We start from the raw sequence: 144,179 nt of genomic DNA on the forward strand, positions 1-144,179 counted from the left end.
GGAAAATTTCCATTTGTCATGGTGTCTCCCTAGCTGTATCAGGAAGAGAAGAATATCTAAATCTCTAGAAACATTTACAAATGGAGAAGGTGCCCACTTAAATCTGCATAACAACCATACCCTTGTTTACTGTGCTTTTCCTGGTAATCTGTACCAAGGCCCCAGTCCCACAACATCTTCTTTTGTCTTTAGCTGGAGATGGTATTTAAGGTGGTGGCTTTGGCTATTTCAGAGAGTTACGCTGTTTTCCTGGGTCTCTCCTATGTATACAGGAGGTATACGTAGTATTAAACTTTGTTTTTCTTGTATTAATCTGTCTTACATGAATTTAATTAATATACCAGCCAAAGAACCTAGAAAGGAAGAAGAAAAATTTTCTCCAACCGTTTCTTGACAGCTAGAGGAAAGAAAACAAAAAAACATTGCTGTGAGTTGTATGCCATCCCTGGTGATCAAATTATCTTTGGGTTCAGTACATAAATTAGTATGTACTCTAGAATTATGGTTGAATATCTTTTCAGGGGTTCAGGAGGGATCACAGGGCACTGAAAAAGCCACAGTAATGTGCAGATTCTGGGTTGATATATTTAGTCTCAGGGAGCAGTAACTTCATGGAACCAGCACCGAGACCCAAGTCTACTGGCTGTCATTTCCTGGCACAAGAAAGATTCCAGTTTTTTAAAAAAAAACTACTAAAAACTGGAAATAAAAAATATCCATAAATATCAATATTTATTGATACGCATCATGTTCCAGGTACCTTCCCTGAAAAGATGGCTACAAAACTACTCAAAAGGATATGTCCACATTTGGGGCCAGCAGACTTCATCAGAGAAATATGAGAAAGGAAACAAAAATCTGGCACTCAGACACAGGAAACATGGGAAAATCCAAAGAAAATAAAACATGTAAACATAAACATTACATCTGAATATACTTTATCCAGTAGTTTTAACCGACACGTGTATGGCTCCAAAATTAATTGTATTGAACGTTAAAAACTGAAACCGTGGCCCCTTGATCCATTGTTCCACCTGAGAGCACCCATTCTTAATAGCTTTGAGGGCTTGGATTATTTCAAGCCAGTGAATCTCCAGGAAATATTTATTTCTCACAGACGTTAATTTGGCCTTGAGGCTCACAGCACTGGAGATTTTAGTAATTGAACTTACTCACACCAGCTGGGTTACCCAGAGTGGACTCTCTTCCAAATACTTTGCTTTTATCTTAAGGCTACTGTATTACTAGGTAAGATGTGTAATTCATTACGATGTGTAATTTCCACAACACTAATAAAATCGAGAGTTTAAAAATGCAAAATATGATGTTATAAAATAGACCTTTATAGGGCAGAAAGGTCTGGGAGAAAAAGGGAGTTTTATTTTTCTTCTTTTTGAAGTTGAGCTAAACTCTTGAAGCCCCAGTTAATTGGGTGTCAAGATATCAAACAATAGGAAGGACTGATAAGCTTTCAGTGAACTCTCCTCCCAGAGAATTTATGTTGGATAAATGATAAGTGAACTTTAAAGCATTAGGTTTTCTGTCTCCTCTTAACCTTTACAGCCCTTACATCCATTTTAAAAGAAAGCTTCAAGTACCAAGCAGAGATCCAAAGAAAGATTAGAAAATGAAAATTGGACTACTACTATTTTCCTGGTGGAATGTTTCAGTGGTCTAAAACTGGCCAAATGATTCCATAATATAGACCTTTGTTACCTTTCTTCCCAGAGCTAAAGGTAAACAAGTAAGAAAAACTTATTTTTCCATGGTACACATGGGATTCACTTCAGGGAAAGTAAAGTGTGGGATAAATACAAGCATACACAATACACACCTATATATGTGAAGTAGCCATTTGTTTACATGATGGTGGTATTTTTCCAACTCTAAATAACATCAGGTATTTGCTCGCTATATTCTCTTCAGAAAATATTTTCTGAAACATATCCTGCATATTAATAATTGTGGATTTGTTATAAAAAGCCTGTGATTTGATATAAAAAGCCATCAAGAGCCGCTACTAGGGCTTTTCCTGGGGTACAAAGATTAACATTAGGCCTGAAGAACCTATTGTATAGTCAGCATAGAAAGAATTACTCGAATTTGCTCCAGAGGTTGAAAATAAACATCCTACTGGTATTTAAATGAATAATAATGTATAAGGGAGGAGTGTTACTATTTCTGCAAGTCATCTATGACAAAACAATTTCTGCGATTCTATAAGTGAAGAGACCTGAAAAATATCAAGATGATAGGAGTGTATCCTCAGGACTGGAACAAATCTTAGTGTTTTTGGAGAAAGAATGTGTCAAGATGAAAAGAAGTGGACGCATGTGCTGAGATATGCACACATTGTACACAGTCAGGAACTAAATATGTCTGTTTTTCAGGAAAACTGACCGAGAGAGAGAAACACTCTGTAGTAGATACATGTGCTCTAGTCACCAGGCGGCAAGGTACTGATAAGATTGATCTGGTGCAACAATACATCTCTTAAGACTATCACATTCTCTTTTTTTCCCCCAAATTATTTTTTGTCTAGAAGCTTTCATCTTTTCCAAAATTCTTTTGAGAAGTTAGAGAATCTTTGTAGGAAAATACCTTGATAACCACTTGGGTCTTAGGCTAGAACGTGAGGGAGTCCAGATGTGGACCAAACTAAGGGACCAAGAGAAAATATAAGATTGTAAGATGGGGGAGGTAAAACCAGCTGAAGAAGTCTCGGAAGTCCACATAATCTTCCTTATGACCTTTGACACTCTTCAACCCAACAAGTGTGCACCTGCATGCACACTCACACCCACACCCACAGAGGCCATGCCTTCAGTAGAGGTTCCAAGGCTTCAAAATGTTGGAAGTATCTTTGGAAATGGTAAATGAGTTGGACTTATTAGACTAACGTAGGTGGAATAAAGGCAGTACTCACATGTTTCAGAAAGCAGAAAAGCATGCGGAAGTCAGTGAAATAATATGAAAGGGAAAAAAAAAAGAATTTTCAACAGTAACAGGCTTTAAATTTGGTGGTTCAGCCAGAGTTAAGAAGATCAGTAAGAGGCAGAGAGTGATCTAGCTCGTACCTGGTTTTTATAAATCTGTAAAAGCCCACGTATAATAAACACAGTGGTTTCCATCATCTTGGTTTGTTGAGCATCATTCTCAAAGCAAACTCTTGATGCATTGATAGAGCGAGTTTCGAATCTGTGAATTTTAACGAGTCCTTTGGGCCCTGGTGAGCCACAAAATTCACTCTATGACGTCTCTGAAATTTTGTTATTTTTCTCATGTCTAAAGATGAAATAAATAAGAAAATGTGAATAAGAAGCTAGCTATTAAGGACTCTGGTTGTAAGTTGCTGAGTTTCTAACTAAATTGTTTTCTTCAAGGAATGGAACTTCTATGAATGTGGCTCTGAGCTCTACTTGTTTTTACTTTATCTATGCACTCATATAATTTTATCTGAGAAAATGTTTCTGCTCCTTAGTGTGAAACTTCTGAAAATGAAAGCAAAGGAAAACCATCAAAAGAAATGATCATCAAAATGTATATGGGAGGTGATTATGTTAGTGCTAAGGGAATGAAGCATTGTTTAGGTTGGCATAATGGAAAATGACCAGTAACAAAAAGCCTGTCTCTGTTTGAGGTGGAGGAGTTGATAACTGATGAGTGTAGACACTGGATGATTTGAGGTCAACCAAATGAAGAGAAATTTTGAGGATATGACTTTGCATATGTAGGTTTGGGAGTCATATGTGTGGTTCTATATTTCAAACCCAGGGGAAGAAATAATTTTTATAGGATATTAAGAATAGAAGAAAAAAATACAGAGGCATAGTGATAAAACTGGAACTGAGAATTCTTTTGAAACATTTAGAATGTTTTTGAATTCTTCAAATACGTGTCTTTAAAGCAAAAATCATAACTTCACTTTTAATTTAATTCTGGATCTCTTTAAATCTAAAGCGAGTGTGTTGTAGACAGCATATAGTTTGGGCTTGCGTCTTTTTTTGTTTTTTTAATATATTCAGTCACTCTGCATCTTTTGATTGGTGAGTTTAATCCATTTTCACTTAAAGTAATTATTGATAAGTAAGGACGTATTACTGCCACTTTGTTAACTGTTTTCTGTCTGTTTTATACTTCTCTTGTTCCTTTTCTCTTGCCGTCTTTCTTTGTGGTTTAATCATTTTTGTGGTGATGTACTTGGATTCTTTTCTCCTTATCTTTTGTGTATCTGCTATAGATCTTTCTCTTGTGGTTACCCTGAAGCTTGCATCCAATCTCTCGTAGTTCCAACAATCTATTTTAAGCTGATAACAACTTAACTTCAATACAAAAGTTCTACACTTTTACTTCCACCCCCTACACTGTGTTATTGATGTCAGCGTTTACTTCTTTTTATATCGTGCGACCACTAAAACATTTTTGTGGTTACAATTATTCTTAATACTTTTGTCTTTTAACTTTTATACTAGGATTAAAAGTGATTTACATGCCATCATTACAATATTACAGTGTTCTGTGTTTGTCTATATATTTACTTTACCAGTGAGATTTGTACTTTCACATACTCTCACGTTGCTGTTTAACATCTATGCATTTCAACTTGAAGAATTCCCCTTGGTAATTCTTGTAGGGCAGGACTAGTGCAGACAAACTGCCTCAGTTATTCTCTATCTGGTAAAGTCTTTCCTTCTCCTTTATTTTTGTGTACCATAAATGTAAATGCATACCCAATAAATGTTACTGAAGAAAGACATCGCATAAAAAAGGAGGTAGAATAGAGGAAGTAATAAGAGAAACTACAAGGGAAGTATAAAAGAATAAACCCATGAATAACTGCAAGAAGAAAAAGGGTACCCTTATAGGACGTGAGGTCAAACAGGTCTACACATTTATCACCTACTAGCATCCAAGTCTTCTTTTTTCCCCTAAGACTCACTGTTTTTATTTAAAACTAGGACTCTGACAAGTATATAACAAGTCTTTAATCCCAAAACACTGTCCTCAAGTGGGCCTTTCCCCAACATTTTTCATTCCAGAGTTTGAAAGGCTTTGTGCTCTGTAATGGGATGCCAGGGTGGAAAATTGAAAGGACACGATCATTGCTGAAATAATCAGAGTTCTGAAGGGAGATAAGCCAGTTTCAGAGTCTGTATCTATCCATAAAATGCACAATGAGTTTATTGTCTGGTCTGCCAATATTCAAAACAGCCTTTGATTGAGCAAGAGTATCAGAAATCCAAATTTAAGCAATTATCCTGGCATACTGTAGCTGCTGGCAGTGTACATAGCTGGACACGGTCATTAGTTTTTATGCTGCTTTAGGGCAAACGTGTTACCGGAAACTCAATTTACTCCTGACGGAGTACTATTGAGCAACCAAAGCATGAAGACTGTCAAAGGCTTCCTCTAAGTAAAGCAGGCTGCTGACCTAAGGTGCCCTGCTATCAGAAATATATTTATGCACCTAGGGATTTTTTTAATACTCAATTTTTTTTGCCTCCTTATACATTATTATAAATATCTCATTCTGCTAGTGATAGTTAACATTAACAAAGAATATTTTTTTCTATATTAAAGTCCCTACTGCATGGATAATTGTACCCTATTCAAAAACATGGTGGGACAGCTGGCCTGCACATTGGTGGTGAAATAAAAGGAAGAAGGGTAACAGAAATGCATGCCAAGTTGAGAAATGAGTTTACAAGCAATGAGTTGTGAATAAGAACTTCAGAAGTTGAAAACTCTCTTCACGTGCCTTCACCCCTGCCTCCACCAAATCCTGACATTTGTAACTTCTTCAAACGTGAATTTGAAAGACATGTCACAAGATGACAAAAAAAATCTCAGCCTGATGAACATGAGTATGTTGTAATATAACTATGCACTTTTTTTTTTTTTAATTTTATTTATTTATCTTTGGCTGTGTTGGGCCTTCGTTTCTGTGTGAGGGCTCTCTCTAGCTGCGGCGAGTGGGGGCCACTGTTCATCACGATGCGCGGGCCTCTCACTGTCGTGGCCTCTCTTGTTGCGGAGCACAGGCTCCAGACGCGCAGGTTCAGTAGTTGTGGCTCACGGGCCCAGTTGCCCCCCGGCATGTGGGATCTTCCCAGACCAGGGCTCGAACCTGCGTCTCCTGCATTGGCAGGCAGATTCTCAACCACTGCGCCACCAGGGAAGCCCAATAACTATGTACTTTTGACTCTCAAGCAGCAAAACAGCTGAAATACTGATTGTTAGCCAAAAGTCCTTTCTTTCTGGTTAGCATTTACAACCTTGTTGTAAGATCAGGGAATATTTTTCCTGATTCATCCCAAACTACTGTAAGAGTTTCTCAAACAAAGAAAGAGTGTGGACTGGGGAAATTAAATATTCTATGCGGAGGAAAGAAAATGGGGACGGGCATATGATATTTAGGGAAAAATGAAGAATTCTGGGTTTAAGGCACACAGTGTATGAATTTGGTCACAGGAGAACAGATTGCCAGATTAACTTCGGTTCATATTTTAAAGAACATTTGATAGGTAGGTGATAAACAGGTAGATTAATGCATGTATTTATTAAACAAACATTTAGTAAGTACTATATTCCAGGTGTCATGCCATTCAACTTCTGGAAATACAGCAGTGAGTAAGAGAGAGACATTTTAAGCTAGCAAGTGGCTAATATTCTTATGTGAATGATTCACAGTAAACACATTGGGTTATTTCAGTGGTGACACATCCTGAAAAGAAATTGAAGCAAGCTCCCATCAGCATCCAAGTGAGATAGGTGTGTTCAACATTAGATATGGGGGTTAAGAAAGATCTTCCTGGGGAGGTGACATTTGAGTTGGCCAAGCGTAAGTAAGGCTAAGAGATGCTTCAGGCAGAGGACTGGCACTTGCAATGACCCCGAAAAAATGAGCTTAAGAAAGGAAAGAAGACCAGTGCGGCTAAATCTTATTGACAAAGGGTGAGGGTGCAGTTGGTAACAGATGAGAGAGAGACCAGGTCGTGGAGAAACTCTGAGGCTAGTAAAAAGACTACCTGTAATCATTGTGGCTTATAAGGAGACAAAGTTGCCAATTAAAGGACTTGTGGCTGCATGGCAGGAAAGAGACAATAATGACTTAGACTATGTATCCCATAAAGGTGGATAGATTTGAGATATATTTGCAAGTAGTACTAATAAGAATTTCTTAGTAATTGGATGTAGGAACTGATGAAATAAAAAAGTATCAAGAATGAGTCTTGGCTTTTGATTTGAACCCCAAACTGGAAACAACCCAGATATCATTCAACAGGTAAATAGTTAAACAAAATGTGGTACGTTCATACTATGGTGTACTACTCAGCAATAAAAAGGAAGCAACCACTGATATAAGGAACAACTTGGATGATGCTGAATTCAGGGGAATTATCAATACATTGAGTGAAAAAAGCCAGTCTCAAAAGGCTATATATGCTGTGATTCCATTTATATAGCATTATGAAGCAGAAAAATTATAGAGATGAAGATTAGTGGTTGCTAGGGATTATGGAAGGGAGCAGGAAGGTTGTAGCTGTGGCCTTAGAAAGGTTTCACGTGGGATCCTTGAGATGAAAATATTCTGTGGCTGTGATGGTGGTCACACACACACACAAAAAAATCTGTGCATGAGACAAAATTTTGTAGAACTAAATACAAACAGATAAATGAATGTCTATAAAATATGAAATCTGAATAAGATTAGTGGATTATATTGATAGGAAATTTATGGTTATAACCTTTTACTACAGTTATGCAAGATGTTACAATGGAGGGAAATGTCTCGAATGGTAAATGGAATTTCTCTGTATTATTTCTTATAATTGTACGTAAATCTACAACTATTTCAGAATTCAAAATTAAAAAACATTAGCTGCTGACATTATGAAGAGAAGGTAAAACCGAATAGCTACATTGTGAATGATGTCAGTGAGAAAATTCATGGGAAGACAGCTGTTGGTTTTGTGGATTACATCATTTAAATTGCTCATTTAAAATTCTCTTCTCTTAGATTGTGGCTGCTAGCGCTACAAAGAAAACTAGAAGTAATCCCCTGTGGTGTCTATCTATTTTCCCTTAATGACACATATTTCACCTTTGCATTGAATTATAGCTGCAGGGTGAGTTCTATAAGTGCTTTCATATTGTGTATGATGCACCACTTGTAACAAAATTGCCTGGTGTGTTTATAGAACAATGCAGAGGGACTTCCCTGGTGGCGCAGTGGTTAAGAATCCGCCTGCCAATGCAGGGGACACAGGTTCGAACCCTGGTCGCGGAGGATCCCACGTGCCGCGGAGCAACTAAGCCCGTGCGCCACAACTACTGAAGCCCACGCACCTAGAGCCCGTGCTCCACAAGAGAAGCCACCACAATGAGAGAAGTCCACACACCGCAGCGAAGCATAGCCCCTGCTCGCGGCAACTAGAGAAAGCCCGCACTCAGCAACGAAGACCCAATGCAGCCATAAATAAATAAATAAAATTTATTTAAAAAAAAAAAAATGCAGAGTCCTACATTACCCCCCTGGCCTACTCAGAATCTGGGTGCACAGTAATGAGCTCCAAGAAACAACAATATAAGGTTTCTTTTAAATAATTCCAGCATTTTAATGCTAAGTGTAATATCCTATTTATAGAGAGGAAAGTAGCAAGCATCATGGTTGAGCACTTGCTCTGAAGCCAGGCAGGCATATGTTGGATTACTTTATCCATCACTTCTTAACTATTGGAATTTCATCAAATGTATTAACTTTTTAAAATCTCAACTTCTTCATTTTTTAAATACTAATGATAACACAGGATTTGTTGAGGATTCAATGAGTTAAAATTTTATATTGCTTGGAAAATTGTCTGAAAATAAGCTACATACTCAGTAATATCCATATCTATCCACCTCTTAATCCTTCTATTAATCCTTCTATCCATGTATGTATGGATGGATGTATCTATCTATTTGCAGTATCTACCTTTCTTTTTTCTTTTTTTTTTTTAAATATTGCTTTCCCTCTTTTTTTTTTTTTTTTTTTAAATAGGGAGCATTTTCTTTTTTCAAATTTTATTTATTTATTTTTTTATTTATGGCTGTGTTGGGTCTTCGCTTCTGTGCGAGGGCTTTCTCTAGTTGCGGCAGGCGGGGGCCACTCCTCATCGCGGTGCGCAGGCCTCTCATGTTGCGGAGCACAGGCTCCAGACGCGCAGGCTCAGTAGTTGTGGCTCACAGGCTTAGTTGCTCCGCGGCATGTGGGATCTTCCCAGACCAGGGCTCGAACCCGTGTGCCCTGCATTGGCAGGCAGATTCTCAACCACTGCGCCACCAGGGAAGCCCCCTTTCTTTTTCTATAAATTTTTGATATGTAAATGCTTATGATATGTTTCCTGTTTTAAATTGTAAACATTTGAAGACAAAGACTTGGATATTTATTTATTTATTTTATATCTTACTAGGGTCCTGGATGTCCAGGTTGATTACAAAAGTTCTTGATTGACATCTTATTTAATGATATAATGTTGACACATTTGGAAAAAGATGGGCATGTAGGTACTTTGTCCAATATTGTGAGAAGCAATTAATGAATTTCATAAATTAGTTCTTTTTTATATCTCTTTATGTAATTTGCTAGTTCGTGTTTGTAGCCAGGGTTTGACATTGACTTATCTTTCTAGGACACTTGGGCCCATTTTCTCTCATTTACCTGATCTCTAAATTGGCCCCAAAGGAAACGTATTATGAATTAAATATTGACAGGGAATGATCCATTACATTCCAGCATCTAATTTATGTGCTGTTAAATATTATGGGGGTTTCCCTGGTGGCGCAGTGGTTGAGAGTCTGCCTGCCAATGCAGGGGACACGGGTTCGAGCCCTGGTCTGGGAGGATCCCACAGGCCGTGGAGCGACTGAGCCCGTGAGCCACAACTACTGAGCCTGCGCGTCTGGAGCCTGTGCTCCGCGATGGTGAGAGGCCCGCGCACCGCGATGAAGAGTGGCCCTCGCTTGCCGCAACTAGAGAAAGCCCTCGCACAGAAACGAAGACCCAACCCAGCCAAAATAAATAAATAAATAAATAAATAAATAAATAAATAAATAAATAAATAAATAAATAAAATTTTAAAAAAAAATTATGGATCCTTCAAAACAAATGAAAATTAAGTCACTGTTTTGAAATAAGTCATTTTTGTTGTTTATTTTATCTCATTTTTGAGCTTACAAAAAGTCAGGCATATTAGCTCAGTGAAATGTGAATATACCCCTGACAGGACTGGAGAGTTCACCAGCTATGCACATCTTGGCATAGACATTTGTTGAAAACTAATTTTTTTTTTCCCCTTCTCATTCTGCTGACATCTTAAGAACTACTATATTTATAGAAACATTGTGGCAAATTAGTCTCTAAATGATGTATGAAATGAAATATCCTTGCCAACTTCAGATAATGGGCTGAGATCTGCTGTGCTCAGTTACTTCCTTGAAGGTGTATGTGTGTTCAATCGTATTTAAATTTCCTTTTTTTTTTTTTTTTTTGCCATAAATGTATTTAAATTTTTTTTCAAAAATTAGCTAAGATATTGGGGTAATCATTTAGACCTAATAAATAATTATTGAGATTAACTTGGGAAATTCTATTGTGGCATAAAACTGCATCTACATATTATTTATGTGTGGAAATATAGTTTGTCTTTATTTATTTAAGTTATAGGGACTTCCCAAAGTCACTTAGGTCAATTATCTGCTAGGAATCTAAATTTATTCAAAGAATTCTGAGCCACATTAACAACACCTGAAAATTCTTGCTCTGTACTAACATCAAAGAGCTGAGTCACCCACGTTTAAGATCGATGTAAGACCACTGAGTTTGAGATTATCCACAGGTTTCAAAATTAATTTCAAAGCATTAAATATTTTAAACTCTAGAGATTTGGAGAAGAGAAATGCACTTGAAAATTCAACTTAAAATTTGAATAATAGACTTTTTCCTCATTGTAAAAAAGATGCTGATTTTTTTCTGAAAATAATGTGATTTATCACTAGTCACTATGGATATTTTCAAATACCCCAGAAGGATAAATACATATTTAATGTAACAAAAATTATAAGTAAATGTCCAAAGAAGAAACTCAGTTATTGATACAGCCAGGATTCATAACTGTTTATCCTCACTTTTCCTTGGGCATATTTTAGTTTAATTCCCCTTTTCCCAGGGACACAACATAAAGGAGAAATGGAGTTAGTACCCACTAGGCATGATGCAAGGAATAAAATTTTAATGCCAATTAATAATTCACAATTTCTACCTCATTTCTGTTAGATTTCAGAGGAGAATTATTTTCTCTTTTTTTAATTGAAATATAGTTGATTTACAATGTTGTGCTAGTTTCTGGTATACAGCAAAGTGATTCAGTTATATACGTATATATATATATTCTGTCTCAGATTCTTTTCCATTATAGCTTATTACAAGACATAGAATATAGTTTCATGTGCTATACAGTAGGTCCTTGTTGTTTATCTTTTTTATATACGCAAGTTTGTATCTGCTAATCCCAAACTCCTAAGTTGTCCCTCTCCCCCTTTTCCCCTTTGGTAACCATAAGTTTGTTTTCTATTTCTGTGAGTCTGATTCTGTTTTGTAAATAAGTTCATTGTATCGTATTTTAGATTCCACATATATCATATGATACTTATCTTTCTCTGTCTGATGTACTTCAGTTAGTATGATATTCTCTAGGTCCATCCATGTTGCTGCAAATGGCATTATTTCATTCATTTTTTATGGCTGAGTAATATTCCATCATGATCTATCTATCTATCTATCTATATATCTTCTTTATCCATTCATTTGTTGATGGACATACTTCCATGTCTTGGCTCTTGTAAATAGTGCTGCTATGAACATTGGGGTGCATGTATCTTTTCGAATTAGAGTTTTCATCTTTTCCAGATATGAGCCCAGGAGTGGGACTGCAGGATCATATAGTAACTCTATTTTTAGTTTTTTAAGGAACTTCCATGCTGTTTACCGTAGTGGTTGCACCAGTTTACGTTCGTACCAACAGTGTAGGAGGGTTCCCTTTTCTCCACACCCTCTCCAGCAGTTATCATTTGTAGACGTTTTAATGATGGCCATCCTGACCAGTGTGAGGTGATACCTCATTGTAGTTTTGATTTGCATTTCTCAGAGGAGAATTATTTTAATCAACACTTTATCTTTAAACTTTGATGATTTATATACTATTTTATGTCAAATTACAAAGTAATGAATTTTTTTCTATTTTTTTCTAGAGAGACTTTTATCTGTTACTTTAATACGTTTACTTCATTTGAACCATAGAGACCAATTCCAAATTTTTTATATAAAATTTATCCCTTTTAAATTAAAAAAAATTTTTTATTGGAGTATAGTTGATTTACAATGTTGTGTTAGTTTCAGGTGTACAGCAAAGTGAATCAGTTACACATATACACATATCCACTCTTTTTTAGATTCTTTTCCCATATAGGCCACTACAGAGTATTGAGTAGAGTTCCCTGTGCTTTACAGTAGGTCCTTATTAGCTATCTATTTTATATATAGTAGTGTGTGTATGTCCATCCTAATCTCCCAATTTATCCCTCCTCACCCCCTTTCCCCACTGTTAACCATAAGTTTTCTACATCTGTGACTCTCTTTCTGTTTTGTAAATAAGTTTATCTGCACCCTTTTTTAGATTCCACACATTAGTGATATCGTATGGTATTTGTCTTTCTCTGTCTGACTTACTTCAGTCAGTATGAGTATGTCGCTGCAAATGGCATTATTTCATTCTTTCTTATGGCTGAATAATATTCCATTGTATATATGTACCACATCTTCTTTATCCATTCCTCTGTCAATGGACGTTTAGGTTGCTTCTGTGTCCTGGCTATTGTAAATAGTGCTGCGATGAACATTGTGGTACATGACTCTTTTTGAATTATGGTTTTCTCTGGGTATATGCCCAGTAGTGGGATTGTTGGGTCATACGGTAATTCTATTTTTAGTTTTTTAAGGAACCTCCATACTGTTCTCCATAGTGGCTGTATCAATTTACATTCCCACCAACAGTGCAAGAGGGTTCCCTTTTCTCCACACCCTCTCCAGCATTTATTGTTAGTAGACATTTTGCTGGTGGCCATTCTGACCAGTGTGAGGTGATACCTCATTGTAGTTTTGATTTACATTTCTTTAACAATTAGTGATGTTGAGCATCTTTTCATGTGCTTTGTAGCCATCTGTATGTCTTCTTTGGAGAAATGTCTATTTAGCTCTTCCACCCATTTTTTGACTGGGTTGTTTGTTTGTTTGTTTGTTTGTTTTGATATTGAGCTGCATGAGCCATTTTTCCCTTTTAAATTTACATAGACAAACTATTCAGTGCAACTTGAGAAACATAGCTTGATGTCTGTCCCTATCTTAAGTTGGGTTTCCCATGAAAAAGACTTGAAGAAGAGATTCTATGCAGGGAGTTAATTGGAGAGTGCTCTTGGGGAAAACATCTGCAAGAAAGTAAGAGAAGGAGACTTGGGTGGAGGAAGTTGAACTCCAGTGCATTTGGAAGAGAAGTCACAATCAATTCTATGAGAAGTTCTAGAGTTGTATTCAGCATTTTCTTCCTCTTTGACTCATACGTGACTCCTCTTACTCTGGTTTAGCACCTCTGCTAGTCTAAGTGGTTTCCTGTGTGCCATGAGCTAGACTCTCATCCCTCAGGAGTCTGAGACCCCTGGTCACCATACCCTACTACTCCATTTGTCTTTTTACTATCAAAATTGGGCTGAAGATTACCAAGAGATAGGCACATAGATCACTGGGGACAGAACACATTCTTTTCTGTTACTACTTGGTGACAGCAGTCCTTACTCCTTCTCATGGTCAGAGTTAATTATCCCTCTCACTTTGGTGACTCTGTTCCCTCCCTGCCTGGTCATCTCTTGTCCCCAAGGAACCCAAGGTTATCAGGGACAGCTCTAGTTTAAAGTTTAATGGGTTTTTTATTATACCCTCTAGTAGAAATATCTTTACTCTGGGAACTAGAGTAAACCCAGAGTCTAGAGTTGCAAATTACCCAAGTGGATTAACCAAGATGGTCATAAGTGAGGCCCACTCCTATTTATACCCTAGGTTCCTGGATCCATATATTCTAATGTTCTACCTATTAAGGACATAACACCACATAATAATCATTAATTTAAGATAGATAGATAGATAGGTAGATAGATAGATAGATAGATAGATAGATAGATAGATAGATAGATAGATAGATAGATCGATCCTGGATGATAGCATCTATTGTCACAGAATTACTCCAACCTGGCAACTCAGCTTTCCTTTTGAAAGTTTCCTCTGTTAGCTCAGTGGTTCTACACACCCCCACCCCACCCCATAGGTACAGTTAACAATGTCTGGAAATATTTTTTCACAGCTGGCTGGTGGTACCACTGGAATCTAGTGGGTAGAGTCCAGCGACCCAGCAATGCTGATAAATGCAGTGTAAGGCGCTGGAAAACCACCACACAAAAAAAGAATTATTTGGCCCAAAATGTCAATCATGCAGGGGTTTAGAAATCCTGCCTTAGCCCATTAGGCCAGTAGCTTCTGGCAGCTGTTGAATGTGATATGACTACTGTACTCATGACTACGTGCCAGCAACCATTTCTGTTTCACCATAAAGTGGCTTCTTTGGTCAAAGGTGATATTACGTGGTATGACATCCAGCTGAATCAAATATTTTATAAGATCTTAGACAGTGGTTCTGCCCATGACACTTTTAGTAGGAAAGGCTAATCCGTACCTGTGTCATGTTTATCCAAGTCAGTTAGAATTACTGCATTTCCAGGGTGTCATGTATCTGTTCTAATCAATGAATCACTACATGGCTAATTAGCCTCTTCAAAAAATGATGTTTGATTAGGGGCTCAGTATTAATTTCTGTGTCTGTAAGATCTGACATTTGCCAAAAGCAGCAGCTAAATTCAGTTTGGAGAATGGAAGGCTAAGCAGTTTCTCACATGTTTAGACTCTACCTCCGGTGACCATGGCTATTCTATTCATGAGCCTGTTCCCAGAGAGCTGAAGAAAGGGGTAGGTTGACATCAACTGAATGAGTTATTGGAACTACATAGCTTTTTAGGGCCGCTTCCATGTTGGATGTTCTTTGGTATGTTAACATGTGAATTGAAGATCATTATGCTTTGTACCCACTCCCATATGGCCATCCATACACCTCTTCTCCACACCTCCTTATCCTTCCCCATCCTATCGTTCTCCTTCAAGGCCCCATCCAGCTAGCCAAGCCATTTACTACTCCTTTTATTTCACATGCATACTTATTTTAAGCTACTTCTATTTAGCAAAAGTTAATAAGTAGGTGTGACACCTAAATAAGGCTCAGCACAGTGGGAGGACTTCACCTCAGCATTACCTTTCAAAGCCACCTCTGACTGAACGTTAATGAAGTAGCAACACATTTTTTGTTCACACCTGTACACCAAGCCACATCATCCATGAACTCCCCTTAGGTTATATCCTCTTCCATCATAAGATCATAAGAGACTTCTTCTCAATATGGATACAAGTGTGAGTTGAAAGAGAGATCTATAATTTTAATATGTCTCAAATGGAGATATAAGGATTTTACAACCTATCTTCCAGGTTTATTGAGAGAAAAAAAGGGATAATGAATAGGTAAAATCCATTGGAATATCAGAAACTATGCTATTATTCGTATTTTTATCATATAACAAAATGTAAAGGATATTATGATAAGCAGAGAGTCAATAACCAGATTAGCTATGTAACATTTGAGATCTTGAGATAAAAATAGAAAAAAAGGAAAAAAAAAGGTAAACATTAATGCTAGGAGCTCCACATATATTATCTGAGTGGATTCAGGAGTTAATATAAGAAGCCTGTGTCAAAATGTAAAGTAACATACTGCTTACTTCATCAAGGAAGTCTTGATATAAAACAAACAAACAAATAAACAAAAGATTAGTGAAACAGTTGCAAAGAATAATGCTCCCAGGACAAAATTGGATTATTTCACAATTTTCCTTTGGTTCTTTACACTCAGAAGAAAGGTGTTTTAGGCTCTCAAAGCAGATGTTCCCTAACTTCCTATATGTTGATGATCAGGTGAATTTCACTTTGCAGATTAGCTAATCACCTACACACACACACACACACACACACACACACACACACACACACCACTGCCTATAACTTCTTTCCCTATTGCTAGCCCTGTGACCACATCAAAATTTTGTAATACACATGGATTTATAGGAAAAGTGACAGCATATATAGCTCCAATATATTTTGCTTTAACACATCTGAATAAAGATGTGATGAGAATGACAGACGTTTGACACTAATTGATATTAAATAATGTTATGATATGTGCATTTCAAGAGGAAAATGCATCCCTTTATTTATAATCAATTTGCATGCATAATTTACCTTATTATTTTTATTTCAATAATACTAAGGTTGAATAGCATACCTTAGGTCATCTTGGCTAGACACCTTACTGAGCAGTGGTATGAAATCAACTTAGAGTTAATAATTTAAATCATCCTCAAAATGACAGACCTGCACATGTAAAACCAACTTAATGATATTTTGTCTAAAACACTGCAAAGTTAATGGTTTGGAATTGATGAGCTCTTAGGTTCTTTTCTCTTCTAGAATTTGAAGATTGATACCTTCAGTTACAAATAATTCTCTCTGATCAAATGACTTTAATTCAAAGAATCAAATGTTTAATTACATTTGATTCTTTTTTATTACAAATCTTTTGAACATACGTTCTGTTTCCACTAAAGATTTTGATACTTGCCAGGTTCTGTTAACTACTTTCTGTCTGTTAAGTGAAATTAGAGAATGTACATTTTATATTCTTCTTATAATGGGTGATTATTCCAAGACAGATGCTGTTTTGGTGGTTTGGTGCATAATCTGGAGGTCAAAAGAATTTAAGGTACTAGCAGTAAATCATATGTCATTTGGCAACAAGATCTTGAATACAGCCCATTTTTCTGTGACTTTTTGAAATATAGTTTTCTTTAAGTCTAGTAGTCTACTAGATGTTGCATCTGTTTCAGCCTATATTGAAATTCATATGAATGAAATGTAAAAAATAAAATACAAGAAGCCACACTAAAACTAAGATCAATTTTCTTTTTAATCCCCCCGGATGGTTTCTAAACTTCTATACACTGTTTTTTGCAATTGAATTATTTATAAATAAATATTGAAACAATTTGGATTCTCCAAAATTATTTAAAATAGTTTCCTTATGTCTAGATTCCTAAGATTACTAAGGAAGGACTGGGACTTCCAATTATAAGTCAACCAATTTAAATAAACACCATTGACAAAGTATATTTAGAATGCATTCTGGTATTTTATGATCACCAAAATTGTATTTCATAAATACACAGTAGACAACATTTTTATTAAGAGTAGTTTTTCTATCCTCTTAGTAAAAGAAAGCTAGTTCCAGCTGCATATTAATATTATAATTATCGTAATAAAGCCCGTTACCTTCTCTTCTAAACAAAAGTAAACCATAGCTATACTCTGCCTGGTTAATATGCTTTTTCTAGAATTACAAGATACTATTCTCAATGGAAATAAGCTAAATCTTGTGTTCAATTCCCAAGGTATTGTTCTCTTGAGTCTAAATTTCAATTAGTTAGTGAAGCAAAGCCAACATAGATACACCTATTCTTTTCTTAAGTAAAGGGTTTTTAAAATGAATTCAGGACTATTTAGAAGCAAAACTCTAAACCAAAATAGAGTTCTGGTATTGAGGAATACAGAAGTGCTGAGAGGAGCTCAGGACACAATATTTCAATTCGTTTTTGCAAAGATTATCACCCAAGTTTTAAAAACATACACAGAATATGTTATGCTAAAGAGAATATTAAACTAATCTATTTTCATTCTACTAATTATAATTGTATTGGTATAAAAATAATATATAGACCAGAATTTATCTTTTTTTTTTTTTTTTAAATGCATGCACTTTTCTATGAGATTGTGTTATGCGATTAGACTGAAATTCATTGAGGTTAAGGACAAAGGTCTGTTTTTGTCCTCAATGACTGTAATGCTTATTTCAACAACTCATTTCTTATTAGCCTGGCCAATAGATGACCTCTAAAGCCCCAGGTGTTTTTGTAAAATTCATCTAAGAATTAAAGAGGCCCTGATATTCTCTTACTCATCATAATCAACCACCTGGAAAGATATAGTCTTCTATTCCTCAAAGTATATCCCAATCCATCTAGGTTTTAAATCCCTACAAAGATACTTTAACAGGAGTCTGTTTTCACTGCAAGATGAGGGATGGGTGAAGGCTGCATGTTTCTGAGATGAGATTAATCTGACAGGAAGGTAAAACAATTGATCAGACACTTTCCTTTGAATAGATTTTGGTAGGACTAAGGCAAGATAAAAGACAAAACACTAGATTACAGAAAAAGAAAATACGTGATAGGGGCTAAATAGGAGGAAGACAGAGTAACCGGAAGATTAATGTTAATTCCTTTAGAGTTTTGACAAAGGCCAGTCCTGCTCTTCCTTAATATCATTTCCAAGGCTTGTCATAATATTCCTTGGCTCAGAGAAGTTCAGGATTGTCCCTGGCTCCTTAATAACTGTGGCATTTAACTTACCCTTTAAAAAAATGTTATATGGTATCTTCACCATAACAAAACCAATTTTTTAAAAAATTAAGGCATAATTTAATTATAATAAATCCACAGATTTTAAATGGACAGTTGTAGATTTTGACACATTAACACATATGAAGTTACCACCCCCAATAAAAGATAGAGTATTTCTACACCTAAGTCTGCTTATGCTCCTTTGGCAATGAACTCCTAAGGCAAATGTGATTTGATTTTTATAAGCACACCTTAGGTTTGCCTGTTTCAAAACATAAATGGGATAAAAAAGTATATGCTCTTTTCCCTTTTGCCTCTGTAACTCAGTCTACTGTTTTTAAGATTCATTCATGTTATCAAGAATGTTGTAACAGTGTACCATAATTTGTTCATCTATTCACCTGCTAAGGGATATTTGGGCTATTTCCATCTTGGGGCTATTATGAACATTTTATGAAAGTATGTTATAGTCATATGTTTTCGTTCTTTTGGTAAATACCTAGAAGGGGAACTCTAGGTATTCCAGTGCTAAAGAGTTTTCCAAATGGCACCATTTCCTACTCTCAACAGAAATGTATGAAAGTTCCAGTTGCTCCACAACCTCATCCACATTTGATGTTGTCAGCCTTTTTTTAATTTAGCCATTCTGATTGGTGTGACATTTTAACTCTAGGCGGTTTAATATCCATTTTTCTGATGGCTATGAAGTTGATCAACTTTTCATGCATTTATTGGAAATTTTTATATTTTCTTTGGTGTCCAAGTCTTTCCTTCTATTTTTATCAGGCTTCTGTCTTTTTATTATTGAATTGTAGGAGAGCTTTTTATATTCTGGCTATCAATCTTTTATCGAAAACATGAAGGTGATCATTTCTTCCATTGAGAGGCTTGCCTTCTCATTTTTGTGAAGGTGTCTCTAGAACAGAGGTCAACAAACTATAGCCTATGAGTTAAATCCAGCTTGCTACCTGTTTTTGTTAATAAAGTTTTATTGGAACACAGTCTCACCCATTAGTTTATGTATTGCCTATGGTTGCTTTCACACTATAAAAGCAGAGTTAAGTAGTTGCGACAAAGACCGTGTGGCTCACAAAGCCTTTAATATTTACTTTCTATTCACAGAAAAATTTGACCAACTACTGCTTTAGAAGAGCAGAATTAATTTATATAAAATACAATATTTTGAATATTTTTATCCTTTTATGTTACTATTTTTGTGCTATCTATAAAAACGTTGTCTAAAGCACAATAATGAAGTTATTTCCTACATTTGTTTCTAGGAGTTTTATGAGTTAGAAAGCAAAGTTCCTCCCCCCCCCCATGGGAATATCAAGTTGTTCCAGCATCATTTGTTGAAAAAGATACCCTTTTCCTACTGAATTAACTTAGTACTTTTGTCAAAAATCACTTGGCTATCTATATATTTAACTATCAAACCCTCTATTTTCTTCTGTTATTTTTGTATATCCTCACATTAATACCATATAGTCAATTTCTGTAGCTTATAGTAAGCATTGAAATTATGTAGTCATTTTGTTTTCAAGATTGTTTTGCCTATTCTAGGCCCTTTGAACTTCCATATTAATTTTAGTTTAGGCTTGTCAATTTCAAAAAAAAAAAAGCCTTATGATATTCTTACCATGGTGGAACCATATATCAACTTGTGGAAGGTAATCATCTTAGCAGTGTTAATTCTTCCAGTCAATGAACATGATATATTTTAACATTTGTTAGGTATTCCTCACAGTGCTGGAGTACAGTTTTGAACTTTTTTTGGTTAAATTACACATTAAGCATATAGTAAACTAAATAAAACATTTAAAGCACAAACTTTCAGACCTTGGACATTAGGCAGCACAAAGCAGTGATCTCTGTGGTAAAGGTCTTAGCAATCTTTGTCTCAGACATAAATTACATTTTTCTGCTGCTCTAATAGATTAGCAAATTCTAGAGGTCAATCAGACACTTTTTTCTTATTGAAGATGTACACAGTACTGTTAGGGCAGGAAAGTGGGAAATAAACTGCTGTTAGTACCTAGGAATTTCTTTTTTTTTCTTTTTTTTTAATTCTTTCCAAATGATTTTCCTAAGTTTGTGGCTTTAGGACCATTTTTTTTTTTTTTTAACTTTGTGTTTGTTTATTTATTTATTTATTTATTTATTTATTTATTTATTTATTTATGGCTGTGTTGGGTCTTCGTTTCTGTGCGAGGGCTTTCTCTAGTTGCGCCAAGCGGGGGCCACTCTTCATCGCGGTGCTCGGGCCTCTCACTATCACGGCCTCTCTTGTTGCGGAGCACAGGCTCCAGACGCGCAGGCTCAGTAGTTGTGGCACACGGGCTTAGTTGCTCCGCGGCATGTGGGATCTTCCCAGACCAGGGCTCGAACCCGTGTCCCCTGCATTAGCAGGCAGATTCTCAACCACTGCGCCACCAGGGAAGCCCAATACCTAGGAATTTCTTATTTTTGGTTGATTAGGAGGACTGGCATTTCAGGTGTGGTGATAATGGATACCTGTTGACTGGGATAAAACAAGCTCTCAGAGCTGTGATTTTTGGGAGTTGGCATGGAGGCAGTGTTGCTAAGAGCAGTTTGGGACAGATGGGACTAAAGGCTCATGAGATATAATGTCAAGGAAGTTAAGGTGTTTGTTATCCGTGATACCATAATCCATCCCACTAGGGGGATTGTGAAGCTCTACTCACCACGCTTTGTAGACAGTCACAGTGTTGAGTGAAACCATTTCTATGTATTCAAACTGGCCGAGGTTTATCTAGAATGCAAGCTTCTGCAAGTTACCTTTCCCAATAAAATTATAACGGTAATAGTTTAAAATGTTCACCCTTCATTGATCAGGTTCTGTCTTGCAGGCATAGTACTAAGCACTTCATTTATAATTCTCACAACACACCTAAGTTAAGAATCATTAGTCCCATTTTACAGATTAGGAAAATTAGGTAACATTAGCCAAAGATTCTTGGATGAATCCAGTATTTGGATTAAGGTTTGTTTGAAAATTGTGTGCTTCAGATGATTACACTATACCACCTCTTTGAAAGTAATTTCATAAAGGTCAATTTACCATGGAATTGTTTCAGAAATTTCAGTGATTCCCCCTAGTGTATAATTGGTTCTGACTCAAATTCTCAATCTTGAGAAAATAAGCAAAGTCACCTCAATGAGCTTAAGAAGGCATGATCACATAACCAGCTATATTCAGCTAATAAAAATGAGGGTTTGCAACAATTCCTTCAAAGAAGTGAGATCATAGGGCTTCATATATTTCTTCTATTTATAATCTTGGATAAAGAGTTACAAGTTTCCTTGTTTTTTTTTTTTTTTTGAGTCTGTATCATTGTTCATTTTTCTTATTTTCCTTCAATTTCTAAAATAAGAAAAGGTCTTACATTTCAGCTCCTTCACACCAAACACCCGTAAAGCTAGACATTACTGTGCCCTGAGTAAATTGCATCTACATATGAAGCAGCACATCTGCAAAAAAAAGCTGACAAATGAATCTTTCTGCAGAAAAATTGAGAACGCTGTTGGTGTCTGGTAGAAGCTTCATTTTTCTCCTGCTGACTTTGATTCCTTACAGACCTGCTGCTGTCAGAGGAACTAAAAGGGAAACTGAAAAACTTGATTAGAGCATCAGAGTCTGAGGCTGTGGAACCCAGGGCTGAAAATCCAGGCACCTCTTTTATTTGCAGTTTTTACTGTTCATAAATAAAGATGGGGGCAGATTTGCATAACTAAATAGGATGAGTCTAAAATTATTTTGAAAACAGGCCCCATGGAACAGTGAGATACTAAAATTTGGGACAGTTAGTAGACAATTTCTCTCTGATGCTGGGTGAGTGAGGTGTGGGACAATAGTGTAGACAAGGAACTGGGTCTGGAGAAGAGATGTGTTAGTATTAACCCACAGTGGTAGTCCTGAGACAAAGGGAGTCTGAGTTTTGTGCTCTGAGCTAAGAAGCATTTAGGAAGCAGGTATTAGTCTGGATCCATAAATCCACAAGAACAGGTAGAGAGCAGGAACTGGTTCTGAAAGAAACTGTCTTTCTATATGCTACAGTCTCATAAGGCAGAACAAGTGGGTTTTAGGAGCTAAGACTTGGACCTATTCTCTGAAACAATGGTATAAATGGGTTAAAATTATCATGAAACAACTATACTGAAGGTCACTAATGGTAAGAAGCCAAATGTAGCACAAATGAGAATCATTCCATTTACATAGGGCAGGCCTAAATTTAGCCTGATTTTATTATAAATAAACATATACATCTTAAAGATCATGAAGGTTTTTTTAAAAGCGTATTTCTAGAAAATTTCTGTCTTTGTGTTTTAACATTAAATAAAAGTGACTATATAATTTTTTTTTCACAAATTGAGATAGTGTGCATGAAATATTCTGAATGGAAATAGACATCAACTTATGTAGTATATAAAAAATTCCCTTTGAGAGGCCTAGAGACAACTGAAATCAATGGAAAGTTATCATCTGGAGTAACTAAAGTGTGTGCAATGAGAGGTCTGGGTGTTTGTTGGCTAACAGAAAACACAAACTATGTCTGCAAAGATGCCAGTGGAAAAGGAGACACATCTGTTTCCCATACAAGCTTCAAATCAAGTCTCAAGAGTGCACTGTCCACAGTGCAGGCATTAAATTGAAATTGAGCTACCGCTCTCATTGAAACCAACTTTGTATTGTCTTCCCAAGTTTCTCAAGGTGGCTAATGATTCTTCTTAGTGAGGGAGACCAACTAGGACAGAATACACTGAATCCACCAGGGAGTGGTTTTAGGTCTGTACATTAAACAGCTGTGGAATTATGTGGAGGATACGAATTTTTTACATCCAATTGAAAAATCTGCTTGATGCATCTTCTCTCTCTTTGTGAGGTACCCGAAAGACCTCTAAATTTAGAAACAAGAAATTGGTTTCATATATCAACAGTGTCACTTAACAGCTGTATATGATGTTGGTCAGAAATATCCGTCAGTGTTTCACTTTCCTTTGTTGCAATAATAAAATCTATACACGGAATTATTCTGAGGATTAAATTATTGAAAAACAACTAATAGGGTTTGTTATACAATGCAACTTATTATTTCAGAATCTGTTTCTTTCTTTTTCTATACTTACCTTGATGAAGGAAATGAACTTCAGTAGGAGAAAGAAGAAAAAAGAACTTCCCTAGGAAGAAATGTTATAAACCTATGAAGAATTTGTGGCTTCTTGGGCATCCCCATCTAAATTAAGACTATTTGATAAGAGGGAGGTTTTTTATTGAGGATTGTTGAGGAAATGTTTTACTGTTTTACGGACATGTATTTGGGGATTCAAATTCTCTCTTACTTTGTAGTTACTTTGATAGTATAATGCTGAGAGGGGTAAACCTGGACCCTGGAATTGAAGCAAGAAGTATCTATAAAGCGTTTGATCTCAGCCAAAAAGTTTTAGATAGCTAAAGGGGTCATTTACATTATTTTAAGTTGTCAAGTCCATGTTGCCAGCATAAGTAAACATTCAAGGACAGGGCAGTAGCTGTTTCTATTCAGTAATTGTTCATTATCGGGGCTGGACTACCCACTTTTCCATAAGTCTTGAGTATGTAAGATTGTGTGCAGAAGCAGGAGGGAGAAAACCTCAAATTCCTGTGTGTGTGTGTGAGAGAGAGTGTACATAAATGTGAGTGTGTGTGTGTGCATATGTATGAGTTGTATGCATGCGTATGTGTTGTGAATTTGTGTGAATATATGTGAATGAGTGATGTCTGTGAGTGTGAGTATAATTTAAGTGAAACAAAATTCCGGCAACTGTGATAATGTTGAACGAAACCAACTGTTGGTTCAATGAATAGAGATGCTATGCTGAAAGGAGATATATTATGACTGTTTATTTTGTTACAATGGCGATCAACTAAAGCTTTAGCTTTAAGGCCAAATAAATTTGAATTCATATACCTATTATCAAATAAATAGTGCATGAATTCAAAGGGCAGAGAATTGATAATTGAAACTGTAAAAGTACCTTCATTCCTTTTGTAAGCATTTCTATCAGTTTGTGATGTGCATACACAGTTATCTACTGTGTTAAAATGAGACTCCTTGCTCAGGCATAATGGAAAGTATAATTAATAAGTGATATCCATATACATAATGTGTTGCCATAAGGACTAGATTGATTAATTCAACAATAGTTAGAAATTTTTTTCCAATATGTTTTAGTAAGTCAATTTCTGCTCATGGCTATGTGCAAAATAAGTCTGTAAATCTAATGCAGAATGATGTACATATATTATTCAAAATTCACATCAACAGTAGTCTTACAATAAAAATGAATTACTTAAATAATTTTTTAATTTAACCTTGAAATTTGGTGGTAAGAAGGACTCTTAGAGTTGAACTAATCCAGCACCTCACTTTATATGAGGAAATTTAAAGTCTCTTATTAGTCTACTAAATGACTTACTCTTTGCAAAACTCAGATCTATCATTAAAGTCCCATGTCTATAATACCTTTCAATGGAAATCATACTTCTTTGCCTTTAAACGTTTTAGTATTCTATAACTTTAGGGATCTTAAGCACTTTGTCCCATTTTTCCTAGACAGGGAAATTTTAAGAGCAAAATGTGCTATTGGCACATGAGTTTTACGTAACTCTTAAAAGTCTTATATATCATACTGTGTGATGTGAGTTTTGATGTGTGGGTGAGATGGAAGCCTCTATATGTAGATGTGGGACATACGCTTGGATGAACTGATGTAGGAGGAAGACTATAATTTTTACTGTATTGAGAACAGGTATAAAAATTGTTACTGTCTATCTGGGAGTTATGAAATATGTTGTTGAAGCCTGATTGGGTAGAACTTTACCAATATGCTGATGATTGCCGAATCAACATTTTCCAGAAAAAATACTTCTCGAGTTCTTGACCTATTTATATGATGTTTTATTTCCACTTGGACATCTCAGATTTATCACACCAAAACCTCTTCATCTTCTCTTCAAATCTCTTCCTAACCTGGATCTTTGTGTTAACACCATGATCTATTCAGTCAACCAAACAAGAAATCCAAGATTAATTTAAGATACACCTTTATTTCTCTCCTACTTTCAACCCAATTAAACCTTGTATATTTTACACCCTGAATATTTATTGTATCTCCTCTTCTTGCTTTAGTTCACATTCATAATAATGTTTTTCAACCAGATTAATCTGACAGTCTTTTTAACATTTTTTCTAATTTTAAATGTATTCTCAGTAAAAGGGTTAGATTAATTATTTTTAAACATAAATATCTTAACAATTACATTTTTATATAGGATTCTTAATTGGCTTTCCATCATTTTAAAGAAGAAAGCTAAACTTCCCCAAATAAAAGCCAAGGCCTTTCATGATTTGTTCCTTTCTTAAGTAATCACGTTCATTTCCCACCACTACTTCTGCCATTGTTCCAATAAATCTGATTTAACTGTACATGATTGAACACTCCACAGTCCGATAGCTCTATCCTTTGCATCTTCTTTTTCTCTGCTTGGTACAGGCTCTATCACTTTGTGAATCTTAAAAGATTCAGTATAGATATCCTCCTTTTTAGGAAATATTACCTGATATGTTATTTACCCACTTGTCTGTGTTAGATGTCCCTCTGCAATACTCGCTTATTCTCCTTTGCATACATAGCATTTAATAAAACTATGTGTTTTAGTATGATTATCTGTCAGATTGACTAGGCAACCTTGTCAAAAATGAATAGAAAATAGGAATCTTACTAGACTCCAACTATGGCATTGACTGAGTATTGGCAACATCTACCTGTTCTGTATTCCACATAAGGAAGTGCTAACTTCCTTTGGTAGATGAGTCATTTAATGAACAAGCTAGTTAAGATCCAGGAAGCACATTAATAAGAATCAGAACCTTAATGACAAGAAGAATCAAATCTCTCCTACCACCACCTTTTTTATTTGTTTAAGTAGAAAAATACCATCAGTATCACTGGAAATTTGATTAGTATTAGATTAAATATTCTGATATTTTATTTTTTAAAATACAGAGTCACATATCTCTAGAAGCCTTTTATGTGTGGGAAGTCTTTGAGGGCATCCCAACAACCAGCATGCCATCTGTGTTGTCTTTTGTCAACAAGGCACTCCTTCTAAGGCTGGGAACTAATGTTCTCCAGTTCCCTTCCTTATATGAATCATCATTAGGGTTTACCAATGGGAGAAGGTGAAACAGAAGCCACTCCTCCCAGGAGATCATGGTGGCCAGATGCAGCGCTTCGCACCCCTCTTGGCAAGCTTCCTCTGCACAGCTGTGGTACCCTCCCCACTGCCTCTCATACTTCAGGCTGGAGTCCTTCACAGATCTTTCTACCGTCTTCTCATTACCATCACTCCCACAGTTGCTCCTCACCTGTTCCCACATATGTATAAACCCTGATTCTTTTACTAAGCTGCTTTTTTTCTCTAATACCTCTAGTTGCTCTCTTTACCTGTCTGAACCCAGACTAATACATCATTAACAGAAGAGTCACTCTTCAACTACCTGGGATATTCTTCATCGATGAACGAATGGGCAGCTTGGTAGGACACACAGGTACTTAGCGAGGGAGTACAGGATCACCCACGTGTCAGCTGGATCACTCAAGTTGATCCTTAGGATCAAACAGAAAACAGGGTGAACACCAAGGGCATCCTTTATTCATATGACTAGAATTTCAGAAAGGAGAGACATTCCAAAAATTATCTATTCCAACATCTAAAACTATAAATGTGGAAAGTCAAATGAGTGACTTCTCTCAAGGTAATTAACTTATTTCAGTTCACTCAGTAGGTTAATGGTAGTACTGGGACTAGAAAAGGTGATTATACCTGTGCTTGAAGAGTTTACACTCTATTAACTATGATTTAGTCAGAATGGTACTTTTTATTTATGATTTAATAGCTCAGAGGAAGTGCGCACACATATATTAATGAATAAATATATAATTTATATATATATAATTAACATATAAATTAATGTTTATGTATGTCTAATTTAAATACTTGGCTTTACTAGAAAACTAGCCACAATTGGAAAACCAGTGGCTTACTTTAAGTCCTGTATGTTCTCTGAGGCAAGAATATTTTCTCCTCTTCTACTGCATGTAGACTGTTTGTATTATGAGTTTACATTGGCAAAAATTCAGAAAGATTCTCAAAATATAACTAAATATATCCCTTATTTGTTGGGGGTCCTGATTAATACCCCCAGGTCTGATGGTTCACTAGGAGAACTCATAGGATTCAAATAGTCTTATTCACAGCTGATTTATTAAAGTGAAAGAATACAAAACACAATTGACAATGGGAAAAGTCTCATGGGGTGAAGTCTGGGGGGAAATAGGAACCAGCTACCAAAGATCTTCTCTCAGTGGTGTCCACAAGACACACTTATCACAGTAACAAGCTGTGAGTACATGTATAAAGTTTGTTAGAGACCAGTGCCCAGAGATTGTTTTTTGTTTTTGGGGGGCTGCTGCTGATCATGTAGGCTTCCCCTGCTGGCAAGTCCCCAAATTCCAGACTCCCAGAAGGAAAGAAGGTGTTCAGCATGAACCATACTGTTTGTTCAAGGAGTTTAGACATAGCAAGTCACTCTTATCAGTTAATGTTGGGGACCCTCCCCAAATCCAAGTTCCCAAATGCCAGCCAAAGGCCAACCTTGTAAGCAGGACTTCCAAAGGATAGCAGTCAGACCTTCTATGTTCATTCTTTTCTGTGCAGCCTAATATTCACAACTTGACTGAAAATATAGCTGAAAAATGACCAAAACTCTTGCCATTGATGTTAAGATCTGAAGTTCAGGCAATTCCTGTTAGTTTAGGAATGTTGGAGAGAAAGAATGATTCTCTTTTTCTAGGATTTGATGAGATCCCTACTCTACGTAAAATAGCAGAAGGGCAAATGGGTTAGCAGATATTTTTCCCAGCTTGATAGACATTGATTTCACAGTTGATTTTCCAATTTTATGCACTCACTGAGACAGTATCACTTGACTTACAATACTGCATTCTGGTTGTTTTGGGGGCTTTTAAGTTTTCTAAATTATTTTTTCGCTCTTATGAAAACAGAAAATTGTGTATGTCAATGTTGTAGCTTGGTTCATAGACACTATAAAACCAGAAATAGTTTCACCCTCTTTTCCGCACTTGCTTAGCAGTTAGATATTTCCTTCTCTGGTACCTGCAGCTATCTGAATGTGTTTCTGTGATAATATATTACACTGTTATGTGAAAATTCATTATTGTATATCTGTCTCCTCCCACCCCTAAGCTGTGAGTTTCTCAAACATTATGACTGGATCCAGAATTAGTACATCCAGAAATAGTAGCTACTATTAGCTGTTCAAAAATATTTATTTTTCTAATGAGTGAATTTTTTTGTACATATCTGTTTGTACTGAAGTACTGGCTGCTAGAATGAATAGCAGTCATTAGAAAACCAATAAATCAGCCCTTATAAACCTCAAATAAAAGTAAGGAGACAAAATATAAAATAGACAACAGACTAAATGAAATGTTCAGTGTACATTTTGTGTTTCTTTCTGCATGATTTACTTAAAAAGCTTTTAGGAGAGTCATTTTCTTATTTGAAAATGACTCCTATTTGAAAATAACTCTGATATTTAGATATTCCAGGATTGTTAGAAGAAGTTGATGTTCGGGTAATAGATGACAAATATGCTTGAAACATTTAAACTGTAAAACTTCAGAGAAAGTAAAACGAACTTTTATAACCCTAACCCCAAGAAAGATTATAGTGCAATTGACTCCTAAGTAAATTGTGGTTGGATAAAGTGGAGAGAAGAAGAAGAATTCTCTTTCTCAAATTGGAAGACTGTTCTCTTTCTACCAAGAGCCAGGAAATCTTATATAAGCCCTCCTACAACAGCAGGCATTTAGATTCATACACTCCTTGGTATTTACGAGCAGCTGTAGCTAGCAGAACTGGAGGAGAGATCTACCTCCTGGAGTTTTAGAATTTGCAAAGATCTGCGCATAGCAAATAGGAACAGAAATAACTAGAGCTATGAAATGAACTTGATGGAAACAGTTCTTAAAATCGGTACTCTTGAATCAGTTTCAACCTTGGAGCCTGAACATTTGCTGCATTTACTATGAAAGTCTTCATACAAGGACATGACCATTTGATAAGGCACTTAATTGGATGCATCAAAACAAGGGATATGACAGATTAGAAAAAGGGGACAACAAATTGTCTATTTCCCTAAGCTTTCCCTGGCTGAATGCTTTTATCTATACCTAGCATGTAATTTTGGTAATAAATGTCAGAACCCCATTACAATTATATCTGTTTCAGTTCACTTAAAAATTAGTAGCCACTAACTCTTTTTCCCCAAAAAAACTATACTGCTGCTGCCATCTGCCCAAATGCTTCAGTCTTCCAATTCCCCTTCCCCAGCTTTATTGATGTGATAACTGACATGTAACACTGTGTAAGTTTAAGGTATGCAGTGTGTTGTAATGCAAAATAATTACCACAATAGTGTTAGTTAACACATCTGTAACTCAATTAATTACCTTTGTATGCGTGTGTGGTGAGAATATTTAAGATCTACTCTCTTAGTAACTTTCAAGTATATAACACAGTATTGTTGACTATAGTCACCATGTTGTACATTAGATCCCCAGAATATATTCATCTTATAACTGAAAGTTTGTACACTTTGACATCCCCCTGTTTCCCACACCCTGAGATCATGCAGTATCTGTCTTTCCCTGATTTATTTTACCAGCATAATGGCATCAAGTTTCAACCCTGGTGTTGCAAATAGTAGGATTTCCTTCATTCTCCTGACTGAATTAATACTTCATTGCATATATATGTGAATCTTTATTCATTCATCCATAGATGGACTTAGGTTGCTTCCGTATCTTGGCTATTGTGAATAATGTTGCAGTGAACATGGGGTGCAGATATCTCTTCAAAATAGTGATTTCATTTCCTTTGGATATACACCAATGAGTAAAGCTGCTGGCTCATATGGTAGTTGTTTTTTTGAGGAACATCCATACTGTCTTCCATAGAAACTGTCCCAATTTACAGCACCACCAGTAGTGTGCAAGTGATCCCCTTTATCTACATTCTTTCTAACACTTATCTTTTTCATAATAGCCATTCTAACAGGGGTAAGGTGATAACTCAGGTTTTGATATGCCTTTCCCTGATAGTTAATGCTGCTGAGTACCTTTTCATGAACCAACTGACCATATGTATATCTTCTTTGGAAAACTGTCTATTCATATCTTTTTCCCATTTTTTAATTTGATTTCTTTTTTTTTGAGTTGTGTGAGTTCTTTACATATTTTGGATATTAACCTCTTATGGGACATATATGGTTTTCAAATACTTTCTCCCTTTCTGTAGGTTGCCCTTTCACTTTATTGGCTTGTTTCTTTTGCTGTATAGAAGCTTTTTAGTTTGATGTGGTCCAACTTGTTTACTTTTTATTTTATTGTTTGTATTTTCGGTGTCATATCCAAAAAATTATTGCTAAGACCAGTGTCAAAAAGATTTTCTCTATGTTTTTTTCCAAGCATTTTTATGGTTTCAGGTCTTACATTTAAGTCTTGTTCCATTTTGAGTTAATTTTTGTGAGTAGTGTAAGAGAGGGGTCCAACTTCATTCATTTGCAGGTGGATATCCACTTTTCCCAATACCATTTAATAAATAGACCACCCTTTCCCCATTAAGTATTCTTGACTTCTTTGCCAATTATGAGTTGACATTAGCTGTTGAATTTTATTCATCTCTACATGTTTAAACACATCTTTTGTTTGTTTTCTTATAAAAATCCAGGTATAAGCTATGTGTTTTGTTCCACTTAAAGGTTTTTATTTTCTCCAGTATATTTGGGATAGAGGAAATTTTTCTTATATTGCTCTGGTCTCAGTGACTTGGTAGCTATTCCTCCTTCTAGTCATTAGACCCACCACTACTTCTTAATCTGTGGCCTTTCCTCTGGGAATTCCTGGATTCCAGTACCACTGATATGATGCTACAACACCTTTTGGGGGCTTAGAGGGGTGGAAGTGTGGGATAGACCAAACCTCCATTTTGGATCATTTTCCTTTTTTTTCCAAAGTAGTTTATTCTTTCACATGTTTAACTAAAAAATGTCTACAAACTGGTAGAACCAAACAGCTTATATTAAAAAGCAACAGCTTTCTGCTAGATTCCTCTTTCATTATCCCTCTCACTTCACTTTGAGAGTTATCTTTTTATTTTTTGAGGTAGCTGATCTAAATCTCTAAAAAAAAATGTGTTTGTAGCACTATTCCTTAAGTGGTCACATTCTAATGTATCTATTGATTTTGCTATGCCAAGTGAGGATTTAGCTACTGAAATTATTACTCTTTCCCTGGAACCCCTACCTTCATAGTATTGCCATTACTTTTAACTCACTTTTCCATTAGTTTTATATGTTTAAATGTTTATAATATATTTTTATTTCCTCTAACATCAACCATAAATGATACTGTTTTACACATTTGTCTTAGTTCATTTTATCTGCTCTAACAAAATATCATGAACTGGGTGACTTATAAACAACAGTAATTTATTTCTAACCATTCTGGCTGCTGGGAATTCCAAGATCGAGACACCAGCAGATTCAGTGTCTGGTGAGAGCCTCCTTCCTGGTTCATAGATGGCTAACTTCTCCTTGTGTCCTCGTATGGTGGGAGAGGCAAGGGAGCTCTCTGGAGCCTCTTTTATAAGGATACTTATCCCATTCATGAGGGCTCCACCCTTTTGACCTAATCATAGCCCAATCACCCCATCTTCTAATATCATCACCTTGGAGGTTAGGTTTCAACATATGAATGGGGGGAGGGGCACAAACATTTAGACCATAGCAACTTTACTGCAGAAAACAAGGATATTAGAATTCTTTTCCTGTAATTTTGTTTTCCTTTACTTTCCATTTATTAAATTCTGTCATCTGTGCTTTTACTTTAGTATACCTATGTTCAGTAATATTTCCATTCGCTTTTAAAACCATATGAAATCTTTTCTGTTTTAAGTCCAGGCTGATTCTAAAATTCTAAAATCAACAAAAATTTTCTAATCAGGGACTTCCCTGGTGGCGCAGTGGTTAAGACTCCGTGTTCCCAATGCAGGGGGCCTGGGTTCTATCCCTGGTCAGGGAACTAGATCCCACATGCATGCTGCAACTAAGGAGCCAGCCTGCTGCAACTAATACCCAGTGCAACCAAATAAATAAATAAATATTTTTTAAAAATTTCTAATCAAATATGTCTATGTGAAAATCATGGGCAGCACAACCGAATGATGTAACGTGACAAATAGGTGAAAGATAGCCACGTTTTTTTTTTTTTTTTCTTTTTAACATTCTTTCCATTGACAATGGGGTTGAAGACTCTTGCTTGGCTCTGTCTGGGCTTTGTCACTGTTTTGACAAATAGAACATGGCAGAGCTCATGCCATGTCAGTTTCTAGGTCCAGAATTTAAGAGATGGCAGCTTTCATTTCTGTGACTTAGAAGACTATCTGAGGTACCTCAAGTGCCATGGAAACACATTATGGGGCTTCACTGTTGTGAGAGAGGACATGTAAGCACTTGGGTGACAGTCACAATGAGACCTGCAGTTTTCATCCATTTTTTCCAAAGTAATAGACTTAAGAGTGAATCAGTCCTGTACCCTCCATACCATCATCTACCATCTGAGTACCACTGAATGACCTCAGTTGATGCTACATGGAATAGCAGAATTATCCAGCTAAACAGTGTCCACAATTCTAATCTACAAAATTGTGAGATTTAATACAATTGTTGTTTCAGGATTTTTTTTATGCTGCAAAAGATAACTAGGAGAGTATTACATTTCCTTATTTGTTCAAGATTTTTAGTTTCCCAAAATTTTTATTGGATTTTTCTTTTTAAGTTGTCAGATTTGTATCTATTATATCATTAATTATTTTCAAATGATCCATCATATCAGCTATTCTCAGGATTCCTCTTAACCCCTGGAAATCCCCTTCCACATTCTCACCATCTTCCTTCTATAAACTGTAATGATTGATTCTTAGATCTGATACAAATCTGTCATCTTGGGACTTCCCTTTGTTGCTGTATTTAAATGATGTGAAAGTTTCCTGAATCCCATATCTTCTACTTTTATGTTTTACTTACTTGCTTTGATAGAGTATGTTTATGTGGAATTTGCTAAGAGAGAGAATGCTTCCGAGGTAAATGTTCTTATTCCTTGAATATTGAATGTATTTTTGGCTCTTGCCCATGACTAAGTGGATTTAGAATTTAAGATTCAAATATATTTTCTCTGATCTTTGAAATATTTTTTTCATTGTATTCTAAAATGCTGCATGTATTTTATATGAGAAAGTCAATGTCAGTCTTATTCTAATTCCTTCTAGGTAATCTCTTTGGTGCCTTAGGTGTTTCTTTTCATTCCTTGTACTGAACTATTTTAGCAAGTGAATTTTTGCAGGTGAAGTGGTTTTCTGGTACATGCAAGCAATAGATTAGAGGGGAAAAGGATTCCTGCTGCTTTTTTTCTCAATTATTTTTTTTTTGTTTCTCTCAAAGTGTAGGAATTTTCTAAATGATATTTGAAATAATTAGTGTTAAGGATCTGCTACTAGTGGATGACTCATCCAGGGAGTGATTGCTGTGAAAAAGATTTTTTAAAAAGTAGAAATAAAGAACTACAGCACAGGCTATTCCATTAACATTGTTACACAGTCAGCTGCTAGCTGCTCTGGTTAAAATCAAGACACTTCACTCTAAATACACCGTCTCCTTTCATTAGGCAGCATGATGGGCTCTCAGAAGAGATGGTGTGTTGTCGCTGAATGACTTAGTGGATCATTGGAAGGATTGTGAGCAATGATTAATAATGATACTCTTAAGTTTGACTTTTTTTTTCTCATTTCTGTGATTAAATGTTTGCTTCTCCCTCAAAACTCATTTGAGAGAGCTCAGTAGTGCTGCATTTTTAAGGGTTTAGGATTTTGGAGTTGTATACCACTCTGATTTTCACACTTTAAATGACAATAATGCACAATGGAAAGGAAAAATTTAAATAAAATTAATTCAAATGAGAGATTTATAGGATTTCGATTGCAAGCTGATGTTGGTAACATAGACAAAATAACAACAATTAGCCAAGACACATAAAAGTAAAGCCAATAAATCAACAATGCAAGCCAGAAAAAAAAAAAAAAAGTAAAACTTCAGTTGTACACATTATGATTAATGTGCTTTGTGCACACAGAGTTAATTGTTTGGCATTACCAAAGGCAAACCTCATGAATGAAAGTTTTAAAAAATCAAAGTTACAATGAATGAAGGATGCATTCAATATTCCTTATTTTCTTCCCATCTTATAAATGAACTTTTTTTTTCTTCTTCTTTCTTTAGATCATTTGTCTCTCTTCTAAGCCATAAAAGTAAGGTGTTGATTGACTCTATCCTTTTAGATAAGATTTTTCTGTTTTGGTCTTCAAAAATGACTGATTTTACAGTTTTCAGTCAGAAATCAATTTACTTCCATATCTGCAACTCCTAGTCCACCATTAAACGAGAAAGTATGGAAAACTACTAATGAGGAAAACTAGATGTTTAAAATATGTATAAATTCAAATTATTGCTGAGATACATTGACAGAGATACAGGTTTTTTCTTGTTGTTGTTGTTTTGTTTTTTGTTTCTTTTTTTAAAGCAATCCCATTTACAATTGGATCAAGAGAATTAAATACCTATGAATAAATTTAACCAAAGAGGTAAAAGACCTATACACTTAAAGCTGTAAAACACTGGTGAAAGAAATTGAAGGAGATACAAAAAAATAAATAAATAAATAAAAGATACTCCATGCTCATGGATTGAAAGAATTAATATTATTAACATGCCATACTATCCAAAGTGATCTACAGATTTATTGCAATCCTTATAAAAATTCCAATAGCATATTACACAGAACTAGAACAAATCATTCTAAAATTTGTATGGAAACACAGAAAACCCTGAATAGTCAAAACAATCCTAAGAAAAAAGAAAGAAGCTGGAGGTGTCACACTCTCTGATTTCAAACTATACTAAAAAGTTATAGTAATCAAAACAGTGTGATGTTGGCACAAAAACAGACACACAGATTAATGGAACAGAACTGAGAGCCCAGAAATAAACCCACATATATGTGGATAATTAATCTACAAAAAAGAAGCAAAGAACATACAATGGAGAAAGTCTCTTCAATAAATGGTTTTGGGAAAACTGGACAGCCACATGCAAAATAAAAAACTAGATGACTATCTTATACCATACACAAAAATTAACTCAAAATGGATTAAACACTTGAATATAAGACTTGAAACCATAAAATTTCTAGAATAAAATATAAGCAGTAACACTTATTGACATCAGTCTTAAGGAGATTTTTGTGGATCTGACTCCAAAGGCAAGGAAAACAAAACCATAAATAAATAAATGGTACTACTTCAAAGTAAGAAATTTCTGCACAGCAAAGAAAACCATCATCAACACACACAAAAAAGGCAACCTACTGAATGGAAGAAGATATTTGCAAGTCATATATCCAATTAAGAGGTTAATATCCAAAATACATAAAGAACTCATACAACTCAACAACAACAAACCACTCAATTAAAAAATGGGCGGAGGATCTGAATAGACATTTTTCCAAAGAAGACGTACAGATGGCCAACAGGCACATAAAAAGATATTCAGCATCACTAATCATCAGGGAAATGCAAATCAAAACCACAGTGAGATATTACCTGACACCTGTTAGAATGGCTATCATCAAAAAGACAAGGAATAAGAAATGTTGGAGAGGATGTGGAGAAAAAGGAACTCTCATACACTGTTCGTGGGAGTGTAAAGTGATGCAGCCACTATGGAAAATAGTATGGAGATTTTTCAAAAAATTAAGAATAGAACTACCATATGATCTAGCTATTCTACTTCTGGTTATTTATTCACAGAACAAAAAAACATTAATTCAAAGAGATATATGTACAACTGTGTTCATTGTTTACAACAGCCAAGATATGGAAACAACCTAAGTCTCCATTGTTGGATGAATGGATGTAATGGAGTACTACTCTGCCATAAAAAGAATGAAGTCCTGCCATTTGTGACAACATGGATGGACCTTGAGGATATTATACTAAGTGAAACATGTCAGATGGAGAAAGACAAATTCCAGATGACTTCATTCATATGTGGAATCTAAAAAGCAAAACAAAACAAAACCAATGAACAAGCAAAATAAAACAAATTCATACAGAGAATAGGTTAGTAGTTACCATAAAGGAAGGGGGTTGGGGTGGGTGATATGGGTGAAAGGGATCAACTGCATGGTGATGGATGGCAACTAGACTTGTGGTGGTGATCACTTTGTAGTGTATACAGATGTTGAATTATAACGCTGTACAACTGAAACATATATTTTAAATCATATATTAAAAATAAATACATACATAAATATAAATATATAAATGAAAATTGATGCTGAGATAAACTGATAGAGGTTTATAGGGTTTTTATATGATGATACAACACATGTTGCAAACATTTACAAATATAAATATCAGTAAAGTTTTGAGCGACAAATTTAAAAATATTAACCCTCATGTGAAATGCCATTAAAAACATTCTTTCCTCAATATTCTAACTTGAGACTACTAATAATACCTGTCCCATGTACTCCACAGAATAACTGTAGGGATTATATAAAATAATACATATGAAAAACCCTTTAAAATACAAAGCATCATATTACTCTAAACTGTTTTCATTTTTATTTTCTAAGATTTTTGGCTACCTTTTATGAAGTGGAATCACAGATCCTATTGATAAAAAGAAAGATAGATAAAATCCCTGATCAAATCTATCAAGAATATTAAAGATCTTCATAGTCTCTTTGTTGGATTCAGTAAGACCTAATGCTTATAATCCTCCCCACCACACACATATCCACTGCCCCTGACCCCCAAATATAGGTTATCAGTGAGGGGTTGGTGCCACTTTAGAACCCCCTTGGTCTTTAGTATGTCTTCAGATCATACCCTGACATTTTAGGTCAGAGGAAGGCCATCTGAGTTTCAATTCTCTCTAAAGATGTATTCAAACATACTTGAAATGCTCCATCAAGTGTAGAGATGGTTTTAATAGCATTGACTAAAATCAGAGTTACTCTTTTAGTACATATATCTTCTCCAACAAAATGAAGGACACATAATCTCCACAAGTAGAAACTATTTGGCACACTAAAAAAAAGGAGGCCCTAAAAATATGTCAAATGATATTATTAAAGTAATGTATACTTTTTAAAACATTATTACCAGGCTGTAAATATTGATTGAAAGCTATACATTCATGTCTTCAGTCAAAGTAAATTGACTCACTAGTTTTAATTAAAACAAGATAATTCTCCTTGTCTCTCACTCCCCTGACTCTGTACCCATGTGATAAGGCTTGTATAGCATCAATTTGTACTTGCCTCTACCCTCTTTCATTTCGATGTAAGTTTGTATAAGTCATCCCTGCATACCCAGATCCTAAATGCTGAATTTAACATAGTCAGCATCAATAAATGTTAGTTGGATTGAATTGTACCTATTAGTTAATTATGAACTTTAAGAATGTGGACCTTATACATTTAACCTTTTGGGTGAAGGATGGAATTATATTGACTCTCTTCACCAAAAGCTATCATGCTCATGTATTTGAACTATTTGAGATTTCAGAAATTCTCAGCAAATGATTACTAGCAATTCCATTTCTTGCAATTAGTCTCTTTTCAGCCATATAGCTGTTCCAGTTGCTGACAGGTGATCTATCACTTTGTCTCAAGATATTGTAGCAACTGAGTGAAAATTGCTACGTGAAACATTGGTATGATGTGGAAAGAGGGGGAAAGAAGTGAATGGGCATAGTTTCTAATTGCATTGCCACTTCACCTTTCCTGAGGCATTGACATTCAGGGAAGTACGGTCTACTGGTTTCTAGAACCCAAGGTTCACGGCAAGCCTATTATCTTTTTAGAGTTCATGGCTTACTTAACCCAATTCCAGAATAATTTTCTACATATTTGAAGTACTTTCATGAGAAGAAAACTATTAATTATTGATAAACATGGCAGATCACACATTACACATAGCCAGCACACCCAGTTATTTCTTTTCCATTTTGTTTAATGAATAGTTCTTTTTCATTTGATTATTTCCATTTTCTTCCCTCCTAAATAATTTCTGAAAACCTTTAAACTTTTTTATTTATTTATACTCCAAGCAGTTTCTAAAGGAATTTTAAGCTGCAAGAAGAGGCATTTGAATGGAGAAAAATAGCCATGCATAGATTTGCGCATGATAACGTTCAAACGCCATATTTGAAACTACGGTGGAAAGGGAACATTATTAAAAATATACATTTAATTACTGTTGATTTCTTCTGAGAATATTTACTGACCACTAATTTGGAAGATAGTGAGATTTAGCAGTAAGTCAAAAGAATTGGAATAAGAGTGACATTGTACTGAGGTTTGAGTCCCGGTTCCAAAATTCCTTGCTATATGACTTCACACAAGTCGTTTAACCTTCGTTGATCAGTTTCCTTAGGAACGCAAGGAGTTTATAATAGAACCTACCTCAGAGCTTCTTTCGTGTGTGGATGTGATACACATAAGCCTTTTAGAATGTAAACATGTAAGAAGATAATAAGTATTTTCTGCACTCATGGTACTTATACCTTATGTGCTTTGTATATCCATTAAAAAAAATATTGTCAGAAAAAGAATATAACGAACGTGAAGAATGAAGGGAATGGGTAAATGCACCCAAAGGATAATGCCTTGTAGATAACACATGATGAGTGCAACCTTGATAATATCTAATTAAACTAAACTAAACTATGCTTGTTTGAATATGTATTACATACTGACCCTCGCATTTTTTAGATGAGAAAACTAAGTCTTGATGTGACATAAGCGCTTCCTCAGGTTGGTAGAAAATGTGTAGCAAGACTCTAAGCTAGGCTTTCACTAGAGCCCTCATTTAGCTGCCTCACCAGGTAATCACTTTCTGTAAACTTTACATGAACCGCTGGGTAGGCCACATTAGCCAATTTTCTTTCCAAAGCTCAAGAGCAATTTTCTTGAACCAAAGAGGGAAAATGCAATTGCACTCCTTAAAGTATAGCATACTGGTTCATATATGCTACTCTGGCACTTGAACTTAAACATGTCATTTAGCTTCTTTGGATAAATTTTCTAAATAAAAACAATAACAATAACAACAACAAAACCTGAAAAAAGATAAACCTAGAGTAGATGATCTCAAATATTTCATAAAAATTTGTTGTATTGAAAGGTGTGTTAGCTCCATCAGTGGTATAGTATGAAAGTCTTATTTGAAATAAGATGGTTTTTTTAGTCTAGTATTCATTTGTACTGTAAAGGGACTTGAGAGCTCACTGGAAGGTACTTGAACTATTTTCTGTTTTTGTCATTGCTATACAACACTGTAATTGTATTTGCTTCCAATAATGCCAGTATACATTTATTATGTATATCAAAGTAGTGAATTTTTTATATTGCTAAATAGTCTTTAAGTGGATAATCAGAATAATGTATCTAATCCATTTTAAATATTATTTCTGCACATTTGATTTCTCAGTAAAATAATTTCATAAAGGAAAGCACTTAACTGTTTCTGTACAAAATTTAATATTCATGAAAAACAAACTATTTTCATGTGCTTTTATTATGGATGTTATTATTCTTATATATGTTATATATATCCATATACATATTATTCTTATATCTGCTTATGTAAAAACTAGTTTTATATTTTAATGTATTGAAAGCATTTCAAAAATAAAGGTCCTTCAGTGTATATATTTCAGAAATATAGCTGGAAACTAAAGTTTTGCCTGTACCAGAAACTCTCCTGAAAGAGATTCAACTAAAGAAAATCAAAGATCAGTAAGTCAGAAAACAAAGAATAGGTACAGCTTAGAAAAGTTGAGGGTAGGTTTTGGTGTCACATGGATCTCAGCTTAAAATCTGTTTCTTGCTCTTTTAGGCTGTTTGAGCCTCAACCTCCATCATTTTAGAATGTGATTACTATATCGGAATCAGTTTGAGTGATTCCCCAGAACCCATTTCTCTCTTGCCTCTCTCCAATAATCCATGGTTTTCACTTGCAGAATCTGGTGGTGGCCCTATCTTCTTTCTAAGGATAGAAGATGGACAGAGCCTTAACCAATTAGTACATCCCTTCTCCAATCCAAGTTTATGACCTAAATTGCTCAACCCTGAGTGAAACTCAGCAGCCTGGCTTGATATATGGGAGCACAAAGCACTGCCCCTCTTGGTAGACATAACAATCCCCATTACCACTGGAGGCATTTGTTGTTCCTTAAGCCACCCTGAAAATTCAGTAGATCAGGGCAGATCTCAGAAAATTCCTGGGGGAAATTTAGAGCTTTGATGTCACTGAGATCCAAATCTGGTGAAGCCCCCCACTACTTCCAGGCTTTTCAATTATGTGTACCAGTACCCTTCCTTTATTTTTTCAGAACATTTGAGATGAATTTTCATGTATTTGCAATGTAAACCCTTGACGTAGCGAGAAAATAATCCCCACAGTCTGTGGGTCATAAGGTTTAACAATACAGGTTGACAATCCTTATTTTTATTCTCTGAGGAAAGGTGTGCTTTAAAATTCAAATTTTTTTCATTTTTAAACAGGAGATGTAGCGCATATACTATGTAATAGCTAACACTGCCAGAGGGATGGGTGGCAGTAACCTGTAATCAAACTCAGCATTTCTGCAGCAAAATGTGTAAGCAATCACAATTACTGTTTTCTTTAAAAAAAAAAAAAAAAAAAGACTACAAATAGCCTAGTGATTGTTCTTTGCAGACACTGCTAAAATGTGAATTTTGAAGAAAAATCTTGATGCATAGCTCTCTGGATTTTAGATTTGCAGCTAAGGACATGTGTTCTTCTCTCTTTCTCTCTCTCTTTCTCTCTTCCTCTCTCTCTCCTCTTTGTACACACACACACACACACACACACACACACACGTATGTAAATATATGTGAGTATAAATGTTATATCATATTATAGGTTCTTATCTGCTTTATAAAAAAGTCACGTTGTTCAGTTATTCGTGATATAGAATGCTTCCTTATGAATAAAATTTATAGTCAAATTACATCATTATCTTTATTCTCATCATCTACATTATTAAAAAGATGGATTATCGTTTACTCTGTCCTGTTTCTAAAATGTACTTAGACTAAACTAAGAGCAAAATTTGCTGGAATGTAAAAAATGTATTTTGGTCAGATATATTTTAATTGGACTTTTCACCATTTCCCTTCTTTGACACAAATCCTATTAAATATCATTCTGACATTCATTATGATAAGTAACCCAGCTCTTGGCAAACATATGCTATGTCAGCAATTTTGTTTCTGTTTCTGATGACTAATAAAAATGGTACAAGTGAGTCCTTGCTACAAAAATTTTCAGCAGAGGCAAAATAAGATTTTTACTCCTATAGTAGTTTTTTCCCCACTAAAATCATATGAACTATGCTAAAACAGATATAACACTCATGATGTAGTTAAGAAAACTGTGGGAACAAAGGAGTAAATATTGTATTCAGAATGTAATATATAAATTTGAACTTCAGATTTTTCCTATTACCTATATTGATCATTTTTGGGTAATTTATTCTGTGTGTTAGGGAATGATACCTTCTGACACAACTGAAGATAAACAATATTTTTTTAAAATTTCTGAAACTTTATTTCATTAGTTATTCCCAATAAACCTGTATTAGTCTCATCATTATTTTTCATATAAAAAGCTAGTAAATAAGGAAATAAGTGGCAATATACTTATTCTGAATGTATTTTCTTCTAAACATAAATTTACACAGTATTTGTAACCTAGAAGAAAAAAATTTGTCCTAAAAGATTGTGGTTATCATTATTAATAAAATTGTGTGGTAAATATATAGTTTTTTTTTTAAAGTTTCAGAGGACTATTCTAACCTTGCTTGATTTTTGCCTTTGAAATAGAAATAATTTGCCTTTTATATAGTCTTGCTCTTAATTCAAGAGTTTTATTAAGGTCTCTCCTCAAATATTTAGTATTCTGACTGTATCTGTCAGGACATAATTAAAAACCACAAATCCCACTGTAGCTATTTTAAGCTAGACATAAATTCATTAAAATATCAAGAGAGTCCATCAAATATCCTACAGTGCCAGAGAACCAGACCAGCCATCTACACAGCCAAGAACAATGATCATGTTATGCCACTTGTCTGCCCTTATGAACAATCTACTTCATCTGCTACTGAGCCCAAGAATGACAGCCACTAGTACAGCAGTGCTATTCTGACCTCGCATGTTGCTACACCTGCACGCTGGCTGTTTCCCATCACGCTCATGAAAATGGATTCCCTTGTAGTGTCTCATTCATGTTCCTCTCCTCCTAATCAACATCCCAGGGGATGTATGCAAACTGCGAAGCCCGTATCAAATATCTGAGCTTGGCTTCAAGGGAGTTGGGAATAGGTTGCTGGCTTTAACTTTACGGAGCAAACATTCGTAAAATGGTTATTCCTGAAATTTAGGAAAGTGTTTAAAATTCCTGGATGACCAAATAGCATGGGTTATTTTGGTCAAAATAATACAATTTGAAAATAATTTTAAATTTTTAAAAAACCTAAAAATCATAGTGTTACAATGCTGACGGTGGAAACAGCAGTGCTGGTAGTAGAAATATTAATTATAATATTGCCACATTGGTGGATAGCCATGCCATTTCTGATGACAGGGAAAGTGTATGCTGAATGCATATTGTTCTTGGGCTTCATTGCTATTACCTGAGGCATCAGTAGCTTAATCTTGGGCAGTGGTAAATTTGTCTTAGACATCAGCGGTGTCTTAGACATCAGTTGCTTTGACAGTAATGAGGAGTGATGACATTGTTTTTGGTGGTCAATGGTAAAAGAGCCTCATGTTTTGCGAAGAGCAAAAACAAAAGCCGTCCATAGCCGGGCCAGCATTGCCTCAGAAGACAAATACAAGTACTTTACATATTAAAGAGAGCTGTTTCTTGCTGAACCAATAGGACACCTCTGAAGGACTCCAGCAATATTTGGAAAGAAATTGTGGGGAAGTTAAAGTCTCCACCAAACAGTTAACGTTAAGATTCTATTTCAATCCCGAGCTACATGAGGTCTGACATTCACATTGATTTCAACGTTTTGGAGTGACTGCATTCTCATATTATGAGGAAAATCATTACCAATGAATCACAGAATCTAAATGTCCATGTAACTTGGAAATGTTTAGGTTGTCATATAATATATATATTGACTTTTAAATATTTGTATTAAAATTGAAATCTCCTATAGGAGGGAGACCAACTTAGAAAAGAGCTAGTGCCTCCCTGGTTGGCACAGTGGTTAAGAATCCGCCTGCCAATGCAGGGGACACGGGTTCGAGCCCTGGTCCGGGAAGATCCCACATGCCACGGAGCAACTAAGCCTGTGCACCACAACTACTGAGCCTGTGCTCTAGAGCCTGCGAGCCACAACTACTGAAGCCTGCGTGTCTAGAGCCCATGCTACACAGCAAGAGAAGCCACCACAATGAGAAGCCTGAGCACCACAACGAAGAGTAGCCCCTGCTCGCCACAACTAGCGAAAGCCTGCACACAGCAACGAAGACCCAACACAGCCAAAAATAAAATGAATGAAATAAATTTATAAAAATAAAAAATAAAAGAGCTAAATGCAAAAGATGTAAATGCAGAACTGCTCTGGAGGAAGCAGAGCTTCGGGGTGTGGAAAAGGACCCCACTCCCTCCACTCACCTCCACTTCCTAATCTCTCTCTCTTTACTTCTCACAAAAGTTTCTGGGATACTTCGCAAGACCATCTGTAATTTTTTTTTTTAATGACACAGTGGGTTACAACCGGAGCCTCAAAGATGTGAAATATGATCAGGTTGAGAGGAATTACATTTGTTCTACATGGATAGGACAGATTTAGGGATTCAAAGCTAATGAAAGTAAATTTAAACTTAATATAGGGAAGAACTTTATAACTTACAGAACTTTCTAATAATGAAATAGGTAACTTTATGAGATTAATTCCCTGATGACTGGAAATATTCCAAGACCAGATGATCACTAACGGTGTCCAAGGGGATTTAGATCTCAGGAGAGTGGCTGTCTTTAGGTTCCATCATCATATGGCGTGATTGTCTATATCACCTGCACAATGTTCCTACATTAACTCCCTGAACAAACATCAGGTAGATTAGAAATATATTTAAATTTTTTTCCATATATCTTACATATTTTTAAATTCCAAAAGTATAATAAACTCTACATTGATTATTTTCTCTTTTTTCACTACATGAAGACCTTTATTTCCTTAATAGTCAACACTTTTAAAAGTAATAATTCTTGTTTTCTAGATGCTTCTGAGAAAAGTAAACTATAGGTGGAAATAAAATGTAAGTGCGTTTTCTCAGAAATACTGCACTGCATATGCCTGTTTTTCTTGTTTGAGAGACCTTCCAAAGGAAGGAGAAAAGAACATTTGTGAACAATATGAAATAAACTGAGAAGCACAATAGCATTAAAAGATAACATCAAGTTAACTGATAAACCAATTCAGGAAACACTATAATTCTGAAAGTAATAGATACAGAGCTGCCAGGTTACAAAAACACATCGTGTTTTTCTTGTTTTGGGAAGACTAGGATGCTTTTTCTTCTGTGATTATGCCACATAGCTTTTCTTTAGGAAAAATAAAAACTCTTGTTCCTTGTGTACACCATCTTGTACTACTAAAATACATCTATTTTTCTGTGAGTTACTTTGAATAAAATATATTATTTATTTGTTGTAACATATAAGAAGAAACATCATAGGATGGAAAATTTACCACCGAAACATATAAGTATGATGGGCCCAACGTTTTACTTGTTGATATATAGCTTTCATTGATTTGTTACAACAATCTAGGGTTTATCATTATCTTAAAAATTTCTTTCAAGGTATCTTCTTAACTGTGCTTTTAATTGAACTTTAATTCATTAAAAATAGAAGTGATTACAGTTCATGTTTTGCTTTAAATTGATATTATTTTCTGTTTATAGAATGTATTCATATAGAGTTGAGGGTGTTACAAGAAGGGAGCTATGCTAAGAAACTAAGAAAATAGTGATTGAAACTTCTTTAAAGAATGAAAACTTAATACCTATGAGAATAGGACCACTGTGTTTAAATACTCCAAGATACTTCTGCCGGTGGGCTATTAAGTCATATTATACAGGAGGTATCATGGAACAGCATGATGGAGGGCAATTTTATAATAGTGGTTTTTCCAATAAAAGGAATTAAAATAATCCTCTAATACCCACAGAGACTGCTGCTCTTACACAGGAAATGTGTCTTCTAGATGATACACAGATCAATAACCTGGGCTTAAAAGTAAATGGGAGGAAGAGAGAGAAGGGAGAAGATAGCCAATATGGACATAGTGTATTGGAGAGAAGCAAACTCTTCCATAGAACGGATTGATCATAATTTGACTCTTAAATCTGTGATGTGAGTATCTATAACCCAATCTTCAGAGCTCCTCAGTTGCCTAGGCACCTAAAGACCTGGGGTTTTCCTTGGGGAGCATATGGAGGAAGCAGCAGCCCCAGGCGTGAGCCAGAGGCTTGGAGCACTGCCTCAGCATGGGAGTCAACACCTCAGCCCTAGCATTACTCCTAGGGCTGGGTACTAGCAGGGGTCAGAGGAAGCATGCCTGCAGTGGAAAGCTGCTCCTGATGGACCCAGGGGAGCATCTCCAACTCTCTTCTTGATGCCAAGGAGGAGGATATGAATAAGATTCTACTCAATCTTGGCTGAGGTCAGACTGCCTATGGGCAAATGAAGGGAAGTGGATTAGAGAATATAGAGGAAAGCTAAACCGGCTACTATAGGGGCTGCCAGATGCCTAGAAGAGATCAATGGAATGAAGTTCCCCAAAGCCTTTTCTCCACAGGAAGCGCTTCCTGAGAAAGAATCTAGAAGTTACAGATACCAATCACAGAGTGATGAGCTGAGACTTTCACGAAGAGAAAAAAAAAAAAAATGTTGCTCTACCATGCTAGAGGAAATATTGAACTATATTTTCTTTCTATAGATTCCACAGAAAATATTGTGAAATTGTTGTCATATGAAGAGTACCAATAGCATGCACCAATAAAATGTAGCAAAAAGGAATTACTATAAAAATATAAAATTAAGTACAAAATATTTGCATTCCAAAATTTTGATTTTTAAGTACCTGTCAACTTTTTAAAAATTGGTAATTTGTAGTGTTTTCATTTCTCATTCTAAATAAACATTCATTTTATGCCTAATTTTGTATTGATTATTTCATATTCTTGAAATCGGTTTTCTAAAACTGCATGTCTGTTTTGAAATTTGGGTAAAAGTACTGACTCCAAAAATCCAATGTTTTATGACATGGCTGCTGGTAGCACATGGGGAGGGTAATTTTTCACTGTGGCTCAACTTCCATTGCAGAACATATGGCAATAAATGCCTGTTATGACTCCCCTTCGTCCAAACCACCCTCTTCTGTGGTCAGTGTGACAAGCTAAAATAACCCCACAGGTTTCCACAAACCCCTGTCTGAGAACGAAGCCAAAGAAACTAGATAATATTCACCAATACTTCATCCAGGGTAGCAATTATAGATAGATATTGAAACTCATTGGTTTTGTGTATCAGTGTGTATAGTGAATAGAGAATCAGTTATGACAGAATATGGCTTCAGAGGTTCTCCTCATATTTTTTGTGTCACAGTAAAAAGATTCTTTATATCATGGGTTGGCGAACTATGGTCTATGGAATCCAGCCCTGCGGCTTTTTTTGAAAGGCCTGCAAGCTGAGTATGGTTTTTATATTAAAAGATTGCATAAACAAACAAATAAAAAAGAATATGCAATAGACACTATGTAGAGCTTGCATGGACTAAATCATTTGCTCTCTGGCTCCTTACAGGAAGAGATTGCGTTCCCTGTTTTAGATTTTGCCTCAGTCATTAAAATCAGGTTAACTGCCCACTCTCACCATTTTCTCTTAACAAGGCTTATCCTTGTGGCTCTCATAGTGGCCCAGCCTGATTGTCCATATGGCTAGGATTTAAGTAAGGAAGATAGTGAGAAAAGTTTAGAGAGGAATAGGTGATTGGGAATAGGAAAGGAGCTTAGGAAAAAAGTAGGGTTAAAATTTTTTTCTGTTATTTTAGATATGAGTTGGTTACTGATTTGCTACAGTTCAGTGAGTATTTCATAAGAACACATTCTTATCCTTGTTTCCTCAATCTCATGAAAAATCCTTTCTACGAGCAAATTCTCCCAATGCTGCCTCTTAATGGTGGCTCTTACTCTTGATCTGGAGGTAATTTTTCTGAGGTTTATAATAAATTATTTCACAGGTTTTCACACTGTGTTCCATGGTGTCCTAGAGTTACACTGAGATATCTCAGGGACAGCCTTGTGAAGACACAGGGAAACCAAGAAGATGTGAGGTTAGGCCTTCATGCATATTTCATCCATATTCATTCCACCTGTATATATCTTACAATAGCAAAAATACAAACAATCCGATTGAAAAATGGACAGAGAAAACAAATAGACATTTTTTTTTCCAAAGAAAATGTACAAACGGCCAACGTGTACATGAAAAGATGTTCAACATCACTAATCAGCAGGGAAATGCAAATCAAAACCACAATGAGAGATCACTTCACACCTGTTAGAATGACTATTGTGAAAAAGACAAGTGATGGGCTTCCCTGGTGGCACAGTGGTTAAGAATCTGCCTGCCAATGCAGGGCACACGGGTTCGAGCCCTGGTCTGGGAAGATCCCACATGCCGCGGAGCAACTAAGCCTGTGAGCCACAGCTACTGAGCCTGCGTGTCTGGAGCCTGTGCTCCACAACAAGAGAGGCCACGATAGTGAGAGGCCCGTGCACCGCGATGAAGAGTGGCCCCCACTCGCCGCAACTGGAGAAAGCCCTCGCACAGAAACGAAGACCCAACACAGCCATAAATAAATAAATAAATAAATAAATAAATAAATTTATTAAAAAAAAAAGACAAGTGATGGTGAAGAAGTGGAGAGACAGGAACACTTGTGCACTGTTGGTAGAAATGCAAATTGGTCTAGCCACTAAGGAAAAGAGTATGGAGGTTCCTCAAGAAATTAAAAGTAGGACTATCATATCATCTAGCAATCCCTCTTCTGGTTATGTGTCCAAAGGAAATGAAAATAGGAGCTTGAAGAGCTATCTGCACTACTCTGTTCATTACAGCTTTATGCACAATAGCCAAGGTATGGAAACAACCTAAGTGGCCATGAACAGATGAATGGATAAACAAGATGTGGTATATATACACAGTGGAATACTACTCACTCATGAGAAAGAAAGAAATCCCACCATTTGCAACAACATGGATGGAGCTTGAGGGCATTATGCTAAGTGATACAAGTCAGATAGAAAAAGACAAATACTGTGTGGTATCACTTATATCTTGAATCTTAAAAAAAAAGTCAAACTTACAGAAACAGAGAGTAGAAAAGTGGTTGCCAGGGGCTGGGGCTGGGGTAATAGGGAGAAATTGGTTACAGGGGACAAACTTTCAGCTATAAGATGAATGAGGTCTGAGGATTTAATGTTAAACCTCAAAACATGGTGACTATAGTGGATAACAGTATTTTATATAATTGAAATATGCCAAGAGAGTAGATGTCCTCACCAAAAAAAAAAAAAAAGTAAATAAATATGTGGAGTATGTGGAGGTGATCGATGTGTTAATTAACTAGGTGGTGGGGATCTTTCACAAGGTATATGTACATCAAATAATCATGATGTACCCTTTAAATATCTTAGAAGTTTGTCAGTTATACTTTAGTAAAGCTGAAAAAAGATTTAAGAGGAAACATGTCTCAATAAAAAAAAAAAAAACAAATCTTAAAAGAGTTGCTAGTTTAGCCCAGTTATTTTCTCTTCAATGCCATGAACATTTTCTAAATAGACTGCAAAGCATTTTGCAGTTTCTTTCATTCTCTAAGACATTTTCTTCAATCCTTGTTAAAACTGATTTAGAACTGACACTAAAATAGAAACAATGAGGAAATATTAAAGGTAGAAACTTCTTTTTTTTTCTTCCTTCCTTCCTTCCTTCCTTCCTTCCTTCCTCTCTCTCTCTTTCTCTTTCTCTCTTATTTTTCTATTTTTTTCACAAGGGTCTAATAGGTTAAAAATAAACTCCCTCTAAAATATCCCTCGTATTCCACTTGTGTGATACTGCCTGGATAAAATTAGGGAAGTGTTCACTTAAGGTTAATATGTCAGCGGAAATTGCTTTTGTGTAATGGAGGAAAAGCTATTCTTACATTACAAAATGACTTTACGTCGGGTCATTATAATTAATACTTGCATGAAAATAAATTTTGCATTGCTGTGAGATCATGTTCTCCAGATAAATGCAATAGGACATGGAAATGTAGGGGATCACAACTTAATTTGTGAGAGATTGCCCCATGCACAGAGAACAACCTTTAATTGCGGAGAAAATTTGGAGCACAGTAGTTTGGAGTCATCCAGGCTGGTGCAGAGCCAAAGCAGGTAAGCACTAGCTCACACCTTGCGTATTACCACCTTGGATGTGGAGGGGGAAAAACAAAAGACTGTTTCAGAGAAACTTAGAAGATGGTGTGGTAAGGAGTACTTTTCTCTCGGCAGCCCAGCAATTTTATCATAGGATTGGGAGGGCACAGGTAACAATTACTCTGTACCACCTTCTAGTTTCATTCAGTTTGCTCAGTCCCACCTAAAGTGCACAAGAAAAAGAAAAATTGTTCATGTGCCTAGACCTCATCCCCAGCCAACTTATTACTCTAGATAATAAAGAGGTATGCTGTAAAGAAAATATCGCAGGCTTTGGAAACAAATATCTCCCAGTTGTGGCTCTGCCATTTTATAGCTATCATATATAGGGTTATTAGGGGGGATATATACATAGGGGTTAAGAAATTGAGATCTCAAACCATAGTCCCTTTATTGAAATTCAGCTTTGCCACTTACTGCTGTTTAACTGTAGGCAGATTTCTTAACTTCAAGTCTTTGTCTATCTCTCTTTTTCTTTTCTCATTTCCCAAAGTGGGTGGTAATGACATATGTACTTACTTCACAGAGTTTTTACAAAGATTAAATATTATGAAGCACTTAGACAAATGTTTGGCACATAGTAGATAGATAGATAAATGCTATTACTATACATACTATCCTAAGTTTATGATTAAATGAGATATTACATAAAAGTCATCTATCATTTTATTAGGCATTTAAAAAATAATTAGTGCTTTCTTTTTTTTTTTATTTTAGAAGCATGCTTTTTTTTTTTTTTTTTTTTTATTTATGGCTGTGTTGGGTCTTCGTTTCTGTGCGAGGGCTTTCTCTAGTTGCGGCAAGTGGGGGCCACTCTTCATCGCGGTGCTCAGGCCTCTCATTATCGCGGTCTCTCTTGTTGTGGAGCACAGGCTCCAGACGCGCAGGCTCAGTAATTGTGGCTCACGGGCCCAGTTGCTCCGCGGCATGTGGGATCTTCCCAGACCAGGGCTCGAACCCGTGTCCCCTGCATTGGCAGGCAGACTCTCAACCACTGCGCCACCAGGGAAGCCCTAGTGCTTTCTTAATCTTCTACAGGGTTCAATTACTAATCTCACAAAAGATTATTCAGAACACCATTGAACAAAAATGCTCGTAATGGGCTGTTGTGTTCTAGAAATGACAATTTTTTTTCACTCTAACTTTGCATAGTCCATTTTTAACTCTGTTTATCCCAAGACTCTGAGGAACTTTAGCTAGGAGAGGGGACCATTTAATCTATTAGCAATATTTATCATGTACTGCCTGCCCTCTTGTCTAGAGCATGGTAAGGACTATATCAAATCCACAGATTTTTGGAAGCTTTTGAAATTGTTACAACGTGTTAAATGGACCATTATAAGCAAGGCAGGAAAGTGTTAGATATACACAGTAAATTGTTAGATTTACACAGAAGTAAAACCAAAAATCCATAGAATGTTAAGGCTATTACTAATCTAACCCTTATCTTTTGATAGAAAAACAGTTAAGTCATCCCACAGAAGTAGTTTTTTTTTAATTCCTTTCCGTAACTCAAATTCTTTAGTGAGACGCTTTCCATGATCTCCCTCGGTGATTCATTGTGAAGAAATCTACAACTTTCATTTGTTTCAAAAACATTTTCTTTTATTCACTTTGCTTTAGAGATTATAGCTATTCTATTACACTGCTCTAGCAAGAAACTGGTATTTGATGATTGAATCATACTCATTTTTAGCACTCTACGATTTTATCTTTCAAATCCTCCAAGTTTGTCAATTCCCTTCTTTTTTACAGATGTTGAGGGTGAGTGACTAAAGGTCTGGATACTGTCACAAATATGTTGAATAAGTGACTTAAAATTTACATGCCCTCTCACTAGTGTATATAGCATTTATATACTTTAAAGTTAAATTCTATATTTGTTAAGTTTGATTTGGTTGCAAACCATAGAAAACTACTTTGATTTGAGGCAAAAAGTGCAGCCTGTCCGAAGAATACCCACTTGCAGACAAGACAACAAAAACCATTAGAGAAGGCAGGACCTAAATACCATGCAGGATCACTATAGTAGAAAGAGGTAGGATAGCAAGAGTGTGATTAAGTTCAAGTTTAGCTCAATCCTGTTGTCTCTTCTGTCAAGCTTCAGATTTCATAGTGATAACTCTATTTGGACCCATTTGGGTTGGATGTTTCTAGCTCCAGATTAATCAGTGGAGGATATAGGCTCAGATTTAACTACTGGAAAGAACAATTACAAATCAGTAAATCAGGAAGAACTATAATATGTCTTTACCTCCTTTATCTTTTTTTTTTTAGACAGCTATATTGAGATATAATTTACATATCAAAAAATTCAACCACATTAGTATACAATTCAGTCATCTTCAGTAAATTTATAAAACGTGCAACCAGAACCACAATCTACTTTTAGAACATTTCCATCATCCTTAAAATTCCCCACCAGCCAGCTTACAGTCTAACCTTGCTTCCACTTCCAACCCCAGGCAACCACTGATGTCTTCCTACCTCTATAAATTTGCTTGCTAATTTTATATAAACAAATCATACAATAGTAGTCTTTTGCATCTGGCTTCTTTTGCATAGCATGAGTGTTTTGAGGTATGTCCATGATGTATCAGTATTTGGTTCTTTGTTTGACTGAGTAGTATTTAATTGTAGAGATGCATCACATTGTGTTCACCAGTTGATGTTTGTATCAGTTCCAGATTTTAGCTATTATGAATAATGTGGTTATGAGCATTCACACACAAATCTTTTTGTGAACATAAACATTTATTTCTCGTGGATAATATTCATAGGAGTGAAATGCTGGATCATATGATGATTTTATACTTAACTATGAAGGAAACTATTATGGGGTATATTTTTTTTCTTCCACGGTGGTTGTACCACTTTACAATTTACATTCTCACAAATATTATGTGAAGATTTAAGTTTCTCAGATTTCTGGCCAGCACTTAGCATTGTCTATCCTTTTTTGGTTTTGCTTTTTTTTAACATCTTTATTGGAGTATAATTGCTTTACAATGTTGTGTTAGTTTCTGCTGTACAACAAAGTGAGTCAGCTATATGTGTACATATATCCCCATATCTCCTCCCTCTTGTATCTCCCTCCCACCCTCCCTATCCCACCCCTCTAGGTGGACACAAAGCACCGAGCTGATCTCCCTGTGCTATGCAGCTGCTTCCCACTAGCTATCTATTTTACATCTGGTAGTGTGTATACGTCCATGCCACTCTCTCACTTTGTAGCAGCTTACCCTTCCCTCTCCCCATGTGCTCAAGTCCATTCTCTAGGTCTGTGTCTTTATTCCTGTCCTGCCCCTAGGTTCTTCAGAAACTTTGTTTTTTTTTTTTAGATTCCATATATATGTGTTAGCATACGGTATTTGTTTTTCTCTTTCTGACTTACTGCACTCTGTATGACAGTCTCTAGGTTCATCCACCACGCTACAAATAACTCAATTTCGTTTCTGTTTATGGCTGAGTAATATTCCATTGTATATATGTGCCACATCTTCTTTATCCATTTATCTGTCGATGGACACTTAGGTTGCTTCCATGTCCTGGTTATTGTAAATAGAGCTGCAATGAACATTGTAGTACATGACTCTTTTTGAATTATGGTTTTCTCAGTGTATATACCCAGTAGTGGGATTGCTGGGTGATATGGTAGTTCTATTTTTAGTTTTTTGAGGAACCTCCATACTGTTCTCCATAGTGGCTGTATCAATTTACATTCCCACCAACAGTACAAGAGGATTCCCTTTTCTCCACACCCTCTCCAGCATTTATTGTTTGCAGATTTTTTGATGATGGCCATTAGGACTGGTGTGAGGTGATACCTCATTGCAGTTTTGATTTGCATCTTTCTAATGATTAGTGATGTTGAGCACCCTTTCATGTGTTTATTGGCAATCTGTATATCTTCTTTGGAGAAATGTCTATTTAGGTCTTCTGCCCATTTTTGGATTGGGTTGTTTGTTTTTTTGATATTGAGCTGCATGAGCTGCTTGTAGATTTTGGAGATTAATCCTTTGTCAATTGCTTCGTTGGCAAATATTTTCTCCCAATCTGAGGGTTGTCTTTTCATCTTGTTTATGGTTTCCTTTGCTGTGCAAAAGCTTTTAAGTTTCATTAGGTCCCATTTGTTCATTTATGTTTTTATTTCCATTTCTCTAGGAGGTGGGTCAAAAAGGATCTTGCTGTGATTTATGTCATAGAGTGTTCTGCCTATGTTTTCCTCTAAGGGTTTGATAGTGTCTGGCCTTACACTTAGGTCTTTAATCCATTTTGAGTTTATTTTTGTGTATGGTGTCAGGGAGTGTTCTAATTTCATACTTTTACTTGTACCTGTCCAATTTCCCCAGCACCACTTATTGAAGAGGCTGTCTTTTCTCCACTGTATATGCTTGCCTCCTTTATCAAAGATAAGGTGACCATATGTGCGTGGGTTTATCTCTGGGCTTTCTATCCTGTTCCATTGATCTATATTTCTGTTTTTGTGCCAGTACCAAACTGTCTTGATTACTGTAGCTTTGTAATATAGTCTGAAGTCTGGTAGCCTGATTCCTCCAGCTCCATTTTTCGTTCTCAAGATTGCTTTGGCTATGCGGGGTCTTTTGTGTTTCCATACAGATTGTGAAATTTTTTGTTCTAGTTCTGTGAAAAATGCCAGTGGTAGTTTGATAGGGATTGCATTGAATCTGTAGATTGCTTTGGGTAGTAGAGTCATTTTCACAATGTTGATTCTTCCAATCCAAGAACATGGTATATCTTTCCATCTGTTTGTATCATCTTTAATTTCTTTCATCAGTGTCTTATAATTTTCTGTATACAGGTCTTTTGTCTCCTTAGGTAGGTTTATTCCTAGATATTTTATTCTTTTTGTTGCAGTGGTAAACGGGAGTGTTTTCTTAATTTCACTTTCAGATTTTTCATCATTAGTGTATAGAAATGCAAGAGATTTCTGTGCATTAATTTTGTATCCTGCTACTTTACCAAATTCATTGATTAGCTCTAGTAGTTTATGGTAGCATCTTTAGGACTCTCTATGTATAGTATCATGTCATCTGCCAACAGTGACAGCTTTACTTCTTCTTTTCCGATTCGTATTCCTTTTATTTCTTTGTCTTCTCTGATTGCTGTGGCTAACACTTCCAAAACTATGTTGAATAATAGTGGTGAGGGTGGGCAGCCTTGTCTTGTTCCTGATCTTAGTGGAAATGGTTTCAGTTTTTCACCATTGAGGACAATGTTGGCTGTGGGTTTGTCATATATGGCCTTTATTGAGGAAGGAAAGTTGAGGAAAGTTCCCTGTATGCCTAGTTTCTGGAGGGTTTTTATCATAAATGGGTGTTGAATTTTGTCGAAAGCTTTCTCTGCATCTATTGAGATGATCATATGGTTTTTCTCCTTCAAATTTTTAATATGGTGTATCACATTGATTGGTTTGCGTATATTGAAGAATCCTTGCATTCCTGGAATAAACCCCACTTGATCATGGTGTATGATCCTTTTAATGTGCTGTTGGATTCTGTTTGCTAGTATTTTGTTGAGGATTTTTGCATCTATGTTCATCAGTGATATTGGCCTGTAGTTTTCTTTCTTTGTGACATCTTTGTCTGGTTTTGGTATCAGGGTGATGGTGGCCTCGTAGAATGAGTTTGGGAGTGTTTCTCCCTCTGCAATGTTTTGGAAGAGTTTGAGAAGGACAGGTGTTAGCTCTTCTCTAAATGTTTGGTAGAATTTGCCTGTGAAGCCATCTGGTCCTGGGCTTTTGTTTGTTGGAAGATTTTTAATCACAGTTTCAGTTTCAGTGCTTGTGATTGGTCTGTTCATATTTTCTATTTCTTCCTGGTTCAGTCTCGGCAGGTTGTGCATTTCTAAGAATCTGTCCATTTCTTCCAGGTTGTCCATTTTATTGGCATAGAGTTGCTTGTAGTAATCTCTCATGATTGTTTGTATTTCTGCAGTGCCAGTGGTTACTTCTCCTTTTTTATTTCTAATTCTATTGATTTGAGTCTTCTCCCTTTTTCTCTTGATGAGTCTGGCTAATGGTTTATCAATTTTGTTTATCTTCTCAAAGAACCAGCTTTTAGTTTTATTGATCTTCGCTATTGTCTCCATTTCTTTTTCATTCATTTCTGATCTGATCTTTATGATTTCTTTCCTTCTGCTAACTTTGGGAGTTTTTTGTTCTTCTTTCTCTGATTGCTTTACGTTTAAGGTTAGGTTGTTTATATGAGATGTTCCTTGTTTCTTGAGGTAGGATTGTATTGCTATAAACTTCCCTCTTAGAACTGCTTTTGCTTCATCCCATAGGTTTTGGGTTGTCGTGTTTTCATTGTCATTTGTTTCTAGGTATTTTTTGATTTCCTCTTTGATTTCTTCAGTGATCTCTTGGTTATTAAGTAGTGTATTGTTTAGCCTCCATGTGTTTGTATTTTTTACAGATTTTTTCCTGTAATTGATATCTAGTTTCATAGTGTTGTGGTCGGAAAAGATACTTGATATGATTTCAGTTTTCTTAAATTTACCGAGGATTGATTTGTGACCCAAGATATGATCTATCCTGCAGAATGTTCCTTGAGCACTTGAGAAGAAATTGTAATCTGCTGTTTTTGGATGGAATGTCCTATAAATATCCGTTAAGTCTATCTTGTTTAATATATCATTTAAAGCTTGTGTTTCCTTATTTATTTTCATTTTGGATGATATGTCTGTTGGTGAAAGTGGGGTGTTAAAGTCCTCTACTACGATTGTGTTACTGTAGATTTCCCCTTTTATGGCTGTTAGCATTTGCCTTATGTATTGAGGTGCTCCTATGTTGGGTGCATAAATATTTACAATTGTTATATCTTCTTCTTGGGTTGATCCCTTGATCATTATGTAGTGTCCTTCTTTGTCCCTTGTAATAGTCTTTATTTTAAAGTCTCTTTTGTCTGCTATGAGAATTGCTACCCCAGCTTTCTTTTCATTGCCATTTGCATGGAATTTCTTTTTCCATCCCCTCACTTTCAGTCTGTATGTGTCCCTAGGTCTGAAGTGTGTCTCTTGTAGACAGCATATGTATGGGTCTTATTTTTGTATCCATTCAGCCAGTCTCTGTCTTTTGATTGGAGCATTTAATCCATTTACATTTAAGGTAGTTATCAATATGTATGTTCCTATTACCATTTTCTTAATTGTTTTGGGCTTGTTATTGTAGGTCTTTTCCTTCTCTTGTGTTTCCTGCCTAGAGAAGTTCCTTTAGAATTTGTTGTAGAGCTGGTTTGGTGGTGCTGAATTCTCTTAGCTTTTGCTTATCTGTAAAGGTTTTAATTTCTTCGTCGAATCTGAATGATATCCTTGCTGGGTAGAGTAATCTTGGTTGTAGGTTTTTCCCTTTTGTCACTTTAAATATGTCCTGCCACTCCCTTCTGGCTTGCAGAGTTTCTGCTGAAAGATCAGATGTTAACCTCATGGGGATTACCTTGTATGTTATTTCTTGTTTTTCCATTGTGGCTTTTAATATTTTTTCTTTGTATTTAATTTTTGATAGTTTGATTAATATGTGTCTTGGCGTGTTTCTCCTTGGATTTATCCTGTATGGGACTGTCTGCCCTTCCTGGACTTGACTGACTACTTCCTTTCCCATGTTAGGGAAGTTTTCAACTATAATCTCTTCAAATATTTTCTCAGTCCCTTTTTTTTTCTCTTCTTCTTCTGGGACCCCTATAATTCAAACGTTGGTGCATTTAATGTTGTCCCAGAGGTCTCTGAGCTTGTCCTCAATTCTTTTCATTCTTTTTTCTTTATTCTGCCCTGTGGTATTTTTTTCCACTCTTTTATCTTCCAAGTCACTTATTTGTTCTTCTGCCTCAGTTATTCTGGTATTGATTCCTTCTAGAGAATTATTAATTTCGTTTTTTGTGTTGTTCATCATTGTTTGTTTGCTCTTTTTTCTTCTAGTTCCTTGTTAAATGTTTCTTGTATTTTCTCCATTCTATTTCCAACATTTTGGATCATCTTTACTATCATTTCTCTGAATTCTTTTTCAGGGAGACTGCCCATTTCCTCTTCATTTTTTTGGTCTGGTGAGTTTTTACCTTGCTCCTTCATCTGCTCTGTATTTCTCTGTCTTCTGATTTTGCTTAACTTACTGTGTTTGGGGTCTCCATTTTGCAGGCTGCAGGTTCATAGTTCCCATTGTTTTTGGTGTCTGCCCCCAGTGGCTAAGGTTGGTTCAGTGGGTTGTGTAGGCTTCCTTTGGAGGGGACTGCTGCCTGTGTTCTGGTGGATGAGGCTAGATCTTGTCTTTCTGGTGGGCAGGACCACGTCCAGTGGTGTTTTTTGGGGGTGTCTGTGAACTTATTATGATTTTAGGCAGTCTGTCTGCTAATGGGTGGGTTTGTGTTCCTGTCTTGCTAGTTGTTGGCATAGGGTGTCCAGCACTGTAGCTTGCTGGTTGTTGAGTGGAGCTGGATCTTAGCGTTGAGATGGAGATCTCTGGGAGAGCTTCTGCTGTTTGATATTATGTGGGGCCAGCAGGTCTCTGGTGGACCAATATCCTGAACTCAGCTCTCCCACCTCAGAGGCTCAGACCTGACACCCAGCCAGAGCACCAAGACACTGTCAGCCACATGGCTCAGAAGAAAAGTGAGAAAAGAAAGAAAGAAAGAAAGAAAGAAAGAAAGAAAGAAAGAAAGAAAGAAAGAGAGAAAATTAAAAAATAAATAAAGTTATTAAAATAAAAAAGAATTATTTAAAAAAAAGTAATTAAAAGAGAAAAAGAAGCAAGCAATGAAACCAAAAAACCAATCCTCCAATGATAACAAGCACTAAAAACTATACTAAAAAAAAACCCAAAAACAAAATATGGTCAGAACCCTAGGGCAAATGACAAAAGGAAAGCTGTTGGGAAGTCTGAGGTCTTCTGCTAGCGTTCAGTAGGTATTCTTTGGAGTTGTTCCACATGTAGATGTAGTTTTTATGTACTTGTGGGGAGGAAGGTGATCTCCACGTCTTACTCCTCCACCATCTAGAAGACGCCTTCTTCAAATCCAAACACAGCCTCTCCACATGTTCCGAGTTTGGATACTGCGGGAAGGCATTCCCGGTTCCCGGTATTTGTGCCCCTTTGATCATCATCCACACCCCGCTCCTATTCTTTTGGTTATATCCGTTCTAGTGGATAGTGTTATGTCATTGTGCTTTTAATTTGCATCTCCCAGAAGAATAATGGTGTTAAGGACCTTTTCGTGTGTTTATTAGCCATTTATATATCTTCTTTAGAGAAATGTCTATTGAATTATTTTGCTCATTTTTAATTGGAATATTTGACGTTTTAATATTGAATTTAGAAGTTATTTACATATTCTGTATCCATTTTTATATATTTTAGAAGATATATGATTCATTTAATTTATATTGCTCCATAATAAATTACCACTAATTTAGGGGCCAAAACAGCACACACATTTATAATCCCACAATTTCCATGGGTCAGAAGTCTGAGCATGGCTTAGCTGAGTTCTCTGCTCAGGGTCTTGGAATGATGTAATCAAGATTTTGACAGGACAGTACTTTTCTCTGGAGGCTCAAATGGGGAAAGATCTGCTTCCAAGTTCATTCAGGTTATTGGCAGAATTCATCTTCCTATTGATGTGTGAGTGTTGGTCCTGGCTTTTTGCTGGCTGTTGGCTGTTGGCTACTCAGTTGCTTAATACATGAACTTCCTCATCATGGCTGCTTAGTTCATCAAGCCAGTAAGGAGAAGCTTGCTCAGCTGCTAAGACAGAGTCTTATACAACATAACTCATCACTGTTATCATATCTTTTAAGTTGCAAGCATGTGAAAGGGCCTGCCTACATTGAATGGAAAGGAGTTAAACAAAGACATAGACACCAGGAGGAAACTATCGGGATTATCTAATGTCTGTCCTCCATGTATCATTTGCAAATATATTCTCCCAATCTGTAGCTTGTGTTTTCATTTACCTAAGGGTACTTTTTGAAGCATAAAAATTTTAATTTTAATGAAGTCCAGTTTATCTTTTTCTCCCCTTCTTTTAAGGTTTATACTTTTGGTATTGTATCTAAGGAAACTTTACCCATCTGAAGATGATGAAGGTTTTATTATTTGTCTCCTCCTGGCAGTTTTAGTATTTTAGCTCTTATGTTTAGGTCAATGATCCATTTTAAGTTAATTTTGTGTATAGTGTCACGTTAGTGTTCAGTTCATTTTATTGCAGGTGGATATAAAAATGGTCACAGAACTATTTATTGAAAAAACTCTCCTTTCTTCAATTGGATTTTTCTTAGCATCTTGTTATTGACCATAAATGTAAGGGTTTATTTTGGACTCTTAATTTTTTCTATCCATATGGTGTTTTTATTACTGTAGCTTTGTGATAAGTTTTGAAACCTGGTAGTTTAAATCTTCTAATTTGCTCTTCCTTTTAAAAATTGTTTTGACTATTCTAAGTCCTTTGCACTTCTATATATATTTTAGGATTAGCTAACCAATGTGTATAAAAATTCTTGCTGGACTATTGATAGTGATTATATTGAATCAATAGATCAATTTTGGGATAATTACTACCTTAACAATATTGAGTCTTCCAATCAATGGCCATGGCAGATCTCTCAATTATGTATACCTTCTTGATATCCTCTCAGCAATGCTTTGTAGATTTCAATGTACAAATATTACATGTGTTTTTATAATTTTTCTTAGGTATTTTATTAATTTTGATATTATGAATAAAATTATTTAGTTGGTATTAATTTTGGACTGTTTGCTACAATCCAAATATATAGAAATATATTTTATTTTAGTATATATATCTAGCATTCTGTGACCTCTGTAGTTTATTAGTTCCAGCAATATTTTTGTGGATCCTTTGGATTTTCTACTTATAAAATACCTTCTCTTTCTCTCTTCCTCTATCTCTCTCATATGTCTCTGTCTCTGTCTCTACCTTTATCTCTCTTTTTTTCTTTCTTCCTTTCTTGCATTCACTAGAACCACCAGAACAATGTTGAACAGAAATGTCAAGTTTACATTCTTTCCTTGATCCTAAAGATAGTAGGAAAACATTGTCACTATTTTTTATGATATAAGCTGCAGGCCTTAAAAATGACCATAATGAGGTTGAAAAACTTCCCTTCTGTTTCTAGTTTGTTAGATGTCTTTATTGTGAAAAGTTAGAGAATATTTTCAAATGCTTTTTCTGAGTTTATTGGAAGCATCAAGTGGTTTTGTCATTTATTCTATTTCTGATGCTGATGCAACCTTGCATTCCTGGTAGAAATTATGGTTGGCCATGATTTATAATCCTTTTTATATGTTGCTGGATTCTATTGGCTAATATTTTACTAAGAATTTTGGTTTTATTTTCTTGAGAGCTATCTCTCTGTAGTTTTCTTTATTGAAATATCTTTATCTCTCTTTGATGTAATGGTAATACTACCCTCATAGAATGAGTTGCGAAATGTTCATTTGTTTTCTGCTTTCTGAAAGAGTTTTTGAAGTGCCAGTATTATTTCTTTAAATATTTCATAGAATTCTCTAGTAAAAACATCTGGTTTGGGACTTTGTGGGAAAATTTTAAATAACTAATTCAATTTCTTATTCCCTAGGAAATTCAAAATTTTCATTTCTTTTGTCAGTCTTAGATTTTGTATTTTTCAGGAATTTGTCTATTTCATCTAACCTTTTGGCAGAATGTTGTTCATAATATGTCATTATAATCTTTTTGATTTCTATAGGGCTCATACTGGTTTCCTCTTTCATTTCTGGTTTTAATCATTTAAATGTCAGTATGCTAAATGTTTGACAATTTTCTTGACTTCTTCAAAAAAACCATCTTTTGATGTATTGATTTTTCTCTGTTTTCTATTTTCTATTTAATTGAATTCTGCTCTAATCTTTATTTTTTCCATTTTTCCTGCTTGCTTTGGAATCAGTTTATCCTTTTTTTTTTTTCTGTTTTCCTGCAGTGGAAGCTTAGTTTATAGATTTGAGACCTTTCATCTTTATTGATAGAGGAGATTACAGCTGTAAATTTCTCTCTAGGCACTGCTGTATCTGCATCTAATAAATTCTGATATGTTGTATTTTCATTCTCACACAGATTGAAATATATATTTTAAACTTATTTTATGATTTCCTTTTTTACTCATGGGTTATGTAGGAGTGTGTTTAACTTCCAAATATTATAGGTTTTCCCTGGTATTAATATAACCATTTCATCTCTCTTACAGATATTCTTTACATGATCTATTTTTTCCTCCTCTTATTTTCAACTTGCTTTGTCTCTGTACCTAAGTAGTGTTTCTTCTAGACCCCATATAACTCAGGCTAGCTTTTTGATTAAATCTGTTAATATCTTTTTTTCCCTTTGAATGGAGTACTTAGTCCATTCACTCTTAGTGTTATCACTGTTATGGCTGGATTTCATGCCATCTATTTTCTCTTTGCTTTCTATTTTATTCATGCAGTTTTTGCTCACCTCTTTCTCATTTAATGTCCTATTTTGTGTCAAACTATTTTTGTCCATTTTATTTCTTTTGCTGATTTTTTAAAAACCCTTTCCCATTTATTTTCTTCCTTGTTTCTGAGGAATTAAAAATAGATTTTAACATATTATACTCTAATTAAGAATAATACTGACAATTCTGGTAAAGTATAGACATGTTGTTTCTGTTGTTTCATATATTTTCTTCCCCTCTCCTTTGTGCTTCATTGTCATATATGTTACATATGTTATAAACCCCACTATAGACTATTATACTTATTGCTCCATACAATTTTATAAGTTAATGAAACAAATGAGAAATATATCTATAGATTCTTTTATACTCACCCTATATATGCTGTATCTGATGTTCTTCACTTCTACTTAGAAATTCAAGTTATTTCCTGGCATCACTTTCTTTCAGCCTGAAGGACATCCTTTAGTGTTTCTTGTAAGACAGGTTTGATAGTAACAAATTCTCTCAATTTCTTTTTCTGGATATAACATTATTTTACCTTTTTTTTTTTTTTTTTTTTTTGGCCGCACCATGCATCATGCGGGATCTTAGTTCCCCAACCAGGGATTGAACCCATGCCCCACTGCAGTGGAAGCACAGAGTCTTAATCACTGGACTTCTAGGGAGGTCCCAATTTTACCTTTATATTTTAAAAATAAAGTATTTTCCTTCCACTCTTTAAAGGTATCTTTCCACTACATTTGGACCTCCATTTTTTTCTGATAGAAAGTCAATCACTAATTATATTTTTGTTCTCTTGTACATGATGAGTTGTTTTCTTTTTCTTGCTGCTTCCAGGATTTTCTCTTTTTCTTTGAATTTGATTAGCTTAACTATGATGAATCTCTGTGAGACTCTCTTTCTCAGTTTATTTTCTCATGCTTATTTTTAAGCCTGGCTTCCTAGGGTTAACCCTGTGTCAGCACAATCAGTGTTCAGCCAAAAGTTGACAAGAGACTGTGTTCAAACCCCTCAGGTCAGAAGGGCTCACACTCTGAAGACAGATCTGTGTGTGTCCTGTAGAGTGCATTCAAATGCCAGGCCATTTTCAAGTCTTTCCTTTACTACATTAGTTTCTGCCAAGCAGTCTCATATCATCTCTCTCTCTCTCTTTCTCTCTCTCTCTCATAAACACACACACACACACATACACACACACAAACTGTATTGTTGAACCACACAGACAGAGCTGGGGTGAGGTATGGGAAGAATCCTCATCAAAGACCACTATAGAATCATCCAGTTTCTATGCAAACTTTAGCAGTTTTCAAGAATAAATGCTTCTCTGTATGTCTTTGGTCAATTTCCAGAATGCTGAAATACTTGTTTTTGACCGTTTTATCCATCTATATAGTTGCTTTTTGAAAAAAAATATTGTCCACTTCCCTATCCCATTAGGTGGAGGTTCTACATGTTCAACTAATTAAGGTTTGATAAAAACTAATTAAAATCTAATTAAACTAGGTAAAGTTAAATTAACTAATTAAAGCCTATGACTAATTATTTCCATGATACAAACAAAGACTGTAACACTGAGAGCCCAAGGAAAGATTATGAGTTGTCACGATGAAATACCAACAACAAAAGTCCTATACTAGCAGATATTTTTCTCCTACAGGGAATTTGGCCCATAAAAAACATGTAGGAGATTTTATTATTATTAAAAATGTTTTAATGTACATTTCCTAGCTGCTTCTTGCTGGTATTTAAGTATATAATTAGTTGTTATATATTAACTTTTTATACAATAACCTTTTTTAATTCTTTATTTTTTATTTAAGTCCGTTAATTTTCTTTAGCTTATTTGAGTCATATAACTAGGCAATCATATTATTTTCAATAGTATGAAATTTTTAATTATTTGAGTCAGTTTTAGTTCTTATTTTTACATTCTTTTTTTGGTTATTCTTTCTTAACATATTAACTACAATGTCCTATAAATGCTAAATACAAGTGGTGTGAGCAAGTATGTTAATTTTTTCCTGTTTTAAAAAGAATGTCTCTAACATACATGATCATTAAATATGATACTAATTGTAAATTTATGATAGATACATTTTTTTTTCAAGGGAAGGAAGTTCTATCCTATTCCTGGTTTCCTGAGAGATTTTATCATGACTGGATATTGTATTTTATGTTTTGTTTTTTTTTCTTCTACAACAGCTGAGATAATTATATGCATTTTCTCTTTTAATTTATTAATGTGCTAAATTACATCTTTTTTTTCCATTCATATAATTTACTGCAGTTAGCACACTGTTTAAAAATTCAGCAACACACCAATAGTACAAAACTAAACAACATTATAAGTTAGTACCCGCCTCAGGAAAATAAAACATACTGTGATTGTCAATGTTAGATGTCAGTCTAAGTTTTAGAACAAAGGAATAATGTGAAACTAATAAAAGGAAAAAGCAGTCACTCACAATGACCACAAAAAGAAAATCCAAAAGAAAGTCCGTTTTTTCACAGACATTGTCTTCTCTAAATTAATAAAAATTATTTTAACATAAACTGTATTTTAAAAAAACTAAAAACTCTTTAAGTAACTAAAGGTAATGCACCAAGGCCATTTTCACAGTTTTTTGTTTGTTTGTTTGTTTGTTTGCTTTAAATTCCATTACAGTCAAATTAACACACATTTGACCAAATATTTCCAAAACAGTCCAGCAACATGCAATGGGGTTTTCCACTCAGTATCTTGAGCACAAAAATAAGCTATGTTTACAGTACTTAAGGAGATCAAATTCTAATATTGTCATCCTTGCATTTTTCATGTAAATCAAATGTTCTATCATGTATTTTTATACAATTTTTAGATATACTATTTATGAATATTTTATTTAGGAATTTTGCATCTGTATACATAACAGGGTAGGTTGGAGATTATCTATTCTTCTGCTAATCCTATACTATATCAAGTTGATACTATCCTTATAATATTAATTGATTTTTAAGTATCTGTAAGAACTCATATATATATTTGGATGGTTAATTGTTAACTTTGTAAAAACTTATTTTTAAATCATCTTAACCTGGAATAGTTTTGAGGAGTGGGTTGTATAGGCATATATTTTAACTTACTGATTTAATATATTTAATGGGTTTTTTTTACTTTTCAATTAACTTATTGCTTACTTGATATTGTATTTATACTAGGGTTATGACTGTGTATATTTTTATACTTATTTGCCTAAACTATTTTAGTATACTCTTAATCATTTACTCTATCTGTGGTTAATTTTTTTCTAATATAGTTTATAAAAGATTCCTTTTTCTTATTCTGTCTCATCAAAATTCTCAATTTTTGTCTACTTTGTTGATCTTTTCAAAGAACCAAACTTTGGCAGTTTTGAACTTCTCTATTGTTTCTTTATTTCTGATTTTAGTGATCAGAATTTAAGACAGTATATTGTTAATTGCTATTTCAGTTGCATTCCAGAGGTTTTGATGTCATAATTTTTATTTTCATGTTTTTTTCACTATTTTCAAATTTTTATTATCATGTTTTCTTCGCACTAGCAATCATGTAAGAATGTTTACTTTCTAATTTGAAGGTGCATGATTTTATACATATATATATACATACATATATATAATTATTTGGGTAACTGTTGACTCATAAAGTATTCTGTATGCATACTAATTTGAGGGCATTTGTTCCTATAGTTACTGTGATTGATGTGCTGCAATTTCCCACTGTTTGTGTAACAGTCCATTTTTCTTTCAACTGTGTCAATTTTTGTCTCAAATCTTTCCATATTCTGTGAGACCAGAGATAGGTCTCTCTCCCAGGAGGATTTCCCTCTGCCAGGACCCCTAGAATGCTCTAAAACATTAACCTAATTTAAATTGACTTTGGTAACTACTCAAGAATTGTAAACTCAAACTAATTCTACATGAGGTCATGCATAGCATTATGAATGGTCAACAAAATTTTCCTTTTTCTATATTTCAAATTCTGCTTTGAATCCTGACTGATATAATTTGTTGTTGTCAGATATTTTCGGTAGGAGGACTTTTTTAATCCAGATTTTCCTGAAGTTGCACCTCTTCAATGGTCTTATTTCAGGTAGAAGTCTTACTTCTAAGTAACCACTTTACCATGCCCAGAGCCTTGACTTCTGTCACTTGCACAGACGTTCAAACCCAAAAGCCAGCTACTGACCTTAGTAAATGCCCTTAGGGCATTCGTGATTTCAGGGCTCTCTAAACGCTGCAGTTTTCTGCTTATTCTTCGTTTTCTCCTTCTGGGGATTTCACTCAACATCGTGCAAGGTCAGCTATGCATTTAGAAATGGCATTTCTAGGCATTTTATGCCAGTAGTTGTGTTTTTGTTTTTGTTTTTTTTCAGGGTGTTACTGGAAATAGAAGTCACAATGTAGTCTTTCAACAAAAAACAAAACAGTTTTTTTTCAAGCTGTGAAAATAGCTACTTAAAAAAAAATCTTTTATAAGCTCTCCTTTTTAAAACTGTAGGCACTGACAGGAAGAAAAGATAAAATGTAATGAAGAACATTTATAGACTATCAATTGTGACCTAAGCAGGGTTCTTATCCCATATAACTGGATATTTCCTTCCTGATTTAGGAATTATTCAGAGATATTTCCTCAAAATTGAGACAGGACTGCTGTGGACGGAGGGTGGAGTGATAAGTGTGATGGATGTTTAATTCTATACTAATATTTGTGATTAAAAATTACAATTTAAGCACAAGTTTAGTATGATTTCTTAGTATCTGCAAATGGTTTGACATTTTACAGACAATTGAAATGTGAAGCTCTCAGGGTAAAACTTCACTCCTTCCCTGTCCACCCACGTGCCTTTGTAGAAAAAGTCCTCTACATAGGTACTCTTAGTCATCCCAATCACCCCTCTTTTAATGAAGGCTCAAAATCTTTCATGTAAATAATTACGATCATTTTCTAAATAGCCTCTAAAGCTCATAAATGTCAACAATACCAGATTACCTGGAATATATTTTTTCACTACTCAATATCTCTGTAGGACATTAGCTGTTAAAATCATGTGTTCTAACACATTTGATTGATGCTGGGTTAATTCAATGCTAAAAGATTCTCCTACCTCAAAAATTCTCCAGCTATTCAATAGATTAGTATGCTTGATAAGTTGAACACAGACTCCCTCAAACATATTTAATTATAGAGCCTGTTTTTGAGGAGCTTCTCTAGAATCCTGAACTTCCTCTCCACCCCAGACCATTTTTCCATGCAGTAAATCTTCAGAAATACTTTTCTTCTCTTTCATCCAAATCTCATAATATTACTCTCTGGATCAGAAATCCTCAATAAACCCCCATTTTCTAAAGACATGGGATAAGACCATTTATATCTTGTTCAAAATACTTAACCAGCATTGTTTGTATCCCTCACTTCTTGCTGCCACCATATCTCTTGCACTACTCATTAGATACACCAAAACTTTTATTTCTCCCTAAATATTTCTCTCTTAATACTATTTCCTTTCAAGCACAGTTTTCTCTGCTTAGAGGATCTTTTGCTATTCTATTCCTGCCAAACTTCTACTCATCTTTCAAGTATTCCTCAATTTTTATCTGCCTTGAAAAAAATGTATCATACATAACCAGTTATTTTCCCCATCTTTTGGGCTCTCAGAGTATATAGTTTATGTATATATTATAGACTATATCATGTTGTTAGCAATTATTTGTGTACCAATTATTTTCTTCTAGAATGTGAACTTCAATAGAACAAGCTCCTAGTCATCATTTCATAAAAGGATGATAGGAAAGGAATTATCTCAGTTTTAGCTGAGATCCTAAGATAACAGGTATTTTTATATTTTTATATTCTAACAGTTATTGTAATCAACCGATATTGAATTTGCATAGAAGATAGATAAAAATGGCTTTTGTAACTATCACTCATTTTCTGGCTATGAAATTGATGATTCAGAAAGGAGTTTGGAAATTGGGGATATTTCTTTACAGAGAATTTTGCCTTAAAAATAACAACCCATATTCCAATAGGGAAAGGAGAAAGGTAACTTTTCTTCACCTTGAATCTGGCAGGGGAGGCTTCAAGGAGACCATTTGGAGAGTTTGATATATGTTCCCTGGCATTTGAGGGCTACTATAAACTGATACATGCCTAGGAAATATAAAGCCTGGGAGTTTGAAATTACATGTGGCAACAGCATGGAGCATTAAACTTAGACAAGTAATGACATTTCTATAGATATAGATTCAAAGTGTATTTCCCAAAGATCAAATGTGACCATGTGAGAAGAAAAAGAGAGGAATTGTCTGCAAGTCTCTTAAATGATTTTGACTTAGAAGATTTCCTAGACTGTGGGTCCCCACAGAGACCATCTGAGTATAAGTGGACTGCCATGATAAGGGAGCTATAGGAAGAATAACAAGTGACCAGCTGTAGCGTAGAGTTCTTTACCTACTATAAAGTACACTAGATAAGTGATAATGAAGAACTGGAAGATGTCCGCAATAAGCCCACAATACACTCTGAAAGAGAAATATTATCTTTCCGTATCTGCCACAGCCAGAGGAAATAAATGTTAGTTCAAACGATGCTAATCTAATAAGACTTTCCCTGGTTTCCCACTCCTCTCTAACCTAGGCAGATGTCACAGAAAGACTGATATAAAAAGCCAAGTTGAGGAAATAAAGAAGCCAATCATGACTCGCTTTTCCCACTGCCGACAGAAGTGGAAGAGGAGGGAGACATTGCATTCAAATAAAATTTGTAGATTTGACTATTCCTGAAATGAAATTATACTTGTGATCAGAAATGACAGGAAGAATTTTCATCATCTGAGCATGACTGCATAAATCATAGAGCTTGCCCTAGATTTTTTCTAAGGGTCGGGAGAAAAGGGGATAGAGGAAAGGAAAGAGAATATAATAATCTTGGTTTCTATTCACACCCTCAAGACGTGATTTATAATGGTTACTACAAAAATGCTGGCACCCAGCATAGAGTATGACATGTAACAGGCACTTGAGAAATGATTTATTGATTGAATGAGTTATTCTATTCTGCAGAATCTAGACCAAGTTTCTATTCAAACCATAGAAGCCATTTTAAAATTAAGATAATTTTATTTTGGTACACTAATGAAGAAAGCAATACACTTGTCCACTTCCCTCTGTTAGGATGTTCATCCTAGGTAACCAGTCCCCATACCGTGAGCCCAGGTCACCTCAAGAGGCTGCATATAGGTCTTCCAGAAAACAGCCTTAGCTAAGGTCCATATTGACAACCAGTATCATTGGTGATGTGTGAGTGCTCACATTTGAGTGAATGAACTTTCAGAAAATAATCAGCCCTTAGGCACTGAGTCACCCCTCTGTGACTTAATGAATTATCTCAATAAGAACACTGTGAAGTCATCTCACAGATCAAGAAATCGAATATTGACAATATCACAAAAGCATCCACATCACTATGCCCCTTCCTCCAAGGCACCAATTACTACTTAGACTTTTGGTGTTGTATTTCAGTTTTGCTGTTTCTCAACTGTATATAAATTATTTCAGATGGTAAGTACAATTTTTTGTTTCTAGTTTCATTTGCTGAATATTTTTAATGAAGTTTACTTATTTTTGCCTATGATATTGGTTTATTTTCATCATGGTATATTCTAATTTTTGAGTAAATTATGATTTATTTATGTATTCTGCTGTTTAAGGTTATTCGGTTTCTTATAAATAATTTTTGGTATACGTCTATTGGTGCAAATGTTCAGTATGTTTGCTGGATGTACCTAATCATAGATTTGCTTTCTCATAAGGCACATATTCCTTTAAGTTTAATAGATAAGGCTGTTAATGACCTCTGAGATGACTTCAGTGTTCCTTTTTTTTTTCTTAATTTTTTTAAAGATTTTTTTTTGATGTGGGCCATTTTTTAAGTCTTTATTGAATTTATTACAATATTGTTTCTGTTTTATGTTTTGGTTTTTTGGCTGTGAGGTATGTGGGATCTTAGCTCCCCGACCAGGGATTGAACCCGTGCCCCCTGCATTGGAAGACGAAGTCTTAACCACTGGACCACCAGAGAAGTCCCCACAATGTTCCTATTGAGTTAATTCATTAAGTTGTAGGAGGGTGACTCAGTGTCTAAGGGCTGATCATTTTATGAAAGTTCATTCACTCAAATGTGATCACTGACACATCACCAATGATACTGGTTGTCAATTTGGACCTTAGCTAAGGCTGTTTGCTGGAAGACCTATATGTAGCTTCTCCAGGTGACCTGGCTCACAATATGGTGGCTGGTATCCTAGGATGGACATCGTAACAGAGGACGGGGGAGAAGTGTATTGCTTTTTATACTTAACTTCATAGTTCAAACATCAGAATTTCTGCTCTATTCTCTTTATAAAAACAGTCAGGATAGCCCAGCAAGTTTCAATGGATGGGGGAGCAGAACTCAACTAATGATTGGAAAGAGACAAGTTTCTGGAAGGTTATGTAGGAACTGAAATATTCTTTTATCTATAAAATTATAGAATTATAATTATAAAATTATCGAAAGATTTTAGTAGTACAGACACATGGTCTTTGTGTTTAAATTATAAAATGCTGAGAACCTTTTTAAGTGCTAAGAGCTGGGAAAGAAAATGCTATGAGGAGTCTCCAGCAATAATCGGGGGAAGGGTAAGAGACTGAAATAAGTCAGTAGCCTTTAAGTTTTACAGAAGGAGATGGAATTGCAAGATATTAAGGAAACAGAAGCAATGAAACCCAGTCATCTATTTAAGCCAAGACTTGAGTGAAGAGGAAAAGAAAAGTTTTCAGTTTTCTGACATGGGTGATTGAACAGATGGTAATGCCATGTGCTCAGATACAGGAGAGAAAATAGATATTTTTGGACATTCGAATTAAGGATTTCCCAGGAAAGCCCAGAAAGAGATGTGAGCAGCTAAATATGTGAATCAGAAGACTGAAAATTTGGGGATATAGCAATTTTCCTGTCTTAAGAATATAGATAGTTTTTAAAACCCCAAGAGCATATTTGATAATCCAGAGACTGTGTAGAATAAGATGATCAGAGACCAGCCGTTTGTGAACACCAACAGGTAAACAGATGAGAAGCCTGCCAAAGAGACTGAGATGGAACTATAGAAACAGGAGGAGAATCATGGCAGAGAGAAAGCATGAAGGTTAGAGAGGGACCTTTGGGGAAGGAAGAGCCACTGGTATAAAATATTGCAGTGCAGTTAAGTTAAAGCCTGAAAATACTATTAGCCTTTTCTTTTCTTCTTATTCTTTTGTTTTTTCTTTCTTCTACAAAATTTCTGTAGAGGATCAAAAAGAGTTTAGGTGGCAAATGTGCATTCTTCTGGATTGAAGTGAACATCTAGAGTGAGAAGTTAGAGACTGCAAAAGTATATTGCTGTTTGAATCAATGAATGTATGAATGCATACATGAATGAATGAAAGAAAGTGTTCATAGTTATTTCATGGTCATTAGAAAACAACTTGGAAGTTCACAGTGGAAAGTTTTAAATTAAGATTCTGAGTACTCTTGCAACAGGAAATTATGTTTTACTTTATTTAATCCAAATGTGCTCCAAGTTATTAGATCTTGTTAATTTTTCATGAAATATTTGTAGAAGTATCATTTTCCTGAGAAATACTGACATTGACTGGGCTCAATTTTTTGAGCCCAGCAGCTCAGCACTTTGAGGAAGAAAAGAGATAAGAGCAGTAGCTAATGGTGTTTGTTAGGCTTCAGAACAAACTCATTTTATTTTATTTTGTTTTAAGAAAGGAGAAATTTAAGCATGTCAATATCTCTGGGGAAAAATATACAAATTTAGGTAGAGTTTGAAAATATGGGGGCAAAATTACCTGATAATGCAAAGTTCAGGGACCAGACTGGCTCCCAAATTAGACTGCTTAGTGCAAAGCTAGGCAATTTGAATTTTAGGTATTTATGGGAAAGATGGAGGAAACAAGTTATGGAAGCGACTGAGAATTGCACCATGCACTGCAGAGGTACAAACCCAAAACTGTCTCTAGCCAGAAGTCAGAGTGACAGCCTACAATCCATTCTGCACGTAACTCTCAGAGGAGTGAACACTAGGACACAAGCGAATTTATCTGAATGTTTGTCACTCAAAGAAAGCCAAGCAATTATTTAAATACCAAATAAGAATTGGTTGTCATAATACTATCCTCTGCAAAAGTTCCTCTCCAATTAGATGAGCAGTATCTGCCCCATTCCTTGAAAATGTCTCTTCCAGAGAAATTTGGAATTGATGAGTTCTTTTTGCAAAGCTGTCTATCCTTGCTTCTCAAGTCCACTTTGTAGTAAGCTCTCTCTCAGTGACTATGAATTAGAAGGCAGAGGACTAACTTCTGCTACCAAACCAGCAAATCAACACTACCTGCAGATGTGTGCATGTGTTTGTATGTGCCTCAATTCTTAAGGTGAAAAGACCACTTAAATATTAAAATAAGAAACAGGTACTTGCATTTAGCTTTCAGAAACACTCGTATATAATTATTTGATCAATCAGGGCTATTTTTTAAAAAACTAATATGATTCTCACTGAATTTATGAAACATTTTTAAACAACTTATATTGATTGCCACCTAATTTGATCCTGCATGCTTGCACACTCTACCTTTTATTTTTTTTAATTTTACTGAAGTATAGTTGATTTACAATGTTGTGTTAATTTCTGCTGTACAGCAAAGTGACTCAGTTACACATATATGTTCTTTTTCTTATTCTTTTCTATTATGGTTTATCACGGGATATTGAATATAGTTCCTTGTGCTATACAGGAGGACCTTGTTGTTATTCCATCCTATATATAATAGTTTGCATCTGCTAACCCCAAACTCCCAATACTTCCCTCTCCCACCCCCACCCCACTTGGCAACTACAAGTCTGTTCTCTATGTCTGTGAGTCTGTTTCTATTTTGTAGATAGGTTCATCTGTGTCATATTTTAGATTCCACATATAAGTGATATCATATGGTATTTGTCTTTCTCTTTCTTACTTAGTTCACTTAGTATGATAATCTCTAGGTGCGTCCATGTTGCTGCAAATAGCATTATTTCATTCTTTTTAATGGCTGAATAATATTCCATTGTATATATGGACCACATCTTCTTTATCCATTCATCTGTCAATGGACATTTAGGTTGTTTCCATGTCTTGGCTATTGTGAATAGTGCTGCTATGAACATAGGGGTGCATGTATCTTTTTGTTTTTGTTTTGTTTTTTAATACATTTATTTATTTTATTTATTTATTTTTGGCTGCATTGGGTCTTTGTTGCTGCATGCAGGCTTTCTCTAGTTGCGGCGAGCAGGGGCTACTCTTGGTTGCAGTGCGCGGGCTTCTTGTTGCAGTGGCTTCTCTTGTTGCAGAGCACGGGCTCTAGGCACGCGGGCTCAGTAGTTGTGGCTCACGGGCTCTAGAGCACAGGATCAGTAGTTGTGGTGCACGGGCTTAGTTGCTCCGCAGCATGTGGGATCTTCCCGGACCAGGGCTCAAACCCATGTCCCCTGTGTTGGCAGGCAGGTTCTTAACCACTGCACCACCAGAGAAGCCCTGCACGTATCTTTTTGAATTATAGTTTTTTCTGGGTATATGCCCAGGAGTGGAATTGTTAGATCATGTCACAACTCTATTTTTAGTTTTTTGAGGAACCTCTCTACTGTTTTCCACTGTGGCTGCACCAACTTACATTCCCACCAACAGTGCAAAAGGGCTCCCTTTTCTCCACACCCTCTCCAGTATTTATTATTTGTAGACTTTTTAATGATGGCCATTCTGACCAGTGTGAGGTGGTGCCTCATTGTAGTTGCTAATAATTAGCAATGTTGAGCATCTTTTCATGTGCCTGTTGCCATCTGTATATCTTCTTTGGAGAAATGTCTATTTAGGTCTTCTGCCCATTTTTCTATTGGATTTTTTTTCATTGAATTGTATGAGTTGTTTGTGTAAGTTGGAAATTAATCCCTTGTCTGTTGCATCATTTGCAAATATTTTCTCCCATTCTGTAGGTTGTCTTTTCATTTTGTTTATAGTTTCCTTTACTGTGCAAAAGCTTGTAAGTTTGATTAGGTCCCATTTGTTTATTTTTGTTCTTATTTCTATTGTCTTGGGAGAGAGACCTAAGAAAACATTTGTATGATTTATGTCAGAGAATGTTTTGCATATGTCTCTTCTAGGAGTTTTACGGTGTTTTGTCTTATATTTAAGTCTTTAAGCCATTTTGAGTTTATTTTTGTGTATGGTGTGAGGGTGTGTTCTAACTTCTTTGATTTACATGTGGCTGTTCAGCTTTCCCAACATCACTTGCTGAAGAGACTATCTTTTCCTCACTGTATATTCTTGGTTCCTTTGTCGAAGATTAATTGTCCATAGGTGTGTCTGACTTTTATTTTAAAAGTTTAATCCCAGGCCCTTAGAATGTAATTTAGTTCATTTATCTAAATCCATTGAAAGGCAAATTATTGTGAGAAAATTGGTTCCATAGAAAATGTATGGATTTTGGATTTCCCTGGTGGCGCAGTGGTTAAGAAACCGCCTGCCAATGCAGCCCTGGCCCGGGAAGATCCCACATGCCGTGGAGCAACTAAACCTGTGTGCCACAACTACTGAGCCCGTGTGCCACAACTACTGAAGGCCACGTGCTCTAGGGCCATGCTCCACAACAAGAGAAGCCATCACAATGAGAAATTCGCGCACCACAACGAAAAGTAGCCCCCGCTCGCAGCAACTAGGGAAAGCCCATGCACAGCAACAAAGACCCAACGCAGCCAAAAATAAATAAATAAATAAATTTATTAAAGAAAATATATGGATTTTGACAGCTCCTAATCAAATAAGAGTTTTACAGTTTGAACTTTCATAGCAACATCTTCTTGGTGTAGCTAAGCAAAAGTAAAGTGAGCAGAGTTGTATCAATCAAGGGTCTGACAAGTAGAAGCTGATCGGAGCAAAAATGCCTTGGAAATACTCACCTAGAATGAAATGCTGACAGCTATAATGAAGTAATAATTAAGATTAAATAAAATGCTTTAGCAAAGCAGACTGACTTAGATCATCTTTTGAATTTACCAGGGAATGGGCTCTTGATTGAATAATCAATAAAAACTGACCTTTTGTTATTTATTTTTAGAGATGTGTGGTCCACACTGAGGTTAACATGGCAGTAAAGTTGTATTTTAGATTTTGATTTGTGGACTGGGTGGTGAGAGTGGCAGGTTGGGAGGACCCCAAAAGCAGTTCCTCCTAGAGTGTGAATGCAGTTGATTCAAAAACACAAGATTGATTTAAATGACATGAACGGTGTTCCAGATAGTGCGTTGATGGATTTGAACTTTTATGCCGACCAGATTTGTTACAGAATCAGTGTGATGGGAATAAGATAGAGTCAGGGAGAAAAAGCTGGGAAAGCAGATACATCAAAGTGAAAGAGGGGTGATAGAGATGAAGCAATGTTTTCTTTGCGGGCTCTGTGAGGCACCATATAATTTATGAAGGCATGACTGCTCTCTCTGTTTCTTCAGTGATCTATACATAGGTGGTTTGCTTGATTTGAAATTCTGAGTATCTAGAGGTCTGGAATAATATACCTCAAAAAAAATCCGTTCAAAAGTAAGTTGAAAGTAACAGTTGGTGGGGATTCTAGGTAACAGACTAGCTAATAAATGGAGGGTATGGGAAAGAATTCAAATGAGTAGGTTAGTCTTGAAAATACTTGACACCAGTTGTTACAGAGAAGGGTATAGACTGTAGTTTAGTAAATAATATAAAACAAGCTACAAGATGCTGTGCCGGATTTATACACTGGTCAACACATTTTATAAATATAATAAAACATAGACAATTTTGAGTGATTTATGTATATGAAATTTGGAATTAAATGAGCAAAATTTAGGGGTCATGATACCCATTGAATATATACGCTGTAGCAAATAATATCATGAGAGATGTGGAAACATTATTGTCTTACACAGAAAGGAGTCTCTAAAGGACAGATCTAAACTCCAAATAGCTGTAATTATTTTGTCCTGTACTTTTGAAATTTAACCTATGATTAAAAATTCAAAGAGGAGACTTCTGAACATGGTATTTAGGGGCCTATATGATTCTAATCTGATAACTTTATACACCCCATAGTAACCTTCTACTTTGTCCATGAAATTCAGTGTTTATTCCTGTTATGCTGTTATGTCTCACAACACATAAGCCCCACCATGCCACCAACCCCGCAAAATATGTCAAAACCTTACCAAATGTTAAGAGTTTGACTCAAATCCTATTTTCTTCATGGCATGGAAGATTTTACATTTGTTCTACTCAAATTGTTATATACTCATGTTTTTTGATGAGTGTAGATCACTCATGCATTCATTATTTCATTCATTTATTCATTAAATCACTGATTTAGAAAAACATATCAAATACATATATTAGCATACTAATAGAGAAATTTAAGTGATTGGAGGAGAAAAACATAAACATAATTTATTAGTTGATTTATATATTATGTTAAAAAAGCACTTAGAACACAACTGAGAAACAAAATAAAGTATGGTCAGTTTACTAAAGCAGGCAGAGTGTGGTCAACAGGCCCCAGGAGACCCACAATAATTCCTGTATCCTGTGTATTCCTCTTCCCTTAAGTGTAGACAGTACGTACAACTCGCTTCTAATCAATAGAATATGGCAAAGGTGATGGGATGTCACATCTTTGATTACATACTTTATACAAGTTTCTTTCTTAGCCTACTGGAATGAGAAACTCACCTGCTGGCCTTGATGAAGCATGCTGCTGACACAAACTGCCTATAAGGAGGGCCAAGTAGCATGGAACTGCAGGCAGCCTTTAGGAGCTGAGGGCTTCCATCCCCCAACCTCATGGAGCTGAATTCTGCCAACAACCATGTGATCTTGAAAGAGGGTCCCAAGCCTTAGATGAGCACACATCCTCCACTGACACCTTGACTGTGTCCTGGGAAACACTGAGTAGATGACTAGGGTCAACCAAGCTAGAACTTCTGGCCCACAGAGATTATGAGAATATAAATGTGTACTGCTTTTAGCCACTTAGTTTATACTAATTTGTAATGCAGCAATAGAAAGCAAATACACAGAGGGAGCTAGAAAAAAAATTTTTTCATTAATCAAGTGCTTCTTGAGAAAAGTGATTGCTGAGATGTGTCTAAAGAACGATTATTATGTGAATGGAAGTCTTCGACGTGTGTTGCAAACACAACACAAACTTTTCCATTCAATATATTGGCATAAGCTGTTTTAAGGGCCTGGAATGATATAACTGTTCCTCCTCTGGCCCTTGTAAGAAAAAATTTTAAATAATGGAAATGATGCTGGCTCTTCATCTAAGAAATGGTACATATATACCTCAGAAAAAAAAACTAATTCCGGACATTTTGTTCCCTGGTCTGTCAGTTCATTGGTCATCTTAAAATTGTTGTTTCCTGCTTGCCCTCAAGTGATAATTTGTTTCCTGATATCCAAACCTAAACCAACTGTGTCTTACTGACTTGCTAAGTGATTAAACAAGTATCACTCATATAATCCAGATGACAGCTCAGAATCTCCCAGTGCCATATTTATATTTATTTGCTATGTCTCAGACACAAAATCCACATCCATCATTGACTTTCATAAGGCATCTATTAACACCAGATATTGAGATATTTTTGTAGTCTTTCTTAAAGAAACTTAAGGTAGGAAAGAGGGCTCACATTGCATAGGACAGAAAATATCACACACACACATATACACACTCTCATGTTTATGTTCTCATGTGAACTTTTTGGGCAATCCTGGATGCCTCCTGGAAATTTATTCTCTCTCACTTCTCAAACAGATCTCAAAAATTGGCTCTTTTCCTTCTTCCCAGATTTTTCTTTAGGGATTTTAAATTATCCTGTCTTTATTTCATTGTTTTGAGGAACAAACCACAATTTCATATTTAAGCATTGCTCCAGGTCTTCCTTTCTGTTCCAGTTGGATAAACGAGGCAATTATATATTTATATACATACGTACATATATATATAACTTTCTCATCCAAAGACCTTATTTGGATTGACCAATGTATTAATATATTTTGACCATTTTGAGTGGCCGCCCTCATTGTAAAGAAATCATACTTCCCAAACCAAAAACTTGTTTGGACAACCCAAGTCAGTGATATTAGAGCTGTATTTTCTTTAACAGCAAAGTACCAGTCTCTGATTTCCACTTTTTGAATATGGATTAAGGCGCGTTTGCCAGACCAGAGATGATTGGACTACAGAAAAGCACTTATTCTTTGAAAGGCCTTGATTATCTGAAATGTGTGCTGTGTATGCTTTATTACTACTAGATATGTACTTCTGATTTTGACTGGAAATAATACATCTCTTTATAAGTAACTGGTACTTTGGGCAAGTCCTCATGTTCTGAAGGGCAAAAATTTTTTCAAACATTAATGCTGGGACCTTACTTCTCAGCATTCAGAAAGAAGGTGGGATTAAATGTTAACTTATTAAAAGTTTGGAATTTTACTTTAACTCATAATTAATTATTAATGAGTGACCTAAAAGTTCAGTGTGAAGAATTTAGAGTTTTTTCAGAAGGAATAGGAATGAATACAGAGAGATGTTCACAATCTGAACAGTAAAATGAGAGAAATAAATTATAAGCAAGAAATAATTTTAAAAGTGAGAGAATACATCCTGTACTGACAAAGGAAATATGAGCAATTTCGAAGCAAAATGACAGAGTGTATGACATTCCCTCTGGCAGTGACACTTCCTCACCACACAGCCTGAGTTTGAATTTTAACTTAACGTTTACTGGCTCTAGACTTGGAGCAAGTTTTTCAGCCTCTCTGAACTATAGTTTCCTATCTTTAAAATGGGTATCTTACATAATTAAGGTTTATTTTCTTTACAACTTTCAAGTATATAACGCAGTATTATTAACTATAATTACTGTGCTGTACATTAGATCCCCAGAACTTACTCATCTTTTAAATGGAATTTTGTATTCTTTGACCAACATCTCCCCTTTTCTCCCTTGCCCAGCTCCTGGTAACCATCCTTCTAGTCATGATGCAAGTGCGAGCTAAACTATGATGGTAGTTATTTTGCATCAAATCAACACATTGTACACCTTAAACTTACATAATGTTATATGTCAATTATATCTCAATAAAGCTGGAAAAAAATGGGCCCTTGCTTACCTCATAGTGTTGTCTCAGGATTAAATGAGTACTTGTAATAGTGCCTAGAACATACTTAGCATTCATAATAACTCTTGTTATTTTTGTAATGATAAGCATTACATATTATGTTTTTTCAACTCCTACTCTTGGGAGTGGGAGTTGAAAAGAACATGATATTAACTGAGAGAATGATAAAATAAGGCATATAGGAAAGTACATCAGAAATAGGCAGTGGCAGGGACTTCCCTGGTGGTCCAGTGGTTAAGACTTCGCCTTCCAATGCAGGGGACGTGGTTTCGATCCCTGGTCGGGAGCTAGGAGCCCACATGTCTTAGGGCCAAAAAACCAAAACATAAAACAGAAGCAAAATTGTAACAAATTCAATAAAGAGTTTAAAAATGGTCCACGTCAAAAAAAAATCTAAAAAAAAAAAAATAGGCAGTGGTGAAAAGAGAAGATAATCCCCTGATCTCTTGGTGGAATGCCATATACTGGAAGAATATAATGGTAATACAACTGTCTTCTTCTCTTCATCATTTTTTGGGGATATGGAATAAGGAATATGCTTCCATGGAAAGGGATGTGGTAAGATATGGTATTATGTTAATTTCATTAAAAAGTTATGAGGACATAACAAGAGATGAAATTGGGAGGAAAATTATTTTCAGTATTCCACTCTAAGCACAAAGAAATATGGTGAGCATGAAGGGCACAGTCACTAAATTGATGCCATTAAGCCTGGATGGAACATCACATCACATTCGAAGCTCCTTTTTATTTTGCACTCACATCTCAATTATCTGTAGAAGAACATGGAAAATTTAAAATTTTCCAACTGCCTATCTTTGATCACTCATTTGCTTCTTTGAGTTGCCTGATAGTGTTTACTTGATGAAAGGTGAGCTAAGCTGAGTTACGAATTTTAAGGACATTTACCATGCCATAAAAAAAAAAAAAAAAAAATCATGGGAAAATTGTGAAGAAATAGATTGGCTTCAAGAAATGGGTAACAAAAAGTAGTTCAGATATTAGGTGCTATTGTAATTAAAGGGAGAGAGAGAAATAGCATTCTGGGCTGTATGCCTCGACAGTCTTCACCAAAACAGAGGAACTTTGAATTATTGCAAAACAGACCTGAACAATTATATCTAGTTTCTGTTTTAGGTAGAAACTATTTCATAGAATTCCTTCTAGGGGCAGATCTTTATCTGACCATAATTATCCCAGACCTCAAGTAAAGACAGATGTATGTATTCATATGGCAGGAATAGAGAAGAGGAAAGAATGGAAAGGTGAAATCCTGTATGAAATTTTGCTTTGATTCAGTTTCATTTTCTTGCTCTAAAGACCTTCTATTACTTGACATATTAAAAAAAATCCTTTAAAGTTCAAAATGAGTTCCAATTTCTTCAGTGTGACTGTTTCTTCTAAGAGTGAAGAAATAATAGAATGCCAGCAATTTAGATTTTTCATCACAAATCCATTGTTTTTACTGGGAAGGTTTAAATCTCTCTCCAAGTAACTTGGCCTTTTGAATAAAAGTATTTTTAATCAAGTATTTTAAGAATCTAGTTGATTATGAAGACTTTTTAAAAACAGGTAAATGCTATTTTACATTTTTTGTGTTTATTTTTATTCTAAATTATTCATTATTTTAGCTGCTTCCGATGTTCCAGATTTTTCTACCAATACTGTCATCATTGCTTTTTATCATACACTTCAAACTCAGCAAAAACACAAAAAGCAAGCTACGCAAATTATTATCTCAATTTTGAAGGATTTCCAACCCTTTATTTACGTATAGACTACCGTGGGAAAAATAGAGTGTCATATACGACAGCATACAAAAAAGTAAATTGGAATGAATCCTTTAGCTGGTTCCTTGTTTAAACCTATTTTGTTATTTTTTGTTTTTGTTTTTTCGGTTTAGCTGACACATACGAGTAGATAGGATCTAATATATTCATATATCTCATAAACCCACTTCATCAAAGGAGTGACTCCCTCTTCCAAAGAACTCTTGTCTCCTACCTGACTTTCCTTCCCAGAAATACTGTAGCTCAGTTGACAACTACGAACTTCAAATTGGGTCTCATCCAGGTCTTCACTCTTGTCCTTCAGGTAATAAGAACATAGGAAGATAAGACCCTTAGCCAATAGAATATCTAGGCATTTTCTTTTTGTTATGTATATCTTCCATACCTAGGGGAAAAAAAGATAAAATGGAGAAGTATTTGAACCTTGAAAATGAAAACAATTCTGTAATACCCAAGAGGCTCATAGCTATTATCTGATGTAACCGTTTAAAAAAACTTTCACCTTATTATTTCTTGCAAATTGAATATTGCTATCATATAAACTGAGAAAAGTAAAAAATAATGCTAATTACAATTAAATTTCCACATGGAAAGTTTTTACATAAAATTCTGTGAATTCCTATCTTAATAATGTTAAAAACTACATATATTAACTTCATTTTACTGAACATTAGCAATAATTTGTACTTATAAAATTTGTTATTGATAAAAATATAATAGGCGGACTAAATCATTGTAAACTGTCTTCAAATTTAAACAAGCAGAATGCACTTAGTAGAACTGATAGCCAGAAAATAAGATTGCAAATGACAGATGCTGTTAGTGGTAAAAGTTGATACATATTAAAAAATTAAATGCATCTAGTCTTCATTGTGAAATTTATGAAGGAAAAAGTCAAAGAAAATTCAAAACTCAAAGCAAAGAATGTAAATGATTTATCTTCACCTTATGGAAGCTGATCAAAAATGATTTGAGTTAACTTCAAAAACCGTATCTCTAAATTGAATATTATGATTAAATTATTTGCATTCATCAACGTGAATTTTCAAATTTTAATCTGCAAGATTAAAAGGTCACTGTAAAACCTTATGACCAGTTGAAATTATGGGTTCAAAATAGTAGAATCAAAATATGTTATACTTCACTATCCATTCACAAATACTGAAGAATTCTGATTTGCCCAAAATTCTTCACACCCATCAAAAATTTAAACTCTCCTGATTGTTGTAATTGATAGAGGAAGTATATTTCCACATAGCTTTATTTATAGATGGCTATACAATTTCCTAGTTTTGAAATACTGTTGATAACTAAAGTGTTGTAATTCACTTGAGGAAAAAGAGAAAGGAAACACTTTTTTACTTGTTTTTTTAATTTACTTATTTACTTATCTAATAATACTGTGTTGTACAAAAGGCTCAGGGTGGTCAAAATACAAAGACACTGAAATCGGGATCAAGAGCCCGAAAAAGGCAAATGTTGCAAGCTCTTCCACCAGTGGGCAGGGCACGTGACAAAAGGAGGAAGTGAGTCAGGTGGGCCTGGAGAGGCCACACCCTCCCTGAGAGACGGTCTCCTTCAGGCAGCTGCCTGGAAGGAGTGTGTGGCCCATGGTTGCGGGATCTGAGTCCCTCAAAGAATGACAGAAATGCAGATTTCCTGACTTATAAATATCCGAAACAGAGTTTTTTAGAAACTTCGTGTTTGAATCTCTGAGGTTAGAAGTCAGGTGGTGGTTTTTCTTGGAGGGCTGAGGGCGTCCAGGAGGGGACACCACGGGGATTGCCAGGAACGCTCTGTATCTGGATCTGGGCTGGGGACGTGGGTGTGTGCAGTTTGTGAACATTTCATGGAGCCACATACTTACAATCTGTGTCTCCTCTCAGATAAAAAGGTAAAAAGAGGAATAAACAGAAGCATTCTAAGATATGAACAAAGCAAACATAAAATTTCAAAGTGTTTTGCAATTCTTGAGTCATTGCTAGTTTTATTGAAATATTAGACATTTGAATGTTTTATACTATAATTATACACAGGCCTGCAGGTCATGTTCATTCATGACTCTCATTTGAATGAGAGAGGAATCAAAGTAACTGAACAACATCCTGAACAACCACAGAAAACAACAATCTTAGTGCTGGATCCTTCTTTTGCTGATTTTAGTGTTTATCACTTCCTGTTGCTGTTCCCTGTGGTTCTTATGGATCATCTGCTAACCATTTAGCCTCACATGTTGACTGTCAACTCCTGACTATCCCTTTGTTTCTACTTAAACCTTATGGACTTTCAAATGAATGTGTCTTCTATGTCATCTTTATTGTCATTTTAATTTCTGTCAATGGATCCATTTCTGCCTTGACCTTCACATTTCACTTGATATTTACTTTCCTGGTTTCCTATCATATTTTAGGATATAGCAACCTTAGCAAAGCTTTATCATGGATACTCTGGACAATGTCCAAATTAAGTGTAGATCCTTGGCACCTCTATAAAATGATACATAATGGAAGACGTGACTGACAGTTTGTCCACCCCAATCATTGAGAACACTGACAATTTTCACATTTCATCAGGAGGCTGGAAAAAATATGGATAACATGAATGTTTTTATGGCATGCAGTTTGAAAAGGAATAAAGAGCATGTAAATAAATGAACAGCAACAACAAAGATAGAAACTTGAGCAATCTCTCTCTTTTGGTAATCTAAAAATTTTCTTTTTGATCAAAGGAGCCAAAGTAGAATCTAGCCCAGAAAGCAAATGCACACTTAACCTTGACAAAACCTGAGAGAAGCCTGGATAGAATTGCACCTGGATGAATGCACACGTGCGCGTGCATGTGCGCATGTGCGCACACACACACACAAATATCCAGAGTTAAGAGTGAACTTATTCATGCATTCATTCAACAGATATTTATTGAATGCCCAAAATGTGTCATCTGCCCTACTAGGCATGAAAAATTTGAAAAAGAAATATGAATAAAATAGATCCTATAAAAAAGGGAATTCAGTGTCTAGAAATAAACACACCTATCAACAAGCAATGTATGATGTACAGTAATAGAAAAATGTGTGTATTAACATGGGAACACTGTGGAGAGGCATGTAATTTAGCTTGACGGTACTAGAGGAGAAGCAGGGAAGGCCTCCTGTAAGAGTAGGCAAAAAAGCTAAACGTTAAAGAATTCTTTCATTTGTTCATTCACTTCTTCAGAAAATATTTTTTTGAGAACCTGCTATATGCCAGACACTGTTGTTGGTAATATGGCAATGAACTGAACATTCTACAGAATGACTTATATTTACAGTTTACATTCTATTGGATGAGAATCTAATGAGGCAAATAACAGGAGGTGAGTGTTAAGAGAAATCACCAGGTGATTTAATCTGGAGCTTAAAACGCAAGAAAGGAGCAATGAGAAATTAAGCCAGAGGGTGGGGAAGGATCATAACATGGAAAGCCTGTAGCTCATGTGACTGTTTGGTACTGCTAGGAAGTCAATTCACATATGGTTATGCATAGATCATAGTAAGATATTGATTAGCAAGTGTCATAGTCATATTATTTTTTTGATTGGTCCCTTAGCAATTATATGGAGTATGACAGGAGTTATGGAAGAAGTGTATATAGAATCCATATAACTTAGTATATTTCTGCATCTCCATATTGAATCTTCACAGGATGGCATCAAGTCATTTGTCTTTTAAACAATCTCTACAAATGAAGCAAAGTGTGAGAATCTCTGGCTGAGAAGACTAGAACTACATGTAACCATATTACATGGTGTTCTCCCCTGGTATCGTAGTACTTTAGCATGGCAGGATTGCAGAAATCCGATGTAGGGGCCTTTTACAGAATATGAAAAATGAGAGGGTCTTGTAGCACCCAGATTTTTCTAAAGAGTATGGTTTTCTTTCTGTGGCATCATATTATTTTGTAACAATTATGTAGAAAAAGGGGACTACCCTGGTGGCACAGTGGTTAAGAATCTGCCTGCCGATGCACGGGACACAGGTTCACTCCCTGGTCAGGGAAGGTCCCACATGCCACGGAGCAACTAAGCCCGGGCGCCACAACTACTGAGCCTGCGCTCTAGAGCGTGCGAGCCACAACTACTGAGCCCACATGCCACAACTACTGAATCCCGCGTGCTCTAGGGCCCGTGCTCCGCAACAAGAGAAGCCACCACAATGAGAAGCCCATGCACCACAACGAAGAGTAGTTCCTGCTCACCACAACTAGAGAAAGTCCACACGCAGCAATGAAGACCAAACGCAGCAAAAAAAAAAAAAAAAAAAAATGTAGAAAGAGGAATAATGTAAATATTTAGATGCTGATCACTAGGCTAGATCCAAATATATTCTGATGTCGTGCTTATAATGCACTTGTCTTTCTAAAAGCTTTGAAGTGTTTTGGTGCAGGAGCACATCCTCTAATCTTGTCCCTGGGTCAATTCCATCATAGTATGTTTAAAAGAGTTCAGGCCAGACAGCATCTTTTCTAGAAACCCAAGATGTTTGATTTCCAAGGAATTATATTCAGACTTGTTTGAAGTGTATCACTTAATATAATACAGAAGACATCCTCCTAGAATGCTACTGGGAGAGGGCAGTCATGACTAAGAAACTTGCCACAATGAGTTTAAATTTTGTCCAATAACTTTTTAAGTGCAAATAGTCTAACGATGAAGTGTCTAATACAGAACAGTACTTCAAAGAGTAAGCACTCAATAAATATTGAACTATAGGAGTCCACAGTAAAATGGTTCGTAAAAAATAGAGAATCAACTTCACTGTCACCAAGATCTACTTCTTGAGGATCAAAGGTGTATTTAGTGCCACATACAAATATACATGAAGAGATATATTGCCAGGTTCTATGATTTTAAGCAAAAAGGCATAAATATTGAAACAAAACAGAAAAATAAAGCAAATAATTATAAAACTAGGCATTGAATAACTGACTTCTCACCTAGTTAGTGGTTCTTGAGTTTTCCCATAGAATATGACCCTTTATTGGTGATATTGGTGTTCCGGATATTTTACAGATCAGGATTTATTTCACAGATCTTCAGGTGATTGATAGGCTCTGGCATAGATAAGATAAATTGTAGATAATTCGTACCTATATCTATCTATCTAATCTTCTCGATACCACTCTCAGTTCCCTGCTATCAAGGGCAAGATATTTGAGAAACACTGACAAATCTCCAATGGGAAAGTGATTATAATTTTCACTATTTAATTTTTACCAAGTATCACACATATAAACACAGGTTCTTTTACAGGTACAATCCATATGTATCACAGTTCTAAACATCAAGCTGTATCATAGTTAGTTCTAAATATCAACTTGAGGGAATGCCACAGTTTTTACTTGGTTAAAGGTCATCTGGAAGAAAATCAGGAAACTTGTAGAAGCTTATTTTATTAATGAATGTATTTTATACTCTGTCTTACAAAGTTTCAACACAAAGTTTATTCTTATTGTAATAGCTCAAAATTTCAACACTAAAATAGTCTAGCTATTCATTACCCTCTTTTATTGTGAAGCTTTGTAAATGCTTGTGAAATATCAGATAGATTTTACTGACTTGTCTGTCATTCTTTCGCTCAGTTTTTTCCCATCTTTTTAAAAGTTAAAAAAAACCAGTTATTAGCGTGTCTTTTAAGTTCCTACATACATAACCATCTAACTTTACACATTGTTTTTCATTTAAATTCTAAACTTTTATAAATCAATTTATTGACATGAACTGTTCACCTACTTCTCAGCATAATCACCATTAACAATCCCCATGACATTGTTAAAATACTCACTATTTGAAATGCTATTTCATATAACTTATAATTTTCAAAGTTACAATCTAGTTCATAGTGCCAGGCTCTGATTTTTTTCGGCCTTTCCCTGGGCTCTTCACAGATGGAAACATTAATACTCATAGCTCTTCTTATTTCCCATCTGTGCCCAGTTCTCAAAGTTGGTCTCGTTGGTTCAGAAGCAGTTCTTACTGATGCTGGAAGCCATTACGTTGCTCTAACCAAAATCCTGTGTTATCTAGACAGTTTCTCACCAAGACCTGGGAGCCTCAGTGATGATCAGACTGCTTAGATATTTGCTACCAACAAGAGTCATGCCCCAGATCTCTGGTAATGGGGCTCTCAGGTGTGTCAAAGCTTTTTCTACCTCCAAAAATTTCAAGTAAAGTAGTCTGCTTTTGTACCTCAGAACCATCCTAGAACTAGAGACATATCTTGAAAACTTGTCCTTTGTTTTAGGATGATCAGTTTCCTTTCCTATTGTCATTTCCTCTTATGAGAATATAGCACTATTTTTCACTTCCAAACTCTTTAACGATTCAATTCCAGATACTTTATTTTCTCAGATTAGAAAAGTGAGTCAAATGACACTTTGGACATATTCCAAAACGATGAGACTTTAAATAGAGATTTGTAAATCAGATTTATATCCTATAGATTACTTGGTTCAATTTATATCCTATAGATTACTTGGTTCAGAGAGACTTAACGGTAGTTCTGAATATAAAGGGTCCAGCTTTCATTGAAATAATATTCATAAATTTTGAGGGAAAAGGAAGAGTCAGATAATAAGAAGTAAAAGGATAGGTGTATGAGAAGAAGGAGGGGGGAAAGGAGAGAAGGAAAAGAAGGAAAAAGAGGGAAATTAATACTCTTTAGTTCACTCTAAGAGTTTTTTTTTATACTTAAGCTCTTAAGCTTTATATACTGTGTAATTAATATTAACATCCCTGAGACATTAGCCACTGTCTCTACTACTTTAAGGAAAAATAAAGTTTGGAGTTAGGATGCTGATTGACACTACTAATTTGTAGTGTCTATTTCACAGCTGGTTTCGAGTATTAGACGGAGGGGCAAAAGTTCAGAACTTCATAGTCTGTCACTTACTACATGTGTAAGCAGCTGGAAGCTGTTCACCATGAATGTGACTGAAAATAGAGGCAATTTAATACTTCCTTAAAGATTGCAATTTGTATTTTATGATTTTAAACCTATCGACTTTTGAAAAATATGCCATCTTTCTTTTATTTTATATAAATTTGTCTTTAATTATCTTGTAGTTTATGTTCTGATATATCATTTCTGTAAAACGCCACTTCTGATCTTGTTCTCAGGCTGAAATGTCTTCATCTATCCAGTCATTTCTTATTTCATTTATTTTCCTGGGATGGTAGAAATGACAAGTCCTAGCCAATTTCTGTAGATTGATGGATAAGAAAATCAAGATGATTTGAGCCAGCACTAAAAATAACTCACTAAATCTCCAAAGTGTCAAAACACTATAGTAATTTCCTCTGGAAATTTGTTTACTTTAAGGGATACATGTTTAACTTGGTGTTTTTTAAGAGAGTAGAGCCGCATTTAGAAGAACTGGCATAAAGGTTTATAGCTTCATTTATGCATTTAAATAAGCATCATTTAGGGTGAATGTAGTAATCTAAAAATTAATAATATAATTCAGCCTCAGATATTTAGCCAATAAGTAATATCACACATGTGAAGTTTGTTGAGTAGATCCAACCCACTTCAGGTTGTTGGGTTTTTTTCTTCCCTCTTTAATTTACTTTATTTTACATATATTTTTGTGGCTACAGACAGCAATTGTATCCTCAATGAGCACAGTGTGAAAAAAATACCCAGAGTCCTCCACAGGATGTGAAATGCTTTGATTGCTGTGAATGTCTCTTCTCAATCGCTTTCAGACTTCTAGTATGAACGTCCCCCAAAGTTTCAGCTTCCCAAGTATATCAGTTAAGTTTTGTTCAGTAAGGAATCACTCCAACACTTGTGGCTTAAATCAACAAATCACTTTTTTTGGTCTAATTCTATGAGTTCCCTGGGAAGTTCTAATTCAGGCAGCTCAGCTGATCATTGGTTAGCAGCTGGTTGGCTGGGTCTATGATGCCTCAAACCATGTCTGGCAGCAAATTCAATAACAGCTGAGGGATGAGAATGACTTGGGTAGTGTTTCCTATCATCCAGAGGCTGCTTGCCTCATTCACAGACAAGGTGGTTGTGGAGTTCCCAGGAGCAGCGAGATCAGGCATGCTACAACATATAAGCAGTTTTTCCTTCTTTGTGTCACATTTACATTAACCTAATCAAGTCACAAGGCTAGAGCTACAAGTCAATATGGGAGCGGAATATGCAAGGGCAAAATGAAGGGGTGGATTATTGTCATTTTTGCACATTAATTTTTACACTCATTGGGAGATAAGAATGCTAGAGATATGCTCTATTTATGTATTTAATAATTTATTAAAATTAAAATATTCCTAACATATGCTAGGTTCCAGAGATACATTGGTAAATATAGAAGATATGTAGCATATAGCCTAGGGGGTATAGGTTTTAGTATCTTCAATACCTTTGAGAAAAATACATCTTACATGCCAAATGACACTGTTATTCTCATCATTATTGCTAAACTCTTTATGCTAAAATGTCACTAACTAAAATGTCCACAAGAGCCAGATAGCATGAATTTATAAATCAAACAAGGTATATGACAAAGGGGATAAGGTGAAGATATTCTGAACTACTGGGTATGGGTTCTGCATAAAGTATTTCAAAAGCAAATTTTTTAAATATTGAGACTTCTGAGAAAAATGTGATGACAGAATAAGATTCACATGCCACTGCTTGTGACCTTTACTATATGGCTCCCTACATCCTCAAACCATCACTTTTTTTGCCTTTAATGAAATGAACTAGCATTTTATATATGCCAGGTATCATGGTTGGCCTTGAGAAGGTGATATTAAGCAAGATAAAAGCTGTTTCTCAGGAACCTCAGGTTGACTTTGACTTCTGGTTTTGATACCATGGTCACTTCACCACTTTTTTCACTATTAGTCTTATTCCTTTGCCCCATGCTTTCTGTTATATCTTTCTCATTAATCCCTCATCCTAGGCATGGTTTTTCCTGTTCCAAAGTCCAACCTGACCAGCCTGTATGAATAAAGGCATAAAAACCAAGCCAACTGTTTCCCCTATAAATGAAGACTGTTTAATATGATCTTAACATCCAGCGGTTCCTTACTGATTATTCCTTATCACATTCCACGCAATGACTTTTACAAATCAATCCATCAATATCATCATTACATCATCTACATTACTGAAACATGTGAGAGATTAACCTGAATATGTCCCACTAGCTTGGTAGCTCAATTTTTTTTCTGTATTTTTACTCATTCTTTCTGTTTCTATCCTAGCTTTTAAAAAGATCATTTTTATTGGTAAAATTATCCCATTTGTGCAAATACCTTGCCCCAAACTCTGCTGTTTTCTTGAGGACTCCAGTCCATCAAGAAGTGTGACATTCTTGCAGCTCTCCACTTTTCCCCAGTGCTTTATGTTTTTATCACCCTCTCTGAAGTGGTGCTCAAGTGAATACCCTCTATCAACATGGCTAACCTCCAAATGATCTCTCTCATCTCTCTCTCCCTTATCCACAGCACTTTCCTTAGGCATCTATTTAGCTCTGTTTTTCATTATAACCTATAATTAATTCCATATATATTAGTTTCTGCTAAAACTTTTTCTTGAAATATTTTCTGGAATGTCAATGATACAGTAACTTCTTTTTTTAAATTGCAGTATAGTTGATTTACAATGTTGTGTTAGTTTCACGTGTAAAGCAAAGTGATTCAGATATATATACATACATTCATATATATGCGTATGTATATATTCTTTTTCAGATCTTTTCCCTTATAGGTTATTACAAAATATTGAATATACTTCCTTGTGCTCTACAGATAACCTCATTGGTTATCTATTTTGTATATAGCAGTGTTTATCTGTTAATCTCAGCTTCCTAATTCATCCCTCCCTGCACCCCCTTTTCTCCTTTGGTAACTATAAGTTTGTTTTCTATGTCTGTGGGTCTATTTCTGTTTTGTAAATCAGTTCATTTGTATCATTTTTTTTAGATTCCACATATAAGCAATATCATATGATAATATGTGTCTTTCTCTGTCTGGCTTACTTCACATAATATAATAATCTCTAGGTCCATCCATGTTGCTGCAAAAGGCATGACTTCATTTTTTCTTATGGCTGAGTAATGTTCCATTGTATGTGTGTGTGTGTGTATCACATCTTCTTTATCCATTCATCTGTTGATGGACACTTGGGTTGCTTCCATGTCTTCGCTACTGTAAATAGTGCTGCTATGAACACTGGGGTGCATGTATCTTGTCGAATTAGAATTTTCTCTGGATATGTGTATGCCCAGGAGTGAGACTGAAGGATCATATGGTAAGCCTATTTTTAGTTTTTTAAGGAACCTCCATACTTTTCTCCATAGTGGCTGTACCAATTTACATTCCAACTAACAGTGCAAGAGGGTTCCTTTTTCTCCACACCATCTCCACCATTTGTTATTTGTGGACTTTTTGATGATGGCCATTCTGACCCATGTGAGGTGATACCTCATTGTAGTTTTGATTTGCATTTCTCTAGTAATTAGTGATGTTGAACATTTTTTCATGTGTCTGTTGGCCATCTGTATGTCTTCTTTGGAGAAAAGTCTGTTTAGAATGCTATAATAACTTCTAAGTACAAAAACAGTTTCATAGAGTATACGATGAGATAATTGCAGAAATTATAAGCTCTCAAAAAGAAGTAGCCAGGTAGTTTAGGAGCATTTACAACTAGATAAACCATTGTTTAAAAGCACAAATATATTTGTTAGTTTTATTTCAGGGATGAAAGGGAAGTGAGAAATCAGAAGGTCCAAAAACTTCATTAGATATATGAGGAAATGAGGTTCTTTAAGATTTTTAATATTTGTATTGGCTGATCTCCTTACCCTTCCCCCAACAAATACACCCCATAAAAATAAAGCTGAAATATATATGCGTATATATGCATACATATATATTTTTCTCTTTTAGGTTAATTTATGAAAATCATGTATTTAAGATTTATCTATTTATTTTTAATATACCTTATCTTAGAAAAAATGTAGATGCCATAGGCATATTGGATATGCCAAGATAGTAGAGTATTTATGGAATGTTGTTCTAGACATTTTTTGTGCTCTAGTTTGTCGTATACGAGACAAGAATTTTCTATTCTGTGTGTATTAGTGAGGATTCTTATATTTGGACAGAACATCAACTCAAATTGGCTTAAAAAAATAATTTATTGGTTTATTTAATTAGAAATTCAGAGAACAGTCTGGCTTTAACGATGTCTGTCTGGATCCAGATCCTGGAATAGAAGAAACATCAATTCCTCAATTCCAGGACTTGCTTTCTTTTCCTGTGGCTTCCTTTCAGGCATGATCCCATTCTATTTATGTTGGCATAAATAGGCACAAGAAGCTCCAGGCTTATCTTTAACAATGTACCAAACTCAGGGAAAGAAAGAAGCAAAATTTTGGAGATCGACTCTGATTTGGTTTAGACTGGATTACACAGTTCCATCTGACTTAATCACCAGGGCCAGAATAATGAAATATGCTGGTTAGCCACATGGTATGTTGCTCGTGTTTGGAGATGAGGAGTGTTTCAAGCACCATTCAATCCAATGGAAGTGAAAATGAGAAAGAGAACCAGAGCCTTGTCACCAGAAAGGCCACAGAAATTGGTCAGGCAAACACACCAGGCTTCGTAAGAAATATTAAAAACATGATATATATTCAAAGTCACGGTTTACATTTATCTTGGTTTTAAATGCCATAAAAGAAAAATAAACATTAGAAGAATGAAATAAAGTATCACTGATAGTGCATTTCCTCTAATATGAGTAAAAAGTATGTATGATGGGATTTGTATAGGTCTATGTTAAAAAAGTAAATTCCAGTGAAATACAACTGTACACTTACTAATACTAGGTATTATTCAATCACTATATTTTTCTACTTTGTTACTTCCATTTTAATAGGCTAGTCACCATAATATTACTTAAGGGCATTGTATGATACTTAATAGGTTCTAAACAATATTTCCTATTTAATTACATGAATACTGTAATTCCCATCCTAACAATATATTTTCATTTAAGAAGCTGACAACTCTTTCATTAGGAAACAAAATTAATTAAATGAACCCTGATCTAATTATGTAAGTGTTCCTTTTGACATGAAAATTAAAACTTCTATTTCAGAATATAGCTGAATAATAAGACTCAAGGGGTCAAATATTAAAAATTTTGACATCTTACATATATTGTCTAATTATTTAACATCATTGAATATTGTGCATTCTGGAGTATGCAATCATTAAGTCTTTTGTGTCGGTGTACTAAAAATAAAACAAAGTGAAATAATCTAGTGAGTTTTATTGTACTTAATAATTTTAGTAATTTTTAGTCCTAAAAAAAATGTCTATGACTGTCATCCTCCTGCTGCCAGAAAATTCTCAGCCAGTCTCAGTGTTAAGTAATAAGTAATTACCACCATTTTTTTTTTTTTTTTGGTCGATTTTGTCAGCAGATGCCTTGCATTCAGTTAAAGTATGTGATATTTAGAGAAATGTTCTCTTTCATTTTCTTCTACTTAAAGAAAAATTAGAATGTCTTCTTAAAACAGATAACATTGTGAATTTCATGATACTGAGAAACCATAGTTATTTCTCTACTGAGGGCAGTAAAACCCTTTATTTTCACTACCTTCATATTTGTTCTGTATCTATTTTAAAACATTAGGTAGCACCCACACGATTTGAGTACTCAGCTACTCAAAATTTGTTAATGTCTCCAGCATTCTGTTATTGCTTTTGGTATTTGAAATATTTAAAAAAGAAGAAAGAGCATATAATGCTTGCATTCATCTAGCAAAGGTGAATCATGTTTATATATCAAAGAGAACAAATAAATCATATGCCAAAAGAACTATTTTGGAAATATGCACTGAAGAGTAGAATTTTTTTTAATGATCTCATGATATCCCTTCTAAAAAAAGTAATCTGATATGACTTTCATTATTCCTTCTGTCACAAAAGTAATAGGACACATGAGTATTTAGAATACTTGAGTGTTTAAACTACCACATGCAAACTATTTGTTTCTCCTTTAGGAATATGATATTATCTTTCCACATTATGAGAATGATGAATGCTATCTCTTCTTTTATGTGTGTGTCTTAAATGCATGTCTCCTCTGATACAGGTGTTCTTAAATCTCTTTTTTTCCCTGTAACAGATAAAATGAATTTGTTGACATAAATACTATATAAACTGTATTGAAGAACTATTTCTCCCAGGTATGATGTCAAGAACTTTACATAATTCTTGATTTCTGTTACAAAACTTCAAGATATGAATTACGATTTGTTTTACATATGAGGAAAGCAAGCTTCACAGAGGCCAAGCAACTTGTCTAAGTTAGTTGAATTACTAAATCCTGGAATTAAGTGATAAGCCAAGTTTCACTGGCTAAAATCTACTTTCTTTCATGTGCCATCTTTCCTTCTCTATAAAATAGATGCCTGTATTAAAAAAGAAGAAAGATGTCAAGTCAATAAACTAAAAAAAGATCAAACTAAACCTAAAGCAAGCAGAAGTAAGGAAATAATAAAAATGATTAGAATGGGAATTAATGAAATAGAAATAGGGAAATATTGTAAATCAACAAAACCAAAGATTGATTTTTGAAAAGATTAATAAAACTGATAAACTTTTAGCTAGTCTTACCAAGCAAAGAGAGCAAGAGGGCAATACAGGGAAGGAGAGAAGACCCAAATTACTAAAATTAGGAATGTAAGAGGGAAACTCATTACTAATATTACAGAAACAAAGAGGAATGCTATGAAAATAAGGTAATATTATTAAAAGTGTACCAACAAATTAGATAACAGATGAAATGGATAAATTCTTAGTAAGTCACAAACTGTAAAAACTGACTTAATAAGAAAGGTAATCTAAGTAGATTTAACAAGTAAAGAAATTGAAGTGATAATTACAAAACTTCCAACAAAGAAAAGGTCAGGCATTGATAGCTTCATTAGTGAAATCTACCAAACATTTATAGAAGAATTAATAACAATCCTTCTCAGACTTTTCCGAAAAGTGGAGGAGGAGGGGACACTTCCCCATAGATTCTATGAGATCAATATGTACCCTAATACCAAAACCAGACAAAACATCATAAGGAAAAACAAAACCAGAAACTACAGTCAGTACTTTTCAGACACAAAAATTCTCAACACAATACTAGCAAACCAAATCTAACAACATATAAAAAGGATTATACAACATGACGGAGTGAAATTTCTCCCAGAAATGCAAAGTTGGATTAACATTTGAAAATCAATCAGTGTAATGCACCATATTAATAAGGGACAAAATTTTGCATAATTATCTAAATAGATTCAGAAACAAATTTTGACAAAATCTACACCTTTAAATGAAAAAAATAAAGAAAGCATTCAACAAAATAGGAATAGAAGTGAACTTCATTCTGATAAAAGAACGTATGAAAAATCCACAGCTAGCCAAGGGGGAATGACTGAATATATTACCTCTAAGATCAGGAATGGGATAAAAATGTGCTCTCTTGTCACTTCAATACACAACTGGATTTTCTAGGCAGGGCAATTAGACAAGAAAAATAAAAATTAAAATGGTCCAGATTGGAAAGGAAGAAGCAAAACTGTTATAGAAATGCAATGAGATCTAGATATGATCTCATATATAGAAACTCCTTAAAAATCCATAAATATCTATTAGAAGTTATATATGAGTTCAGCAAAGTTGCAGGATAAATATCAATGTATTAAAAAACCAATTGTTTCTCTATATACTAGCATAAATAAAATTATGAAAACAATTTTATCTGCAAAAATGCCTAAGTGCAACTGCTAGGTAGTATGATAAGCAACTGTTTGGTTTTGTAAGAAACTACCTTACTCTTTCCAGTTGCATACAATTTTAGCAGATTTATTTTTTGAATATCTATTACAGGCTAGGCTTATTTCAGGCTACACTTCTAGGAGCTTGAAGAAAGGAAATGCACAAAACACACAACATTCCTTTCCTCATATAGTACTCATTCTCGTTGGAGGAGATAACCAATTAACAAAATAAACAGGTGAATAAAATATATCAGATCTTAAAAAATGCAATGCAGAAAAAAAGACAAGTGAGGTGGATAAGGGAGGCTGGAATTTGGGACCCTTTTTATAGTGAGGACAAGGAAGACCTTTGGGAGAAGACACCGGTGGAAACTCATCTCATGTAATACAAAGTTTTAAAAGTTCATATTTCCTGATGCTTCAATGTCCCAATGAACATTCTGTGAGCACCCTGCCCAGGTAACCAGGTGCAGCACTGTGATAAGGCTGGTCCTGCCACAAGTTCCCCCTCTCACCCTCCCTGACTGTGACTTCATGATATTCACAGGCACCCATGGAATCCCCTCAAGCCTTTTCCTTGTATTAGTATATTCCACCCTGCCCCCCAGTAAAGGCACTTGCCCGCAGGTCCTCATTCTCTCTTGGCCCCTTGGAACTCCCACCATATGGCACCCTGCATGTGCCTCCCCTTCCAGGACCTGTGGGTATAAAAAATCTTTCCCTCACATGGCGTTATTCCATGATCCTACCTGACAGATCTTCCTAAAATCCCATTTAAGTTATAAAAGTATTCCTTACAACACACCTGGGCTAGTTGAAGAAATCACATTCCAGATATTCCTTAACAAGTATGAAGTTAATTCCTCAGGAAGCATAGGAGCAGGGCCCTCCTGGCCACTAGGCACCGTAGGTAGAGTGTGGAGAGCCCACGATATTTTTTAGGGACCCATAAAATTTTTACTATTTAATTTCTTCTAAAATCAGAAAAAGTGAATGTATTGATAAAGAACATATAACAATAGGGGAGGGGGGTGGGAGAGGGTTGGATTGGGAGTTTGGGATTAGCAGATGCAAACCAGTATATGAAGAACGGATAAACAACAAGGTCCTACTGTTTAGCACAGGGAACTATAGTCAATATCCTCTGATAAACCACAATGGAAAAGAATATGAAAAAGAATGTATATATGTATAACTGAGTCACTTTGCTGTACAGCGGTAATTAACACAACATTGTAGTTCAACTATACCTCAATAAAAAATAAATTAAAAAAAGAACATATAACAATAAATCCAGCCTGGATTATATTCCTCTTTTTAAAGTCATATAATATAATTTTTAATTTTTTTTATGTAGGAAGGGGCCCATGAAGACAAATGTCCCTATGCCCAGAACCAGTAGGATGCATCCTGGAAAGAAGCTGAGTGCACAAGGGGAGTGGGGTAGAGAGAAATTCAAATAGTTGGGAGATTACTGGGAAAGAGCACAGAAGTCTGTAAGGCCATATTTACACTTGAGCTTTTACCCTGAGAGAGATGAGAAACAATTAGAGAATTCTGACCATAAATTAACATTTTAAAAGGATCGTTATTGCTGTGCTGTAGAGAGTAGATGGTAAAGGCAAGTGGATTATTGAAGATACTGGCAAAGTCAAAGTGAAATCATTCTCTGGCAGAGGTGACATGAAGTAGTCAATTATTGAATGCATTTATTAGTGTCCAACATCCAGAAATAGCAAGACTAAAACCACCAGATCACTAAAATAGTAACTAGCAAGAGTTTATTGTGTACGTATAACAGTTTGTGAACTGGGAGCTCTCAAACCAACGTGGGAATGAGGCTCAGAGGTATTGCTATAGAAGAGCTTATACAGTGAAAAAGTAGAGGCTGCTTATACTGTACAATGATGGGTTATAGCATTAGAGCTTCTCTAGTGATAGCGGGTTGTTTAAAAGTGGACACCACTTGCCAATTTGGGGGAACAGCCTAAGTTTCATTTATGATTGTCAGAGGCATTTGCAAGAAGTCACCGAAGTTTTGTTTGTTTTGTAAAATAAGCTAAATTAAGTTTTGCTTATGTGGCCTAATTGATTTTGTCTGTTTAGGGAATTTTCAAGTCTGGTCTCTATTTTGTACTTAACTTTAAGTTAGAATTATAAGGATTTGCTAATTGTTTGAGACTGGAGGCATAAGAGAATGAGCGTGTAGACGAATGTACTTAATTCTCCCCACCAAAAGGAAACTGGGGTCAGCTACTATCTGCCTGCTTTTAACTTCTCCAGTAAAAGGCCATAGCTTTGCTCCAAAGATTTTTATTGTTAGCATCAGCTGCTGCTTCTATATTCAGACAAGTAAATGCAGAAATATAAACAAAAAGTGTGATAATGACTGAATAGTGACAATGACGGCAGCGTAGAAATTTTGGTGTTTTCTTTTCTCCAATCAGGAGAACTTTTGTATGTTAGGATCATTTACTCTTTAGTTACCCATGATGGTGTTAGAAGCAATCGCAGTGAATATCGGATGTTGTCAACATTAATGTCTATGCCAATGATTTTCAAACAGATAAACAGTGCCGTCACTGCAGAGGGAATGAGATTGCTGAGATGAGAAGTGCATGATGGGCATATCCCAGAGGGAGTAGCTAGGAGACAAGGTGGTGATTGGGGAAAAGGAGGGGGGTGCCATGTGGAACAGACCAGTAGAATGCCTGGTAGTATCTGAACATTTTACTGAGGATGGGTTGGCTCCATTAAAGTAATGACCCACTATCAGCATTTTAAATTAGGTTTTATAGTGATTCTTTGCTCTATTTCATTCTCTTGCCCTCTTGTGGGGAAAAAAAAGTATATGGTATTCAAGTCAGATTTCCAAGGGGAAGAAAAAGAAAAGGAAACTCTCTAAAATGGAGATTGAAGTCATAACTATGACTTCATTAACAGAATACTCAACGAACTGAACCACAAACAATATTCAGTTTTCTGTAGACTAGAACACAAACTTCTGAAACTTAAAGTTTGCTTGAGAGTTGTGTGAGAGTTGTGGGAAATGGGAATTTTTGCCAAGAGATTATGAATTTACATTGTTTTCTGGTTAATAATGGAGAGCCAAGTGGAAAAAAAATCCTCCAAGGGCTGACCCTCTTAAGCCTAACCCAATCAGCAGGTCAAGAAACTTCTATCATCTTCCTGTAAATTGATCTGTTCTAATTATAGCTCAAAGGAATTACCAGGGAAACTCCTGGAAACAGTAATTAGTCAAAAAAGATTGAGATGCCCCATCAAACATTTTAGTTTTAAGAAGATATGTTTCATATTTGCAGCCTCCTTTGAACAAGGAGCCCCAGGTGCCAGTGATATAATGAGGGCACTTTATAGTACTGGGGCATGTGGTCTTCAAATGAAACAGCCTCTTCTGCCTTTTATACACATCATTTTGCCAGTTGCTGGAGTTTGCTTTAGTTTCTGGCTTCTCTGTTGACCTGATTAGCTTAACTGAGTATTTAAATTTTATTTATTCATTACTTGCTTCTGCCAATTTCCCAAAAGGATTTCAGGTGAGCTTAACTGGAAGGCCCTTCACAGAACCCTCGGCGTTGTTCCCGTTTGTAATTCACAAATCATTAACACCTCTGTACAGGATGGCCTTATCAGGCCTCTCGAGTTTTGCAGTTGATACATGGTATTTGTATTATTTATCCTGGGATGTTCTCTCTGCATATCTATTTGCAGTTTTGATGATTCATTTGGATTCTTGGATTTACATGTTCCGCGTATCGACATTTATTTGTTTGAATGCTCTCACTTATCTGCTACCAGTGGGCGTGGCGCGGGGGGAGGCGGAGTCAGCGCAGGCGGAGTCAGCAGAGGTGGAGTCAGCGGAGGCGGTGGAGCTGGGAGGTGGGGAGACTGGGGGTGGGCGGGGGGAAAGCACGAGAGTGAGTGAGTGAGTGCGTGGCTGTGTTTACCCGCACGAGACAGCGAGACGCCGGGGCCTTCCTCAGACGAGCGGGGTCTCGGCGCCCGCCAGCAGCTTCTCCCGGTCTTCGGACCCAGCGACGGCTCGGTTGTGAGGGTGCGGGGAAGCGAGTGTCCGGCCCCACACTTGGAGGACACGGACCTGGACCCCCCCGAGCTGATGCAGAAGTTCACCTGCCTGGCACCACTGACGAGGGCGTGCTCATCTCCGGGTTCCACCAGTTGCTTGGCTTCCAGCTCAACCAGGCCGGCTATGCCTTTTCCTGCCCATGACCAGCTGGAACCTACAAGCAGCAATTGGCGCCTATTATGACTTCGAGAGGCCAAACATCAGTGTGCCCTCTATGTCCTTTGTTGAAGATGCCACCATAGGAGAAGGGGAGTCGATACCTCCTGATACTCAGTTTATGAAAACATGGCGGATGCAGAATTCTGGGGCAGAGGCCTGGCCTCCAGGCGTTTGTTTTAAATACGTCAGAGGAGACCAGTTTGGACTTGTGCATGTGGTGATGGTGAGACCGCTAGAGCCCCAAGAGATTGCAGATGTCAGCGTCCAGGTGTGCAGCCCGGGCAGAGCAGGAATGTATCAGGACAGTGGAGGATATGCGCGGCCACAGGACTCTACCATGGAGATGTCGTCGGGGTCCTTCTGGGTGTGGAGGTGGGTGGACTTTTAGGAGTAACGCAGCAGCTGTCATCTTTTGAAACGGAGTGGGACACACAGCCACATCGCAAGGCAGAAGGAAACTTCAACCCCTTTGCCTCTCCCCAAAAGAACCGACAATCAGGTGAAACAATTTAAAAGACCCTGGGGATTCCGGTTCGACTCCATCAGCAAAAACACATGAGCTCCTGTTCCTGACCGCCCCAAGCAAGATGGGAGTAGACCCTCACAGAACTCTGTGAATCTGTCCCCTAGCCGTCATGCAAACAGCTTGTCGGTAAGGTAGGTGCCCTCGGAAAAGAGGAGAAAGGGCAGGTGGTGGGCCTTGGGATTTGTGATACCCCTTCATGGCAAACCTAGAAGCCTAGAATGTTCTTTAGGACTGCTTAACTCTCCTGCCAATGCAACAGCACAAATACCTCCCCCCTCCCCCCACGTCCATGTCCTGTGGATATTATTCCGTCCACGTTTGTAATTTACTACTGTCTCTCTGCTCTGGTTTGGGTGTTGAAGGAACCAACTTCTCTACCTTTAGCATTAACAAACAAAAAAAAAAGTCAAAGTATCACCAATCATTCTTCCAGTGTAAATGCATACTAAGTGTAGAGCAGCAACAGAGCTTTGTAATTCGTTCCTACTGTGTGTTTTTTGGTTTTGGGTGGGGTGTTTTTCCTGAGGAAAAAGACAAGCTCAATTATTTATCCTAAATGTTGTTGAGCTTCCAGTTTATTTACCTTGTTTGTGTGTCTTGTTGATATTTTTCCAGTCTCTTATGGCCCATCGACCTCCTCACTCACAACCCGGAGTGGCCCAAGTGATATTTTGACTTTTCATGTGTGAGGAATAAGTGAGAGAATTGTTGAGTTAATCATCATTTTAAATATTCTGATTGTTCCAAGACAGACTTCTATGTGTTTGATTTCTTGATCTGTTTCTTTCCATGCTTGCTGATTAAACAGAGCCTTTCATGCTCTGCTAAGGTGATGATGGTTCCTGGTTGTTGGTTTTGGTTGGTTAAATAAAGCCCTGATGCTGAGAGCTAAAAACAACAACAAAAAAAAGTTCTTAAAATGTATAATCTCTCTGGCCAAAATTATTTAGTACTTGAAATACCAGTTTATCTTATTTGATTGGAAATGCTTTTGGAGAAAGCAGAAAGAAAAAGAGAAGTTTAGACCTTAGCACTCAAGGTAGCATCTGACAAAAGTTACCAACTCTACTGAGCTTTCCTTCTGTGAATTTAGACAGGTAAACGCTGCTGAAACTCTATTTGTATTCTGTAGTGTAGATAGTTGTTCTCAAACTTTAACGTAGTTTAGAATTTCTTGCACTGCTTGTTCAAACACAGATTGCTGGTCTCTACACCCAGTGTTTTTGATTCAGTATCAGGTTTGGGTTTGGGAATTTGTTTTTCTAACAAGTTCCCAGGTGAAGGTGATATTGCTGGCTTGAGAACTGCTGATGTTGTAGGTTATGCCAAAGTTTAAGACAATAATTTTGCTCTTAGAAATTGTCTCTTTGTTGCAAAAAAAGGCATGAAGCCTAAATTTTGATCTCAGTATATTACTCCATGCAAGCTCTTTCCAAGGTACGTCTATTATCGGTGGCTGAAATTGTTTAACATTTAAATTCTAAATAGAAAGCTGTTTACTTCTAAGACATGTATTGATCCTATGTACAGAGAGAAAAAAGGCTTATTAGGACAGAATTCTGTTTATTTCATTGTGCCTGCTGTAAGAAATAGAATAATTGACTTACTGACTTTTTATGAATAAGCAGTACCAGTTGAGAGTAGGTAAATTTAAAATATGGTGTAAAAAATAATATAAAACCGAATGTTTTAACTCCACACACCCAGAGGTAATAATTTTACATTTTAGCATTTAATATTGCAGATTGTGTATGTGTATATTTTATATATATTTATATATAATATTATATATAACATTTACATATTATTTTAATTCTGATTTATTTTACTTAATATTACATAGTAATTACTTGTAATTACATTTTCTTACCAAAATATTCTTAAATAATTTTTAAATAGTTACAGAGTAATCATAATATATCAAAATCCCATCTCTAAACATTAGAGTTCGGCTCTTAATATTTACCTTGTAATGAGAATTTTATCACTCTTAATTACATACTTGTTGCCTACACCTGTGAAAATATCCACCTAAAGCCTCATCTCTGTCTAACCAAAACCATTTAATCCAGATCCGTCCACAGCCTATAAAACTCTCTGTGACTTAAAACATGTTTTTTCTGGTATGATCCTCTTATCACATGTGAGGTTTTAAATTCTTTCTCTAGTTAGAGTCTCTCCTACTTAAAGTAAGATCTCTATGCACACAGAGCCATGGCAGTCCTTGAGTAAGTTTGTCATATTCCCACCTGTCAATAAGCATTCAGCACATTTCTGCTCACTTGCTCTATGACAACCTGGATATCATGTGTCTTTGGGAAAACACAGTCCCACTTAAATTTCTTCCTTCTAAATCTCCTGTTTAAGGACAGCTATGGTACCTATTACCATAAGGCCAGGGATTTTTGACAACAGATCATGGCAGAGTCTTGTCAGAAACAACTCATTTAGCAAAACTTCTGGCATGTGACATTTATTCAGCCAGAAGATTTTATACTCATGAGAAATGAGAACATTTCTGTACTTACAATTTGATTTTTTTTTGCTTCATCTCATTTAACTCTTGGTAAAATCCTTGTGTGTCTCATCTGTACAAACAAAACATTATTTATAGCAAATCTCTTCCAGCTCAAAACTCAACATTACCACCAGCTCCCTCTTTTAATATCCACCAAATTAGATGATGATATTCTCTGTTATCTGTCCCAGTCTCACTATAACAGCGACATTTCTTCTGGTGATTCTTGTCCTTAAGGACTTGAAATTGCCTTAAAAACTAACCTGAGAGCATCAGGATTTATCTCCCACCTTGATTCCCATCTAAGGTCTATGAAAAACAGTCCCTGAACGGTGCTTGACACATAGTAGAACAACCAATATTTGTTGAATGAGTAATTCGTTAACACTATTAAAATTTAGCAGATGTTTTACTTTTTTTTTTTTTTTACAGAAATTAACTTTCAGTTAACAGGGGGTCTGCTTGGTTTTCATGCTGTTGTTTACTTATATTGATGTAGTAATTTACAAATCATTTGCTTCCAAAAAGAGTTTGAAGTACAGTATATAAAATATCTGTATAAGTCCATTAAACAGTAAAAGCATAATGGATGATTAAAGAGTATATTATGTTCCTCTCAAATTTATTTAAAATCAAAAATAAGCTTAATTTGTCTTCCACATGCAAAATCCATAATGAATGGTGGGTGTCGGTGGTTAGAAAAAGGAGGTTGACTTTAAATAAAAAATACCACTTAGTGATGATGATTATAACACATTTTAAATATGAGTCACTGTGTGCTTATGTTTAATATTTTAATAGCATTTATAGAATAAAAATTATGAAAAATTTAGATATATTGACATTTCTGGGTTTAGAATAGTAACAATTCTTACGTCATTAAATATGTACTGTTCTTGGCAATGGGCATGAAAATATTGCCTAGGCACATGAAGTTATACCATTTTGAGAGTATAATATTCATTGCAGCATGCCAGTCTTAAATGCAGGGATTAAAATAATTTTTCTTTTTCAGAGTAATACATTTATAATTCAACTGGCTTGCATCCACTTATTTTCCCCAGTACATGCAAAAGTGTTCAAATATTAGATCTGAAATAACTTGACTTTCTATTTAAATTTTGGTGAGTTATGACAGCAGGAGATTAAAAAGGAGCAAATACCTTGGGCAAGTGCCACTGCTCTGTTGGAGTTTTGTTTTAATGGAAGTTCATTTTTTTCTACTGGAAGACTATGTGAGATTTAGAGTTTAAATATGAACCGTATAATTCATGAGTTAGCTCATGAAGTAATTTGCTTTAACTGTGAGTCTCAGTTGTGTATTTCTTTTTTTTTTTCTTTTTTTAATGACATTTATTGTTCTCTTTCTAACTCTGCAAGCAATACATGTTCATTGCAGACAATTAGAAATACATAAAAACATGAAGTAAAATTAATAATCACCCATAATCCCCATCCCCCAGAGATAACCATCATTAGCATTTTAATGCATTTCTTCCCGGTATCTACATATATTTTTTTATACTGTATATCTTAATTTTATTTTTTTTAACATCTTTATTGGAGTATAATTGCTTTATAGTGGTGTGTTAGTTTCTGCTTTATAACAAAGTGAATCAGCTATACATAGACATATATCCCCATATCTCCTCCCTTTTGCCTCTCCCTCCCACCCTCCCTATCCCACCCCTCTAGGTGGTCACAAAGCACCGAGCTGATCTCCCTGTGCTATGTGGCTGCTTCCTACTAGCTATCTATTTTACATTTCGTAGTGTATATATGTCCATGCCACTCTCTAACTTCATCCCTGCTTACCCTTCCCCCTCCCCATGTCCTCAAGTCCATTCTCTACGTCTGCATCTTTATTCCTGTCCTGCCCCTAGGTTCTTCAGAACCATTTTTTTTTTTTTTTTTTTTTAGATTCCATATATATGTGTTAGTATACAGTATTTGTGAGTTACTTCACTCTGTATGACAGACTCTAGGTCCATCCACCTTACTACAAATAACTCAATTTCGTTTCTTTTTATGGCTAATTGAAATATAATTGACATACAACACTTTGTTAGTTCCAAGTACACAACAGCATGATTCAGTATTTCTGTACACTATAAAATGATCACCATGATATGCCTAGTTCTCATCTGTCACCATACAAAGATACTACAGTTGTATATTTCTAAATGTGTAGAAAATAAATGCCTACTTCATGGACTGTTGTAAAGATTAAATAAAATGTTACATGAAATGATTTTTCTAAATGCGTAAAAGATTAATTGTCATAGTACTTTCCCCAAATTTTATTTGTCATCTTGTCTAGTATTTCCAAGGATGGGAATGGTACTAAAACTATTCCTAAAAAATTCAAAATATTTACAAACAAGCAGAGAAAATTAATGCAGAAATCTTGAAGAGGTAAAACAGCATAGAATTTTTGAGGAACACCTGTAAATTGGTAAAGCTAGAGGGAAGAGACAATGAAAAGAAGTAGTCTGAATGCAACTAGAAAGTTAGATACCTTCCACTCATACCCACTGATGACTAAATGTTTCCTACCCAGACATTGCTTTTACTGACCCCAGAAACTATGCTAATTTTCCCCCTACTCCTGGACTGCCATTGGGCCATCTCTCTGCCTGTGAACATGGTATTGGCTGCACCAGAATCCGTTCATTACCTAACTTTTCATTGAATCTCCACAGACAGAATTAGCCTCTCCTAATCAACACATTCTGTATGTTTTATTTTTAGAGACCCATATCTATGGTCACCTTTTAGATGTAAACTTGTCTAGTACAAGAACTTAATTCCTAATCATCCTAATATTTTCAAAGCATCGATCAGATTGCAAGTAGCAGATACAAGAGCTATTTATTAAGCTGACTCCTAAATTTTGTAAAGTACATTTATTTAGCAAATTTTATTACTTTATATTTATTATATTTATTATGTTATTTAGCAAATTTTATTGCTGTATCATCCAGAGGCACATACAATTACTACTGTCATATAAAATCAGTGGGAGTGGAGGGGGATTTTGCAAGGTATATTTGCTAATGTTCAGTACATACAGGAATTTCGCAAACTAAATTCACATTATGAATATTCACATTAGGTACAGAGCATAAGATCTAACTTGTGGACTGGGGTTACAATATTGTGGAGGAGCATTAGTAAGCTTACTTGCTTGCAGAAAAATATCACCTCCTTAACCTAACTTTTATCAGAAATAATGCTGACATTTTAGTCTTGATACCTTTTTTTTAAAAAAATTATTTATTTATTTATTTGACTGTGTTGGGTTTTCGTTTCTGTGCGAGGGCTTTCTCTAATTGCGGCAAGTGGGGGCCACTCTTCATCGCGGTGCGCGGGCCTCTCACTATCGTGGCCTCTCTTGTTGCAGAGCACAGGCTCCAGACGCGCAGGCTCAGTAGTTGTGGCTCACGGGCCCAGTTGCTCCGCGGCATGTGGGATCTTCCCAGACCAGGGCTCGAACCCGTGTCCCCTGCATTGGCAGGCAGATTCTCAACCACTGCACCACCAGGGAAGCCCAGTCTTGATACTTTTGACTCCTCTCTTTCAGTGGGTTTTGAACTCAGAGAATGGATAATGCATTGTATATATTGACTCCCTTGAACTATAGCAAGGATAACTTCAGTCAATATAGTGGCAAGAAAAGAACAATTATGTTTTTTTTGCTTTAGATTTATACGTTTGCCTTTAAAAAAATTTTTGTTTTATACTGGAGTATAGTAGAGTGTATATTTTTTTTATTAGAAGGATAGTTATTTTTTCTTTTCCATTATAGTTTATTACAAGATATTTAGTATAGTTCCCTGTGCTATACAGTAGGACCTTGTTTTTTTTAATTTATTTTTTTAATTTTTATTTTATATTGGAGTAGAGTTGATTAACAATGTTGTGTTAGTTTCAGGTGTACAGCAAAGTGATTCAGTTATACACATACATGATTCTGTTGTTTTTCAAATTATTTTCACATTTAGGTTATTACGGAGTATTAAGCAGAGTTCCCTATGCTCTACAGTAGGTCCTTGTTGGTTATCTATTTTAAATAGAGCAGTGTGTACATGTGAATCCCAAACTCCCAGTCTCTCTCTCCTCCACCACCCTTCCCTGGTACTAGCCATAAGTTCGTTCTCTAAGTCTGTGAGTCTGTTTCTGTTTCATAGACAAGTTCGTTTGTATCTTTTTTTTTTTTTTTTTAGATTCCACATATAAGTGATATCATATGATATTTGTCTTTCTCTTTCTGACTTGCTTCACTTAGAATGATCATCTCCAGGTCCATTCATGTTGCTGCAAACGGAATTATTTCGTTCTCTTTTACGGCTGAGTAATATTCCATTGTATATGTGTACCACATCTTTTTAATCTGTCCTCTATTGATGGACGTTTAGGTTGCTTCCATGTCTTGGCTATTGTAAACAGCACTGCAATGAACAGTGGGGTGCATGTATCTTTTTGAACAATGGTTTTCTCCGGATATATGCCCAGGAGTGGGATTGCTGGATCATATGGTAGCTCTGTTTTTAGTTTCTTAAGGAAACTCCATACTGTTCGCCATAGTGGCTGTATCAATTTACATTCCCACCAACAGTGCAAGAGGGTTCCCTCTTCTCCACACCCTCTCCAACATTTATTGTTCATAGACTTTTTGGTGATGGTCATTCTGAGTGTGAGGTGATATATCATTGTAGTTTTGATTTTCATTTCTCCAGTAATTAGTGATATTGAACATCTTTTCTTGTGCCTCTTGGCCATCTGTATGTCTTCTTTGGAGAAATGTCTATTTAGATCTTCTGCTCATTTCTTGATTGGGTTGTTTGTTTTTTTGATATTGAGCTGCATGAGCTATTTGTATATTTTGGAGATTAATCACTTGTCGGTCTCATCGTTTGCAAATATTTTCTCCCATTCTGTGGGTTGTCTTTTCGTTTTGTTAATGGTTACCTTTACTTTGCAAAAGCTTTTAAGTTTAATTAGGTCCCATTCATTACTCTAGGAGGTGAATCCAAAAAGATATTGCTGCGATTTATGTCAAAGAGTGTTCTGCCTATGTTTTCCTCTAAGAGTTTTATAGTATCCAGTCTTACATTTAGGTTTTAATCCATGTTGTATTTATTTTTGTGTATGGTGTTAGAGAATGTTCTAATTTCATTCTTTTACATGTAGCTGTCCAGTTTTCCCAGTACCAGCTATCAAAGAGACTGTCTTGTCTCCATTGTATATTCTTGCCTCCTTTGTTGTAGATTAATTGACCATAGGTGCGTGGGTTTATTTCTGGGCTTTCTATCCTGTTCCATTGATCTGTAGTGACTTGGACTCTAAATCCACAACAAGGAGCAGAGAAAACAATACTCAAAATCGGATATTTTTAGAAATATGGGGATCCTTTATATATGTCATCTTATGATATATTTACTAGTGGAACTAAGGGCTTTTTATTAGGGTATATTTGAACTTGTAGAGAGATGTTAAAGCTGCATGTTTATTAGCACCTATTAATATTTGTTATTGCTAGTATATCAATAGAAGAGAGAAAGATTTTTTTTTTAGTGAGCATATTTTCTATGACCGTACTGAATCCATTCTCTGACTTTCACTTTTTAATGCTGGGAGAAAAATTAGTTACTTATATTCATAAGAAGTATACTGAGTCCTAATAGATTTGAGTTCACAATCCAGTTTAGCCATTGACTATCTAAAAATGGGCAAAGTAAGACAATATCTCAATTTTCTCATATGTTTATCTCAAATTCATTGTGTCTATCTCATAAAAAATAAAATAGATAATTTATGGAAGGCATGTAAAGGCATTGTCTGTCACAGAAATGCTTCCTAAAATATTATTACTATGCTTGGAGTTGTGGAAATTACAAAGGATATGAATATTGGAATAATAAAGTTAAGTAGAGAAAAGAAATAAGTAACAGAGGATCGCATATGGCATGTTACCAATGTCCAAAACAAAGAATGCTAAGCAAGATGTTATGTAGACAATAAAGAATCTGATTCAACTATAAAAATTAAGGCAAGTAAATAAAGAACATAGTCAATTTGAAATTGTATTTATGTGTGGAGAGATGGCGGACAGAATAGGATAGGAGCACATAGACTAAGTAAATCATTGCCAATGTATTAGTCCTCAGAGGAGAGGGCTAAACTAGTGCCAATCTTTGTGATTCATTCTGTCTGTTTACCTGAGTTCCATGAAAACTACAAAAGAAATATGATTAAATTGCTGTGAGAGAAAAGGATATGAAAAGTGATTGGAAGGGGAATATATAAACGTATTTTTGAAAATCTATTATTTCATAAAAGGATGAATTCAATATTATATCTAAGTTATTGGTCTTGAAAAACTCTTTTCAAAAGTCTATAACAAGAGAATTGCAGTTGATTGTACATGAATGAAAAATCTATAGGCCAGTTACCTAGATGTTCAGGATCTGACCTGCTTCAGGTTAATGATATTTTTGGAATTTGAATGCCTAGGTCTAAAAAGTTTGAAAAGGGCACAATGTTCAGCTAAAGACACATTCTGATAAAATGAATATATTTGAACAATTGTAATTCATTGCTTTAAAACGGTTCTTATCTAACAAATCATATGAATGACTCTGAACTAAAATAGAATTCCTGCCAAGAACATGATTTTATTGAACTTCTCTATTACAACGTGTACTATTTTTTCCGAAGTATTTGACTTAGAACATTATAACATTATAGACAGATACTTTTTAGCTCAGTGAATTCTTCTTTGATTATTAAGTAGTAAATATAATATATTTTAAAATTGGATGATCACTAAAATTATTTTGGAAGGTTTTCATTTTTTAGATGCCTACTGTCCAGGGTTTTTCATCCATGGCACTGTTGACATTTGGGCCAGAAATTCTTTGTTGTAGAAGGCTGTTTCACTTACTGAAAGACGTCTAGCAGCACCCCTGTCCTCAAACCACTAAATGACAGTAGCACGTACCAGATGTGACAACCAAAAATGTCTCCAGATACTGCCCAGTGTTCCCTTAAGGGCAAAATTGTTTCTGTCCCTGCTGAACACCACTGCTATAGTGATTAGACTCTCAGGTAAACATTTACAACTGTATGGGAGAAGAAAGGCCAAATACAGATGGGATTTCAAATTTCAGAAAACAGGTAGTATAGAGTTGAAGGAATAATGTGATCGATGTTTTCTTAATTTCTGTAAACTAAGCTTCTTATGTGACCAATTTTAGGCCAGTCAGGGCCTTAAAATGGGGAATGAGGGAGAAAAGGGTTGAAGTGGCATCTGATTTTAGAAGCATAATCTGTGAATTATAAGGCATTAATTTGAATCATTCACCTCTCATTCTGGGTGATATACTCACCTTGAAGGAGGAACTGCTGAAACCTGAGATGAGATGGTCCCCTGGGAAGAAAAGATGTCCTTTGTCTCTCACTACTGGCTGCTGTGGGGTCCTCCTCCTTTGCCCCAGCCAGAGAAAAATTCAGCAAAATTAATAACTTTTTTGAGTTGTTATAGCAGAGTGTTTTAGAAGTAATAAGTAAAGCTCAGATGAAAAAATTACTTCAGAAAAAGAAAAACCCTGTAAGAATTTTAAAAATATCAGATGTAGGAGAAACTCAACTTTCAGAACATTTATTTCTTACAAAGATAAATATTGAGCACCTACAGTATGCCAGGAACTGAAAAATGTGGAATGCAGCAAAGAATAGATAAGAAAAACAATCTGTTTGTAATGCATACATTTTCAATAGAGATATACCAAAAAATAACTAAATTGTATACAGTCAGCCTTCTGTAACCTCAGGTTCCTCAAACACAGATTCAACCAACCGGATTTTGCACTAAATTTGTGATTGGTGGTTTTGAGGAATCTGTGGACTTCCTGAGTATATGGTGGGACAACTATGGCACTTGAGCATCTTCAGATTTTGGAATTCCTGGTGGGTCCTGGAAGTGATACCCTAATGATACCTAGGGATAACGGTGGTACCTCAGAAGATGATACTTGCTATGTAGAGAAGTAAAAATAAGGAGCGATAGGGTAAGGGTTGACAGAGCTTTAATAAAATCACTCACTGAAGAGGTGGTATCTACACAGACACTAAAAGGAAGTGAAGGAGAACATCAGGCACCAGTCTGAGGAAACAGCAGGGGCAGAAGCTCCGAGTGGGAGTGTGCCTGGGACTATCCAGAGAACCACAAGGAAGGCAGAATTGCTGGAGTGGACAGTCTGTGAGTGAGGATAGTAGATGATTAGGTCAGAGAGGTAACCCTCTGGTGCTGTGAAGGTCATTGTAAGGATAGTGGGCTTTACTCTGAGTGAGATGGGGAGAAATGGAAGGTTCTGAACAGAGCTTAGGCATGATCTGATTTATATCTTGTAGGTTCATCCTGGCTTTTACCCTGTTGATTACAAATGGAAGATGTATCAAGGTTAGAAACAGGATAGCTCTTGATACTTAAGAGGTTTAGCAATAAACAGGTGAAGCATTAAGGAGGCTTAAACCAGAGTTGTAGCAGTGGAGGTGATGAGAAATTTATGAATTCTGGCTATATTTTGAAAGGAAAATCATTTTATTTGCTGATAGATTGGATGGAGGAATGAGAGAAAGGACACTCCAAAGTTTTTGGCTTTAGTAACTAGTAGGTGGAGTTGACATCGTGGCATTAGGGAAGATTGCAGATGGGGCATATTGTAGGAGGGAGAGGTGGTGTCCACCTTTGAATCGTATTAGAGATGCTTACTAAACTTCCAAATGGGGTTTTCAAGGAGATTGTTCAAATGAGTCTGGATATCAACATATAAACATTTAAGCCAGGGTCTGGATGGTATAGACATAAGAGAGCATGTATAGATGGAGGAGATTTTCGAGTATGGAGCCCTAGGACCCTCCACCATCAAAGGGAAGACAGTAAGAAGGAGGACAGCCAGAGCGTGTGATCTCTTAGAAATCAAGTGAAGGCAGTGCCTCAGTGTCATAGGAGTGGTACACTGTTTCAAGTACTGGTAATAGTTCAAATAAGATAAAGAATGAGAATTCATCTTTAGATTTAGCATTTAGAAGTCTTTGGTGAGCACACATTAACAGAATCTATGTCTTGATGCCAGCAAAAGCCTGATAAAAGTAGGTTTATAAGAGAATAAGAAGAATTTGAGTACAGTGAGCACATGTAATTAACTTGAGGATTTTGCTGTTAAGCAGAACAGAGGAATGGTGTAGTTGCTGAAGGAGACATGAACTAATGGGAGTGCTTTGTCAAGACAGAAAAAAAAAAGAGTGTGATTCAATACTGATGGAAGAAACCTAATGGACAGAGAAAAACTGATTGTGTGGGAGAATTGTGGAATTTTGTTTGTAAGTAAATGTGGTGTGAAAGGGTGTGGACGTTCTCTTCTCATTGTTTCTATTTTACTGGTAAAAATAATAATAATAATAAAGCAACTTTCTTAGTGCAGAATAAAATGTTGAATGCCTGAGGAGAGAGGAGATAAGAATTAGTCATCTAGAAAAGGAGGAAAGTGACTGACCAGAGAAATGTAATATTACCAGCAGCATTAATAGTCGCATGAATATAATAGTCACAATTCTGTATTATTCCCCAGCTACATTCAGTTTCAGGGAAACAGGCTTGAAGTAAGTGACACTTTGCATTAAAGCAAAACAAAAGGAATAGTTTTCTTGACAAAGCCAGGAAGGGCAAGGAAGTTAAGGGAATGTGCAAGGGAGGATTACAATAATTGACTATGAATTTTAAAATGAAAAAAGAAAGAAGTGAGAATATGTGGCTGTCTGTTGTCTACTGAGTTCAACTTTGGGGTCCTATGTTCATTTTCTATTGACTACTTATATTTAATTGACTATGGATCAAATTTTCTTTCTTTGTATATGTATTTATTTTTATTGAACATTGGCCGTGACTGTGGACTCTGTTTTCTTCTTTTGAGCATCTTGATTCTTATTCAGATGGCTGGCTAAACACTTTGAATTTGTGTAGCCGTAGATTTATACTTTTAATGTGAATCTGTGTAAAGCTCAAGGTATTCCCTGAGCTGCTCAGGACTCATTCACCAGAGCCTATCTTCCATAATACCTGATTAAATCTTTATTTTAAGCTTTGTTAAAATCTAGTAGAGTGCATTCTAGGAAATGCTTACTTCCGTAGTAAGGATTTTCTCTTGTCTTAATTGGTTTTCAGAGGAGTTAAGGAGGTTATAATGAGGTTTCTCCAACCTGGCAGGACCAGAATTCGTGTCCCCAAGACTGCTCTTTGCTCTAGTATCTCTGTTCTGTGCTTAACCCAGAGCAGCTACTATCAGGAAAGCCTTACAGAGTTTCCCACTGTTCACTTAGAGCCCAGCCCTGAGCCACAGCTGTGGCCCCATTACAAATATTAATTATTAGAATCTAATTCTTGTCACTTGAGTGGGAGTAAGATTGTATTTCATTGTGGTTTTTTATAAAAAAATTCATTGATTAATCTGTTTGTATTTGGGTTTTTTCTTCTTTCTTACTGATTTTTGGTCCATAAATATTTTACATTTCATGATAATTGTTGAAACGTGAATTAATTTTTTTCATTGTCTACTTGTATTCAAATATATGAGTTAGAGTACATGTTAGAATTAATGTTCATGGATACAGAAGAGAAATACTTTTATAAAAATAATTCTAGTCAATCAATAACCATCTGCTTTTATTTAGCTTCCTTTTAAGTAAACATACTCTTTTTATTAAAATATTAATCTACATTTAGAGTTTAACCCTTGTGTGTTAGTTCTAGTTACTTCCAAAAAACTTCTATTGTTAAGTCAGGGGAACAATGAAAATAAATGGTCTAAAAATGCATTCACAGATTTTAAAGATTTATATTTAAATACTATAAAAATGCCAGTTAAAACCAACTCACCCATTATATAATTTTAGCCCTTGAAAAAGTATAGATGGGCTATGTTTGAAGAGTGTATTTTTTTTAAAACATGGCCTCAATCAAAAATTTATCTGCCTTTATAAAAAAAAAAAAATTTGTCTCCCTTTATATTAGTCTCTCTATGTCAAATAAAAAATAAGTATTGTCCTAAAACAGATCCTAATAAATCTGAATGATTGTTTTGTTTCCTTCACCGGATGATTGCACAATAACTCTTCTCGTTATATTATATTGAAAGGTGCAAGCTTAAAATGTAGTTTATTGTAAGCATGCACATTGATATCATCAATAATAAGCATATAGTTTTGTAACACAGTGACTTGTGACTAATTTCCCATGCAGTCAATCATGAACGTTTGAAGTATAATCTCTAGACTTAGAAAAATAAAGAAAACATAATTTCTACTGATTTTCTTTCTCTCTGACTGTAACTTGTATTCATCCATCAAGTTTTTAGGTATCACAAAGCAGCTTCTGGCTAAGTTCGTGATTCCCACATCACTGCATTATGAATGTCTTCAGGCTTCCTCATCCATTCTGTACTGCTAGAATTAGGTTTTCATAACCCTCACTTTTATGACTAATTAAAGATTTATCTAGCAAATCAGGAACAAGATGGCATTTGTCTCTCTCCCTTTCTTTCTCTCACTTTTCCCCTTTTTCCCCTCTTCTTTCCTTTCTTATTATCCAATCTCCCACAAGGAAGATGATTTTCCCTTTGTAGGAAGGTTAAGCTTTCCTGGATTCATTAGTGTTCCTTAAAAAGCCCAAGCTTCGCAAGACTCTTGATATTCCAGGAGAATTAGATCTCTAGTCATCTGTCTAGCTGATTAACCTGAGAGAATAATAGAATAATATTAACCTGTAATAAGTGCTGTAAAGAAAAAAAAAGAAAGAGGGAATAATAGAATTTATCTGTTCACAAGAAGGTCAAATGGTTACAGCCTGGGAATAAGCTCCTTCCTTAAGCCTCCAAGGTTCCAGGAAGACTGGAGGGGCCTAACCTTGCAGGTGTTTACATTTCAAGGTTCTTGGAAACCTCAGTATGTCCTAAAAGACCAGACACTTGGGGCTATCTGTTTTTAAAGCAATTTTGATTGTACACTAAAGGTCTGGATTAAGGAGGATATATTTTCAGTAACTGGCGGGCATGGCTGCCCCTTGATAAGCAGAAAAAATCGTATTTTCCTCATCCCTCACCTAACATGGTGTCCAACTACTCAGGTAAGACGATTAGCTTGGCTCCAGATTCTGTACTTTAATGTGGTTTCCCATTTCATGGTGGTGAAAGCCGAAGTATCAACCATAAATCTTTTCCACTAAAATTAGAGCTATATTGGAAAGTTACCAAGATTTTAGGGTAGCCAGATGCAATCCACAGTTAACTGTAGACAGAACAATCTCTGCTTCTGCCATCTTAGCTAGAGAACCACTGCACTCTTTTTTTTTTTTTTTTTTTTTTCCCTGTCAATGCTGAGAAGATTTTAGATTTGGGTAGAGAAGAGAATCAGGGACTATGCTCTACTTTCATTTAACAAGCAGATGTGGCTCCCAAGCCTTGTTATTCGAATAGCTTTGCTTTAGTTCGGCTGTAAAGAGACTGGAAGCCTAAAGGGCTGCAAATAAAAATGCCCATCAACCTGAAATCAATCATTAAGAGATCATCCTATGCAATTCATTTGTTCCTCCCATCACTAGTAAATGGAAATTGGGATATTAAAGTCACCCATTGGTAGAACTTTAAACTGTAAAAGGAAACTGCTACCAACTGTGGCAGCATCAAGCTATGTATGGGGTTAATAATGTATGTCAAAATAAAAGTTATGACAACAATCCCATAACAGATGGGGCAGTCAAGTGATGAGTTTGATACCGTCAAGTGTGAGCTATCAAGTTGAAAGTATAAAGAGGTAGTGTCTTAAATGTAATTAGAATCTGAGAAGAAAAGGATGCACATTGTTAGCTCAAGATTAGTCACTAAAAATAATTTTTCAAATCATAGTTAGGAATATAAGAGAGGAAATAAACGTGGCGCGCTCTAAAAGCTAACAATTCACTCTTTACATAGCAGGTTAGTCAGGACACACAAACATCAAGACCCCTATGCAAGATCAGACCCTGCTTCTTTTAAATGGCAGATTTTAGTGAAGTCAAATCACATTCTGTGTCTCACTTTAGTCATCTGTAAAAGGATATATTAGGACTTTTCCCTTACAAACCTAACTTGGACATGACCTTGAAGATGAAATGAGAGAATGTGAGTGAAAGTTTTTCATGTGTGAAATACCATAAAGTTGAGCTATTTTGGTGTTATACTTTTTATTATTTATGTTAATATTATTACTGCTAGTATACTGTATAATTCTTTATTGACACCTTATCCTCTGAAGTATGATGAGTTAGGAAGATTCTGTTCCCCTTTAATTAAGAATCTACTAGACTCCTTTTCAGTAGAAAAGAGAGGAAAATTACTCATGAAATATTCAATTAAGCCATCAGAGAGACTTTGGCCTGCAACTAAAAATATCGATATATGGGCAATTGCTGCCATTGAAAGCAGAAAAAAACAAGAGGAGAAGAAGAAGGAGAAGAAATTTATCCACAAATAGTCATCAGGCTAAGATCGAACTCTGTCATTGAATGGAAGGTACTACAGGCCTGAGCCCTATGATAAACTTGCAGTTGAGCTTAAAAGATGGCATATAAATAATTATCTTCAAACTTATAAGAAAACTGTATTTTCAAATGGAAAAAATGAACTGATTGAATCAGCCTCAGTTGTAGAACATATTAAAATGTATTATAGTCTTTCATACTTACAGGATACATTCATGAAAATCTTGAAGCAAATTAACATTTTAAGAATGGAAACATGATATGAGTTTTTAAAGCTAACATTTGCAAAGTGAAGCACAGAGTTCCCGATGGTGAGCGGTGGTCCAACAAAAGACCACAAGAGAAATTGAAATAGAGAAGTTTATTACTCACAGGTCGTGGAGGAAGTACATAGCACGCCTCAGGGGGTCACACAGCGAGGTCAAGGCAGGGAAGAGAGTGGGGAGAGAGAGACAGGACCTGGGGCACATTCCTTTATTAGGTTCACAAGTGAAGTGCATTGGGGTTCCTGGGCTAAGGCTGGGTCGGTCAATTCAAACCAAAAAGAACGTGGTTTTGGTAATCTTGTGAGGGTCCTATCTAAGTGGTATATAAGGAGAAGGCCCTGGGAAGTGGGGAAGGCTGTTTATTACAAGGGCTACTGGGAAAGTCATTTAAGAAACGTACATTTCTTGTGCCTCTGAGGGCTGTTTCCTAGGGTTTGGGCTTGCATGAGGGGGCTTGTGTCAGTTTAAGGTCCTCGCAGTCTGCTTGATCAAACAAAATGGATGCCAAAGCAGCAGTACCATGGAGTAATTTAGCTGAACTCGAGCCAAAACAAAACCCAGGTTCAAATTTGATGACATGAGCAATTCTGGCTAATGGATTAGCAAAGATTTCATAAAGCAAAAGGATTTCTACAATAATTGATGTTAAAGTCAAATATGCTTTCTGATGAAGGAAAATTTAAAACTTGCTATGTAACTTGCTAACAGGCAGGAATTTAACAGTACTGTTGGAGACTTCTCCAGTGAGGTAGGATAACAGTGGTGAGGCAGGATAGCTTTTGGGAAACCCTGTGAGACAAAAATACAACTGGCATGTTTTTTCATGAGACACCGCTTAGCCTTCCAAGAGAGCATGTTAACACAAAATGCTGAAGACATATTTATGATCCAAGCTAACACTGCATCCAGAGAGCAATCTGGTAATTTTTTGACTCCTGGGTACCTACAAAGTGCTTCCAGAAAGCACTGAGTGTCTATGGTCTTGGTTGGCAAGTACGTGAACCAAAATGCTGTACTGTTCCACCAGGACCTGCCATTAACAATTGAAGTTACAGTGCAGAAGCAAAAGTATGTAAATCATTAACAGTGATAATCAAACAGATTATCCAGATGGATATTAAGGCAAGTAACATGATGTGTGCTGCAAGGGGTATATGTAAGTAATATCTCTACTCCTCCCTCAGTGTTGCTATAAACAACTTCTCTAAAAAATAAAGTCTAAATTTTAAAAATACATATTGAGTTGTTTCTCACTGGAATTGATTCAGTGATCCAGTGTAGAATATTTGTGATGCGAGATGAGCCCAAGGCACTTCAAACAATGTTTCCCTAAATATGATTTATTTCAACTGATTTTGTTATAAATATTATTTTGTCAGTATTTACATGTGTCCTTTTCTAACAAATATTTAGAGAGCTGGTTAAATATAAACTGTATGACTAAGCAACTGCTTTGACACCAACATTCTGGCATACACTGCAGATGGTGTCCAGACTAAACCAATATTTTAATAACTTATAATAAGTAAATTGCCTGAAATGCATGTACAAACAGAAGTGTCACATTACTGAGATCCAAAAATTAAGACTGTGTGCTCATTAAACTATTTACTGAAACTCTTTAATATTTATATCCATATTGTTAAAGCTCCAGGTCCAGAACAATTGTTGGAAAACCAAAGAGGTTTCATAATATGATTTGGCAACAGAGGGAAGCCTCTTGCACTGTTGGTGGGAGTGTAAATTGATACAGCCACTATGGAGAACTGTATGGAGGTTCCTTAAAAAACTAAAAATGGAACTACCATATGACCCAGCAATCCCACTACTGGGCATATACCCTGAGAAAACCATAATTCAAAAAGACACATGCACCCCAATGTTCACTGCAACACTGTTTATGATAGCCAGGTCATGGAAGCCACCTAAATGCCCATTGACAGACGAATGGATAAAGAAGATGTGGTACATATATACAATGGAATATTACTCAGCCATAAAAAGGCACGAAATTGGGTCATTTGTTGAGATATGGATGGACCTAGAGACTGTCATACAGAGTGAAGTAAGTCAGAAAGAGAAAAACAAATATCATATATGAATGCATATATGTGGAATCTAGAAAAAAGGTACAGATGAACCTGTTTGCAGGGCAGAAATAGAGACACAGACGTAGAGAACAAACGAATGGACACCAAGGGGGGAAATCGGGGGGAGGGGTGGTGGTGGTGGTGGTGTGATGAATTGGGAGATTGAGATTGACATATAAACGCTAATATGTATAAAATAGATAACAGCCTGCTGTATAAAAAAAAAAAAAAAATTGGCAACAGCCATAATTAATAGGCAAGCTGCTTTTTTATTGTCTACTCCTTAAAAAATATCAGTTTTTATAGAAAGTAATCAACGGGAATACAAAGGTCATCCAAACGGCACCTTGAATAATGAGAAGGTCAAAGAAGCACAATCCTCAATCTTTAATATTTCAAATATAAAGCATTTAGGGAATTTGAACATTTGACTTCAGATGTTCTCTGTTCATGACAACATTATAAGTGAGGGAGGAAAGTGGAAGCACAGTAATGTGTTGTCTTGACAAAGATTGTAACTACAGTGGAAAAGGGAACATTTTCTATGCCAGTTTATTCTGGATCTTTTAAAAATGTTCAGAAATAGAGCACAAATGAAAATTAGAACCCCAAATATTTTATTCGAAGTAAATTGTAGTTAATATGTCAGACAAAAAAAATACCTTCGTATGCATGGACAGCAATTTTCAACTTTTTACTTTGAACTAATTTTAGATTTATACAAGAGTCACAGAAATGTAGAGCTTTCCTGTATACCCATCATCCAGCTTCTCCTTATGGCAGCTTTTTACATAACAATAGAATCTTTATCATAACTGAAGAATTAATTTTGGTACAATAATATTAATTATAGTGTAGAAGTTTTTGGATATTACCAGCTTGTCCACATTACAGTTTGTTGTAATTTCCTCCTAGCTAACTCTTTTTTTTTTTTAACATCTTTATTGGAGTATAATTGCTTTACAATGGTGTGTTAGTTTCTGCCTTATTACAAAGTGAATCAGCTATACATATACATATATCCCCATATCTCCGCCCTCTTGCGTTTCCCTCCCACCCTCCCTATCCTACCCCTCAAGGTGGTAACAAAGCACCGAGCTGATCTCCCTGTGCTATGAGGGATGCTTCCCACTAGCTATCTATTTTACATTTGGTAGTGTATATATGTGCATACCACTCCATATATATGTGTTAACATACAGTATTTGTTTTTCTTTTTCTGACTTACGTCACACTGTATGACAGACTCTAGGTCCATCCATCTCACTACAAATAACTCAATTTTGTCTCATTTTATGGCAGAGTAATATTCCATTGTATATATGTGCCACATCTTCTTTATCTGTTCATCTGTCGATGGACACTTAGGTTGCTTCCCTGTCCTGGCTATTGTAAATAGAGTTGCAAAGAACATTGTGGTACATGACTCTTTTTGAATTGTGGTTTTCTCAGGGTATATGCCCAGTAGTAGGATTGCTGGGTCGTATGGTAGTTCTATTTGTAGTTTTTTAAGGAACCTCCATACTGTTCTCCATAGTGGCTGTATCAATTTACATTCCCACCAACATTGCAAGAGGGTTCCCTTTTCGCCACACCCTCTCCAGCATTTATTGTTTGTAGATTTTTTGATGATGGCCATTGTGACCGGTGTGAGGTGATACCTCATTGTAGTTTTGATTTGCATTTCTCTAATGATTAGTGATGTTGAGCATTCTTTCACGTGTTGGTTGGCAATCTGTGTATCTTCTTTGGAGAAATGTCTGTTTAGGTCTTCTGCCCATTTTTGGATTGGGTTGTTTGTTTTTTGATATTGAGCTGCATGAGCTGCTTGTAAATTTTGGAGGTTAATCCTTTGTCAGTTGCTTCATTTGCAAATATTTTCTCCCATTCTGAGGGTTGTCTTTTCGTCTTGTTTATGTTTTCCTTTGCTGTGCAAAAGCTTTTAAGTTTCATTGGGTCCCATTTGTTTATTTCTGTTTTTATTTCCTTTTCTCTAGGAGGTGGGTCAAGAAGGATCTTGCTGTGATTTATGTCATAGAGGGTTCTGCCTATATTTTCCTCTAAGAGTTTTATAGTGTCTGGCCTTACATTTAGATCTTTAATCCATTTTGAGTTTATTTCTGTGTATGGTGTTAGGGAGTGTTCTAACTTCATTCTTTTACAGATACCTGTCCAGTTTTCCCAGCACTACTTATTGAAGAGGCTATCTTTTCTCCATTGTATATTCTTGGCTCCTTTATCAAAAATAAGGTGACCATATGTGCGTGGGTTTATTTCTGGGCTTTCTATCCTGTTCCATTGATCTATATTTCTGTTTTTGTGCCAATGCCATACTGTGTTGATTACTTAGCTTTGTAGTATAGTCTGAAGTCAGGGAGTCTGTTTCCTCCAGCTCCGTTTTCTTTTCTCAAGATTTCTTTGGCTATTCAGGGTCTTTTGTGTTTCCATAAAAATTGTGAAATTTTTTGTCTAGTTCTGTGAAAAATGCCATTGGTAGTTTGGTAGGGATTACACTGAATCTGTAGATTGCTTTGGGTAGTAGAGTCATTTTCACAATGTTGATTCTTCCAGTCCAAGAGCATGGTATATATTTCCATCTGTTTGTATCATCTTTAATTTCTTTCATCAGTGTCTTACAGTTTTCTGCATACAGGTCTTTTGTCTCCTTAGGTATGTTTATTCCTAGGTATTTTATTCTTTTTGTTGCAGTGGTAAATGGGAGTGTTTCCTTAATTTCTCTTTCAGATTTTTCATCATTAGTGTATAGGAATGTAAGAGATTTCTGTGCCTTAATTTTGTATCCTGCTACTTTACCAAATTCATTGACTAGCTCTAATAGTTTTCTGGTAGCATTTCTAGGATTCTCGATGTACAGTATCATGTCATCTGCAAACAGCGACAGCTTTACTTCTTCTTTTCTGATTTGGATTCCTTTTATTTCTTTTTCTTCTCTGATTGCTGTGGCTAAAACTTCCAAAATTATGTTGAATAATAGTGGTGAGAGTGGACAACCTTGTCTTGTTCCTGATCTTAGTGGAAATGGTTTCAGTTTTTCACCATTGAGAATGATGTTTGCTGTGGTTTTGTCATATATGGCCTTTATTATGTTGAGGTAAGTTCCTTGTATGCCTAGTTTCTGGAGGGCTTTTATCATAAATGGGTGTTGAATTTTGTTGAAAGCTTTTTCTGCATCTATTGAGACGACCATATGGTTTTTCTCCTTCAATTTCTTAATATGGTTTATCACAGTGATTGATTTGCGTATATTGAAGAATCCTTGCATTCCTGGGATAAACCCCACTTGATCACGATATATGATCCTTTTAATGTGCTGTTAGATTCTGTTTGCTAGTATTTTGTTGAGGATTTTTGCATCTATGTTCATCAGTGATATTGGCCTGTAGTTTTCTTTTTTGTGGCATCTTTGTCTGGTTTGGTATCAGGGTGATGGTGGCCTCGTAGAATGAGTTTGGGAGTGTTCCTTCCTCTGATATATTTTGGAGGAGTTTGAGAAGGATAGGTGTTAGCTCTTCTCTAAATGTTTGATAGAATTCACCTGTGAGGCCATCTGGTCCTGGGCTTTTGTTTGTTGGAAGATTTTCAATCACAGTGTCAATTTCAGTGCTTGTGATTGGTCTGTTTATATTTTCTATTTCTTCCTGGTTCAGTCTTGGAAGGTTGTGCTTTTCTAAGAATTTGTCCATTTCTTCCAGGTTGTCCATTTTATTGGCATAGAGTTGCTTGTAGTAATCTCTCATGATCCTTTGTATTTCTGCAGTGTCAGTGGTTACTTCTCCTTTTTCATTTCTAATACTATTGATTTGAGTCTTCTCCCTTTTTTTCTTGTTGAGTCTGGCTAATGGTTTACCAATTTCGTTTATCTTCTCAAAGAACCAGCTTTATTTTTATTGATCTTTGCTAATGTTTCCTTCATTTCTCTTTCATTTATTTCTGATCTGGTTTTTATGATTTCTTTCCTTCTGCTAACTTTGGGATTTTTTGTTTTTCTTTCTCTAATTCCTTTAGGTGTAAGGTTATGTTGTTTATTTGAGATGTTTCTTGTTTCTTGAGGTAGGATTGTATTGCTGTAGACTTCCCTCTTAGAACTGCTGTTGCTGCATCCCATAGGTTTTGGGTCATTGTGTTTTCATTGTCATTCGTTTCTAGGTATTTTTTGGTTTCCTCTTTGATTTCTTCAGTGATCCCTTGCTTATTTAGTAGTGTATTGTTTAGCCTCCATGTGTTTGTATTTTTTACAGATTTTTTCCAGTAATTGATACCTAGTCTCATAGCGTTGTGGTCAGAAAAGATACTTGGTATGATTTCAGTTTTCTTTAATTTACCAAGGCTTGATTGGTGACCCAAGATATGATCTATCTTGGAGAATATTCCATGAGCACTTGAGAAGAAAATGTATTCTGTTGTTTTTGGATGGAATGTCCTATAAATATGAATTAAGTCCATCTAGTTTAATGTATCATTTAAAGCTTGTGTTTCCTTATTTATTTTCCTTTCGGATGATCTGTCCATTGGTGAAAGTGGGGTGTTAAAGTCCATTACTATGATTGTGTTACTGTTGATTTCCCCTTTTATGGCTGTTAGCATTTACCTTATGTATTGAGGTGCTCCTATGTTGGGTGCATAAATATTTACAATTGTTAAATCTTCCTCTTGGATTGATCCCTTGATCATTATGTAATGTCCTTCTTTGTCTCTTGTAATAATCTTCATTCTAAAGTCTCTTTTGTATGATATGAGAATTGCTACTCCAGCTTTCTTTTGATTTCCATTTGCATGGAATATCTTTTTCCATCCCCTCACTTTCAGTCTGTATGTGTCCCTAGGTCTGAAGTGGGTCTCTTTTGGACAGCTTATATACGGGTCCTGTTTTTGTATTCATTCAGCCAGTCGACGTCTTTTAGTTGGAACATTTAATCTGTTTACATTTAAGGTAATTATGGATATGTATGTTCCTATTATCATTTTCCTAATTGTTTTGGGTTTGTTATTGTAAGTCTTTTCCTTCTCTTGTGTTTGTTTTTGTAGGTCCTTTTCTTCTCTTGTGTTTCCCACTTAGAGAAGTTCCTTTAGCATTTGCTGTAGAGCTGATGTGGTGGTGCTGAATTCTCTTAGCTTTTGCTTATCTGTAAAAGTTTTAATTTCTCCATCAAATCTGAATGAGATCCTTGCTGGGTAGAGTAATCTTGGTTGTAGGTTTTTTACTTTCATCACTTGAGTCCTGCCACTCCCTTCTAGCTTGCAGAGTGTCTGCTGAAAGATCAGCTCTTAACCTTATGGGGATTCCCTTGTATGTTATTTCTTGTTTTTCCATTGTGGCTTTTAATATTTTTTCTTTGTATGTAATTTTTGATAGTTTGATTAATATGTGTCTTGGCATGTTTCTCCTTGGATTTATTCTGTATGGGACTGTCTGTACTTCCTGGACTTGACTGAGTATTTCCTTTCCCATATTAGGGAAGTTTTCAACTATAATCTCTTCAAATATTTTCTCAGTCCCTTTCTTTTTCTCTTCTTCTTCTGGGATCCCTATAATTCGAATGTTTTTGCATTTAATGTTGTTCCAGAGGTCTCTAATACTGTCCTCAATTGTTTTCATTCTTTTTTCTTTATTCTGCTCTGCAGTAGTTATTTCCACTATTTTATCTTCCAGGTCACTTATCCGTTCTTCCGCCTCAGTTATTCTGCTATTGATTTCTTCTAGAGAGTTTTTAATTTCATTTATTGTGTTGTTCGTCATTGTTTGCCCTTTAGTTCTTCTAGGTCCTTGTTAAACGTTTCTTTTATTTTCTCCATTCTGTTTCCAAGATTTTGGATCATCTTTACTATCATTACTCTGAATTATTTTTCAGGTAGACTGTTTATTTCCTCTTCATTTGTTAGGTCTGGTGGGTTTTTGCCTTGCTCCTTCATCTGCTGTGTGTTTCTCTGTCTTCTCATTTTGCTTAACTTACTGTGTTTGGAGTCTCCTTTTTGCAGGTTGCAGGTTTGTAGTTCCCGTTGTTTTTGGTTTCTGCCCCCAGTGACTAATGTTGGTTCAGTGGGTTGTGTAGGCTTCCTGGTGGAGGAGACTAGTGCCCGTGTTCTGGTGGATGAGACTCTACCTTGTCATTCTGGTGGGGAGGACCATGTCTGGTGGTGTGTTTTGGGGTGTCTGTGACCTTATTATGATTTTAGGCAGCCTCTCTGCTAATGGGTGGGGTTGTGTTACTGTCTTGCTAGTTGTTTGGCATAGGGTGTCCAACACTGTAGCTTGCTGGTCGTTGAGTGGAGCTGGGTCTTAACGTTGGGATGGAGATCTCTGGGAGAGATTTTGCTGCTTGATACTACGTGGAGCCGGGAGGTCTCTCATCTACCAATGTCCTGAACTTGGCTCTCCCACCTCAGAGGCACAGGCCTGACACCCAGCTGGCACACCAAGACCTGTCAGCCAAATGGCTCAGAACAAAAGGGAGAAAAAAAGAAAGAAAAAAAAAGTTATTAAAACAAAAAATATTAACAATAAAAAATTAAAAAGTAATTAAAAATGAAAAGAAAGAAAGAATAGAGCAACCAAAGCAAAAAACAAATCCACCAATGATAACAAGTGCTAAAAACTATACTTAAAAAAAAAAAAAAAGGGCAGACAGAACCCTAGGACAAATGGTAAAAGCTAAGGTAGACAGTATCACACAAAGAAGCATACTCATACACACTCAGAAAAAGAGAAAAAGGAAAAAAATATACATATATATACACTTAAAAAAAAAGGAAGAGAGCAATCAAATCAGTAAACACGTCTACCAGTGATAGTAAACTGTAAATACTAAACTAAGGTAAACATAAAACCAGAAACAAATTAGATACCGACAGCAAACCCCAAGTCTACAGTTGCTCCCAAAGTCCACCACCTCAATTTTGGGACGATTCATTTTCTATTCAGGTATTCCACAGATGCAGGGTACATCAAGTTGACTGTGGAGATTTAATCTGCTGCTCATGGGGCTGCTGGGAGAGATTTCCCTTTCTCTTCTCTGTTCACACAGCTCCTGGGGTTCAGCTTTGGATTTGGCCCCACCTCAGCATGTAGGTCGTCTGAGGACCTCTTTTGGGAGGTCTGAAGTCTTCTGCCAGCGTTCAGTAGGTGTTCTGTAGGAATTGTTCCACATGTAGATGTATTTCTGATGTATTTGGGGGGAGGAAGGTGATCTCCACATCTTACTCCTCTGCCATCTTGAAGGTCTCCTGCAATTCTTCCTCTCTTGTCCAGGCACCACAGATAGATATCTAGGAGAGCCGACTTTAGTAAGAATTCTCACCCTTTGCTGTTTTCCTGGGATGCTTTCTAGAGGATCCAGAGTGAGTGGGGTGTCCCAACGAGTCGTGTCCTGGGTGCTTGTTGCTCCTGGTGGCTCTTGGTGCCCTCCTTTGGTTCCCTCTTCTGACACCAGGACTGTTAAAAGATAAACTGCCCCTCCTAGCTAACTCTTAATTTATAACTCTTTATTTGTTTTTTTTTATTATTTTGACTCTTGAAGATAACTGGTGAGATGTTTTGTAGAATGTATCTCAACTTGTGTTTGAATTTTTCATGATTAAAATTACGGTTATGCATTATTGGGAAGGATACCAGAGAGGTGATATACTCTTCTCATTGTTTTAAATTAGGGGGTATAATGATGTTAACATTCATTACTGGTAATATTAACCATGACTACTTGGATCTTCCAGCATTCTCTGATTGTCAAGTTACTATTTTTCCCTTTGTGATTACCAAACGTTTTGAGGGAGATGGTTTGAGATTATTCCAATATCCTGTTTCTGCTCAAAATCTCACCCACTAATCTAGTATTCATAGTACTGTTCTAATGTAATGTTCTGTATCCCTCATTCCTTCTACGTTTAATCATTGGAATCCATCTATAAGGAAAAGTTATTACTTATCCTCCAGTTATTTGTCTTCAGCATTGATTTAAATTGGTATAGATTTATGGATATTTATTTTATTTTTAGATTATCCAGTACTGTTGTTACTTATTTTGTGGCTCAAGCCATTCCAACTTTGGGCATTGGGAACTATTCTTTTTCTTTTTTTCCAGTTTTATTGAGATGTAATTAACATATGATATCTGTGCCCTTTCAATATACCTTTACCAACCCACTCACCACACACCCCAACACAAGCTTATTTATTTTATAGCACTTTCTATCAGTACAAGAGGCTCCAGGCTCATCTTGAACTTCCCTTGCTCTAGTTCTGGATCTTTTTTTTTTTAATTGCAGTGTGATATTCAGAAACTGAGGTTTGGGAGCTAGTGTGCTCGTTGCTACTGCAGTGTCACTGCTTCTTACCTTTCTTGTGAATAGAGCTAGGAAATTCATGTATATGTACTAAGTCACACATACATGCACACACACACACACCTCTGTTTATTTGTTTGTACGTGTATTTTAATAATATATTCAGGAGTCTGTATGGACACCTCTACCTCAAATTCAACATCCCAGTGTTCATTCTACTTTTTGCCCTTTTCCTTATTTGTAACTTCTTTTTCCTACAGTGAGAAATCTGTTAGATTTCTTATAGAAATCTTATCTATACTGTATTTACTTATATTTTCCAACGTATTTTAAAAATAAAGTAGTTTCAAAATTTCCTCAACCCTACCTGTTTGAAACAAATTTGCCAACTAGAATACAGAGTTTCTGTGCAGTTCATTTTGTCTTTGTCTTTCCAATATCCAGTTGAAACATTATTTTCCCATTATAGAGGTTAGCTTCTTTCTTTCCCATACTCTTCAGTTTAGTTTTTGATTTATTGGAAAGCAGTTTGAATCATTTGTCACAGTTAATGTTCCATATTCTCCCCCACATCCTATTGATATTTTAAAATTTAAAATAGAGTAAATCTCAGTTTTTGTGGTGCATTTTTCTGTCAGTTTTGACAAATGCAGAGAGTCATGTAGTCATGAGCACAGTTTTGTGCAGAGGGGTGTATTGACTCTCAAGTCCCCTGTGCTACCTTTCTATGCATGACTCCTATCCTCCCAGTTCTTGGCAATCACTGGTTTGTTCATTTCCTGAGCTCCACCCTTCCTAGAGTGTCATAGAAATGGAATCACATGACATGAATCTTTAGACAGCCTTTCAGTTAGAGAAATGCACTGAGGATTCATGTGCATGTCATTGCATATCTCAACTGCAGGTCCCTTTTTGTTGTTCAAGTATCATTTCCTTGTATAACATGCCATGGTTTGTATACTAGTTGAGGGACATTTGAGTTGTTCCCAGTTTGGGGAAATTATGAATAAAGTTGCTATTCGATTTAGTCATATTTGAATCTTTACACTCTTTAAATATTTATTTGTGTTGTGATGGTAAAACTGCATTCTAAAAGTTTTTTTATTTAAATGAAAGAGAAAATTTCTAAGGAGGTTCTTTCACTTATTTTATTAATATATGGTTGTGAACTGGCTTCAGAGCTACTCTAATCAAAGTTTGCAGACAAACTTTCTGTGTCACTTTAACATCTTTTATGTCAAGATAATTTAAGAAGCAACTAAGGTTTGACCTTCTGTGGTTGTAAATATTTTAATTTTCTCAAGAAAGATTGACCATGTTTTAAAGGATTATTGAAAATGATATTTATAATGATTTTATTATCTCTAACACTAAAGTTAGTTTTTAATTATGTAGCTACTGCATAAAAGTCCAAATTCTTTACACGGTTCCGTATTCAAAGTAGTTCAGATTCCTTGTGTATATTTTGAACTAAATATTTCTGAAAGTTAAATTACTTTATAAAACCTATTTCATTCCAATTCCCCAAACTATTTTGGGAACAGGAAAGATAAGCTTTGTCTTCAAAAACTTAGTCACTATCTATCCTTTTCCTCCTAAAATGCATTTGAGAAAATAAAAAAGATTTTTAAAAAGCTGGTTACTGTTTCACAATGGAGCTAATAACGTTAAAAATTATACTGATTGAATGGTTACAGACCAAGAACTAAGGAAAGATAATTTTAATAATCCTTCCTTTATCTAGATACACTGGTGCTTTTTATTCCATACATGAAATTTTTCATTCATTAACACTGTAATAAGTAAAATAAATGCCTTTGTGGAAACTAACATTTCTCAGCTTCAGTTAAGCTTCAGCATTCCTTCTGTGTTAAGGACATTCACAGAAAAGATAAATCAGTCGTGTGTGTGTGAATACAGACACACGCACGCATATATATTTTTTTACCGACTTCATAGTTCTTCGTATTACACTCATTCATTTTTATGTGGTAAAAATTGTATTAAATTTATGTGTTTTTTGGCATTTTCACTTTTAAAATGGGTAAATGTATTATAAGTTTTGGTTCTAATTAATGTTATTTAAAAATCATTAATTATAGTGTGTTTATTTGTTAGATATAAACAAAAATAAGTAAAAGTTTTCAGATGATACCAAATGACCCATAGATTCTTTTAATTTTGTATGAAGTGAAATAATAGCACATTATCTAATGGAGACTTACTGAACACTGGAGAATTTCTAATTTATGTCATTTTCAAAATTAGGCAAATTATTTAAAGATCTATTACTATTGAATTGTCTTTGAGTGTTGGGGGTAATAGTACATGAATTCTGTAAGTGTCCCAAAGATTTATAATACAATCATCTAAATTCTTATAAATGATAAAGTTAGATATATTAAGCACAATTTAGCCCAGGAATTTCCCCTCAAATATATGTATTTACATATACATATATGTATTGGCTTGGCCAAAAAGTTCTTTCAGGTGTTTCCATAAGATGTTATGGAAAAATCCAAACGAACTTTTTGGCCAACTCAATATATAAATATTTCAGTTCAGCTAAAATTAAACAATGCTCAAAACCCCTATAATCTAAGAAATACAGTATATGTCTGTTTTTGAATAACTGACACCAAATAATGGGGATAAAGATAATTGCCCACTTACAAGAGATTAGTATAATCCATTTACTCTAAAACACTATTAAATCATGAGTTCATATCATAATTATGAGTTCAATCATAATGGAAAACTCCTTTACATTCAGCCAAGCTATCTCTGTGTTTTTTTTTTTTCTTTTTAAATATATTATGGTCAATATTTAAACCAAACACTAATATTATTGGTATTCTTAAGATATTTAGTCTGTAATAATCTCCCCTCGTAATTTATTCTTGTGAATAATGAGTTCCAGAAATTATAATCAGCAGTCACATGCTGACATACCTGGGTGGTGTGCTTAATTAATTTCATTGGATACTCCGTGTGAATAACAAAGGTAAGTCTACTTGATTGGAAACACTATCAAATTTTGTAGTGTTCACATTACTCTTTATCTAATAATAGAGAAAAATGAAGATAGAAGGTTAATTCTGCCACCTAAAAATAGTATTTTTATGTTAAGTGGCTCTAAATGTTATAAGATAGGGTAATAGAAATGATTTCCCAAATTTTTATAAACTCACTTGATGTTCTTCTAAAAATGGCATATATTGAGAATAAGTACTGTAAAGAAAATGCATAACAATTTCATTTACACTCTAGTCTCAGAGTTTTGTTTTTTTTGCTACTCTTTTCTGCCTCTTTAATTGCACTGGTAGGTGGTCTCTGTCATTTCAATTGCTTGCATATAAAAAATACCAAATTACAGTTGTCAAATTGTTATAGAGTATTTGTGAAAGACCCTTGTTGGCAGCATCTTGGATCTTCTGTTCTTAGCCCAAATGATTTACAAGTTAGAATGTCTCATTTTCATCATCTTAAAAACTTTTTGCCAAATTTCTTAATAACTGACTGAAATGGTCTCAAATTTATGTGTTCTTTCTCTGCTGAGCTCTTTCAGCTTCATTATTAATTTAAAAACTATCTTTTCTTATTTCTAAGAACATTAAAAACATCTTGAGAATGCTAAAAAATCTGATTGTAGATTCTTATAATAGGTAAGAAAAACATACATTTTGGAACGAAGATTATAGTCTTAAGGGTTTCTTTTTTAATTTCCTGAGTTTCACAGAATGAGCAAAGATGACTTTTATTTTTTTTACACTATCATATATTCCTCAAATTCAGTGATTATATGTTCCTATATTGGAAATTTTTACTGTATGGCTAGTGTCTTTCCTAAATAAGGACATAACATGGCATCCTTAACCCTTAAAAATCAACAAAAAACCTTACTCCTCAGTTCAATCATTTGCTTTCATTACTGATTTACAAGTCTTTGTCGTTTGGTTTTCAGTTGTAGGTTTATGATATTTTGATGCAATTCCAGTGTTCATGACTTTTCTGTAACTTCTATTGCCAACACACTAAAATCCATGACCGTCCCCCTTCCCCCTTGGAGCGGTAGAGAAAGGTACTTACTGTCCTTGCCTAAGAAGTCGCTCTTCAGTAGAGAGGCAGACATAGTGGCAGCCTCTGAGCAGTCATGCAGAATACGTGAAGATTTCCTTTAGGACCAGAATAAAACTTAGGATATGAATGATATTCATTTCAATATCTGAAATTACATAATGTTACTCTCCTTTTAATTAAAAAAAAATCCTCATTTTTAAAATTAAAAACAATTTTTTACGTTGAAGGAGGAAACTTATTGGCACAGCTATTTTTTTTTCCTGGTTAAATTAACAGGATGAAGCAGTGATTTTTAAACAGTAGAAGCTTGTTTCTCCCAAACTAGTTTCACTGTAGGATTAGAGGTATGTGGCGTCACGTTAGAGAGGTTTTGGGGGACAAAGGAGGATGGGCAGGTAGTACTGAGTAAAAGCCTATCGCTGGCTTGGAATATGAACCTTTTTTTGTGGCTGACAAAATATACGCATTTTACTGGTTCACTTTGATTCTACCTTAAATCCTGCAAGCTCACTTCAGTCCCAGTGTCTGTTGAACAAGCAGTAACTATGTCAGAGTTTCAAGGCATGTCCCAAAGCTGGAAACTTGCTGAATTTCAAAACGAACTCATCATGTAGATCTGCCGAATTCCTCCAACTGGGTCTATTTTTCTTTATCCTTTTGCTTTATTTTCTCTCATCTCTTCTTCACTGAGTTTCTTGGGGACAAGTATGAATTCCATCTATAATATACACCTTCTAAAGAGCTGAAAAGCACAACTCTCAGTGATGCTTGTGTGCATGTATGGATAGTTTTCCCATTTGGAAGGTGATGTATGATATTCATAACTATAGGCTACATTAATAAATTGTACAAGAATGTAACTTTCTTATTTTAAAAAATGAGTCTTTAGCCCACAAAAGTAGCAAAGACTTAGTATCAGTCAACTAAGTGACTTGATCCTTTTTCCTGAGATTACATCTATATTTTCAGATTAAAAAAATAAAGGCATTAGGGGAAGGGACACTAAGACCAGGACCTGGCATCTGCTGAGACTTTTGTAGTTTCATCCCCCCTTTGACCTGGGTCCAGTCAGGTTATTGTTGTCTTCCCTCCAGATACAAAGTCTTCTTTACATCCCTTGTCTTCCTCTTTTCTCTTTTACTTTTTGTCTCTGTCTCTCCTTCTCCCTCTTCCTCTCCCTCTTTCCCGTTTTGTGTGCCACATACCACTTAAATTCATAGGAGTGAAAATGATTGAAGCAGAACTACCTTAAACAACATGAATGTACTTCACAAACGTAATAGTGAACAAAGTAAGCCAGACAAAAAAGACTGTACGCTGTATGATTCCAATTATACAGTTTTCCAAAATAGGCAAAAGTAACTTATGGTGTCAGAAGTCAAAATGGTGGTTAGCTTGAGGAGAGGTTATTAACAGAAGAGAAAACGAGGGGTGCTTCTGAGATAATGGTCCCTGCTTGATTTGGATTCTGGTCACCTTGGTTTGTTTATTTATTGAAATTCATTTAAATATACAGATGCATATTGACAATTCATACATACACATATATATACACAAGTCAAACTATCAAAATTATTTGTATCTTCTAACTAGCAGGTGGTGATTTTAATCAGAGGACTAAGTCCTCAACATTTTCTACAAAGCATTTAAATCCACAGGGAAGGAGTGGGGAGGCAGGTGTCTTACCCCATATTCCAGTCAGCAATCCAGGGCTTGTTTGCTACATAAGCAGTTCACTCTTGCTACATTTAGATAGATTTACTAATAGTGAAACCTTGTATTCGATGCTCTTACTGTCTCTAATCTTCACCTCTAATATCTGTTTTTCTTAATTTTCTCTTATCTAGTGTTTCTTAATTGTAGACACATGAGTTGATAATGAACAAATTTCATCACATGCTGTTATGAATCTGCCTTTTTACATTCTCCATTCCACATCCTTTTCCTTTTTTGTTTCAGTGTTCCAAGTGAAAGTATATAGTCAAAATACAGATCCTTACAGGATCCCAAATTTAAAACATATCCAGCAACAGTAGTGTACCTAGTCTGGCGTTCATTGTATTTCCTGATATCTGACAAGTCTTCTCAATTATTTTTAGGTTTTGGTGGTAATGATGGAAGGAAACTTGTCAGTAACAACCCAATAAAAAATAGAATAATTAATTCTCAATTTAATTTATGAGCAATCAGGACCACATTTGGGCTATATATTATTCGCTGGGGAAATTGAAGAAGACATTGTCTCAAAGGGCATTGTTAACAAGGCTATCCGATTCTTAACTCTTTAATTAAGACATCAGAATGGTCTTTTCATATTGGCTTCCTCATAAAAGGAGTTGAAAGCCCTCTTTTTAATTATCAGGGAATTATGTGGCAAATCTCTTTTCTCAGTAAGTTTTGGAAGAATTCACCGGAGGCTCAGGTTTTCTTTGGCAGGAGATTTAATAATGAATTCAATTTCTTCAAGAGATATCAGACTAGACAAATTTTCGATTCCTTCTTCTGGTCAGCTCAGTAAGGTGTATTTGTCATCCAGATGTTCAAATTTATCAGCAGACATTTTGCCAGCATTTTCTTATATCTCCTGCCCCTGGACTCACTCTTCTGAGGAATCACCCCATCTCCACACTACTTTCTGTAGGACTCTCTATACTTAGCTGCTTTGGGCAACTGTTTTTGTATTATTATTACTTTTTTAATATGTGAGTTTTATCTTCTCTGAGATTAACTGAAAATGGGTTTGCCATTTGTTTGTCATTTCACTTTTGCACAACATGCAAGATAAGAAGGATATTTCTGTCTCTAACCACTCTGTTCATGACAAAGGTTTTCCCTGTCTGTTTTGGGAATAAAATTAAGGAAAATAATGTTTCTTTACCCAAATCTCTTCAGTGTTTTTTCTCTAAAATAGTGCCCACACTTACTACAAATTCAGGTTATTTGTGAAAGTACCATTTCCCAGATTCAAGAATTTGCCTTGAACAAAGAAGTAAATATGTGTGAGGGATAGTATTAAATTTTGGGGAAACAAGAATGAGAGTAGGAAATAGCAGTAATAAAACAACAAACCTGAGAGTATTGAAAGTATGAGCTGGAGTATATTTTGAAATGGGAGGAAGAAAAAGAAAGTTAATGTGGCAAAGTTTTTGCTCAGAATGGCTGTGGCAGTGGATTTAATGCTTCATAAGGTGCTTCTTCAGTCAACTCAGGAATTTAAGATGACTGTAGACCAGTTTCCCAAGAATAGTAAATCCCTTTACAAGAAAATTTCTATTCTTTTAAAATAGACTGTTTATCCTAGATATAATAATATCTGATTACTTGGAGCTAGTATTCCTTCAGCTCTTTTTCCCTGTCTTTCTGTGCCATTTTGATGATTCTTCCTTTGTTTCCTTATCACCTCTGTTTCTTCCCAATTTCCAGGACAGAAGCTCTCATTTATTTTATTTTACTTTTTTTTTTTAATTGAAGCGTAGTTAATTTATAATGTTGTGTTAGTTTCTGGTGTACAGCAAAGTGATTCAGATTATATGTATATATATTCATACTGTTTTCCATTATAGTTTATTACAAGGTATTGAATGTAGTTCCTTGTGCTATGCAGTAGGACCTGGTAGTTAATCTTTTTTATGTATAGTAGTTTGTAGCTGCTAATCCCAAACTCCTAATTTATCCCTCCCCCTCTTTTCCCTTTGGTAACCGTAAGTTTGTTTTCTGTGTTTGTGCGTCTGTTTCTGTTTTGTAAATAAAAAAATTCTCATTTATACTTCAGAGTTCATTTAAACTTATGTTACGTGTCATTGTACTATTCATATTTTTGCTATATTTCTAAGAAAAAATCATGAAAAGCTTAGTGTCCTGTGAATAAATCACAAGTATCACTGACAGGCGAGTGATTTATTTTGGGCTTTGAGCCCTGTTTTGCTATTTAGAATATAATACCAAAAAGACTGTCATTTATGTGAATGCTGGCACCGCTTTTACCTACAAGGTGGAGCGCTCATCAAGTAGAACTGATTCTTTTGGGGCGGCAAAAATACGCCTCTGAAAAGATATATCAGCAAAGTACAATTACAGTGCCAGCAGTTTTCATGCTCTGTACTAAGTACTGGATTGCTTTTTTATGCTGTATTTCCCTCCTGATGGTGTGGACATTGATGGGATAAAGCTTGTTGTTTTAAAACACTACCAACATAAATTTTGTAAATTTTTCTAAAATGAGATTTAACATGAAATCTACTACACTCTTTAGCACGATTACTATATTTACCAAATATAGTAATATGGTAAGATATTACTTATAATATGGTAAGATTTACCAAATGTACTGATTCATCAACAAAAGAGAAATAGTGACTTCATTTCAAACAGAAAGGTTTATGTTTTATTTATTCAATTAAACTCTCATTATCTTTTTCTTTTCTCTGGAAAAAGAACAAGCCTAGAGGCATAAAAGAGGAAGCTAAGATTATAAATTCCAAAATATAATTCAAAGTACAAATTCTCAATACCATATTCACATCAGAAAATATGATTTCCCTGAAGTGTGCTGTCAAAATGCAAACATCAGAAGCTAGGTATTCCGTATATCTGCTTTGGATGTTATTTCAGGACATTCAAAATAATCCCTTCTTATCTTTGGAACTCAAATAGAAACTCTTACATTTTTCCTTTTCTATACAAAGAAATGTTAAGGAAAGGTTATATTTTGAACATGTTTTAAATAAAAATATTTCTAAAAGAAAACCTAATGAAATTCAACCATTTATGTATTTATAACTGTCATCACAATGAAAAGACGGTAGTTAATTTTATCCTTGTGCATCTATGAATATATATTCTGATAAAAATCCTTTTCTGAAGAAAATAGGCATGGATGGGGCCCATATTGGACTTCTATAATTATTTCTACCTACACATAATTAGGCAGGTTATTTAAGATTCCTCATGGTTCCAAAAAGGAGTTGCACATAAAAGTTACTACTGGTGATTAACTTGATGTCTGGCAAAATCTCACATTATTGCCATCTCACCTATTTCCTGTAGTACTCTGACAAAGGACAATGTGAAAACCTAAAATAACATTATAAACTAGGACTTAAAGGAAATGATACAATAGTACTAGAAGAGTTTTCCTAATTTCAATGCCAATCAATTGTGTTAAATAAATAAATGGAAGAGCCCTTTATCTCTGTGAAAATTGAGATTTATACTAAGCAGAAAACTTGTCTCGTTTTCTCTACCTTGTAGTGCGTACTTAAATGAATGATTGTTCTTTTATGCATCAAATTAGTTATCCTTCCCATTAGAAACTCTCATCCTCCATATCTTTTTATAAGACGTTTTTTAAAAAGAAGTTTTAGGTTTACAACAACAAAAAAGTACAGCGATTTCCATATCCTCCCTGCCACCACACACGAATAGCCTCCCCCATTATCCATTAGTCACTCACATGTTATTTTATGATATTTTATTTACCAAGGATAAACCTACATTGACATATCATGATCACCCAAAGTTCATAGTTTACCTTATAGTTCACTCTTGGTGTTGTACATTCCATGCATTTGTACAAATATATTATCACATATATATGTCATTATGATATACAGATTATTTTCACTGCTCTAAAAATCCTCTGTGCTTTGCCTATTCATCTTCCCTTCCCCCTTTCCCTCACAACCACTGATCTTTCCGTTGTTGCCATAGTTTTGCCTTTTTCAGAATGTCATGTGGTTGAAGTCATAAGGTATTTAGCCTTTTCAGATTAGCTTCTTGCATCTAGTAATATGCATTTAAGCTCTTTCTATGTCTTTTCATGGCTTAATAGCTTATTTCTTTTCAGTGCTAAATAATATTCCATTGTCTGGATGTAACACAGTCCATCCATTTACCCACTGAAGCACATCCTTTTTTTTTTATTATTATTATTATTAAAGTATAGCATATGTATGATACAACCCCCCACCCCCCAAAAAAATACAGCTCCAAGAATTTTTACAAAATGGGCTTATCCACATAATCAAAACACAGATAAAAAATTGTAACATTAGGAAAACTGACTGTTCCCTTGTGAGAATACCTTCTGGTGGCCGTTCTGATCATCACCCTACCTCAAAAGTAAACCACTGTTCTGATTTCTACCAATATAAATCAGTTTCCTCTATTTTTTAACTTTATAGAAATGGAATCATACAGTATATATTAATTTGTACATACTTCTTTCACTCAACAAGGTATTTGTGAGATTTACCATTGTTATTGCATATAATTGTAGTTTGTTCATTCTCAGTGTTGGATATAGTATTCCATTATGAATCTATCACAATTTGTCCATTCTGCGATTGACAGAGATTTGGGTTGTTTCCAGTTTTGGCTATTATCTTCAGGTCCGTATATTTCAGAGATCATAACTAAAAGTTCTGTTGAGTAGATACTGAAGAGTAAAAGTGCTGGGTTACAGGGAATGTATATGTTCAATTTCGTAGATAGTGTGTACTTCCATAGTAATTGTACCAGTTTACGCTTCCAGTGGCAGTGTATGAAAGTTCCAGTAGTGCACGTTATTAATATTTTATTTTTTATTGAAGTATAGTTGATTTACAATGTTGTGTTAATTTCTGCTGTACAGCAAAGTGATCCAGTTATATATATATTCTTTTAAAAATTATTTTCCTTTATGGTTTATCACCAGATATTGAATATAGTTCCCTGTGCTGTACAGTGGGACCTTGTTGTTTATCCATTCTATATATAATGGTTTGCGTATGTTAACCCCAAACTCCCAGTCCATCCCTCTCCCACACCCCCCTTCCTCTATGGCAACCACAAATCTTCTTTTTATCTGTGAGTCTGTTTCTGTTTCATAGATAGGTTCATTTGTGTCATAGTTTAGATTCCACATGTACGTGATATCATATCGTATTTATCTTTCTCTTTCTGACTTACTTCACTTATGATAATCTTTAGGTTCATCCATGTTGCTGCAAATGGCATTGTTTTGTTCTTTTTTGTGGCTGAGTAGTAGTATTCCATTGTATATATGTACCACGTCTTCTTTATCCATTCATCTGTTGCTTGACATTTAGGTTGTTTCCATGTCTTGGCTATTGTGAATAGTGCTGCTATGAGCATAGGGCTGCCTGTATCTGTTTTAGTTGTAGTTTTGTCTGAATATATGTCCAAGAGTGGGATTACTAGATTATATGGCAACTCAATTTTTAGTTTTATTGAGGAACCTCCATACTGTTTCCCATAATACCCACTGAAGCACATCTTGATTGCTTCCAAGTTTTGGCAATTATGAACAAAGCCACTATAAACATCCATGTACAGGTTTTTGTGTGGACACACGTTTTCACTTCTTTTGGTTATATACCAAGGAGCATGATTGCTGGATCATATGGTAAGATTATGTTTAGTTTCGTAAGAAACCACTAAACTGTCTTCCAAAGTGGCTGTACCATTTAGCACTAGCGGTGAATGAGAGTTCCTAGTACCTCACATCTTTGCCATCATTTGGTGTTGTCAGTGTTGCAGATTTTGACCATTCTAATAGGTGTGTAGTGGTATTTCATTGTTGTCTCCATTTATTCAAAGACTAAAATTCTTATAAAATAACGGTAGAGATTAGATGTTTGGGCTGGTAGTGATGCATCTTTGAATCTTGACAGGTGAAATACTCACTAAGAAGTAATACCAGAGGGAGTGGAATGATGGAGAGACCTGGTAGTTGAGCAATTTGGGGACAACAATTAACACATCTGGTGCACTGCAAATGAAGAGCACAATATTTAAGAATATGTGTTTATTTAGAAATCAAAAAGGCCTGAAGTATGGTTGATTTTCTTTTACTTTTTAATTATATTGAAGTATAGTTGATTTACAATGTTGTTTTAATTACTGCTGTACAGCAAAGTGACTCAGTTATACATATATACACATTCTTTTTCGTATTCTTTTCCATTATGGTTTATCACAGGATGTTGAATTTAATTCCCTGAGGTATACAGTAGGACCTTGTTATTTATTCATTCTATATATAATAGTTTGCATCTGCTGATCATATGGTTATTTGTCTTTCTGACTTACTTCGCTTAGTATGATAATCTCTAGGTTAACAATTTTCAAATTGTTGTGTATTTGGTCAAGTTATTCTTTATATGCCTCAGCTTCCTTATTTTTAAATCACAGTAATTAAATTCTTTCTCATGTGGTTGTTGCTTAGAAGAGGTACACAAAACATTTAGTCCAGTGTCATGTATGTGCTGAACATTCACTACATTGTGGCTTTTTGATTTACTTTTTTATTCTGTTTCAATCCAAGTACTTTAAATGTTGCCAGTCACTGACATGTGGGCTATGAGCTGGGCATATTCATGTTCAGTTATGAGCTGAACAGTCCAAGAAAGGAGTTCTACCAGGACCCATGTAGATATAAATAGACTTGAAGGATATGCAAGTTCGTGCTATACAAAATCCTGAATATGGGGAGATACCCCCTATTTTGAGGAAACACTTTTCTAATGGAACCTATAGAAATACTACCAAAAAAGGTACAGGAGAATTCACACAGGATGTGTACATCTCTGATAATGTATTGAAAGAACAAGGGAAAAAGAACATGGATGGCAGTATTCTCAAGGATGTAGGGATACATTGCCTCTCAAAATCTCACCCCAAATCCATCAGAACAGAACAGGAAGAAAATAAATATTAAAAAAATTAAAAAAAAGAAAAACGGAATGAGATGAAAAGCTTCAATGAGAGATAAGGAAATATAAAAATAAAATAGCAAATATAAATCCGCAAAATAATGTTGATACTAAGGACAATTAAAACTGTGAGGGGAAAGAAAAACCATAGAAATTCCTCTGAAAGCAAAATCATGAAAAGATAAAAGTCATAAGGGAGGAGATGACAAATTCTATTAATTCATGCTTTCTTTAAACATATATTGAGTGTCTATTTCAGGAATAAAAGCACATCCATAAACAAATTTGTCACAAATGAACTTCATCCTGAAGTACTTTTATTAAAGTGGGAGAAACAGATAATAAACTATCCATAATAAATACCTCATATAGAATATAAAAAGAGCTTAGAAAGTAACATTTTAGCAAATTCCATTAAATCTAAAAAGAGAGGTAGCATATGACTATCTAAGCGAAGAACTTTCAAACATAGGATATAACAAAAAGACCTTGAGTTGGGAATATTTCTGATATGTTTAAAGAAAAGCACGATGCTTGTATCTAGTTTGACAGGAGGAGGGAAAGAGTAAAAGAGCTGTGGTTGTTTTAAGACCTTGAAGGCCATTGCAAGGACTTTAACTTTCACTCTGTGTGACTGGAGTTTATGTGAAAGTTTAAAAAAGAGGAATGAAATGAAAGACATCTGGCTGTTGTGGCAAAAATAGGTTAGAGAGGTAAGATGACAAAAGGTAAGGGTGGAAGCAGTATTATAGGAAAGAGATGCTGATGGTTGGACCAGTGCAGTAGCTTTGGGAGAATGTAAGTGGTCAGAATCCAGAAATCATTTTAAGTAAAACCAATATAATTACTTGACAAAATGTGTATGAAAAGTGAGAGGGAGAGAAATAGGAGTCAAACCACTGTCAACTGACATGGAGAAGATACTGTGTGGAGCAATTTGAAGGGGGGGATTGGTTCAGTTTTGGCCTTATTGATTTGTGGAAACTTGAAGACATCCTAGTAGAGGTATGGAGTTGGATATACAAGGTTGTAGCTCATATTTGGCTGTAGACATATATTTGTACATCAAGAGTAAATAGGTAATATTATAAGCCATGAGGCTAGATGACATCATCTAGGAGTGAGTATAGATAGAAAATGAAGGTCCATAAAAGGAAGTTGGATAGCAAAGGTGACTGGCAAAAAGTGATGAATTAGGGGTTGACAGTTTTATTTTTTTCCAGCATTTAAAAAATATTGTTCTAGCTTCTAGCTTCCATGGTGTCTAGTGCGATGTCAGTAGTAATTTGGGCCATTTGAATCATTGTTCACTGCATGTGATGTGTTATTTTTCTCTCATTTTCAATATTTTCAATTCATTTTGGTTTTCAGTGGTTGACTGTCATGTGCTTAGGTTTGGTTCCTTTTTATTAATTCTCTTTGGTATTCACTGAGGTTTTGAACTTATAATTTTATGTCTCTCACTAAATTTTAGAATCTTTTGAGTGTGCTTTTCATTTAAAATGTATTATTTGGTTCTTTTTAAAGAGTTTATATTTCTCTGCTGAAATTTTCTCTTTTTAAAATTTAAGCATATTTTTCTTAATGTCCTTGAGCATAGTTATAATAGTTCTTATCTAGTAATTTTTTTTGTATGTTAAATCACTTTGGAAGGTATTCCCAAACATTTCAAAAGATATGCTATATAAAGTCTGGATTCTAAAAATTATCTTTTTTAATTGGTATGCAGCTAATCTGGCTAAAATCAAACTGTTAAAGCTCTGTTTTCAGTGTCTGGTAAGGCAAATTTCAAATCGGTGATTTTTATCTTAGCCAGGGTACTTGGAGTCTGCCCTGTTCACCCCTGGTTCAGAGGTTAGTTAAACATTTGGATAGAGTTCGTTTCCGGAAATTTTCACCTTATTCTGCAGTGTATGTGTTTGACCCTGTTTTTTCAAGTATAAGACTTTAGGGTTTAACCGTGTTATGTGGCCACACTAGGATCTGCTCTTATGATAAAGTCTATAGAAACAGGAAACTCATAATGCCATTCACAGCCCCAAGTGTTGACTCCTTTCCAGTATCTGTTTGCTTTGTTCATTCTCCATGGACTCCATGGACTTCATTGCCTTTTGCTCTTATTTTTTAGCATGTAGATTTGTCATATGTTAGAAGTTTGGATTGATCAGAAATATTTGGCCACACTGAAAGTAAATGTTTAATTATTTTCCTTTCTAATTTTGTTTTTAACTGTGAAATGAAAGCCTCATGCCTCTAATGAGGGCATTAAGGCCTAATCAGAAATCTTGTCAATGACACAGTATACACTGCAGTTTTTATTAATAACACTTGGTGATAAAAGAGAGAAAAAAAGATTTGGCCTTCCAATGCAACATACCCCTCATTATCCATTTCGTCATCGACTTATTCATTCAACATATTTACATTTATAAGCCACACATTTATCTATGTACTTAGGATAGAACTGTTAAAAAATATAACATCTGTCCTTATGGAGTTTATGTTGTAGGAGAATGACAGAAAGATAAAACAGTAGGCAATAAGTAGGAAAATTGTCTAGCATGGTAGAAGGTGAAAAATGCCATGTAAAATAGGGGGGCCTGGAAACAAAAATGTGAGGAATAGTGGTACTTCAGAGTTTGTAGTTGTAAATAAGGTGCTACTTCATTGAGAAGTGGGGTTTTGAGCACAATCGTAAAGGAGACAAGTGAATTGCTACCCAAGTGGATATCTGGCTTCCAAGAAGGGGCCATGCTCTTTGTAAGAGAGGCCTCTAGAACCTGCAAGGAGCTCAGTGTATCTGGAACAGGAGGTGAGTAACAGGAATTGAGGACAAAGACATAACAGGGTGAGAAATAACGTAGGGCCTGTTTGCACACTGTATGGAAATTAGTTTTCAGAGTGA

The 144,179-nt window shown here is 35.4% G+C and overlaps 1 pseudogene; it reads left to right on the plus strand.

The window, feature by feature from the left end:
• Positions 1 to 2,691: 2,691 nt before the first annotated feature.
• On the plus strand, positions 2,692 to 103,068 carry LOC137768302 (protein ILRUN pseudogene; annotated as a pseudogene).
• Positions 103,069 to 144,179: the final 41,111 nt, after the last annotated feature.

This window comes from Eschrichtius robustus, chromosome 8, assembly GCF_028021215.1.
Source record: "Eschrichtius robustus isolate mEscRob2 chromosome 8, mEscRob2.pri, whole genome shotgun sequence".
NCBI classification, from domain to species: domain Eukaryota; kingdom Metazoa; phylum Chordata; class Mammalia; order Artiodactyla; family Eschrichtiidae; genus Eschrichtius; species Eschrichtius robustus.